Source organism: Anopheles cruzii, chromosome 3 (genome assembly GCF_943734635.1).
Source record: "Anopheles cruzii chromosome 3, idAnoCruzAS_RS32_06, whole genome shotgun sequence".
In the NCBI taxonomy this organism is placed as follows: domain Eukaryota; kingdom Metazoa; phylum Arthropoda; class Insecta; order Diptera; family Culicidae; genus Anopheles; species Anopheles cruzii.
The window spans coordinates 75,923,806-76,046,188 of record NC_069145.1 but is presented as its reverse complement, the minus strand read 5'-3'; the positions used below and the strand labels follow the sequence as shown (position 1 = coordinate 76,046,188).

The following is a 122,383-nucleotide window of genomic DNA, read 5'->3' as shown; positions in this document are numbered from 1 at the left end:
GCCTAGTGCGGGGAAAGCAAAACGATAAGTTTTTAACACACACGGGAGGGCAAGCAAAACTGCGCATATATAAACAGAAGAAAAAACGGCGGTACACATATATGCAATTAGTAGTTTTTAAAAGCTCTCCACTGCACCCGGGTGTGTGGAGCAAAAAGGAGGATGATACAACTAAACTAAGCTAAAAGAGTAAAATCTTAGGGTACGTGACAGTGACAGCAAACGCATTACGCAGCACCTTCCGGGAGGGGGAAGCCAAGTGTTTGCTGAATAAAACACTAAACCAGTAAAGTGTGCGATACAGTAACTCAGTAACAGTTTAATACGGAATGCCGTCATAGATAAGTAAGCAAATCGTGTGAGTCACAGGAGCAAAAACAAAATCATGTAAACAGAACAACACGTGTAGTTTTACGGCAAACAACGGTATCCGTAGGAAAATTACCGCCCCTGGACACACAGTGTAGATGAGAGCATATGAGGTGTGCAATATAGGTGCAGGCAAATGACACACATGGCAAACATCGTGGTTGCAGAGAGACAGGAACAGAGTGCAAGAGAGTGTTGAACAACTTGTGCACATTTAGTGGACGAATGTACACGAAGTACTAAAGTATATATACATAAATATATACATATATAATTCTATATACATACCTATATCTTTATATATACACAGAAATTCACAGACAGAAAGGCGAAAGAGAGAAAGAGTGAGGCGCAGTGAAGAGCGATAATAATCATCGGTAACAAAAGGAAATAAATACAAACACAAATCGATATCAAATATCGAACAATCGTGTGTGCGATACAGAGAGCATGTGGAGAACACAGAGACGACAAGTTTACTGAGGGATCCGACAACCCCGGGGCTAGAGCACACCGAAGGAACACAGTATCCGTGGCCACGGTAGCGGAAACGTTTACAAAGGGCATATCCGGAAGACTGCAACACGCGACAGAAAGGAGAAGTATATGTGACGCTGGAGACATATTTATGCGCATTGCAACCGCGTTCTGCACCTCCGTGGTGGACACTTTCAAAAAGGTACACAGCACCTTCAGCGCATCACACCAAACCCAGCCACCCGGTGATGCCACGATGATGAAGAGCTCTGGTTCGAAAAGAATATATCCCCCGCACAACAACGGTGGCCGTCACCCTCCGTCCGAGGGGAGCGATTTTAAAACTCAGCAATGCAACCAACGGGGAACGGCTAAGTGTCGGCGTCCGATACAATCAAACACAGAGATCGCGCACCAACCAGTTATCCGATTGCAGGTAGAACGCAGTGAGTGAACCGCAGGAATCAACACTTAATCTTAACACAGTTGTTAAAGTAGCTAAAATAGGGCGACAAATAAACAAAACAAAAACCCGGTAATAGTACGGCACCACCAACTCGTCGACGGTACCGTTGCAGGTCGGTGGGTCCAGTCCACAGACAGGCGGAGCGCAAATCTTCATTTTCTTTGAATACCTGCGCCACACACCACACTGTAGGGGTTTTAAATGAAGCAAAAAGTAGCTAAAGTATACTTCGATGTGTAGGGCAACAGTTGACAGATCTTTCAAACCACGTTGTTAGAGTTAGAGTCTCTCGCAGTGACAGCGAGAAGGCGCTAGGGAATATTTGCGGAGGCGCGATTTGAGCGGACAACTAGAGAGACAAATCAAACAGAAGTTGCGTTGCAGTGATCGACGACAACGCGAGGGGATTCAAATGTAATACCTATCGAACCATCATCATCATCAACAACTCAGCTTCATGCTACCCAATCATGCATCGCCATCGAAACGTACTGAGCCAAATCGAAAAGAGAGAGAGAAATCCCGCGAGAAATTGTCATGTGATAGGAAGTTGCGCATCCCGCCGGTTTGTGTTTGAAACGGGCGCGTCGGTGGTGGTACGCCTTTGTGCGCTAGCTTTCCGGGGCAGCAAGCAAACAATAGAGTTACAGAAACCTAGAGAGAGAGAGAGACAAAAATACCCAAAATATACGACTATTTGGCTCGCTCCCTGTGGCCATGCGGATCGCGGGATTTGGTGTGTTCTTCCTTGCTCGTGGACAAGGCCAGCAAGAAAGGAGAGCGTGTGTCGGAGGAGGTGTTTGATTGATTAGCTTATACTATACCGTTGCGCAGTGAAGCGGTTAAACAACACGAGACTAGAGGTAACTCAAATCTCCCAATGACAAATAGTACAACTTTATTTAAAGCGTATAAGATTAATACAAGTAAAACTTAGAAAATGATACAAAAGGAGCAAAGAAAACACACACACAAAACGGGGGACGCGTCATACAACAAATTCTGTAAGAACGAGACCCCAGACCAGGCAGGAAGGGGAGGGTCATATACCGTTTTGGGGCTAGTGCGAAGAATTGGCACGAAAACTTTGCACACAGACAACACAATACACACACCACCCAACACGAATCTCTACTTCTGGCGTCTGTTGTTTTATGCTAGCTACGCGCATGCTTCCCGATGTTATGTTTCATACATGCCGCGTTCCGATTCTCGATCATGCTACTGTGCATCACGGTGCCATGGTCTGGGGGTGGCATGTAGGGTTAACGCTTGCGTGTGAAAATGATCGAATTCTGTTCGAATAAGCCACTGAGTCGTTGCGCACATTACTAACCGACACAACCAACTGCTTTTATGATGAGCGCCGTATAAACACTCACCACTATGGAGGAGCCTGCCCTGGTGCAAGCATTTCTATCTAATCACGCTACTGTCACGTCAACACAAGTAAATCACAGTACTACACAGCTGACACAGTAGAGCGCAAAGCCCTGCAATTCAATGCGCATCGCAATGTGTGTGTTTATCCTTTTGGTTTTGCCCATGGCGTGTTGAGTGTGCGATTTATGAACTTCGTTCCCGTTTTCTCAATCATCACAATGCAACACCACAGATTGCGGCGCCTTGCGTCCGGCGAAGGGATCGTATGGGTGAGGACAAGCGATATACCGCGATTGATGAAAGTGCATCTATCCTTTCTTCTGTAAAACATGCAGTGTAATCCTCACACCTCCACTGTCCAGCAGAAGTAATCACTGTCAGTACAGCAAAACCCACTATCTTACATATATAGGCACACATACATCGTAATAATAGTACATCTAAGAGAGAACAACAAGCAGAACAAAACAATAGCTACGCATACGGGTCGATCGCGATCGCCTAGGTTTTTGTTTTTCCATAGTGACACTCACGACTCCAATTTGGCCTGGACTAAGTTGTCTTTTCCGCTTTAAACAGATACGATTCACATTGTTCCATAGCATCGTGGCGCACACAAGCCACGGTACCAGGTTACTAGGTGCCAGGTGTTTGCTTGTGAGTGATCATGGTGGCCCCTTTAAACAATAAGAACTACCTGCACTACAATAGCCAACACAACAGAGCCCATTCGTCTCATCATTTGTGTGTGTGTTTGTATAAACTCGCAGAAGAGAGCCCATAATCCCGTTCTAATAAACAATTAATATCAAACTGAGGATGAATACCTTCATAACCTTCTACAACTACACTCTAGCTACACACATAGATACGTCCATCCGGTACAAACAATAGTACACACACGATCCCACACGACAGAGGAAACGGAAGAATCGCCAAGGACGCGATAAACGCACAAGAAAAGGGGATGCATTTGATTTCGTTGCATTAGTTCCTGCATTCGTATCTTTTTGTTGATTTCGGGACATTTGCTGCAAGCGTTGGCTTTGCTGTGTTCAACGCAGACCATTTTGGAAAATATGTTTGGAACCACAAACAACAGTCACAACGAACAGATGATGATTCGCTCCGGATATTTGACGCATGCGATTACCGAACAGACCGAAGAAAGCTCTGACCTAGCTCTGCTCTAAGCCATGCTTGTTCCTTCCGCCTGTGATTTGTCGATGGTGGTTAATGGCAGCAGATAAAGAAACTAATCAAAGGACGAGAATGGAACACACCCTGCGCGTGTGTCTATGTCCATGAAACGTTGCGTGGCGTATCGGTGAACGGTTTGTTCGATTTTGTTTTGTTTTTGTTTATTTTCTAAGATTCCTTTTTATGAGAGTAATTTTATTGCTATTTTCTGCAAGAGATGAGATGCTCCCATAGGCTCTAGTTTTATTTGTGACCGCGTGCATAGTATGGATAGTGTTAGGCACAGGTTTATTTTTTAGGTTACAACACAGTGTTTTCTTTTAACTTTGTCTCTAATTATGCTATATATCTATATATAAATATATAAATATCTTCCTGTATGAAAAGATATAACAAGATCGAGAGGTACATAGAGCGAGAGAGAGAGTAAACTAGGAGAGTTCTATGAACACAATCATTCACGGATTCATTCAACAAGGCGCGTCAAACTCTGTTGCAACACGGTCGAGAGCAACATTGCGGCCAGCACTATCGATTAAACAACACTAAACCCAAGTTTGGCTCATCTTAGATGATTTGAACCGCTCGATGTACAACGTTAGTCAAGATATCTTTCAATCGTACAATAATTTGATTTGTCGTTATAACAGTGGAACATTGTTGACTAAAACCGGAAACAACTAGGCAGCGTCGGCATCGACAATACACGTTACACTGCAGTAATGATATAGGCATCAGGCAAGATAAAGTGCTGGTTGTTTTCATTTCACACACAGTCACCCAGCTGAGAAGGGGAAACGTACATAAGGCATAGTTAAAATTAAGAACAAGCAAAAAAATATTGTCAAAGAAGATGCAAAGAGGAGCAGTTTAGGACAAAGTCTGCGAACGGAGGCGGGCATATGAGCCTGACCTGTTCCGTTGTAATAGGGTCTCTCCCTAGTACGATGAGCCTAGGGCGGGTGTGTAGCCTTAGCGGACTGAGCTGTGTTTCGGAACAATGTCGATCTTTCTGTTTGTAAACGCCATAAAGCAGCATTAGTAGCAACAGTCAAAAGGAACAAGAAAGAAAGAAAGAAACGCAAGTATGAAGAAACTAACAATAGAGATGGATTGAATACAAATTTTAAGTTGTTCACTTTATTTTTGTTTGGTTTTCCTTGTTCGTGTGATGGGTTTGTTATTTTTCCATTTGTTTTTCAGTATGTCAGCTTCTCTCAGTGCAACGAGTCCGGAATGGTCCCGGTTTTGCTACCATTTTGTTATGCATTGTTTGACGCCTCGAATGTTTCAGCCGCCCTCGACCGGTATCCGAAGTATTAGTTTCTTTATCTGCCTGCCTGCCTTGAACGACAATATTTGAAGCATTGGACAACACGTGCAGAATTTCACAAAACCAACAGCACCGATAGCATGTATCGATCAGCGGCCGATTTTTTTTAAACATGAAGATTCATAACTTCCTCAAGTTTTTATTGGCAATGTTTTCCTTTCACTGGTTGTAAATAGTTCTGGTGTTAGTAAGATGGAAAAGAATGGAATGGAAGCTAGGCAACAAACAAATTGTGTAATACAGTGGTTCTGCAACGGTCGTCAGACATTGTAAAGCAACAGTAACATCGATTCGGTAGAAAGGCACTCATCTTCACATACGGAAAACAGTTACATGCAAACATGAAACACAAAAAATACGCGTAGTAAACCCCATACCGCACGTAGCGACTAGCAACAGATGTAGGCATGGAACTTTTTGTCTATTTTATGGGTTACGGATGTACACCGATAGTCACCGACGATTGTAGGCATCTTTGGCACAAAAGTAAAACCCCTGCGGTCAACGTAGCCGCCCTGGCGCAAAACGATACGTGTTTAATTTTCAAACGCCAGTCAAATGGGTGTGTTTTCGTTTTATTAACCTTTTCTTACCCATCGTGAAGCATACAGTTTTGGAACAAACGCGAAAAAGGCAGATGAAACAATCCAAACAAGTGATATGTGAAAGCAGGAGTGGCACCCGATCGGGTGGCGAATAAACGAAACATCCGGAGCATGAGTTGGAAAGTAATAATAAACACGTGCGTGATGTCGTTTTAGTGATTGTAAATGCATTCAACTAAAGCAACACAACTAGTGATCGGGAAAAGGATAGCTGTAAACTTTTTTAGGAACTATAATGCTGGCCACGAGTGACAGAACGAAGAAGCAGCCTGTGGTCGGGTTTGTCGGCGTGTATCGGGATACCATTGGCGATCAGTGGCTCTGTACATAGGGAAATCCGATTTCTTATATTATGACTGAGATCGCTGTGGTAGGTGCGCACAATATACGCTGGAGAAGGTCGTCGCGTGGCTTGGTACTGAAAGTGCGATTGTGCAAGGATTATGCAAGGAGTCATTATGTGTTCAAGCAAAACGGCAAGCGCCAGGAGGGCGAGCACAGAGCTAGGAGAACGAAATATACAAGACGCAAGCAAATACGAAATGTCAGCCAGGGTACGGGGGAGGTTTGTAAAGTTTGTACATACAAACGCCGGTAAAAGGGGAATGCTTTTGTTTACAGTTTCTGTTGTTTAAACGTGGATACTAAAACAGTCGAAAAAGAAGTGCTGCGAATGGACGTTCATGAAAAGGGATGCAATCGTAACGTTTTGTTCACTACACCGAATTCTCAAAAATCCACGTCTATATGGTAACAATGATCATAGCACTCGGGATAAGGTAGTTGCGCGGGAACACGATGTAGTAGGTGAGCAAGGAAAAACTACAGATTCCGGATACAGAGAGAGAGAGAGAAAGAGAGAGATTAAAGAGACAGTGCGGCTGGAAGCTGGAACCAGGAAGTAAAGTCTTGCAAAAAAAACTTAATACAAATCATGTGCAGCTTAGCTGCATTTTATACGAATTTTCTATTTAGACCGCAAGAATGAACGGAAGAAAAGTGATTTTTTTTCATCATTCGCAACAGTCAAACATAGCAGCGCGAGACATTTGCTTGCAAAAGGACCTTTAACGCCGTCGGTACGGGAGGAAAAATAATAAGAAGTGGACAGCGTATGTGTGTGTGTGTGTGTATTGTACAGTAGAAGATACGGTAAACCAATTGAAAAAACATTGGCAATGGTGACGATGGTGCATTTTAGTTGTTACATTTTTATGCTTTACAGTTTCTTTTGTTTGATTTCTTTGTCGTAACTTATGTGATGTATAGGGTTATGCAGTGTGGGCGAATGATTCGTGGGCTATTTGCCAACAATATTAGCAAGAGAGGTAAAACAATGATAAGACTCGAAATTAGAAGGTGGCAGAGATGCGTGGAGTATACTGTACATTAAAACGGTTCATTACTTTATGTTGATCGCGGGAATAAAAAGTCACACACCGTTTGGCAATAGTGAGTAATCGAAACCAAGCAAAATTATTTAACTCAGCGAACTCAGTTGGGAACGAAGTAAATCATAACTTATGGTAGGCTGAGAACCAGTAAAGATAGAAAATTGCAGATCAGACATTAGAAAGCGCATGATGACAGTAAGGTACTTGGAAGCAAGTTTCTTCGGGAGGTTAAAGCTTTGAGTTTTTCTTACATGGTGTACAATTCATCGTTCATGCTCGTTATGCCTTGCTGTTTTGTTTAGTTTGTCTTCTCTGCTCGCCGATAAACGTTGCTGAAATCTTTTCACAGACGCTTTTCCGCGCTCATGTTGCTTGTACGCGTAAGGGTAGCTCCGGATACCGATCTCAGACATAGGAAACTTAATGGCGAACAAAGCTGGTAACAAAACTAATCCAACACAAACACAATAAACAAATGAACACATTTGATTCACAACACCAAACCATAGATACCAAATGAGGAGAAAAACAAGCGACATAATACCTGGAAAATGAGTTGAGAAATCAATGAAATAGACATACGAGTAAATAACCAAACTAAAGAAAAACAATAATACTAGTTGTAATGAACATTTGTCAAACATCAAGAAGTGATTGCTTTCAACTGGTACTGGATCCTCACTGGAATCGCTTAACGCATGTAGGTGGCCAACTTCAACAAGGATTACGAAAGAGTTAATCATGTGGAAATGGTTATCTCTTTTTCCATACTTCAACATAAAAAAGTAACAATAGAATAATGGCGAACATCAAACACATTTTAGTGCCAGTAACGCATACGTCATATGGCAGTAACAGAGAAGCGTTACTAAGAGAAACTTACAACCCACATCGATAGTTAAGAAGGAGTGTTCTTCTTGCGCGTATAATTTACACAACAAAAGCATCCACAGATAAACATAAAGAAGCACTTACAGATGTAGAACTGGGTGAAAAACAGCATACAAAACACAATAAAAATGTATAGAGTGTAATCGTCGGTAAGCATTGTGTAACTCTGATGCAGCAGAACATAACTGGTGAACATAAAACGATTTCCATACACCTAAATTTAAGAGAAAATGAAGAAAAATATATATTTTTATTTCGTTTTTATACGAGTAAACGACGCACGCGAGCAGAAAGACGGCTGCTAACGAAAGAATAACAATAATGGAGCCACAGAGAGAAATCGCAATAACCACAGACGAAAAAACAAAAGGAAAACAATTGCAGCATCTTAAGTAAGAAATATCAACAATGATCATACACTTATGTTACCTAGCTGAGCACTCTATTGATCATAACGATAATATATCGTGCAGAAGCGGGTAGCAAGCGAAAGCGTAGTCGAACACAAATAAAACACAGACCCTAACTCGAATGAACCGATTTTGTTTCTTATATTTCGTCGAACAATACAAATAGTAAAAATGAGGTACAAAACTATCCCATAGATGATAAACTGCTGACCAGTATGGGTCCAGCACAAGAAGTACAGCCATGACGATTTAGTCAGCTAATAATTTACTTTTGTATATGTTAATTTTATTATTTGTTTTTTTTTAGTTTCAAATCGAAACTAGAATTCGTGAAACCATTCAAAATGTACCCACGCACATGTATGAACCACTAAGGCGCCAAAACGGCCACAAACATACGCTGATAAGTCAAAGTAGAATAGAAAAAAAGAAAACACAGGTACAAATATTACTGTACACAAGTCTAATAGTAGTGAAAAACGTAAAAAAGGAATAATTCAACAAGAAGCGTAACATTATGCGAATGTTATAAACTCGTGGTGCACCACAGACAATGTCGCAGTAGAAACTATGGAGACGATACAAGCAAATCGAGCAGGATAACAATTAAACAATTTCGTTCAATTAAGTTGGACTCAACAGTTCGTCCTTCTTCCTTTTTTATACCACCTGCTTTTGTGTTTATACACCCAGAAGTTTTTTTAATGTAAAGCAAACAAGTACAGCCCGTATAGTGTACCCTTAATGTTCCCAAACTATGAATTATATGATCAACATTAATAAATGTTTTGAATATAAAGTAGCTGGTCAATGGCAGGCCCGGCAGCATATGCCGGTTGTAGGCTTCATTTTCGTTAGTGGCGATTGAATTAGGCAAACGTCCTGATTGTTTCCATTTTTTTAATTTTAAACGAAAGAAACGAAGAAGTACACATTTTTGGCGGAATTTGTTTCAAAAGGATTCGATGTTCCGCATTCACCAAAGTAGTGGTGAGTTTTGGACTGTGCAGTCAAAGGTTTTCACCACACTGACAGCAAACCGACAGCATCTGGAACTGTCAACGATGTAAACATTGCAATCGGTGCCGGTATTTTTCCTGTGATTGATTACATCAGCTCCATGTTCTGGTTTTCTATATCTTGCGACGAATTTTCCGAATTTACTTTCAATGTACTCTGCAACAACTGATACCACTAACGGTAGGCCTTCGACGCAACGGTCCCCACCGATACCAAATGCCGTCATCGATCGTAGGGAAGGCGATGAGAAGCAGTGGGGCTACGATTTGTATCCAGAACGACGAGGGGAAAAGTTTAAACCGAGCTGGGGCCGTGTCCTACTCGGTATGGAGGGAACGGAAAATTTGGATAAAATCAAGTGCGAACGGAATGTGTATGCTTGTGTGAAGAAAAGCCCGATGGTCAAGCTGATGATGGGGGCACTCAAGAGTTCCGGATGGTAATTTGTGTGGAAAACTGGTAAGACAGCAAAACTAAATCTTGCTCTATTTCGGACCTCTTGTTTTAGCGAAATCGACATTCGACGGCACATAGCGTGTGAGGTGTGCGACACATCGGTTAGCGGGGGATACGATCCGGTGCTAAATCAGGTTGTTGTTTGCCAGAACATTGCACGTAACGAAGGCATCGTGCAGGGTGTGCTGACGCACGAAATGATTCATATGTTCGACTACTGCAACAATAAGCTAGATTTTAAAAACATTGACCACTTGGCGTGCACGGAAATCCGGGCCGCCAATCTGACGCACTGTTCATTCTTGAGCGCCTGCACACAGGGTGACGCATCACCATTCAAAATCAGACAAGCCCACGCGGTAAGTGTGAATATGCCCACGCCATGCCCACACCACTGTTAAAGCGTGCTTTCTAACATGAATTGTTGATTGTTTTTTACAGGACTGTGTTAAAACCAAAGCTCTGAACTCGGTACTGGCGGTGCGCAAGGTAACGTCGGAAGAGGCTATTGCGGCGGTAGAGCGAGTCTTTCCTAAATGCTACAACGACCTGGAGCCAGTCGGTCGGCGGATACGGCGCAACTCGAAGGACATGTACAAAGCATATATGGAAGGCCCAATGTATGGGTACGACGTTGATTAGCGAAAAGCAAACAATGGCGAATACTAATGCTTGTTGGTGTCGGGATTTGTGGACGCAATAAAAACTCCAGTAATAAGTGTGTACAGTAGAAAATTTTGCCATTGCAGTGGTTATTTATTTGTCGTCTTCAATTGCGCGTCCGTAAGATACAGTCTCTTAAATTAATTTTGCTTTAGTTTTAGATTATTACGAAATACTAAGTGTTTATCATACACTGTTCGGCGATATAACGGTAGTGGAAGTGGTAGCGTCATCATAACTGTAGTCATCATCCGGCGAATTGAAGTCTGAAAGAGAGCAAAGGTATGTATCATTTGAGCTTTTCCTCAAATCATTTAGGTCTAAAATTAACAAGGGACAACACGACTTACTGCCAAATATCATCCCTGCAATCATTTCACAAATCGCTGGCAAATATTCGCACATGTTCTAGAAACGGTTCTATCCGGTAAGGTATTATAAGACTAAGAAAATGTAAAATTTTAAACTCACTGCTCACGTCGCGGCGAATGAAAAACGAATATTCACACAACGACGGCGTCCCAATCGGTTTTAACCATTTCCATGCATCCGAAAAGTGTTGGACATCATCCGGAACTAATGACTTAAATTGGCATTAATAATTGCTCCGATCATTAAACAAGAATATCCGGCCAACAAATGTAGATCATTTAGCGATCACGTTTATGCGTCCACACACAGCTTTGAGGTCCCAATAGCGTGCGTACGATGTCATGGACTGTACTGGTGTTGCGTCATTACTGGCCGTTAATGCTCATATTCGCACGTTTCATAGTTGCCATAGCAAATGCTTTTCCATTCCGGCAAAGTTCAAGGTTAAAAGGTTTCCGCTGTCTGAGTATTCGTGATAAAAACCACGCCACACCTGTGGATATTTATTCCCTCAAACTGTAGGTAGTGATTAACCGTACTACCTGTGGCTATTTGAGGCAGCTGTAGCGGAATTTCATTCTCGAATTGTGCAGCAACATGTTGTCGAGCACGTGTCGGTCACCTGTTTACGATCAACAAGTGCATGGAAAATGGCTTCCTTCAAAGTTGATTTTTGATCCTAGCAACTAGAACTGTACTACGGTATCGGTGGTAACCAAATATTAAGAGACACATGATCGATTAGCGTAGAGCTTCCGTCTAGTAGTCATTCGTGTTCGAGCTTCCGCGACGTTCAGTGGCAAAGTCTGATGTCGTAGAGGCGACATTTTTGTAGTGTAGTTTTCTTTCTAGACGGGTTATAGGAATTCTTTAGACCATTCGCATAAGAGAACTGGGCTTGGTCAGGAAAGGCTGTTAGCGTAAGTAAATTCTTCTGGTACCATTAAATCTCTTCTGTTCATTAGCTCCGGTTCATTAACCCTCTACTGGTACCGGGGATTTGTTTCGCTACATTAATTTGTTGGAAGTTTTTCCAGTTCGTTGGTTTTATTCGTTTGAAGAATTTAGATTCAACCGTTTTACAAAGTCCTATTCCAATTGAAATTTGTTTCAAGTTGGTTGAAAATTTTTCTCCAGTACCTAAAACTGTTTTATCCAGTGTCATAGAAACCTGTTTATGACACTCGATTATCCGTTGCCAACGTTGCATTCCTGTACTCAAAATCGTCAGCTGGTTCTCGACGTGCGCAGTTTGCAACCTGTTGCTGTTGGCCACATGTTGGTGCCAGACTTTGGACTGATTACTTATCGATAATGCATAGGTGATAGGTGCGCACGCCCCAAATTCGATCCCAATGAAGCGCGCAATGGACCGCAATGGGCCGTCGGCTACGATACGCGGAAAACCCATCGATGGCAACCACTCGGGAACTAAGGTCCCGTCGGCCGGCCCGTCGGGACTTCTGTCCAAAATCAGCCGAAAGGCACATCCGGAGCACAATTCGAAGCAGATTTGGCGCGAACTGAACATGCCCACCGATTGTGACTTCCTGGGACCGAGCGTCTTCAGTTTGCCCGAGAAGCTGCTGAGACACAGCACAAAGATGCGACCGTCTCCACTGGCGCGCCCGAGACCGGACCGGAATGCGGACAAAAAGAGTAAGCCAAGTGAAATCTCGCAACTCGTGGCGAAGATCACTGTTTCGTTGCTTCCAGAAATTCGTTCCTACACGGCACTGCGTAAGGATCGCGAAGACTTTCGGCGTCGCCTGGTGAGGCTGATCGTGCGCAAGGAGCATGAAAAGGATGACCCCGAAAACACCTTCCCGAACGTGGAGGAGCGTGAGCTGCTCCGCTACTATCACTACATACGGCACGGAATCGATACGGTGCACGTGTCGCCGGTGGATAAGCGGGTCCTGCTTCGCATCCTGCGGCTGATTCCGAAAAACCTGAGCCGCTGGAAGCAAGCGTTGCGGGACATAATTGGCGAAATCAAGGAGGACTACTCGTTTGCGGTACGCAAAGCGGTCGTGGACTTTGTGCTGGGCGACGCGATGACAAAGTACGCCCGGAAGGAGGAAATTACACCGGGGCGGGCGGAGATAAAGGAGATGCGCCTCAAGTGGAAGCACCGGTACGATGAGAATCGGGCAAAGATCCGTCGCAATCTGTTCTCCATCAATGCGTGCTCCGAGCAGATCCTGGAGCTTTGGGATACAACATTCAAACAGCTGCTGCTTGTCGACGTCAAAGAGCTGGAAGCGAAGGGTGAAGCGTACGATTTAACGGAGTTTACGGTTTGTATGCGGAATGGGTTGCTGGTCAGCTTATTACGTTATCGATTTTTTGAATTCCTAGTCCACAGTCAACCAGCAGATAGAAGAAGCACGGCTGACACTGTCTGATAAATGGTACGGAGCGATCAAGACCATTTTCCACAAGGGCACCAAGAAGAAGCTGATCCCGGATGAGTCGAAACCGAAGATGCTGAAAAAGTTTTTCAACTCACTCGCGACGCTCATGACACGGCAGCTGCAAAACTTGTGCATCAGCAGCATCGAGGCCTACACGCACTACATCTGTGACGTTGGGGTAGGTGTCGACGTCAGCTTCTAGCTACCGCCAGATGCACGATCTTATCTTCGTTACGTGTTTGCAGCGCTCGAATCAAGGCTTTCGGTTGACGATTCTATTGGAAAACCAGGACTCGCTGTCGTTCATTCCGAGTTTCCCGCGGTTCCAGATCGAGATACTGAAGATCATCGACAATGTGGCGAAATCGGTCAAAAGCTTTCCGCGAATCGAACGCCAGATCTATCCCGACTTTCCCTGTCCACACGATTTTTTGCGGGTGGGTGAATGATCCCTTTGAACTGACGTATGTTAACGCGTGTCTTAACCTTCCCCGGAATTGCAGCCCGAAATCCCGCCCGAGGTGATCAACGTGTGTAAGCAAAGGATTCACGAGGTACTGGAGGAGCAACGTATTGGGCCCGAGCTGCGGATGCAGGATTTCGACAACTACATGACCCTGATGAACGGTTCGGACATCGACGAGATCGAGCGGTTCATGGAGAAGCGGCCAAGCTTCGAGGAGTATTGCACCTACATTCAGCGGTACAAAAAGATGGAGAACGATGTGGCACGCGAAATCTACGGTGTGTTGTCGATGGGTTTTTACGAGTTTCATCGCGAAGGTCTGATCGACACGCTGGAAGGGTTGGCCAAGTTCATGCAGCAGGAGTTGATCGCGAAGATGACGGCCGACCAGCAGAGCGGCGCCCATCAGCTGGCAATCGAGTACGAGGCCATATCGATGAAAATCACCACCATACCGAAGGACACGGTCGAGCTGATGTCCCTGAAGGCGTACGCCATTCAGATGGAAGAGACGACCATACCCGAGATGGAGGACCGGTTGAAGAAGAACTTGCACCACCTGCTCTACCTGACGGACTACACGATCTACACGCCGTTGGAAATCAAGCAGAACAACAACACGTTCCAGTGGTACATGAAAATGGCGACGATCTTTCAGGACCACAAGAACATCGTCGCGGAGAAGGTGATCGAGTATCAGGACGCGCTGAAGCGGCGCATCGAAAGTTTCCGGCGCGACCTGGAGCTCTTCTGGCAGCAGGTCAAGGAGTACGACTCGTGGGGTGACATTAAGAATCTGCAAAAGTACAAAAAGAAAGCCACCGCGCTCGACAACAAGCTTGTGGCGGCAATGGAAAAGATTGACCACATCAACGAGGAGGAGACGGCGTACGGCTGGGACCTGTCGCAGTACCCCATTCGGAAGCAGTGCCACGATAAGCTGGCACCGTACAAGCAGCTGTACGACGCCGGGCAGGAGTTTATGGACAAACATGACCTGTGGATGCACTCGCAGGTTGGTTCGCACGATCCGGAGCAGGTCGACGACACGGTGGGAACGCTGTACCGCAGCGTGTTCAAGCTGGAGAAGCATTTTTCCGACTCGTACCAAACGCAACGCTTGGCGCACGATGTGAGCAGGAACGGAACGGATGCGTCAAAGCGAGGCTAAAATGTGTTCGCATGTTTTTCAGATTAAGAACCGAATCGATCAGTTCAAGACGCACATGCCGATCGTGCAAACGTTGGGCAACCCCGGCATGAAGGAGCGCCACTGGGAGCAGGTGTCGGAAATCATCGGGTTCCCGATACGCATCTCGGCCGAGCTGACGCTAGAACGGGTGATCGATTACGGGTTGGACGATTACATACAGCGCTTCGAGACGATCTCGGAGAGTGCGACGAAGGAGAACAACCTCGAGAAGGCGATGATCAAGATGGTGAACGAGTGGAGCGATATGGCGTTCGTGGTGTTACCGTACCGGGACACCGGCACCTACATCCTGTCGGCGATCGACGACATTCAGGTGCTGCTGGACGATCACATCATTAAGACGCAAACGATGAAGAGCTCGCTGTACATCAAACCGTTCGAAAAGGATATCATGTAAGTTAGGCTGCCCGAGTAGTGTGTCCCCCATAATCATTAATTCTCTGCGCGTGCCACAGTGCCTGGGAGAGGAAGCTGATGCTTCTGCAGGACATCCTCGATGATTGGCTGAAGGTGCAAACGACCTGGATGTATTTGGAGCCGATCTTTTCGAGCCCGGACATTCAATCGCAGATGCCGGAAGAGGGTCGCCGATTCAGTGCGGTCGACAAGATCTGGAAGGATCTGATGAAGTCGGTGCACGCCGACACGAAGGTTCTGGTTGTGCTGGAAATAGACAAAATGTCGGAGAAACTGAAGAAATCCTACGGCCTGCTGGAGGTTATCCAGAAGGGGCTGAACGAATACCTGGAAAAGAAACGGCTTTACTTCCCGAGGTTCTTCTTCCTCTCGAACGACGAGCTGCTGGAGATCCTGTCCGAAACGAAGGATCCCACGCGCGTCCAGCCGCACTTGAAGAAGTGCTTCGAGGGTATTGCCTCGCTGCACTTCACCGAAGCCCTCGACATCACGATGATGCGCTCGAGCGAGGGCGAGGAGGTCGAGCTGGTGGAGGAGGTGTCCACGGGCAAGGCGAAGGGCCAGGTGGAAAAGTGGCTGCTCGATCTGGAGCGCTCGATGAAGAAGAGCATCCACCTGAAGGTGACCAACTCGTACGAGGCGTACACGGAAACCGAGCGCCACCGGTGGGTGCTGATGTGGCCGGGCCAGTGCATCCAGTGCATTTCCTGTGCCTTTTGGACGCTGGAGACTACGCTGTGTTTCGACAGCGAAAACCCGCTCGCGGCCCTGGAAGAGTACCTGGAGACGTGCAAGGTTCAGATATCGTTTATCGTGGACCTGGTCCGCGGGAAGCTGGCCATGCAGAATCGCCTCACGCTCGGTGCACTGGTCGTGCTGGATGTTCATGCGCGCGACGTGCTGCTGGAGCTGATCGAGAAGCGAACGGGGCAGGTGGACGACTTCAACTGGTTGGCCCAGCTGCGCTACTATTACGAGGAACAGAACCTGGCCACGCGTATGATAAACTCGACGCTCCGGTACGGCTACGAGTACTTGGGCAACACGTCCCGGCTGGTGATCACTCCGCTCACGGACCGCTGTTTTCGGACGCTGTTCGGGGCACTCCACCTGCATCTCGGTGGAGCACCGGAGGGACCGGCCGGGACGGGCAAAACGGAGACCACCAAAGACCTGGCGAAAGCCGTCGCCAAGCAGTGTGTCGTGTTCAACTGCTCCGACGGGCTGGACTACATAGCGTTGGGCAAGTTTTTCAAAGGGCTCGCCTCGTGCGGTGCCTGGTCGTGCTTCGATGAGTTCAATCGCATCGACCTGGAGGTGCTATCGGTGGTGGCACAGCAAATTCTGACCATCCAGCGGGGCATTAATGCCGGGACGCCCACGATGGTGTTCGAGGGCACTACGCTGACGCTCGATCCGACCTGCGCCGTGTTCATCACGATGAACCCGGGCTACGCCGGCCGGTCGGAGCTGCCGGACAACTTGAAGGCCCTGTTCCGGTCCGTCGCCATGATGGTGCCGGACTACGTGCTGATCTCGGAGATCGAGCTGTACGCGTACGGCTTTCTGAACGCCAAACCGCTGGCGGTGAAGATCGTGGCCACGTATCGCCTATGCTCGGAGCAGCTGAGCTCGCAGCCTCACTACGACTACGGGATGCGCGCGGTCAAGTCGGTACTGAAGGCGGCCGGTGCACTGAAGCTACGCTACCCGGACGAATCGGAAGACATATTGGTGCTGCGGTCGATCAAGGACGTAAATTTAGCGAAATTCCTCACCCAAGATGTGGCCCTATTCCAGGGCATCATCTCGGACTTGTTCCCGGGCGTGGCGCTCCCGGCACCGGACTACGCAGTGTTCGACGCGGCCGTGCAGGGGGCCTGCACGAAGCACAACAAGCAGTGCACCCCGTTCTTCCTCGAGAAGGTGCAGCAGCTGTACGAGATGATCGTAGTGCGACACGGGCTGATGCTCGTGGGTCCACCACTGGGGGGCAAAACGACCGCCTACCGCATGCTGGCCGAAGCGCTGGCCAGCATCGAGGAGTCGGCGGGCGGCGAGCTGGAGGAGCACCGGGTCCAGTACACCGTGATCAACCCGAAGGCTATCACGATCGGGCAGCTGTACGGGCAGTCGGACCCGGTGTCGCAGGAGTGGAGCGACGGGATCCTGGCGGTCAGCTACCGCCAGTACGCCCAAAGTACGAGCCCCGACCGGAAGTGGCTGATTTTCGATGGTCCGGTCGATGCGATCTGGATCGAGAACATGAACACGGTGCTGGACGATAACAAGAAGCTGTGCCTGATGTCGGGCGAGATCATACAACTCGCCCCGACCACGAACCTCATCTTCGAGGTGATGGACCTGGACGCGGCCTCGCCGGCCACCGTGTCCCGGTGCGGTATGATCTTCATGGAACCGCTGTCGCTGGGCTGGGAGCCGCTGCTGGAGTCGTGGAAGACCACGCTGCCACCGGCCCTGCACTCGATGAACAAGCAGGTGATCACGCAGATGTTTCACCGCTTCTGTCCGCTGCTGCTGTGGTTTGTGCGCAGGGGCGGCGGGCTGCGCGAGATGCTGCCGACGAGCGACTCGAACCTCGTCCTGTCGGTAATGCACTTGTTCGACTGCTTCATGGACGACTACCGGAACGAGGCGTACATGAAGGCGGTCTCGGAGGTGGACGTGCGGGCCCAGCTCGAGGGGGTGTTCTTCTTTTCCTGCATTTGGGCTATTGGCGGCCCGCTCGAGACCGACAGTCGGAGCCGCTTCAGCGAACTCTTCCGCGCACTGACCGAGAAAGTGTTTCCGCCCGAGCTGAACGAGAAGTTCCGCATACCGGAGCATCTGCAGGTGCAGCCCCTGCCGAAGCCATTCATCTTCCAGATCCCGAAGGGTGGCACCGTCTTCGACTACCGCTTCACGAAGGAGGGCAAGGGCAAGTGGCGCCCGTGGGCCGAGGAGATCGGCCAGAGCACCAGCATCCAGCGGGACGTGCCGGTGAATCAGGTGATCGTGCCGACGGTCGAAACGATACGCATCGGTGCGCTCCTGGAGCTGCTGGTGCAGCACGGCAAGTGCCTGCTGCTCGTCGGGCCCACGGGCACCGGCAAGAGCGTCTACACGATCGACTTCCTGCTCAAGCGCAACGACACCAACGTCTTCAAGCCGCTGCTGATCGCGTTCTCGGCGCAAACGACCGCCAACCAGGTGCAGGACATCATCATGTCGAAGCTGGACAAGCGGCGCAAGGGTGTGTTCGGGCCGCCGCTTGGTAAGAAGTGTGTCGTGTTCATCGACGACGTGTCGATGCCACTGCGCGAAACGTACGGCGCCCAGCCACCGATCGAGATCGTGCGCATGTGGCTCGACCACAGCCTCTGGTACGACCGCAAGGACGTGACGGCGATGAAGCTGGTCGACCTGCAGCTGATGTGCGCGATGGGACCGCCCAGTACGGGCAACACAGTGTCTGCCCGCTTCTCCCAGCACTTTAACGCCGTCGCGATGGACGAGTTCGACGACCAGACGCTGACGGGCATCTTCAGCAAGATCGTGCTGTGGCACCTGGATACGCGCGGCTTCTCCAAGGAGTTCGATCCGTGTATCGACGAGATCGTGCTGTCGACGCTCCAGATCTACCGGCAGGCGCGGGCCATCCTCCTGCCGACGCCGGCCAAGTGTCACTATCTGTTCAACTTGCGCGACTTCTCGCGCGTCATCCAGGGTGTGCTGCTGTCCGTGCCGGAGGGCACGGAAACGCTCAACTCCATGCGGCGCCTCTGGGGTCACGAGATTTTGCGCGTCTACGGTGATCGGCTGGTGGACGACGCCGATCGGGAGTGGCTGTTCCAGGAGTTGTGCACCGTGATCCGCGAGTACATGAAGGAGGATCCGAAGGATCTGTTCGATCGGTTCGTCGAAGGCAGCGAGCTGACCGAGACGTCCCTCCGAGCGCTAATGTTCTGCGACTTCACGAACCCGAAGGCGGACACGAAGCTGTACCTCGAGGTGATGGACATCGAGGAGCTCAGCTTTGTCGTCGAGTCGTATCTGGTGGAGTTTAACAACATGTCCAAGAAGCCGATGTCGCTGGTGCTGTTCCGGTTCGCGATCGAACACCTGTCGCGCATCTGCCGCATCATCAAGCAACCACGCAGTCACGCCCTGCTGGTGGGAGTTGGTGGTTCCGGCCGGCAGTCACTCGCCCGTATCGCTTCGCACATCTGCTCGTACGAACTATACCAGGTCGGTGCCGGGGGGCGGCTGGTGGACTTGTGGGGTATTTAATACAGCTGGGTGCTCTTCCGCAGGTGGAAATCTCCCGTCAGTACGGCATGACGGAGTGGCGCGATGATATGAAGAATCTGCTGAAAAAAGTTTGCGGCGCCGATCAGCACATTTGCTTCCTGTTCACCGACACGCAGGTCAAGGAGGAGGGGTTCCTGGAGGACATAAACAATTTGCTCAACTCGGGCGAAATTCCCAACTTGTTCACCAACGAGGAGAAGAGTGAGATCATCGAAAGGATGCGCCAGATGGACCGGCAAAAGGAGAAAAGTCAGCAAACCGACGGCAGCATCGTGGCGCTGTTCAATCTGTTCGTCACGGTAAGGTGTTGCCTCGGGCGGGCTTGAGTGGCAGGTGGGTAAACTATCTCCTACTGCTTATTGCTTGCAGATCATCCGCGATCAACTCCACATCGTGCTGTCGATGTCGCCGATCGGAAGCGCTTTTCGTAACCGCGTCCGTAAGTTCCCCTCGATCGTGAACTGCTGCACGATCGATTGGTTCCAGCCGTGGCCCAAGGATGCGCTGACGGCGGTGGCCACCAAGTTTTTGTCGACGGTCGAAATGGTCGACATGGAGCGGCAGTGTTGCATCGACATGTGCATGGAGTTCCACACCACCACCCAGCAGCTGTCGGACGAGTTTCTGATTCGACTCAACCGGTACAACTACGTCACGCCGACGTCGTACCTCGAGATGATCCACACCTTCAAGACGCTGCTCGACCGCAAACGGACGTACGCAGGGCAATCCGATGGGCTATTCCCCCCGGGTCGATGACTGTTTAACCGACTTTCCTTTCTCACTTGCAGTGAGGTGCTCACGGGGAAGAACCGCTACCTGACCGGGTTGAAGCAGCTCGAAATTGCGGCCCAGCAGATCGGCGTGATGCAGGAGCAGCTGGAAGCGGTGCAGCCGCAGATGAAGATTGCCGCCGAAACGGTGGCCCAGCAGATGGCCAAGGTGCAGGCGGACAGTGAGGTGGCCGCCGAACAGAAGCAGCTGGTGGAGAAGGACGAAGCGGCCGCCCAGGAACAGGCGGCCGCCGCGAACGCCATCAAGGAGGTGTGCGACGCGAAGCTCGCCGACGCGATGCCCATTCTGGAGGCGGCCATGGAAGCGCTCAACACGCTGACGCCGGCCGATATCACGATCGTGAAAACGATGAAAAGCCCCCCGATCGGGGTGAAGGTGGTGATGGAGGCCGTCTGCATCCTGAAGGACTTGAAACCGGACCGGGTTCAGAACCCGTCTGGCATGGGCATGATCGAGGAGTACTGGGGGCCATCGAAACGGTTGCTGGGCGACATGAAGTTCATGGAAGGGCTGCTGAACTTTGAGAAGGACGATATCCAACCGAAGGTCATCCAGAAGCTGGAGGAGCGCGTGCTGACGAACGAGAACTTTGACCCGGAAAAGGTAAAGGCGGCCTCGACGGCCGCCGAAGGGCTGTGCAAATGGGTCATAGCGATCGTGAAGTACGACAAGGTGGCGAAAGAGATTGCCCCGAAAAAGGCGGCCCTGGCGGAGGCTCAGGAGAGCTACAATGTAGGTTAAGCGAAGCTTGCCAAGCTGACGGCGCTGTTCATACGTATCTAACCTTCCGTCTTTTTGGCAGTCCGCAATGACGGTGCTGAACGCCAAGTTGGAGCAGCTGCGCATAGTAGAGGAGAACTTGGCCGATCTGCAGCGCAAGCTTGACGAGCAGATAGCGCAACACGCCAAACTGCAGGCCAACGTCGAGCTGTGCATGAAAAAGCTGGAACGTGCCACAGAAATCATCACGGGGCTGGGCGGTGAGAAGGACCGCTGGCAGACGGCGGCCGACACGCTGGCCCAGGTCTACGACACGCTCACCGGGGACGTGCTGATCGCTTCCGGGATCGTAGCGTATCTCGGCCCATTCACGATGCAGTTCCGGGCGCAGCAGATCAGCCAGTGGAAGGAGCGTTGCGCCGATCGGGGTATCATCTGCTCGCGCGACTTCCAGCTGGTCAACGTGCTGGGCAACCCGGTCGACATACGGGCGTGGAACATCTTCGGCTTGCCCAGCGATGCCTTTTCGATCGAGAGTGCAATCATCATCCAGTAAGGGAGGGCGAGAGAGTGAGGGTGGTGGATGGGACTCTCGTTTGGTTTTGCTTTTTGTGTACTCGGGAATGAGTATCCCGGCGGACACGCGATCTTTCGAGAGAAAATAAGAACCATTTGTTTCGTTGCAGCAACGCCCGACGCTGGCCACTGATGATTGACCCGCAGGGGCAGGCGAACAAGTGGGTTCGCAATATGGAGAGGGCGAACCGGATCTGCATCATCCGACTGACCCAGCCGGACTACACGCGTGTCCTGGAGAACGCCATCCAGTTCGGGTTGCCGGTGCTGCTGGAGAATGTGGGCGAAGAGATCGAACCCATGCTGGAACCGATCCTGTTGAAGCAAATCTTTCGCCAGGGCGGAACGATGTGCATCAAGCTCGGTGACTCGGTGATCGAGTACAATGATTCGTTCAAGTAAGGACCCCGCTAACTTGCCGCTATTCGTCTTCCATTTATTCGCCGGTGATTTTCACTTCACGACCGCCCCCGAAGGTTCTACATTACGACGAAACTGCGCAGCCCGCACTATTTGCCCGAGATCGCCGTCAAGGTGACGCTGCTCAACTTTATGATCACGCAGACGGGGCTCCAGGATCAGCTGCTGTCGATAACGGTAGCGCGCGAGCGTCCCGATCTGGAGACGGAGAAGAACTCGCTGATCGTGCAGGGGGCCGAGAACAAGCGGCAGCTGCAGGAGATCGAGGACAAGATCCTGCAGGTGCTGTCGTCCGAGGGTAACATCCTCGAGGACGAGACGGCCGTGTCGGTCCTAAGCTCGTCGAAAACGCTGGCCAACGAAATCAACGAAAAGCAAATCATTGCCGAGGTAACTGAGCGTCAGATCGATGCCGCCCGTTTGCAGTACACGCCGATCGCGGCCCATTCGACGGTGCTGTTCTTTACGATTGCCGACCTGGCGAGCATCGATCCGATGTATCAGTACAGCCTGAGTTGGTTCGTCAATCTCTTTACCGCGGCTATCGACAATACCGAGAAGGTGGACGAGGTGCCGGCCCGCTTGGAGGACCTTAGGACCTACTTCACGTACAGCCTGTACGAGAACATCTGCCGCAGTCTGTTCGAGAAGGACAAGATACTGTTCTCGCTGCTGTTGGCCACCAACCTGCAGCTCGACGCCGCCCAGCTGGAAACGGCCGAGCTGATGTTTCTGCTGACCGGTGGCGTTGGGTTGGATAACCCGGATCCGAATCCCGCCAGCGATTGGCTACCGGCGAAGAACTGGGATGAAATCTGCCGGCTGACGGGTGCGTTCGGAGACGTGTTCGAGGGGCTGCAGCAGCACGTCACCGGCCAGTTGGCTACATGGAAGCAGTTCTTCGACGATGAAACACCACACGCAGCGACGGTGCCCGATCCGTGGAGTGGCCGCTTGACGGCATTCCAGAAGCTGCTGCTACTGCGCTGTTTCCGCCCGGATAAACTGGTCCCGGCGATCGAGCTATACGTCGCACGTAAGTCAAACTGGTCAACTGGTGGTAAAGAGGGGCATTTCGGGGTGGGATGGGTTGGGTTAAAGGTCACTAATATCTGAGTGTGCGCCTTGTTTATCGTAGAAACGATGGAACCAAAGTACGTCGAACCTCCTCCGTTCAATCTGAACGCGTCGTACGACGAGTCCAACTGCTGCGTACCGCTGATCTTCGTCCTAACACCCGGTACCGATCCGACGGCCACATTGCTAAAGTTCGCCGACACCCAAGGGCTCGGTGCTAGTCGGCTGTTCTCGTTGTCGCTGGGCCAGGGTCAGGGTCCGATCGCAGCGAAAATGATCGACGAGGGCACCAAGTTCGGTAACTGGGTTCTGCTGCAAAACTGTCACCTTGCCCAGAGCTGGATGCCGACGTTGGAGAAAATCTGCGAAAGCTTCCAGCCCGACACGACCCATCCGGACTTCCGGCTGTGGTTAACCTCCTACCCGACGGAGCACTTCCCGGTGGTGGTGCTGCAGAACGGCATCAAGATCACCAACGAGCCGCCGAAAGGTTTGCGCATGAACGTGACCCGCTCCTTCACGAGCGATCCGATCTCGAACGTTGAATGGTTCGAAGCCTGTAAGCAACCGGCCAGCTTCAAGAAGCTGCTGTACAGTTTGTGCTTCTTCCACGGCATCGTTCAGGAGCGGCGTCAGTTCGGCCCGATCGGCTGGAACATCCCGTACGAGTTTAACGAAACCGACCTGAGCATCAGCATGACACAGTTGCGCATATTTATGGACGAGTACGAAGAGGTCCAGTACGTGGCGCTACGCTATCTGACGGGCGAGTGTAACTACGGTGGGCGTGTAACCGATGACTGGGATCGTCGCTGCCTGAACACGATCCTGGCAAAGTTTTACCAACCGGCCGTGCTGGACAGCGCGGGACACTACTTCGACGATGCCGCTCAATACCCGGTGCCGGAGCTGAAAGAACACGAAGAGTTTGTGGCATTCCTTAAGGATCTACCGGCGATCGCGCGGCCAGGAGTGTTTGGTTTACACGAGAATGCCGATATCACGAAGGACCAGAAGGAGACGGACTCGTTGTTGGCCAGCACGCTAAAGACGAAGGTATGTAAATGGGTTCCAATGTCACGGTGAGTGTGTAACTGACCCGTTCGTTGGTTTTATGCGATACCCAGGATCGTACGGTAAGTAGCGGAGGGGCAATTGACTTTGTTCATGATTATTTCGGTATCTTTTTAACCAAGCTCATGATGATGGCATTGTTCAGCTAAGTATTTGAATGAAACAAACTTAACTTTTGGGAGTATGATGAGATATAATTTGCCACCGAAAACTAATATAAAAAAATTACATTTTTTCACACATGCACGTCGCAGGATTTGCTCTACATGAAGGTAAAGTATTTAATCGGAAGGGCAAGATTTAAGGGCTTCGTAGTAAACTATTTATTAGAATACTGATATAAAACACTATTTCCTATTGGCAAACGATCTCAAATTGGCATTGGCAGATTCTAGAGGATCAAAAGGTTTGTACAAAATTCAAAATTGCACTTCGTCAAATGATTGTAGCAGTCAAATTGCTCTTTTTCGTGATAATATAGCAAGCACGCTGGCTAGAGGTATAAATCAATATTGTAAGGGTTTTCAAGATCTGTTTGTCGTAAAGGACAAATTTTAAAATGTCCACTTGATATCCATTAAATTGACTAAATTAACTATTTTCGAAATTTAACATCATCTCGAAACGATCATTGCGATTATCTTATGTTCGTATGCATGCTTCCGCTCCGTTGTAGAACACTTCGACCGGTGTGTTTAAGGAATCTCCAGCAGAGTTGGTCATTCGTGTATCGAGCGATATTTTGAAGCGTTTGCCACCGGAATTCGATCGTGATGCGGCCTTGGAAAAGTATCCTACCGATTATCATCAGGTAACGCATTGACTGGTCGCGAAATGGTCTCTGGGTAAAGCAGTACGTATCGTTTACATCCTATCAGAGCATGAACACGGTGCTGGTCCAGGAAATGGTACGGTTCAACGCCCTCCTAAACTGCATACGGAGCAGCCTTGAAACGGCTCGAAAAGCAATGCAAGGATTGGTGGCCATGTCACCGACGGTGGAGGAAGTGGTCGGGGCCATTTTGATCGGAAAAATACCTTCAGTTTGGGCAAAACGATCCTATCCGAGCTTGAAGCCGCTCGGATCGTACATCACGGATTTTATTGCGCGCCTAGAGTTCCTTCAGAAATGGTACGACGAAGGACCGCCGGCCACGTTCTGGGTTTCCGGGTTCTTCTTCACCCAAGCCTTTCTGACCGGAGCCCAGCAGAACTACGCCCGCAAGTACGTGATCCCGATCGATCTGCTGGTGTTCGACAACGAAGTACAGCGAGCGACGGAATTTAACGATCCACCGGAGGATGGCGTGTACGTGTACGGGCTGTTTTTGGAAGGCACTCGGTGGGACACTGAAAACGGTTATCTGTCGGAATCGATACCTCGGGTCCTGTTCGATACCATGCCTCATGTAAGTTGCTTCAGATCGAACGGGAAGATGATCATGATCCAGCAAGGCGTCACGTTGCACTTCTAGATTCTACTGAAACCGATAAAGAAGGAAGATTTCGTACCGAGACATACGTATACCTGCCCCGTGTACAAAACGGCCGAACGCCGCGGAACGCTCTCGACGACGGGACACAGCACTAACTTCGTGATTGCCCTGCTGCTGGACTGTGCCCCCAACGCTAGGCCGGAGCACTGGGTTATGCGCGGAGCTGCCATGCTGTGTCAACTGAGTCACTAACCTTTTTGGAAATTCATATGAAACATTTTATAAAATTAAATATTCAGTGCTATATAATTGCCGCATAAATTTTTGAGTACTTTACACAAACGTGTCAGCAGCTTAGGATAGGACATTTTCTAACAAATATCAACTCATTAGATAATGAACATTTTTGGAGTAAACTTTGGGTCGCGATCACCAGTAAGACTAACTCCCTTAATCCCATAATCTATCTATATCTTCTTCTTCTATCTATCTATCTTCTTCTATATATATATATATAAATGGATGTTTGTCTACAAACGTAACACAAAATTCAGCATGGTGGAAGTTTTGGGGAAGCGGAAATGTTCTGATGAATGTTTGAAACTACTCCCGTCTTTACAAAGGGGGGCTCTCATACAAAATCTGGCTAAATTTAAGCAAAACTCGGAGAGTTTTCAAGCAATTTGAACCAACCGGGAACGCGCACCGGGAACAGCTAGTTGTACATATTTATATCGATTTCAAGTTTTTATTATTATCTAAAAAGCAACGGAGAAATCAAGGGGATAAATAAAAACCATCAAACGTGCGACTTCGATCTAAGACAAAAGAGTAAATATGAATTAATGTCTGTACATAAGCTTAAACTTGCACAGTTAATGGAACAGTTAAATTTAACGTTATAATTACTTTTTCTCTTGTCGCAACGTTTTCTTCGTTGTATCCCGTTTTCTATGTTCCATCAAAGACAATGTTTCGTGAGCAATCACTTTGATTGTACTGATTAAAACAAATGCTATTGATTCTTTTTATGAATCTTCGAATGTCGTGATAGTGCAGCTGATGAATGGAACGCCCTCTTACAGATTTTACACACATAAGGCTTTTCACCGGTATGAATGTGAATGTGATCTGTTACTGCACGAGCAGTATCGGCGCGAGCGAGCGCGCGTAGCAGCGCGCGAAACAGGAAGCCAGCGCGAGCGTGCAAGGGAGACGGCAAGTACAAGTACAGATACAGGGCAAGTACAGATGCACCGGCAAAATAAAGGTTAGACGGATCATCGCGCCGGTACCGGTTCGATCCGGTTTCATCGGCTGCTGCTCCAGCAAGGAAGGATAGAAAGGCAAAAAGGAACAGAAATTACCGCGTGCCGATCGAGCACGGCACCGGAGAAAGGTTAGATAGCTCATCGCACCGACGCGCCGGTGCCAGGAAAGGATAGAAATATAGAAGGACGAAAATAATTTGAACTAGGTCAACGGACCACCGCACTCATTGTTCTAAGTACTATATAAGCCGACCAAAACGGGCAATAAAATTAGAATCTTTTTGGAACTCGAACGGAGAAGTTTATTGCCAATCCTAGTACAGACTAAATCGATCCTCAACCCGGGACAATCTGCCCCATCCGAAAGGTCGAAAGCACCTCTCTCCCCTCTTCAGAATAGGCCCCCACTAGTGAGGGGCAAACTAACTGGAGGGGTATCAGAGAGTAGGGGCTCGAGGCCACTTTCGGGCAGACTCCCAATTTTTGTTGTTAGCGGCCAGGCGAGCGATAAGGTCCCTCCTTCGCGGGACCTGCTCGAAGGGGCGCGAAACAACATGATCGTTTAAGTGGGATAACCGTGGAAACTTGGACGGACAATGCGGACACTGGTGATATTTGTCCTTGTTGTGAATTTTCTTATGTTGTGCCAGATTGCGTAAAGACCTGAATGCTTGGTCACATACTTCACACACAAACGGCTTTTCACCGGTATGAATTCGAACGTGATTTTTAAAATTGGATAACCGTGCAAACTTGGACGAGCAATGCGGACACTGATGATGTTGGTCCTTGTTGTGGATTTTCTTATGTTGTGCCAGATTGCTTAAAGACCTGAATACTTGATCACATACTTCACACACAAACGGCTTTTCACCGGTATGAATTCGAATGTGATCGTTTAAGTTGGGTAACTGTGCAAACTTGGACGGACAATGCGGACACTTATGATGTTGGTCCTTGTTGTGAATTTTCTTATGTCGTCCCAGGTTGCTTGAAGACCTGAATGCTTGGTCACATATTTTACACACATAAGGTTTTTCAAGAGTATGAGTGCGGATGTGATTGTTTAAGTGGGATAACCGTGTAAACTTGGACGGACAATGCGGACACTGATGATGTTGGTCCTTGTTGTGGATTTTCTTATGTTGTGCCAGATTGCTTGAAGAACTGAATATTTGATCACATATTTTACACACATAAGGCATTTCAAGAGTGTGAGCGCGGATGTGAAGCTTTAACTCTGAAGGAAGAGCAAATTTGGAGGGGCAATGCGGGCACTTATGATCCTTGTTGTGACGCACAGAATGCTTCCGAAGATGTTTGGATGATCTGAAGGATCTGTCACAGGTTTTACACGCATAAGGCGTTTCGTCGGTGTGTGTCCGGATGTGAATCTTCAGCTTGCTTGAATGAATATAAGTTGTTGAACAATGAGAGCAATGGTGCTTTTGCTTATTGCGAGGACTTTTTCTGTGATCTCGTTGATCACTCCGACGTTTATACGAGCGCAACCGCTGTAGCGTTTTGTTTTGATCGTTTTTACGTTTCCGGCCAACTTTGAGGTGTTTTCCGGCATCGACGGCAGCGATTTCGTTTCGAATTGTTTCTAATGCTGAATCATTAACACACGTATTAGTTGTCACAGGGCGATCTTCTCGATCCTGGCAGATCAATTTTGTAGGATTAACTCCTTGATCACTCCGACGTTTATACGAGCGCAACCGCTCTAGCGTTTTGTTTTGATCGTTTTTACGTTTCCGGCCAACTTTGAGGTGTTTTCCGGCATCGACGGCAGCTATTTCGTTTCGAATCGTTTCTGATGCTGAATCATTAACACACGTATTGGTTGTCACAATAGCATCTTCTCGATCCTGGCAGATCAGTTCTGAAGGATTTGTTTGGAGGGTCTCCTGTTCTTCGACATCGTCATTCTCGACTTTGATCGCAATTGGATTCTCCTCTGATTCGAATAAATCATCATGTTGGTTGCAACAACATTCATGTGTCCCATTTATTTGATGAGCTCTACAATTGCTCTGATTCAAGAGCAAATCGTGCGCTGCATCCGGTGTGGTGACTTCAGTTTTGATTAACAATTCTGTGTCAACCGTTTGTGCAGCAGAGTGGCCAAGATGGTCTTCACTGATGTCTGCCTCGTTCTTCACTGTGGTTTGCTTTTTGGTAAATCCATTGACCAATGCAATGTTTTCGTTGCATCGCCAGCGAAACGTATACATCTTATCCAAGCGCGATTCGCACTTCGTGCACAAAAACGATGGAACTCCAGGTAATATATCGGCCTGTAAAAATATGAGTCTCATAGTCTTTCTTGTGGAAAAGGCTGAGATGTCTGTGTTAACAATCGTTCTACCTGAAAACCGGTGCAATCGAAGAGTTTTTGAAGCTTATATTGTCCGGTTTCGTCGTTCGGTAGGGGCTCTAAATCGTCACACGCCGCCAAGCACCATCGGCATGTTTTGGGGGTTCTGGAAAATAATGTGCCGTTATACCTTTTAATATGCATCAAACACCAACTTACTCAACACCATTCTTCTTCTTGATAAATGCCGAAGCTTTCATTTTCACTGCAATCGTCTATTTCTGTGCAAAGATTTTCTAAATTCGTCCGCGTGTAGTTTGTTTACTGTTCTGCGGTGCGTTTTGACAGTTTCTTCTTTTGACAGCTCGGTAAAATTTCGTTAACACAGGACTCACGAGCAGTTTATACACTGTAATTGACGGGTAGCTAAACTCGATGAAATGGTTGGTTTTTTCCCATGCCCTCTTACTTACCCACTTGCCCCATACAAAATCTGGGTAAATTGCAGCAAAATTCGAATAGTGTTCAAACAATTTGAGTCAAATTTAGCTGGTGCGAGTTTTGCCATGTATCGGTACGGGAAGCGGGAAGAAAAGCCGATCGGATACCACACCGGGAAGCTCGATCATTTGGAATAGAGGAGTAATGGGTGGCGGGAAGGGAAACTGAACAAATACGTCAACGGGAAGCCCGATCGTCTGAAAAGTAGGAGTAACGGGAAATGAGAAGGGAAGCTGATCGGATACGTCACCAGGAAGTCCTTTGAAACGCCGGATAATCAAGAAATGAGGATGAAATGAGGCGTGGCAACGCGCACCGGGAACAACTAGTGTTGCATAAAAACAAAACGGACGCGAATTAAGAGAGGAGAAAACCACAACAGCAATATACGATATTGAGCCATTCATAAAATTGGGCTTTATTAATAGTGTGTTCTTACAAACATAATATTTTACGTGCTGACAAGTGGAAGAATGTCGTAAGGTATACTGTAGAATATAAGGTGCTTCGATAATGCATCAGTGAAACACAAATTTCTTACGAATACAGCACTACGGTGCAGGGCCTTTCCAAGGCGCTAGTGAATTCTTCATTCTTCATTTTCGTTCAGATTCTTGGACACATACATGAGCAATCGTTACAAAAGGTAGTCTTCTTTCGGTACCGGCTGAGGTTTCTTACAGAGTTTCGTTTGGCGTCGAACGGTGCGTATGGCAGACTGTTTTACTTGGTAATCCCTATTTCTTGTGTAATTCCATCACTCTCGCTCTTTCTCGAAGGCAGATCTGAAACTTAAAAGTCCGGAATGGAGTGATCCATCTTTCCGCGAACCCAAGACGTGGACAGCTTTTTCATCATAACGTCGTAGATGACGCTCGGTACGATTGTCAGAGTGATCGTGCGTTCGGAAGCACTGATAAGTTTTGTTATTTCCTTATCTTTCATACCGATCACGTTTTGACCGTTCACTTCCAGCAGTTGCTGGTCGATCAGTAGGCCGTTACGAGCCGCCGACGAGTCCTTCACGATGGCGGTGATCTTCCCGTTGTTAAACTGGAACCCAAACGTTCCTGACGAGTCCTTGTGCATCGTGATGGCACGCTCAAGTGGTCTGGGAGGAAAAAGTGGCGTTCAAAAATTTGCTACCAGTAACCGAGATTCGCCAACCGATTCTTACCGATCGCGCACCACAATCGAAATGTTGTTATTGTCACTCTTCTTCAGCAGCTTGTGAACATCGTCCACCGAAAATCCGGCCACGAGCTTTCCGTTGATTTGCAAAATTTGATCCCCGAACCTCAAACCGCCCATTGCCGCAGGGCTGTCCTTCACGACGAGGCAAACGAACACACCCTTGTTGATGGCCTGTACTCGGAGGCCAACTTTCTTGTCGCCACCCTTGCAGAGTATGAGCTGTAATGAGAGGTGAGAAAAGTGAAATTTGTTTACAATACAGATGAAAGAGAAAAGAAGAAGAAGAAAGAAAGAGAGAAAGAGAGAATAGAAAGAAGAAGGAGAAAAGAAAGAAAGAAAAGAAAAGAAAAGAAAGAAGAAAGGAAAGAAGAAGAAGAGAAAAGAAGAAAGAGAAGAGAAAACAGAAGAAAAGAGAAAGAAGAAAGAATTAGAAAGAGAAAGAAGAAGAAGAAGAAAAGAGAAGAGAGAGAAAAGAAAGAAAGAAGAAAGAGAAAGAAGAAGAGAAAGAGAAGAAGAAAGAAGAAGAAGAATAACACCAACTTACTCAACACCATTCTTCTTCTTGATAAATGCCGAAGCTTTCATTTTCACTGCAATCGTCTATTTCTGTGCAAAGATTTTCTAAATTCGTCCGCGTGTAGTTTGTTTACTGTTCTGCGGTGCGTTTTGACAGTTTCTTCTTTTGACAGCTCGGTAAAATTTCGTTAACACAGGACTCACGAGCAGTTTATACACTGTAATTGACGGGTAGCTAAACTCGATGAAATGGTTGGTTTTTTCCCATGCCCTCTTACTTACCCACTTGCCCCATACAAAATCTGGGTAAATTGCAGCAAAATTCGAATAGTGTTCAAACAATTTGAGTCAAATTTAGCTGGTGCGAGTTTTGCCATGTATCGGTACGGGAAGCGGGAAGAAAAGCCGATCGGATACCACACCGGGAAGCTCGATCATTTGGAATAGAGGAGTAATGGGTGGCGGGAAGGGAAACTGAACAAATACGTCAACGGGAAGCCCGATCGTCTGAAAAGTAGGAGTAACGGGAAATGAGAAGGGAAGCTGATCGGATACGTCACCAGGAAGTCCTTTGAAACGCCGGATAATCAAGAAATGAGGATGAAATGAGGCGTGGCAACGCGCACCGGGAACAACTAGTGTTGCATAAAAACAAAACGGACGCGAATTAAGAGAGGAGAAAACCACAACAGCAATATACGATATTGAGCCATTCATAAAATTGGGCTTTATTAATAGTGTGTTCTTACAAACATAATATTTTACGTGCTGACAAGTGGAAGAATGTCGTAAGGTATACTGTAGAATATAAGGTGCTTCGATAATGCATCAGTGAAACACAAATTTCTTACGAATACAGCACTACGGTGCAGGGCCTTTCCAAGGCGCTAGTGAATTCTTCATTCTTCATTTTCGTTCAGATTCTTGGACACATACATGAGCAATCGTTACAAAAGGTAGTCTTCTTTCGGTACCGGCTGAGGTTTCTTACAGAGTTTCGTTTGGCGTCGAACGGTGCGTATGGCAGACTGTTTTACTTGGTAATCCCTATTTCTTGTGTAATTCCATCACTCTCGCTCTTTCTCGAAGGCAGATCTGAAACTTAAAAGTCCGGAATGGAGTGATCCATCTTTCCGCGAACCCAAGACGTGGACAGCTTTTTCATCATAACGTCGTAGATGACGCTCGGTACGATTGTCAGAGTGATCGTGCGTTCGGAAGCACTGATAAGTTTTGTTATTTCCTTATCTTTCATACCGATCACGTTTTGACCGTTCACTTCCAGCAGTTGCTGGTCGATCAGTAGGCCGTTACGAGCCGCCGACGAGTCCTTCACGATGGCGGTGATCTTCCCGTTGTTAAACTGGAACCCAAACGTTCCTGACGAGTCCTTGTGCATCGTGATGGCACGCTCAAGTGGTCTGGGAGGAAAAAGTGGCGTTCAAAAATTTGCTACCAGTAACCGAGATTCGCCAACCGATTCTTACCGATCGCGCACCACAATCGAAATGTTGTTATTGTCACTCTTCTTCAGCAGCTTGTGAACATCGTCCACCGAAAATCCGGCCACGAGCTTTCCGTTGATTTGCAAAATTTGATCCCCGAACCTCAAACCGCCCATTGCCGCAGGGCTGTCCTTCACGACGAGGCAAACGAACACACCCTTGTTGATGGCCTGTACTCGGAGGCCAACTTTCTTGTCGCCACCCTTGCAGAGTATGAGCTGTAATGAGAGGTGAGAAAAGTGAAATTTTGTTTACACTCGCAATTTTACCACACGAAAAACAGAAACCGAAACTGCTGCTCCTCTCTAGTGCTTACCTCCCGAATGCCATTCGTCACCTGACCACGCTGAAGCCCCACGAAGCCACCGGTAATGGGTGCGACCATGTTTGCATTGTTCACAACCGCAACCATCGACTGTTGGGGAGCGATGGCGTTGGAAGCGGCCTGCGTTTGCGCTGGTAGATACTGCGAGAGATTTGCCTCGATCATTTCCTTCGAAAGTTCCAACCCCATGTACTCGTGCAGATCGGGATACATGAGGCCGCCATCATTGACCATGACACCATCGTGTTTTTCTGGCACATCCGTTTCATTGAAACTCGGATACAAACTGTAAGCCGGAGGGACTTTAACACCTGGGGCCGATGGTTGGTTATGCTGCTGTTGCTGTTGGGCGGCCGCTGCAGCTACGACCCTGTTCTGCAGCTGCATCATCTGGTCCACCTTCATATCCTCCAGCGACGGGTATAGCGACATCGTAGATCTGCAATTCAAAAACGAACAAAAAAACACGAAAGTAGTAGGAGATACATTTAACGACCGTGCCGCTGATAAACTTCCGCTCGGTAGCAACGCGTTTGATAAGCAGCTACTCAGGTTTCACTCGTGGGTTTCAAACACGTGAATAAGCGAAACGCAATGACTCATCGGACCCGTAGTTGGTCAGTGGAGAAAATAGCCAAGTCCGCAGTGATTTTGAATCTTGGTTGGTCATCAATTAAATATTTACCCCTACGACGCTAAGCAAAGGCGGTGGCTGAATCACGGCCCAGAATTGCATCAGACTACAAAGCACGCCGAACCATCGCAGAGCATAAAAAATGCTGACAATGCTTTGTTCTCATTCTTTACAGCGCATCTTAGCAGAAAAGGCAGAGAATGCATAAAAATAAGAAGAACACCATATTGCCATCTTTGCACATTGCACAGCATACTACGACGCATTTAGATGAAATTCTTAGCACCCGATACCCGATGAATACTTACGATGTTTTCTGCTGCGCTATCAGATCGGATAAAACCAAACCACTTCTCTTCACCTCTAACAACTGAAATGCAACGCGGGTGGTCAAGCGAACTGGGGACCTATTCTTTTAGAACTGGATCATGAATCATCGGACCTAGGATCATGAATCATCTGCAGAGATTCTAACTGTTTTACGTCCGTTTGATTTTTTTTCTTCTTATGATGATAGAGACTTTGCGCTGTAATAGCCTAACATTCGTCTCTTTTTAATACCAAACCAACTACTATTATCTCAAACAAAAGTATTCTATCTTAACTTTTGTTAATTTGTCAAACGTCAAAACATAAACACGAAACGTCAAAATGTGAATATTGTTTTTATGAATCTGACCGATTTTTGAGCCTAACTATGACACTGCGAACCTAACTTTAACGCGAACCTGACATCCGAGTCAACCTACGAAAATCCCGAAAAAATCCGAGTCAACCTACGAAAATCCCGAAGCCATATTCACCACGAAACGATTCTCACCACGGTCACACACACTGTGACATTCGAAATGTCAAACTTTGCTGCTAGCTGTCAAAACCTGAAAAAAGTGAAGCGTCTGCCATTTGTTTCTGCTATCGATTTTACAGAAACTTAAACACTCGACTATTCTGTGTGCCCTTCGCAGTTTAAATGTAAGTTAAGGACGATTTAGTGGCCTTTTTTCTAGGCCACTGCTGATTGATTGGTTTTAATCGAACTGTTTACCCCTAGGGCTCGCTCAAAAAATCGCTCCGAATCGGAGGAATCCGAAAAGGCCGAAAAGAAGCCGCGCGGTCGTGACAAGGAACGCAAAAAGCGCAGCTCCAGCAGCAGCGAAAGCAGTGGAAGGTACGTTTTGGAAGTGGCATTTTGGTCAGATCCCTGGGTCCCCCCGGCTTGTACGACAAATTGGATGGGGGTTTTTAATTTTGTGAAGGATGCTACGATCAATACCGGTCGTAGCACACTGTTGTGTGTGTGTGAAATCGGCAGCCATTGTGTGCGTTGCTATTGGTGATACAGAAGAAGACTGGTTTTGTTGACAATCCTCTTGCCGGCGGGCCTTCGGGATCACTGTGAACATTTCGACTTTCGATTTGACTTTAACCTAACTTTCAGCTCGTCCGATAGTAGCTCGTCGCGCAGCAGTTCCGGATCACGATCGAGTTCAAGTAGCAGCAGTAGTTCGTCCTCGAGCTCGTCTTCTTCGTCCAGCAGTGAGGCCGATCGTTCACGCACAAAACGCAAAACTAATACCAAGTCGCGTTCGCGTAGCAAGAGTCCGGCTCCGGCTCAATGGGATAAGGAATCGTCCGTCAATAAGGACACGGTCGGCAAACCGGTGCGTGCCAAATCGAAGGAAAAAGACCGACGCAGCTCGGAACCGCGAGACAATGATAAGGAAAACAACAAACAGCCGGCTCGCGGGCCGTCGGTCGAGAAGTCGGTGAAAGATTCTCGCAGCCGCCGTTCGCGGTCGGATTCGTCAAAGCGCAGGCGTAAGGAGCGCTCCGTCACACCGCGCCCTGTTCGGATTCACATTGGGCGCCTGACGCGTAACGTTTCACGGGACCACGTGATGGAGATTTTCAGCACTTACGGTGAGGTGCGCAATGTGGAGTTCCCTATGGATCGCTTTCAACCGTTCGGCAGGGGCTTCTGCTACGTTGAGTACATGGACGCGGACGGCGCAGAGAATGCCATGAAGCACATGGACGGTGGGCAGGTCGATGGGCAGGAGATAACGGCTTCGCCGGTGTTGGTTCCGAAGGCCCGGCCACCACCACGGCGTCCCTCACCGATCATGCGCAATAATCGGCCGATGCAACGTTGGCGTTCGCCGATGCGCTATCGGCAGCGCCCGTCGATGCGTCGTAGTCCGCGGCGCAGACGTTCCCGCAGCCCCGTCCGGCGACGCCGCCAGAGCAACAGTTCCGATAGTTCACGCTAGGGTGGCAAGGACCAGCTTCCAGGATTATTCACACGATCGACCGTAAAAGGTGTTTTTATTTCGTGGCTCACACTATACTGCATTAGCTTTAGGTGCTGTCTCGCTGACTCCCCTTGCCGGGTTCGACGGGACAGATTCAATTTTGCGGAAAGAACTATAGATCTCCGAACAGGATCGTCAACAAAATGACACACGATACACATTGGGATAAATAAAATCAATTTCTTTTCCTTTATTCACAAAATTAGAGAAACAGGATGTGTCACTCTGGCGAGTCCCGGAGTTGTTACCGGAGAACCCTTCGGTTGCGGGGTTTAAAGATGACTTTTTACAGCGTGTAAGTTGCTCGGGCTTACTTTCGGTTTTTTGTTTCTATTAAAAGCTAAAAAATCACATTTGTGTCCGTGCGACGCTGTTACCGCTTTGTTGCCAAGTATCTGCGGTTCACCGGTGTGCCCTATTTGCCTTCGTAGTCAATAATGTTCCGACAGACGGCAGCAAATTTTCGCACATGATCCTGCACCAACCGTTTATTGACCCGTTCCCTGCAGAAGGTGAGAAGGGATCGTAAGTTGCGCTGCTTTCACTCAATCTTGTCACACTCCAGATGCATTCGAATGGCGTACAACTCACTTGATAACCTTCCTCATAAACTGTTCCTTTTCGTTTGCACTCACGAACGCGGTCGGGAAGTTGGGGATTTCCAGCAGCTTCATCCACTGCACAAACTCGGCCGGGTAGCGAATGTTGAGTGCTAGAAAAATGTCCGCAAATACCTCCACTTGTGTACGGAGTGCCGTACCACCTGAAAAGAGTAAGGGCCGTTCGTATGAGGATTAGGGGCACGCTTGGATCCGTGCTGCGGCGATCGTTACCAATGCAAAGGAAGGTTGATCGCAGAATATTTTCACCCTGCGCCAACACCACGTTCATCATGACGGTATGTTTCGGAGATTCCTTCACGAACATCGTAATGAACGCGACGCTCTTCTTCATCGGTGCCGTTTCGGGAAGCATCATGCACTTAGTGGCTATCGAGAGATAAGAGGTAAAAGATGAATGTGGCCATTTTCGGTCTTCGATTAGCGCGCAACGCCTTACCGTAGCCCATCAGCTTCATGCAATCGACCTGTACCTCGCTGTAGCAGATCGGTATCTTTTTTGATATTCTCGTGTTGAACGCGTAGAACGTTTCGATCAGATCGGCTATTCGCGACAGTTTGTCGGAGTTCAGCTTGAATTTTGGAGGAAAAACATTACAATTATATTAGTAGTCTCCACTTTAGTAGCGGAACCAAGGACACTACCTGCATCTGGGCAAAGTTATACTCCATTATTGCCGTGAACAACTGCACCATCAACTGTCGACAGTCTTGGTCTTTGTAGAACATTAGAATAAACTACGAGAAGGAAAAAAAGGACGATAAACTAGCGGGTCCACAGAGACGGAGTAGGGTAAATTCTTACATTGCCCGCAATGTCCGCCGCTGATACAACACAGTTGGTGTTGAGTATCGACTGCACCAGACAACACATTTCATTCAGTAGCGGCTTAATGTCGTCCATCAGGGTGGTCAGTGCTTGCTGTAGGGCTTTGCACAGTGTGTCGATGACCGTCTCGTCGTGGATCCAGAGCGTGCACAAGCCCTTCAACAAGTCCATCGTCTTCTGCAGGATCAGCAGTATCGGTTGCACGGGCCCGGGCACTGTGACAGCCGACGGCGGAGGACAAAGCTTCTGGCCGGCAACTTTATCGCCCGTGTCTCCACTAGCGTTTGCCGTTTTGTTGATGTTGAGTGACGAGAACAGCTTCGAAATCATCTCGAGCCGCAGCAGGACGCGTGCCTTGGTCGGCTCGCTGGTGTCATTGTTTTGCACGTGAACCTGGAGCTCGGCGAAACACGGCGATACCATGGCGTCGAGGTAGACGATAATGTTTTCGTACGGTATCACGCTCAGTATGTTGCCAACGGTGTACATGAGGCGAATCATTTCGGAGCTCTTGAGGCGCCCTTCCTGGAGCGTCGATCTGCAGGCATCGAGCAGGGGGACAGCGTAAGGAACGACTTCCTTTTGGCACTCGGAGGTGAGATCCTTCAATCCTAGTGTGGCCTGCGATGCTCTGGTCGAGTTTAGACCCTTCACCAGCAGCGCGATAGCCGACGGCAGATACTTCGGATTGTCGCCGAACCACTCACTGTACGCACCGACCGTTTCCAGTGCCATGCCGAAGAGCTTGTCGTGGTACTTTTCGTACGGGATCTCGTTTAAAACCTTCAGCAGCTTCACGATCTGCGGGTGCTCGGCGTACTCGATCTTCTGGGCGATCGAGCAGAACGCATGGATGGTCGCCTCCAGCAGTGTCCAGCTGTCGGTCGACGACGGTAGCTGCTGCTCGTAGCTCAGATACATGATCGACTCGTCGAGTGCTTCCGACAGCACGTCCAGCATCATATCGTTCAGAACGTCGTGGCAGGACAGCAACGTATCACCGATGTCCTGACGGTAGCATCGGAAGGCCTCGAGATCGTCGTCGTTCCACTTGTGCATCGACGAGTCGGTGGGAAGCTGTGATTTGCGTACCAACACCTTCACCACGTGCGCGTACACGGGCTTGATGGCTTCGTGGCAGCGCTTCCGGTGTTCGCTCGTGTCCATCGATAGGACGTCCTCCTGGAGCAGGTACCAAAATTCCATCGCATACGTGCTGCACATCTCGTCCACCGGGTACGTACCGGGCTTGTCGGTACACTTGATCAGCATGTCCACCGTGCGTGTGTAGACTTCGTGCGCGTCCGATTCGGCCACAATACCGTCGAAGATGGCCGACGAAAAGCCCTCCAGCGTTGAGATGAACAAAGCGTACATCATGAGGGCCAGATTTTCATTATCGTTGCACTCCTTGTACTCGGCATCGAGAATCGGCACCAATACGTCGAGGAACATCTTCATGAAGCGAATGATCGTGACGGAGTATTTCGAGTTTTGCGTGGAGTACGACGAGATAATGCTCTAGGGTAGGATGAAAAAAACAAGTTTAGATGCCGTTGATCGCGTTAATGGAGGCTAAATTTCCTTACAGCAAGTGATTTGAGGGCCATTTCGGCGAGCTCGTTGTCGTCGGGCAGCAGGCAACCGTCATCCTTTGGTTCCTTCCAGTAGCAGTAATGGATCGCTTTCAGTAGCGTCTGCATCAAGTTGTCGCGCTCATCGAGCCCGACGTTCCCGTGCAGAACCCAGCTTCCGGTACACTTGGCCGCATTGATCATGCCGTTCATGTCTTGCGGTTCCACCGTGTGGTTCAGCTTCTCGTTCAGGTACGTGACAACTGTTTGCATCACGAACTCGGCGTTGCGATTCAGCTCCTCGCACACCAGGGCCCGGGGGATCTGCGTCCGAACGTTCTTCACTTCCTCCGGAATGCCCTCCAGTACGCACATCAAAATTTCGATCTGAGTCACCTTGGACAGGGTGCCGAGCTGTTGGTTCAGAAACATGCTGGTCACTTCCTCGATTACGGTCGGGTGTCGCAGCATGTGCACGATGAAAAGGCCCAGCTGAAAAAGCGGTAGTGGGGGGTTACTAATGGCAACAGGCATGAAAAGGGGCAGCAAACTAACCGAAATGCACAGCCTATTCAGCACTATTTTGGGGCCATTGCCAAACACGACGATCGTTTCGAGTAGCTTCTGTTTCAACTCATGGTGCGCTTCCTTCGGCACTTCGGCCCAATCGTTCCGCAGCTTCGAGTTGAGCGTGATGGAGCCGAAAAACTGTACCTCGGACGATTTGTTCAGCTGCATCAGCTCCCAGCAAAAGGACCACGCGTGGGGGCTGTTCTGCACTTGCTGGAGCCATTTGTGCGTTTCTTTCTGCTGCTCGGAACCGCCGCGGTAGAACGACAGCACGGCCGCCTCTATTGTTTGCACCTCGTCCATTGTGATGGATTGTTTACTTTGTGCGTTTGTGCTATTCCCCTCAGTTACACTCTCTTTCGCTATGCGCCAATCCTGGGCAGTGAGTACGAAGTATTCTTGGTTGACCCTGCTCCTGCGAAGGAAAACTAATACACTACCGCGGGCAGATATTCGCTACCCATAGTTCAATGCCTAACACGATAATATAACGAAGGATGGATGGATTAGATTAAAAATTATACTGAAAACCGACTATTGAAGCGTCCAAACTGTGAGGAGTGGAGCTTTCGCAAGGAGCAGTGTTGTTTCGGTTTCCTAGCTATTTTGACAGTTGGTGGGTGGGTGCTGTCAAAAAACGGTCAAATCCGTACACCGTAAAATAAAATACATGAGCTAGAATTGGCCATCTTTTACATGAGTTAGAATTAGCCATCTTTTACATGAGCTAGAATTACCAATATTTTACATGAGCTAGAATTAGTCATATTTTACATGAGCTTGAATTGGCCATATTTTGCATGAACAGGGTTCAAACAGTTCACTGTTTGACAGCGGTTGTCTATTCAACCTTGGTGTTAGATGAGCAGAAAAAGACTATGGCCAGATGATGAGGTAAACAAAACAATGTGTTGGTTGAACAGTTTTGTTATGTGAATGTGTGATTGGTCCTTAACTGAATGGCTCACATTTTAATTCTTGAAGCATTCTATGGTGGCTCCCATAAGCAGCTGCTTGACGTGATACTAAAAGGTGAAAGGGGGCCAATTAGTTGCAGTTCTTCGTTACTTTTACTGTGGTGTCGTTTTAGATCTCCACCCGGACGAGTACGATTTGTACACTCTGCCGGCAAAGAAATGGCACTGGTGTGCCCGAATGAGTGCACTGCATTTTGCATCCCAAATTCCTTCCAGCCACCAGTTTCGGACCCTTTTTACAAGTTCCGTACTGAACCTAGCGGAACTGATCGGACTGCGTCCGGATTTGGCCGGTTGCCATAGAATAGTTTACTTCCACGAAAACCAACTCTGCTACCCCGTCCGGCACACTAAGGCACGAGATGTCCAATACGGGTTGAACCAGATTACGACGACTGTTTGCGCGGACAAGGTGCTGTTTAATTCCCGTTTCAACATGTACTCCTTTCTGGACAGTATTCAATCGTTCCTAAACATCGTCCCGAATATGAAGTTCGCAGGACAGCGTGAAAAGATTGCCCCCAAATGTGAGGTGCTACATTTTCCGATCGCTTTACGTCAAATACCTCGACGAGTGTTGGCCGCACTAGAGTTTGTAGTCAACCAATTGCTCTTTGGGTCATCCGTTGCGATAAATGTTTCTTTTATTCAGGAAACCGCTTCATTTAATTTGGCCCCACCGTTGGGAGCATGACAAGAATCCGGAACAATTGGTCGAAGCTTTGCTGGCGCTTCAGGCCAAGGGCGTCGACTTTCGGGTCTCTATTCTAGGTGAGCGGTTCAAAACGGTTCCGGAGTGCTTCGATAAACTGACGGACCGCTTGCCAGGGAAGTTGGTTAATTTTGGGCCCCTTCCGAGGGATGAGTACTATCAAACACTACTCGATGGTGATGTCGTCCTATCGACGGCCCTACACGAGTTCTATGGGGTGGCAATGTGAGCAACTGAAGCTACGGTTGTAAGAAAATAAAATAAAAAAACTCTCCATCGTTGTTAGGCTGGAAGCGGTTCACTGCGGCTGTGTCCCGATGGCACCGAATCGCCTCGTGTATCAGGAGCTCTATCCAAAGGATAAACTGTTCAACACAACGGCTCAGCTCGTGAAGCAGCTATACAATTGGTGCCGCAATCGGGCGTTGTTTGAAAAGCATCGTGAAGCGTTTTTCAATGGCTTTACACTGGACCACTACTCGGCGGACTTGTTGGTTCCGAAATTTGTGGGGCACCTTAGACGAATTGATTCAATAGAGCACAATAGAAGTTTGTAAATAAATTTCCCAATTGCAAATAAGGTTTTTATATCGCACATGGAAAAGTGGAAAGAATTTCGTAGACGAAAATAAGCTTTTTTCGTGATTTTTAATATGTTTGAGCAGATGCAAATACTTTAAATTATAATATCAGGTGTACAAATAGAAAACCGCCGTTTTTTCTCATGATTTGAGGCTTTATTGTAAAAAACTCCTTACAAACTCATTCTTCAAAGTAATTGCCATTGTTAGCCACAACTTTTTCCCACATTTTGGGCAGCTTTTTAATTCCTCGTCGGAAAAATTTTTCATCTTTCGACGTGATCCATTCATCGATCCGATTTTTGATGTCCTTGAAAGAACGGAAGCGCTGCTCGGCCAGGTCATGCGTGATCAATCGGAATAAATAGTAGTCTGACGGGGCGATGTCTGGAGAGTAGGGCGGGGGGGTAGTATGTGCCATTATAATGTTTCCAGGTATGTTTTCACGACTTTGGAAACATGTGGTCGAGCGTTGTCGTGAAGAAGAATAACTTTGTCGTGTCTTTCTCAATATTGACGCCGTTTTTCCTTCAACGCTCGACTCAGCCGCATTAGTTGTGTGCGATACAGGGCTCCTGTAATGGTTTCGCCTGGTTGCAATAGACAACGCCGAGCTGGTCCCACCAAATACAGAGCATCAGCTTCGAGCCATGAATGTTCAGTTTAGCTGTAGATGTTGATGCATGGCCGGGAAGTCCCCACGATTTTTTATGCTTTGGGTTATCATAGTGTATCCACTTTTCATCCCCGGTCACGATGCGATGTAGAAAACCTTTTTTTTTTGCCGTTCAAGGAGTTGCTCGCAAATGCAAAGGCGCCGTTCGATGTCCCTCAGCTTCAACTCGTGCGGCACCCAGTATCCTAGTTTCTGGATCATTCCTAGGGCTTTTAGCCGATGAGATATTGCTTGTTGCGTCACCCCCAATAAGTATGCAAGTTCCTGTTGCGTTCGACAAGCATCTTCTTCCAGCAAAGTTTTCAATTCGGCGTGTTCGAACTTTTTCACCGGTCCGGGACGCTCCTTGTCTTGCACGTCATAATCGCCGTTTTTGAATTTGCAAAACCACTCCCGACACGTTCTTTCACTAATGCAGGCTTCACCATAAACTTCTACTATCATTCGATGCGCTTCAGCTGCATGTTTTTTAGTATGAAACGCAAAAAGCAACACTTCCCGCAAATGGCTCTTTTTCGGCTCAAATTGCGCCATGTGCGAACATGAATAACACAAAGAAGAGTGAACATAAACAATCGAGATTTTGTGGAGTTGTTGACAGATGCCTCAACTGTCATTGCCAGGGTTTTGCATATTTTTATCGTTTAATTTGCAGCTGCTAGCGCCCCCCATGGGAAAACGGAGGTTTTCTATTTGTACACCTGATATTATCGCTTGGATGAAATTTTGAATGAGATTTTTTCTCGGTCACGAATTTGATTATTTAAACTAACGACGGTACCGTGTGTTAAACCCGAGTGTGGAAAACACATTCAAATCCCAAAATTGATTGGGGCTGTGTGGTTTGTTTCGGTACAAGCGGTAAGCTTCTTTCGTTTAATCTAAATGGGGACATTGACCGACACAAAAGTCTCCCATTCGCTGCTACGGAAAGACCCAGGGCCAGACATGCCGGGACCAGCATGGCAAGTCTGGAGGAAAAGAGCACCGTCACCCGGCAAACGACCGCTCGGAAGAAGTTTAAAAGCCTTAAGAAACAAACAGTGCAATGCTTAAGAAAATATTCGTTCCTTTCCCCATTTAGGTGTCCGGCAGTGTCCCTATTTGGCATTTGCTGTGTGTGCCTTCCGAAGCCGAACCGGGAGACCGGATCCGTCCACTCGGAAAGCCTTCTACTGTTTCGAAAGATGGTGCCAAAAGGGTGACTCTGTATAAATAAACACAAGAAAACGACACCGCACCGAAAGATAAAACGGAGAGTGTGGGTGTGTCCTCTGTCTGTGAGTCGCCAGATTTGTCGGTCACAAAAGTGAAGAAAATGTGGCCTCCCGTTGCACAGCCCTCGCCCGGTCCTGTCCGGTAGTGGTCGTTTCAAATTGGCGTACGGTTGGATTGTTGGACGTGCTTTTACGCTTCAGTGGTTCACAGTTCCAGTTTTGGTCCCCTTTCGCCAGCATTGGTGGCCGCCGGTGCAGAAGACGCCCTAGAGATTAGGTTTGTAGACGGCAGCATAAAGTTATCACTGAAGTTAGCCGTTACCGAAAAACCTTTCATTAACATTCATCGTTTTACTGATACGGTTTTGCAACGTTTTTTGTTGGAACTGAAAATCACAACCTCCCAGTACCGTTGTCATCCGAAAATTAGACACAAAAATATTCAGCTGCTGGCTGGCGTTAAGAGGAATAAATACGGACACGGTGTCCGTTGTTTGCTTCTTTTGAACCATTCATTTTCTTTGTCCATTCAAGGATTTCTTACGGCTGTCCGGCGATCGGTCAGTTAAGCTGCGACATCTCGAATGAGTAGCTTCGAATCGGATTCATTCGCTCGGTTTGGTCCCCTGCCGTTTGGGTCTTGCCGTGTTGACGCTTGCCGGAGTCACCGGAAGTGCAGTGTGCTGTCTGCAGTCCGCTGGTTTCTTCGCACATTGTGTACCAGCATTGGTGGTCTCATTACGGTTGGCTAGTCAAATGTGTTAGAATCCGTCATAAAAGCTACGTTAGGGCGAACGAAATGGCCACTCTACGAAACGTGCATTCCACCGCTTGATATCTGTGGGATTGATATCGTTAAATTCATAAGAAACTGTAACGATATCGAAATAAATAGCCGAAAAAACATACTTCCGATAGTCAACATCTTTCTCGACACGGCTCGACACGGCTAGAGGTTGCGCATTTTTGGCCACCGGGAAACGGGCAGCATACTCAATGTCTTAGTTCCGGTAGCGCCCACCGTCGTCCTCACCATCGTCCTTGTGAGCAAGTGTACCGGCCCGTGAGCTCCTAACAGATGTTTCGTTAACACTTGAGCAAACGCCACACGGATCGAAAGATCCTTTCCGTTCCGTGACGAGCGGAAGTCTTCGCCCACCGCCGTTTGCGCGCTCCGACCTGGAAAAGAAGCGAACGCCGCCGTAAGGAACGAAATCAAACATGGATTGTTTATTTGCTTTCCAATGGCACCTGGGTAGCCGGCTGGGTTGAGCTGCAAAACTCGTCGGCGTAAGGATGCCAAGGTAATGGTTTGGTTTCGTTTGGTTGGGGCGGGGCGGGGAGGGTTAAGAAATTGTTGAACCGATCCGATGTGTGTGAGGTGATCGGATGAGTGCGGATCTGGGTGGGTTTGGGGGGCGGTGCGGGGAAGCTGATGAGGCATGAGCCGCTTGTCATCAAAGAAGGAATCAATTTTAAGAACATTCAGCAAACAAACCTTCGGCTCTAACGTGACATAAGCAGATCAAAAGGTTACGGATGGGTTGCAGTTTGGCACGCACGGCCATCCGTGAGTAAGCTGCATTGATGTTGCTCGATGCGAGACAACGGGCTCAATGGTGGCCGATGTTTGGGATAATTTGAGTCAACCGAGGACAGTACCGTCGGAGGTATCATCTTGAAGTGAGTAGACAAGTGTAAACTTTAAGTATATTTATTATCACTTAGCTAATTGAACACTTTCGATAGACTATTGGCTAGTTAGTAGATGGCACTAAATTGGTTGTTCAACAACATTTATCTCCTATCTGCGGAAGTAATCGCCAACATAATTGAAGAACCATTTCTAACATTCTAACTGAAAAATATTTTCTACAACTCGTTGCACTAAACTAGTTTTGCATTCGCTGCACACGTAGAGAGCGATACACTTTAAGTAACAGTAACAGTGAAAATTGAATATGAAATTTTCGAAGAACATTTGATTCTGTATCGTACACGCCCAAGAGTTACTCGCTAGATTGTAACAATCACACTTCACAAACGTAAAGTAAAACAATGTTAAACGTAAACATAACAATTACAAAATCTTCTTGTCAGGATCCAGTTTGAATGGTTCACACCAGCCTCCTGACCAATCCGAAGGTTTTTCCAATATCTTGATGCATTTCTGTCGTAGTAGAATCTGAAACGACGATACCACCGAAAAATCAGTTTTTAGTTGGCAACGCAGCAACCATTTGAATGTTTGGTGGCGGTGGCAATGGAAGTGAAATCAACTGACCGGCTAACCGTAGATTTTTCGATGCAGTGACGTTACGGATGAGGTGATGCAAACTATACGAGGTTACTGCCAACAGGAGATGGCTTCTCTAGGATGATTGTTTCAAATATCTACTTAAAGGAAAAACGAGGTGCCATTGACCTTAACACACTATCAACAACACAAGAAAAACGTTGTTATGGGCATTATGGCCACGAAGGGCGCCAAGTTTTAGTTTTTCAAACCCGCACTAGATTTACATGAATTCGACATCGTTTTGGCAAATTTCAGTACAAGGCTTTCGCTTTTTTATGTTGCGGTGTGTTATAAAACCTGGGTCTGGGGAAGCTTTGAATGCGTTGAAACTAAGCACAAAATTGATGACGGACGGTCTGGGGTCGGATTACTTGAAGGGGTTGTTGTTACTATTGTGTCCATACTCACATTCGGGATGGGTCGGAAAATGTCTTTCGATTCAAAGAGATGAGTCAATTTCGCGTGGCTATGGGAGTGGTTTTTGGGAACAACAGAGGTTTGTGGCTAGTTTCCGCTTGTTCCGGCGTGAGTCGACTTTGCGAAAATTGGCTGAATGAATTGAACCACGTCGACCTGAGCGTAGGGATGGAGATGGAACAGTTCGAGGCATGTTTTAAACATCTTGCACTTTTTACGAAACACAAGCTGACTCAACGCAAATGGATTATACGGCATCGACTCAGCAAATGAAGCATGAAAAGTGTGACATTGAATGTGGGGTACTGATGTAATCATAACTTTGGCAGTGTGACACATGCAATCATTTTCTGCTAGTCCAATCTATTAGTTAGTTAGTTATCAATTTTTTCGAATGCGATTTGTAAGAGAAAAACAACGTCCCGGTTTCGCTTGTGCAACTTCAATTACCATTTTATTCGAAACACGCTCTACAAATTTTGCTCTGTGCTCGGCCAACATCTGGTGGCCGAAGTTTAAAAGTGGCATCTAACAAACACGTCTATGGTTAGTTCAGTTAACATTATTCAAACACTAGCTTCAAACAGCAATCTCCAATGGTCGATACATGTAATAGGCGTACCTTTTTTCATCTAAATGTTTAAATATAGATCCTCAACTGGATAAGATGCAATGATTCAATTGCCAATCAATTATAAAGAAAATCGTTACTGCAGATAGGCTCTTTCCGATAGGTAAAAAATGCTCATCATCCTCCGTGGGGAAACTCAGCATCGAAGTAAAAATTTGGTCCAGTGTTCTGCCTCCCTGCTTGCATATGCCACACTGTGTCTCTGTTTGTGCCGTTTGGGTGGACCCTGCGGTAGACCCAGCGTACCCAAAATCAGGACGCGATACGGATGGTTGACCAATGGAAGAAGAGCAATGGAAGATATACAATTATAGCAACAGTTAGCGAAACAAGCATGCGGCAAACGTTAATGTGCTCTTGTTTTCGAAAGTTAAGCTGACCAATGAAACAGGCTGCAAATGGATGCTATGGAGCTGCTATGAAGTGAATGAAAAGTCTACCGCCAAAATGATAACAAATCACAACTTAACGGCTGATTGCTACTGTAACATCAAAGCAAACATGTGGATGAGTATTTATTAGCATTAACAACACACATTATCATCAATTTGGGCACTACTGTCTACAGGCACTTGGTTTTGCACTACTTGACACTTAGGGATGGCCGTCGTGTTTTACTCTCTAGAATGGCAGTGGCAGTTTCTGGGTTCCAAAATACACTATTAACGTCCTATGGCAATTACTACACCTATCGGCAGCTGCTTTGGTGGGATTCATTCGGGATGCACCGATAGGAGATATGGTTACGAGTACGTTACTACGCTAATGATCGCCTACTTCGATATGCACCAACTCTCGACGGCACTCGTCGACTCTACGTTTAGCGTTCCAGATGAGCGGGTTTATGGAAATTGGCAAAGATCATTCAACTGAATTTAGCAACGAGCGATCGTTAAGCATCCGGATAGTCCGCACATGCTGCTATTTTTTCGGAAGTCTCATCGGGAGTAATTAAGGTACTGGTATGAGGCAATGGATGAAAGCACGCAACTCGCGCGATAATCTTCTACACTAAACCGTTCATCCACAGCGAATGGTACGGAATGGGCAACACGGCGAGGCTAGAGTTTGAGATGCTTGAAATTGGAAATAACGTTCATACAGTTACATACTTTAAAGGCCTGCCCGGAAAACCAGTCGTATCATCTCCATATCTTACACGTGTTGTCCTTCGACGCGGTAATGATGGCATCGCCGGAGTAGTTGAAGGAACACGAAAACACCTCACCATCGTGGCCGGCCAGCGTTTGGGTGCAGATGCCGGTGGCCGAGTTCCAGATGCGTGCTGTCTTGTCGGCCGATGCCGTCAGCAGTAGGCCACCGGGCGGGCTGAACGTAACCTTGGACACCTCGTCTGAGTGTCCCGCCATGATGGTGACCAGCTCGAAGTTACCGGTAACGTCCCACACCTTAGCGGTACAATCGGCACTTCCGGTAGCCAGGCGATTTCCGGTGCAGTTAAATGCAACATCCAGCACCTCGTCCTTGTGTGTGGCGGTCGCCTGTGGTTCATCGAGCTTTCGGAGGTCCCATATTTTCGCCGTCCGATCTAGCGAACTGGTGGCGATCAGGTTACACTGGAAGTTCCACACGGCGTTGCTCAGTTCCGCTTCGTGGCCTCGGATCACGACTGCGTGTCTGAAATGGAACCGTACGATCCGGAGTGAATATTCGTCCAGACCCGGTCCTGTTGGTCCGGTTTCCATACGTACTCCTTGGAGCGCAAATCCCACACCGTGGCGGTTTCATCGAAAGAAGCCGTCAGCAGCAGGTTGCCGTCCTTGTTGAAGCGCGCCGAAATCACCTCGGCCGTGTGGTCCGCGAACACGCTGATCTCCTGGCTCGTTTCCGAGTGGAACACACGCGCCGTGCTGTCCATGCTGGATGTCGCAAGCAGCTCGCACTGGCTCGGATTAAACTCGGCCCCCACGATCTCGGCCGTGTGGCCCCAGAGCGTGTTCAGGCAGTTCCCCGAAACGGTGTTCCAGATTTTGGCAGTTTTATCGAACGATCCAGTCAGGATGCGATCACTGCAGAAAGGGGTTTTTAAGGAGTGCCGAAGAGATTAATAAGGCGTCACTAGCGGGCTCGACTTACCATCTTGGGTAGTTGTAGGCTACCGAAAAGACCACGTTTTCGTGGCCCTTGAGAACTTTCTCTTCGTCGCCACTTTCTACGTTCCAGACGCGGCACGTCCGATCGTACGATCCCGTGATGCATCTGTAGGTTATAATGAAACCGAACCGGTAGTGGACCTCGATTGCTCCACCAAGGGTGCCCAGACTTACTTTTTGCCCGACTTGTCGAAGCTCACATTCGTCAGCGGCAGGATGTGTGTTTGGAGCGTTTTGAACAGATAAAACTTAGTTTTGACCGGTTCCTTTAGTTTCTTCTGCAACTTTTCCAATATTTCCGTCACTTGCGGGAACACTTCCTGCGTGATCAGCGGTTCGCTGGAGGCGATTTGCTTCGTTACCGCTTGAAGATCACAGCTGTGAAATCCCAAATAGCGTTCATTACGTCACACAGTTGGCTCGGATGGATTTGCTTACCTTGGGGTGAGATCGAACAGGTCTATCATTTTCGTGCCCTCGACACCTTTCTTCTGGTAGTTGAGGGCGATGCCTTTGGAGAAACAATCGAGGAATTAGTAACAGGGTTCACTTTGATTATCACATGTTGACTCCTTACCTGGCGGATAGTAACGGAGGTATATTTTAATCAATCTCATCTGGACAGTGAACCCTTAGCTTGGCGCGGTTAGTGAAATGAAGTTTCAAGCAATAATTGGAGCGGGTTTGTGGCACCGGAACTGAAAAGTGGACATCCAAACCGAACGCAAATGGTAACTGAACTGAAAAATTTGCACCTACCGTTGGATCAATACGCCATTGGGCAATTACCATGGCAACCAACGGCCACCGTTTATGGGCTTTTGGGAAACACGTGCTGTCACCTGGTTGCCATGGTTGCTCCTTCGTTTCACGTGTTCTGGGCACACTTGTTGCCGTTTGCGTAGTACTGAAGCATGGCTTTATTCGAATTCCTCCAAACAAGGTACTATAAACGGTTACCGTCACGGTAGACCCGAAATTGATTCCCCAGAAGAATATCGAACTGCTATTGTTCGGCGTAGAATCGAGTTTGGACGTTGTTTCTGAAAATTGCGTGAACAGCGGGACTACCAGCGATAGGAGATGCGAAACCCTCGAGATGGGCAGAATAATGAAGGTGAAGTTGGCCCAGCATTGGCGGCCTGGTTCGCCACCAGACACCAGACCGGCTGCCCTGAAGTGTCCGTAGTGCCGCAAAAAGGGGAAGAAAATAAACATCCCGAGCAACACCGAAGGTGTTAGGGCAAGAAAAAAAACGAAACGAAACTACACCCCGTTCCGATATAAATTCCACAGATCCACCTTTCATCGTACGTTAGGGCTGTGTCGTGCTGCGCAAACTGTGTGATTTTAACCACGTGTTGTGTGTTTTGTTTAGCGCCCAGCATTCCGGGCGCGGATGAGTTCCGGATGAGTTGGGATTACTCGGCCCTCGGCTGTCGGAGGGCGTTCGCCGGGAGTTGGGTTGAAAAGTTACTCCCCGGCCGCGGTAGTGGCCACCCCACGGCAGTTATGCCCGGTCATGGAACCCGCCAAGGGCTCCAAGCTCCACGCGCCCCACCACCCTGATCTGACCGACACTTGTAATCGCTGACCCTCGCTGAGGCCGACCCGGTCTCTGGCCCAGTCTCGCAACGCAGCGATACGGGGCGATTTCCGACAGAAAGCTATTTGTAAGAGGGTTTATCCGTCGAAAGCCAATTTTATTTATTTTGCCATCACGCCATCACGGCGCGTAGATTTATTGCTTGCGCGCCCGCGAGCACGCCCGGCGTAAATGGCGCGCCCTGGGGCACCGGGACACTGGGCTTTGCTGCCCTCGCTTTGATCGCTGGCGCAGGCTTATGACATCATTTCATTGTACGATGCGCTCGAATTGTTTCGCACAGCGTGAGCACACACACTTACATCCGTTTTCCGGGTGGACCTCGTTCCCTCGGCCGTGGGATCCACACCAAATGCTGGGAGGACCCGGTCCGCCCGGTGGGGGGTCCCGGAATGGGGGCTGGAATATTTTTACGGACGGTGCCACAAATGGGCACCAGGATGCTGCTGGTACACGGCACCCGACGATCTCACCGTCCTGCCGAGCGGAATTGGAATAATTATTCACCTTCCGTCGTATAATGCTGTGTGTGTATGTATTTCGTTGTATTTTTTTTGCTCTCTCACATGTACTCAGCTTGGGACGTCAGCCTTTAGGCCACAGGACATACGGGAGAAAATAAAAGGGAAACATTTCATTTCGATCCACTTTTTTGTTGATTCGAATGTGAACTGGGGAATCGCCAGCGGTGGTCACCGTGATGCACATTGGGACACCGGACCATTCGAGTCGACTCAAATGAAACATGCATTTTCTGTTTAGTTGCAGTTTGCGTTGGTGCGTGACGTTGCATCCTGCTTTTCTTCTATTTATTATCTATTGTTTGGGTCCGTGGCAACAAAATTGCCCTCTCGGTTGAGCCAGGAGTTAGATTTATTTGAATTGCATCGGCTGGAGAAAGTTGTAAAAGAAGATTGCAAACGTATTTTTTTACATAATCCTTCCTTTATCATTGGCAGTGCAAGCTGGCCCTCGAGCTGTGTAGTTGATAAACGACAAGGGAAACAAGAATTGGCCCATAATTTCTTTATAGTTGTTGCCAACTTTTCGCACCGCCGAACGAAGACACGCTTGCTTGCTAATTTGCCCCGGGGCATCCCGGATTGTCCCTCAGCCAACAACACGGCTCTCCGGTTGCCAGCAGCTTTTCGCCCGTGCCGTGCCGCCAGATAAAATGCTGTCCACCGCACCGCACCGGGAGTGTCCTTCCGGCGGAACCGCGCGGGGATCGCCACGGACGACACTCATTAGTGAGCAAATCAAAACTTGTTTTTGTCCCATCGCGTTCCGGAGTTTTGGGTCGTGGCAGCAAACTCTCTCTCTGTCGTGCCCGGGGCCGCAGATGTCGCGCGAACACATAAAAATGCACCGCCCGCGTGCATTTTTGTGCGCCAAAGAAACGCGCCCGGCAAAATAATAATAAAATCTCCACCTCGCAACCGAAAACTCGAGAAACGCCGATTTGAATAAGTAAGCAATTCCGGTGGAGGATGTGGAAAAAAGGGCCATGGGACGCCAACATATATGCGGATGCGGATGCCGATGGGAAAATGTGCACTTATGTCCGTAGAGTTTTGTGTGCCCCCATTGCCGGCGGATTGCCGGCGCTCCTGTTGTGGATCGGAGTGTTTGAGAAAAGTCTCGGGAATGGTCCGAAATGCTGAAATGCATCCGGGGCGTAACCATTATGCTGGTATTGACTCGTTTTTTGTCACCACCACCAGCATCTCTTCGCTTAATATGTTGCAAATTTCCATTCTGGATTAAGAGGACACTGCCGTACGGTAGCTGCTTTTACTAATATTTGGCAGTCTCATTTTTAATGTAGCCTAAAATTAGAAGCAAAAACGGAGTTGGAAGTGCGAAAAAAATGGTCTTGAAAGGAGCATTTGCAAGTTAAGCTGTTGAGCAGCCTTTAGTTTTATTCAATTTCCATAATTCTTTCCCAAACTTTCGAGGGAATGCCACCAAAATGGAAGCTCGTAACGGCCACTGGCTCGCAGCTCGGAACCACTCCGGCAAGATTGGCTTTATTTGCGCCCGGCTCAGGCAATCAGAACAGCAGAGCCGTTTGTGTGTCTAACTTAATTGTCAACCTCGCCCGTCATCTGCGAGATGTGGCCCTGGCCACGGCCGCGCGATGTTGGCGTGTTTCTTTCTAATGAACCACCACACGAATCATGTTTGTGTTGCTGCGTGCAAAAGGCTGCGGGTCTCCGTCTCTTGCTCGGATCAATCACGGACACCACGGGTTCCCGGTTGGGTCGTGTGATCCTGTCAGCACCAAGGACCAAGGACCTCCTAGTGGCGGCCAGCGACCGACGCGAGATTTCGATTGGAATCGTCACCGCCGCCGCCCCGGGCAAAATGCGTTTTAATCCGTAGCCAGTGTTGTCCTCATTTGTTTCTCTGCCATTTCGGTGTTTGCCAAGCTCGCGCGCTTGGTCACGGCCCGGCCCGGCCCGAACCGGCCCGGGCCAGGATAATGGCGGAAGTCAATTAATGAAACCACCGAACCATGGCCACCATCGGCGCGCCATAATAATAAACATTTTCGCCATTTTTTTCGATCCCGCCGGCCCTGACCTGGGCGTCGGCGACCAAGACACGGGACCGCGTGGCAGCCAGCCGCGCAGCCACATTGGGCCTTTCGGGTGGATTCAGGATCAAAAGCCGAGAAAACCGAGCCGGCACCGGTGTGCGATTATCCGTAATTGGTTTTGCGATTTCGGTCTTTTCGCCGGTGCGGTGCGCCGAGCGGCTCGAGCGCTTCCGTTTGATTTGTGGTCAGCCAGACGATGGCTTCCGAATGTGCTAGCTTCGCGATCAAATGACAAACCGGACGGGGGGAGGTTGTGCAATAAATCAACATTGACACCGGATGACGAGAGGACACGCGTGATGGCTGCTGATGCCGATGCCGCTACTGCTGCTGCTGATGATGAGAAAATGGTGGCCGCGTAGCCGCCGTGTCCTGGCCGTCGTGCGTCCAGAATGCTGCGATTCACAGTGACCATCGAATGCACGTGGACGAGACGTTCTGGGGCCAAACCGCAGGAGGTGCCTTTCGCAACTGTCTGCCGACAGGACCTGGGGATTTATTGCACTTCGAGTCTGTTGAAGAACTCAGAATGTTATGAAGTCATTATGTTTGGCTTATTCCACATCAAACTTTGGTTTAGTAGTAGTTTAATGAAAATTAAAATTTTAAACCATTGAATGAATCAAACCAATGAATGCTTTAATTGCAAATTACCATGAAAGTCTGATTTATTTTCAAACAAACGCAACTCTTGTCACGGATTAATTTACACCTCGCGCCAGTTCCACCCGACCAGCTCGGACCGAGGTGGCACCAAATTTTCCTGTTCGCTTGGCACATCGATCGATTCGGCTCAGTCGGGTGGCGAATTAGTTTCGGAATGTTAGAGCACGCAAAAACTGTTTACCAACGGACCGCCGGGTGCGACACCGGGCCACAAAGATTTACCAACCGTGGCTGTGGCCACCGGCCAGGGGATGGGAGCTTGCGTCATAATTTACACAATTAATAAAAACAATCAATAGGACCGAGCAGGGTGGGTCCGTGGGCCGCGCACCATCGCGGATTTAGGTTGGACCGGATTGTGTTGCAGTCCCGGTTGGGTCCCGGTGGGGTGTCGCATGCGGGCACCCGCTCTAAACCAGTCGCCCAAATGCATCGGTTGAGCGAAACAATATTTACACCGACAATAATAGTTGTGAAATATTATTTGCGGTATTTGCGCTCGCAACGCAACTCGGCGAGCGATTAGATTTATCGGGCAATCGGACTAACCGGGGTCTGGGACGGGGAAACAACACATAACAATTTGAATGTTTTCCGGGTTCCGGGTTCCGGGTTCCGGGTTCCGGGTTCCGGGTTCCGGGTTCCGGGCGGCCGGCTCTCTTCACAATGCCGACCGCGAGTTTATGCTGCTTGGTCGATCGCACATAGAACCCGGGCATATGTTTGTTCCCGATGTGTTTTCGCCTAACAGCGGAACGATGAAGACTTAGTGTTCTGATTTTTTATGGAAAATTAAGTTTGCTTGTTTCATGATTTTATTCATACAGTTATGCAATGTAATTTTGATTCACGGGAAATGATTGGCGAACACTTCGATTAGCAATTCGCACAAATTAATTTTATGTTTAGCCTTGATGATAGTGATCAAACTGTGCAAAATAAATCATTTTCTTACGCCATTACACATTCTGAGTTTTTGAGACCCTTCGCGCAATATCGAGAGCTTTCATAACTTATTATTCGAACCAGAGGCTTTTTCGAAATTCAAAAAGGTTCGAGGGAAGCTTTTTCGAAATCAAAAATGCTTTCTTGTGATGCCGGAAAGAATTTTGCATTTCTAGCAAGCGGTTCCGACCTCTGTGAAGATATGTCGAATTTTCTTACAATTTCTGGATATTTCCTTCTCGGTATGTATCGAGAAACGAATTTAATTTTGATCTTATTTCGTGGGTTTCAGAAACAAATCATGGCAGGGATCATGTGGGAAGAGTTTTGCCAGCGTCCAGTGTTCCTCCGTTGAATACAATTCGATTCATTCGAAGATCGGTAACATCCGACGGTATTTGGCATCCGACTGCACAGCGAAGCTGGTTTCGATTGGGACAGCATCTGGCGCCTCTCTGGGGTTTGCGTACGATTAACACCCATTGAAGCGCCTGAGTTTCTGCCGAAGAAGCTCCTCCGATGATGTGCACCGTCCTTCAGCCCAAAGCCACGTTCCGGCGTTGAAACCATGGCTTCAGTGAAACACAAAAAATGGCTATCAAAAAGCCGACGAAGACTCATTATTCCGGCGCCATGTGATACGCTGGTCGACGTCGGTCAACGTCGGTTGGTCCGGCCCGCTACCGTTTTGGTCCGTTTTGGACCATCATCATCATCGCCGTCGTCGATCCCCGCTTGTGGAGCCTTCCATCGCCGTACCACTCTCGGTTGCCCAAAGTTACAGCATGTGGCCGTTTAACCTGCATCCTTCCCTGCCGATGCCGCAGCGTGCCCGTGGGACCGTGTGGCCAGTATGTAATGTGTACATAGAATGTACACGGTTAGTTTGCCAAAAAATCAAGCCCAAAAGTTCATTCGTCCCAGACCACCCCGAACGGGAGCCCCATCTGCACGCCAGCGAAAGCCAGCCCGGCCAGCCGCCGAGGCTCTGGTCCGTCCAGGAAGAGTCAGACCATTACGCCAGCCAGTCCATCAGTGGGCGGAGCCTAACTTTGGGCACCATTATTGTCCTGGCGGGGGCGCTGTTACAATCTGCCACCCGCTGGCTGGCGGGTAACATTGTACATAAGCTCGGTGTCTGGCGCACTGGTCGGCTGCCGTTGGCGAGAGTGGCCACATTGACATTCCGACCGTTTGGGACGGCGGTGGGTGGAGGCGAGCGCGCGCTTGTGTGTGTGTGTTCGTTCCCGGCTGTTCCGAGCGAACACTTATTGCGCAGGGACGGTTCTCGCAGCAGCGAGCATGTGCAGAGGACACCCGTGGAAGCCGTGGAGAAGCGAAGTCCAGGGTTGTAAAAATAGGGCCGTGGCTCGCCTTCGAGGCGCGGTTGTAATCGCCTCGCAAGGACGAAACAATTGAGGCACACACACGCACGCACGCAGGATGGTGCTCGGCTTACGAATTTAGGGATCATGCCTCCCATCCATCAAGAAGCTGGAACGGCATTGCTCAAGTCGCACAGCAAGCCATGCCAGGTTGCTCGGCTCGCAAAATGAGTAGTGGCTAGCAACGGGAAAAGCCTGCCCCGTTAGGGATTCTTTTCCAGGACCGTAAATCAAACAGTGCTGCTCCAGTGGAGCGGAAGACAAGTTAGCTGGCAACAGGGTCCCTTTCTTTTCCTGACCTCTATTTGTCTACAGAAAATACATTTTAAGTGTTGTTTCGGGACCCATAGCCGACGGAAAATGAATTGACACCAGCAGAGTAACTGTGTTATTAATGTAATTTATTACTTCAAACTTCAAAATTTGCCTCTTTTAATTTGAATGGTGGAAAACTGGCAATAAGATAGAAATTAAGTAGACTTAAGATAGTTAAACTTTGGCATATTTTGAAACATAAAATACGGCCAAATGGCTGGCTCGGTTAAATGGGTCAAATCAAGTTCCGTTTTCTAATTCATACCGGAACGTATCGCTTTCCACAGCATTTTCCTTCGTTCATTTTCTGTTTCCTTGCTGGCCAAGGGAAAAACTATCCCACTCACACACACGGATAATCGTCACGTGCCGGGTGATGTTGGTTCACGGTTTTTGGGCCAGATTTGGGCCCCACCCGGGTTTTTCACCAGAGATCCGAATGCGATGCCGATGCGTGCGTCCTGGCCCGGCGCTTGTGTACGTATATCCTTCTCTAGGTCGACCGCAAACAGAAATAATATTTATAGTGTTCCGGGCCATCACCAGCTGCCGCCCTGCCACGTCGCCCTGGAACGTGCCGAGGAGAAAAACGGGAAAAAGTAAAGAAAGTTTCCACCCAGCAAAGTTCATAAAAAGTTCACCACACACGCAGTGTCGGCATTTTGTTTACCGTTTGGTTTGGAAGTCGCCGGCCATGGGAAATAAAAATGGCCGCATTGTTGTGGGGCTGGGAAAGCCAAAGATCTAGTAGCAACAAGCATAAGCCGGCGGCCGGCGGCACCCCCCGATAAGCCGATTGTAACAAAATAGCGACACGGCGGACCTTAACCTGCCGAACACGACGCATCGCTCAAAATGATGGGGACGAATGATGTTTTCACAGAAACGGACATACACAGAAAAGACACCAGGAGTTTGAGGATTCACCAGGATGGTTGGCTAGTTTATATTTTACAACATTTTACAAAACAAAGTCGGCAATGAGTGGTAATTTCGGTGTGACACACTTCACTTCTCTAGAGTGCTATTTTGGCGAACCGTAAGGGAGTTCTCTATCTTTTCTCGGCCTTCGGACTTCTTTTCGGGCGATTTCTCCTAATGATGCATCCCGCGCTGGAATGCGTTTCTCCGCTTTATTTTGATTCGGTTTCATTCGGCTCTCAGTTTTGGTTCATCACCCTGTAACAACAGATTGATAAATATTTGGCTACCGCTTTATCATGTTTTTTTGGCATCGATCTCCTACATCTCCTGCAACGCAGCACGGGGCCTGGCATCTTGCTTCTTGTTTTCTCTTAATTACGGCCTGACTTTTCCCCGCTCGTAAAGAGAGGCTCGTCTCGGCCGCTGGGAAGCAAAACGGAAAATTTGTGTTGCAAATTGTAAAATAACATACTTTTTTTTCATGCCGCGCCCCCGATAAGCGGCGCAGCTTCAGGACAGTGCGGTTGCGGTTTGCGGTGATTTTGGGGACAGTGGTCTACGGTGGTGTTCTTGGTGCCCACAGACACCCGACATACGCTCGGCTTCTTTCCGACCCAGGCCAACAGTGGCCCGAACAGTATCAAATCAACAGATATCAAACCGCCAGCGACGGCGGCGGTGGTTTCCGATTCTTTTTCGCTCCGCCGAACGCCGAGCACTTCTACGAACTTCCCCGGACCCGGATGTTCTGGGAACGGCCCGGAGGCGTTGGAAAAATACTTTTACCCGAAAACATGCACCGTTACAAAGTTTCCGCCGCCCGTTCCCTAGCCCTTGCCGGGGGTGACCGTGGTGCCACCCTCGAGGTCGGTGTACTTTTCCATCTGGTACATGTCGATCAGGAGCCGCGAGATGGGCACGCTGCCGATGGTCTCCTTGAAGAACAGCGTCTCGATGGTGGTCGAGCGGATGGTGCGCAGCAGGGGCAGCAGCAGAAGGAGGCGCCCGAAGCGCGTTGGCTGCCGTGGGTACCGGACCCGGACGTGCTCCGACAGCACGCACTGCGCCTGGTCCTGCAGCATCTCCACCGGTTGGACATCGCACAACTCGGACGTTTCTGCTCGGACGTAGAGGGGTAAAGTGGTCACGGAAAGGATCAAGTCAAACCCCTACCGATCCCTACTAACCTGGCGAGAACAGGATCACCGCCTTCATGCAGCCCAGCTCGCTGAGGTCGGGCGAAATCTGGCGGAAGCGGCACAGGATCTCCTGCATCGTTTTCATCTCCAGCTGCGTGGCCGCGTCCTGCGGCAGCCGGTCGCGCACCGGCGGCGAGTCGAGCAGTGCGCTCAGGTCCCACGGCACGCTCCACTGGGCGAAGTTGAGCAGAAACAGCTCCTTCCACGATTCCTGTGCGGGGTGGTGGTGGACGATACCGTGAACTGCTCGAAAAAAACGGCTCGAACTGACCGGAGGCTTACCTGCAGGAGCAGATGTTGGTCGCTCTTCGAGAGCGTCTGGAACGGAATCAGGCAGCGCACCCAGCGGACAGACATGAACAGCAACCGGGCCGTCGTTTCCTGTCGATAGAAGGAGCGGCTTTAACAGCGCACTTCCTATAGGGGCGCCCGCGTGTTACCTGAAGGATCTCCCACGTGGGTAGCCGCACGATGGTGGAACCGTCCGGGGGCAGCGTCGCCGTCAGTGCGATCGGATGTGGTACGAGCGGCGGTGGTGGTGGCGGTGGGTGTGCCGGGTGTCCCGGTGTTCCCGAGGAGACCGTACTGATCGTGGCCGTGCTACTGCTGCTGGTGGCGCTGGTGGTGGCTCCGTTGCCGGACCCGGACGTGAAGCTAGCCCCGAACCCGAAGGCCCCGCTCTGTAGCTGATGGTACTGGATGAACTCTTGGCACTTGTCCGACGCCATCAGAATGTCGAGGACACCGTTTTGCGAGAGAGGCGACGGTAGGCTCAGGTTGGTAGCGTTGATCGGTGTCGGACTGAGTACGCTGGAACTTCCGTCGACCGTGGACTGCGGACTGGTAAGGCTCTCGGACGACGGTGAGTCCACGCTGATCGAGCTCTTCGAGTCGGTCGGAGACGGTGGCAGGGGTTCGAGCGATTTGTAGAAGTGATGATGGCTGTGGTGCTGGTGGTTTCCCGAGGGCCCAAATTCGAACGCCGGCCCGGTCAGTTTCGTGTGCTCGATTTTGATCGGCGACAGGACGGAACCGCCACCAGCATTCGGAGCACCAGCGTTCCCACCGAGGGGCGGGAACTCGAACTTGCTCTGCTCCAGCTTGACCGGCGGCAACAGCGAAGGGCCCATATGGTGGCCAAGCGGGGCGAACGAGAGGGGCTGCGGATGGTGCAGCAGCGAGTTTGGTCCGGCGAGGGCCGAGTGGTGCAGGCCGGCCGGGAAATGGGACATGCCATGGCCGTACGACGAGCCGTTCACGAACGGCCCCGAGAGATGGTGTCCCGGATGGACACCGCCGTTCGGTTGTAGATGCTGCAGCTTTGGCTTCCGGGGCCCTCGCTCGTGTTGTACCGCTGAAGGGGCGAGAGACAAGCGGACAGGACGCAAAACGACAAGGAGAGAACAGAAAATTGAAGAATTAATCGTCCCTCGCGGGGATGTTTAATGTAAATGCGAACGAATGCGATGAATTGCATTACGTGGCGCGGGCGCTGATAAAAAAATTAGAACTAATGCCCCACTAATGGCATCGGGCCCTGGATTGTCCTCCACAGTTCCGGAGGACTCTCTCTCTCTGAAGGAAGTCTGCCGGAAGAACTGGATTGGATCCACGTTCCGCGATTATCTCGCGACCAATTTTTGATTCCCACGGTACCACGACACGAAGGTGGTGCCTGTGGCGATTTCTGATCAGGATCAGGGTTCGTCCCGGGGAAGACATCGCGATTCGCAGTTCTTGAGCTACAGCAACTCGAAAACGCGGATTGTGGAAAGTTTATTTACACGAGAATTCAATCTATATTGCCGCTTCTTTTTTCTGGAACGGAAGGAATCGATCGGACTTGTCCTGGTTTGTAGTTGGTTACCACATTCCATAACCTCACTTTGGCGAGAGTTCCTGGTTCCTGGGAAGAAGAACTAGCACTGCGGGTTGCGGGCTTCAACCCTCCGCCGGGAACTGTTCAGTGACCTCGGGAGGGTGCAATTCAATTCGATTCCAGCAAATTAGTTCTGTGGAACACCCCAGAACTCTCGAGCGCATCACACACTTCATTAGAGCCCCGCCGGAACGAAGGTGAAACGGATGAGCTTCGGATGGTGAGGTTAATTGGTCAGATGGAATCGCATCCGGTTCGGATCGGATCACCCTGCCAGCCAGCCAGCCAAAAGGGGGTTCCCGAAGAGTTCCTCCTTTAGTGTTTTGTTCGATTTGTGTAACATTTTGACACATGACTTAACACATGGCCGCCGGTAAAGCCGCCGCTGGGAACTCCGTCAGCTGATCCGGTCCGCTGCTCCTTGCTCCGGTGAGCCCCCTCCGGTTACATCGATCACACGGAAAGGACACGGACGGGGATGGCGCGCGCCTACACCGACCCTGAGAAGGGAACCCTCGGTCGGGACCGTTGCCTAATCCCTTCTATCGGGCTCTGATCGAATTTTAATGTTTGCGACCGATTTACTTCTGGACTTGAGGATGTCAAGTGCCGGCGAATGGCGTATCGCTGTCGTCGGCGGCGGCTCTCCCGGACACCCTTAAGCCTGCCAGCAGAGGCCTGACGCATCTTATCACGGACGCACTGGGAGAAAAGAAACCCCGGGAAAGGATGCGGCACATAATCGCCTATTACGCTCCCGGCGGCGGCGGTGGCGGTGGCGGGGCGTAGGCCGTCTTAAAATATTCTTTGTTTGCCATCGCCACCGATTAGACGCCACCGGGCCCGTTCCGGGGTAGAAGCGGGAATTGCTTCTTTGATTTTCTTTCGCGTAACTTTTGCCACCAAGCGGAGCAACCCCGTAATCCTTTCGCCACCGGTGGAGTCGGAGTGTAACCGAAACCACCCGGGCCGTAAACCCTTTCCGGAGTTTGGGTGTGCGAAAATTGAAAAGTTCAAAGAAGCAAAAGAAGTTCGAGCACTCCGGCTCCGCTTGGTTTCTTGATGTCGTTAAAGACTTTGCATGCATAAAAGTTTCGCCCCAAGTGGGGTCGCCCTCGACCTCGCCCGGTTTCTTGATCCTTTCCATGACGGAGGAAGTTTTTCGTGGACCAACTCTCGAGGCACTCACGGTTCCTCTCTCAGACCGCGCCGGACAAGCGCCGCCGTGTGGCTGGGCCAAACTCAAATATTGACGTCCGCAAAATTCCGGATTCCGGTTTTGTTGTGGTGGCCAATTTAAGGGGCTCAATGTCGCCCAGCCCCCTCCAGGCTAACGGCGGAGCCATTATGGCCGGGAATCTTGCGCCGCCCGCCAAGATGCGGGATTTCGTTAGCGAGCTGGCCAATTCTGCTTTCGGCAGCGTTTTGCATTAGCCGATTTGCTTTCCGCACCGAATGCTGGCAGGCGATCGGAGCTGGCTGTGCACCGTTTAGGATAATCCGTTTACCGGTTCAGGGAAGAGTTTTGCCTCCGAACCTTTACTTCAATGACTGCAGTTTCAGTGTTGCTCATTACTCATCTTTTTTGGCTATTTTATGGACCACAGAAACCTCTCGTGAAAAAGCGTAACGAGGCGTATTGGGGTGAACACTCTGACTAAAAGGGCTCTCCATGCCTTGTTCCCTGCCAAAAATGTTGCACAAAATTGAATTAGCATCGAAAGAGCTTTTGCTACAAACCGTATTGCCTATCTCCAGGCGCATTGAAGCATTGCGCCAAAAGGTAGGCAATTGACACAACTCACAGCTTTCTACTCAGCCACGTCGAATCACACATAGTTGCCTCTAGCCTGCTATGTTCTCTTGGTTTAATGGGCAAATCAGTCCCGTGACTAACATATAAGACACTGTGGTCAACAACAAACGGGAAAAACAGAATTATCAAATGGCTTATTTTGTGCGCCAAAAAAGACCGGATTTACGGGGAAACAATTCCTGGTTTTTGCATCCCAATAATGCACCATCTCACTCTGCACTCGTACACAAATTGTCCCCACGATCGTGGGCATCTTTTACAGTCAATAGTTGAGATAGGTACGGAAACGAAGAATTGTGTTGAAGGATATTCCTTAAAAGAACTTTTCTAACCGTTTCGACCGTATACACGGATCTATTGTATAGATTAGGGAATAAGGAAAGGTTATAATAATAAATCATAAAGAAAGGTTCGATTTATAAGCGAATTTCCGATAATTGTTGGCCACAGCAGTATGGCTCTGATTTAATGCTCTTTTGTTTCTGTTTTGAAAGCAACTGATTTGAGCAAAACTAAACCAAAGACGGAACCCCAATGATGCCGAAGATCACTTCTTCAAAGGCAGCGAAAGGCGGTCAACGCTGGTGGAGTATATTTTAAGGATCGGCATCTCTTTCGCACAAAACTGGTCTCCAGTTACTATCATGTATTGCCAAATGAGGCAAAATGCTGGCTCCGATGAAAAGGTGACAATTTACAGGAGCACCAAGAAAACGGTTCTTTGCCAACCAAATTAACTATTAAACAGTCTGCCCGGATAAAATGTTAACGAATAATGAATGTTGTAGCGAAAAATAGGCTCCAAATCGAATGCAAATCCTTTTCCAGTTCGCTTTAGTTCTTCCAAACTAACACATCCAGCCTACCTCAAAGGTCGGCACCAGAGGCTTACTTCGCACGCAGCGCCGGGCCGGTTTTGCACACTAAACACCGTATTATCCCTTTCCGTCCCGCGTAAGCCAGTGCCGCAAACTATTGCGCACCGCCGTGACCCGGCCACAGATCGCGCCCCGCTCGGCTGTGATGCAGGTGATTCACGGCGTTGCCACCGCCGCCGCATTATGTCGGGCCCTCTAATCTCATCCTAAACACACACACACGGACGCACACAGGCCGAAACCCCGCTCGAGAGTCCGGGTCCCGGGGTAACCCGTAAGTGTGACAAATTCAGCATCATCAACATCATCAACACCCCCCGTCGGGTCGGGTGGAACGGGCGGCCGCGGTAAGCGCGGCTTTCAAGTGTCAAAGAGCGACCCAAAAAGGCCACGCAAACCGCGCCGGGGTAGGGCGAGGGACGCGGGGTTTCGTTGTTTTCCGGATGAGCACATCCAGCGGCAGCAGCAGCCACAGCAGCAGCAGCGCGGCTCGGGTGCAGTGGCCTGGAAAAGCCGACCACGGACTTGGCAGCTTGCTGAAAATTGCCATCGTAACGTGCGCCTGTCTGTGTGCGTTGCGTGCGTGCGTGCGTGAATTAAGATGAAAAACAACCCCAAGAGAGGTATCATCAAAAAGATTCATGACGGCCGCCGGGGACGGCGCGCGAATCCACTACTCGATGCTGAATGGTTGATGGGCTCGGGCAAAGCATCCCCTGGGAACGGCGACACTTGCGCGCGTGATGCGACGCGACGCTGTTGTGGGTGCACCCACGAGGCGCTGGTCCGTTTTGAAGGATCGCCCGGTCGGCCGTGTCGCCCTCGCCCCCGCCGGGGGATGATATAAATATTTACTTATACATGTGTGTGCTCGCTATCCTTCCGCGCAACATATGCGCCTTCGCACACACACGCGCTTCGGCGGCGGCCCTCACGTGACGATGCGGAAACCAACCCGGTCGGCTTAAAACACGAAATTAGCTAATTTATAATTAATTTGCCGTACACGGGGTTCGCGTCGAAACAAAAACCAAATTTTAGATCGGTTTCGGGTGCTTGGATGGGGAGAATTCTCCCCGTCACACACACACGCAGGCAGCCAGGCAGACAGTGCACATTTGTCATGTCACATGTCCTGCCTATGGGGGGGGGCTGCGTGAGGTGCGCGAGTGTCACGGCGGGCGAAAGGTTATTTTTCCGCAAAAGGCATTAAAACTTCACAAACACCCAGCCCGGTTCTCACACACCTACGCGCGCCCCCGGCCACTGTTGATTACCCTGTTGGGAGCGGCGGGAAAATCCCCGTCGAAAAACCACAAACAGCATCCGGCGGATAGTTTTCCGATCCCGGCGACGGGAGATAGCGGGATCAATCCGGCGCCGGCGACATTGTAGGTGCGTGATTGGTGAGGTGATGGTTTTGGGTCAGCTCGGTCACCGGTGATGGGATTCGTTCCGCTTGACCATTCCGGAAGAGGGTGCCATTCTTTCGGGCCCTGAAAACTGACCAAAGATGGGCTGGTCGGCGTGGAAAAATCGGGAAAGCGCTTCCAGCTGTGCTGTCCGATGGGGTGTGATGGTCGTAGTGGTCATCAACAAGTTGAGCGGGCACCGAGCTGAAGTGCACCGTAATGGCGGTGCGGGGTGGAAGCCATACGGACCACAAAAGCCGCCCAGAAAAGGCGTGACGAACTCCGTTGTTCCATTGTGCGCATTAATCTGAGCCAGTCCCTTCCCTTTGATTGATCGGTTTGATCGATCTATTGGATTGTGTTCAACTAATCACTTGAAAATAGTTGATGATTGTTAACATTATTTGAGACGACTTTTCACCACCATCGGGAAAACAATCGGTCAGTTGGTAAGGTCCGGGCGAGATTCCGAGGACAAAACGGATAAATAAATAAATTAAACGAATAAAAAGACGTACATAAAAATGCTTTCTTTTACTTGTAAACTAAACGAACTGATTTACTCATCGTGCTCACCGGGTACCATTTCGTGAGCCAACAATGTGACAAATGTTTCACCCTCAAGTGTTCCGGTTTCAACCGTCAGCCTTTTGATCTTCCGCTCACAATTCGACACGCTCAATCAACAACTAAGCTGTCCCCCACAAAAAGGAAAGATGGCCCCCATCGGTTCCAACCACTAAGATGCGACATTACCTCAAAATATCGCTCTCGGGAGGATTACCGGGATTCCCGCGATTCGGGTGCCATCTCCGGATGGAGCGATGCTGGAGACACGCCTCGCCCGGAAGCAGACTCGGGAAACGTCCCGTAAGCTCACGCTTTTTGAGCGGCCATTTACTGGGGCCCACCCAAAGCCCTGTCCCCCCCCAGAAGGAGGTCGCGCGTGTGGTAACGGTTAACGTTTATCGACGAGCGTTGGCCCGCAAACCACGGCCCACGGAACTGGCTGGCAGCTGTGTTTGTTCTCGCCACCGGCGGCGGCAGCAACCGCAACGTTTCCGCGATCGATTAGCATGCCACACGGAGGCGCGCGCGATCCGTAATCACGGTAGCTAAATGGCGCGGCGCGGCTTTTGGCGTGATAAAATGCAAACGATTGGCAAACAGCCCCCCGTCCCAGCGTCAACTACGTACCGTCTTTGTTCATGGCCGATTGGAAGCACTTCGAGAGTCGGCAGGCGCGGCACTGGTTGCGGTGCGTCTTGTCGACCGGGCAGCGGCCCTTCAGCTCGCCGGCCGCCTTGCACGTGTAGACCCGGTTCCGGTGGATGCTGCGCTTGAAGAACCCGGAACATCCTGTGAGAGGCGCGAGAGCGGGGTAGAGAGAGAGAGGGTGGACCGGGGCCAGAGTAGCTGCTGGCACTTACCGTCACAGCTGTAGATGCCGTAGTGCTTCCCCGAGCTGCGGTCTCCGCACACCTTGCACGGGATGTCTAGCAATCTGTCACCTCAATAGTAGAGAAGGGCGAAAGAGAACCGGGGCCACTGATTAGGTATGTACTGTAATGTGCCAGGTGATGTGCGGCTATGCGAAGCAATACTCTTCAACTTGCCGTTTTCGCATAGATTGCATAGATTTTGGCGCACTTGAAACGCGCCTGAATGTAGGCAATTTGCCGCTTTTCCTCCTTTTCCTTAATAATTAAATTAATTAATAATTTTAAGAAATAATTTCCTTTTCCATTTGTAGTACGAATTTTCTACGATAAAAAGTTACATAGCCGAGCATTAAAAACCACTCCGCACAATTACTGGAACGAAACACTTCAGCCCCCGACACCCAAAAGGCACATAATCTGTGGAAAAATCTCTCCTAATTCCATTTTAATTCGCTTCACTAATAAGCTCTCTTTCGGCCCCGTTTTTACACAGGGCACGCGAAAAAAGAAAACCCAAAACCGGAAATGAGCAGCTACAGCAGTAGGACTGAACTGGTTGGACAAGGAAAAAAATAAAGGACCAAAAGGGAACCGGAGACCGAAAAGATCCGTGCCGAAGGCCGAAAACACACATAAAACAATTATTTAGTCAGGGAACCCCTTTTTTTGGGTCGCTTAAGAGGATCAGCAACAGTCAGCGGCGGCGGCAAGAAGCGTCGAGCAGCGCAATGGGCGCAAAACAAAACCTTCTCCCTCTGGCGGCACCGGAACCGGCTTGGGAACCGGAAACACTCATTTAATGGTGTCAATCGCGCACGACCCAGTGTTTTCTCGGCACCGCACGCTCACGCTTGTTTGTGTTTCTATTACGCACACGACACCTCTCGAGGCGCGAAGGACGTGAAGGACTGCTGAAGTGTTCCCAGATTCCCCGGTGTAAATCTCGAAAAGGGAGAATGGAATGTTTTTCTTACCAAATTTGCCAGTTTTTCCTAGGGAAGTGATTAACTGTAGCACCTTTTAGCGGGGTGCGTGTTTGGGTGGAAAACTGAGTGCTTTATGCTGATGTCCAAATCATCATCGTTAATATATCCCTTTTGCTTTGGCGATGGACAACTTATTTATAAACCAATTGAAATTAAATTAAATATGAACATAATTAATCAATAGGTATAATAATGTATCGAAATCTGTGAAATGTAGCTGAAAAGTGTTTTAAAATCACAAGAAAAGATTTTGATTACTTATAAAGTATGAGGCTACGATAAAGTACCGATGGCTAAATGCACAACGATAACCTTCGTACACCGACAGGCCATACTGGCAAGAGGAACTATTGCCCTACCCGAAATCATGGCCACACGAACCGAGATTTACAATCGACAACTCGGAGCGCACCGGAATGCCCGAAGGACCGCTGCAGCTTTTCGGCTCAGGCCAATAGGAAAATGTTTGCACATCCTTCTCCGCACACCGAAAGTCGACGTGTCCGGCGGCCACGTTGAAGCCGTTATTGATTTCCGGTCCGGGGAAATCACCATCATCACCAATAAATCAATCGTTCCCGGTGCCCGGTTGTGTCTTTCGCCAGGCCCGTGCCCGAGTAATCGTACGTGGCTTGCGTAGCTTTCTGCCTCTGGCCAGCAGAGGCAGAGACAGGACGAGAGAGGCCAGAGTTTGATTGGATCACGGTGCGAACAAGTTGCGTACCTTGACAAAATGGCGTCCGACCTCCGCATCGGATCGGCCGGTCCCAGACTACGGCCTGGGGAAGCGGTGCGAAAATAAACGCTAAATAAACAAACGGCCACCCGAGCGTGACCGACGAGTTCCTGCTTTCGATTTGAGGTTATGAACCCTTTTCCCCCTTCAAACGGCAGAACCACGGAGCCAATGGTGGTGGTGCTGGTCGGTCGGTGTGTCAAAAATCAACATTGAAAAATTAATCAAAATTTTAATTCATGTTTTTCTAACGCCTTCCGCGGTGGGCTCCGGCTCCGGCGCTACGCCCGACGTGAATCGATTATCGGGATGGCTTTCGGCCACTTCGGTCTGTCGGCGGCCACCACACCCCTTTTCCAGACTTCCCCTGCCACGACAGGCTATTTGCGTTTCTAATCCCCACTCGACAAACGGAGCGTGCTTCGTACCGGGACCGGCGGGCTTCCGGTTCGCCGATGGAGCGAGCGGACCTGGAACCGTGTTAGCCTAGGTGAGCCTAAGACCAAAAAGCTGACCCAGGCGCAACTCTTTCTTCGTCGGGATTCTTTTTTTCAGGCTCTCCCTGAACTGGGACCACCTCGAAGGACCCCTTTTTTGCAACTCGCCCTCAGAAAGGGCGCTCGCAACTACCCACTGGTCGTCCCTCCCAGCGGCGATCTCCGGTGGGTGCCGAGCACCACCGACGGCACCTTGTTTTGCTTTAATTTTAAATATTTGAGAAAGGAAAACACTCGTTACGCTGGGATTTGGTGCTGCACTCGGGGAGCACTCGACACACGCCGACGCCCGTTGGAAAAACAATCACCGGGAAACAAAGAAAACTCCTGTTCCCGGTTGTTGTTTAAAAAAAAATGGAACTACCGCCACGCAGCATGTGTTGCATGTCCTTTGAAGCATTGTAAGCATATTGTGCGTGAGATTTTCTCGGGTTCCCGTGAGTGGCCGGAATCGGGGAAGCCGGATGTCGGTCAGAACTTACTTTGATATTTGCTGATCATGTTAGTTTGGCCACGTTTTACGAGGGTTTATTTGGTGTTCACTTTGTTGGTAAAAAGCCGACTAACTAAAAGCCAAGAGCGGGATCGCGACTGTCAGAACTCTCGCTCTTCGGTGGAACCGAGTCTGTTTACACGCGCGGCTTGTGGGGGCCGCTACATTAGTATGGTTCGGCGTGGCTCGTTTTTCGCTTACCTTCTAATATTCTTTTGACCATCGATGGTTGGTCGGTGATCGAAATAGAATCGAAACTTATTGATCACTTAAGCCGTCGTGTGAAATGATTCATATTTCATATTCAAGGCATATTCAAAATAACGGCCGTTTCTGAGGTTCAAATTTTCCTGAAGGACTCTTTGATTTCAATTTCGAACTCAACCGTTTTCTGCAACCATGATTATTAGTAACGATGATGATTAGTAGTTGTTTTGAAAATAATTTAACGGATAAATTTTCATACCAGTATTTTTGTTTATCATCTCAGCGCCTATCAATTGGCTTGACTGTTTATTTAAAGTTCCCCACTCATTCCTACCTGTTCCCATTCTGCGTGGTTGCCAAACCAGTTTGAAATCCACCGTGCCAACCAATAGCCGAGGTGGCTTCAGCAGTTCAATAAATTCCAACACACGTTCGGTTTGGGGGTCGTTTTCTAGTAAAAACCACTCCGGAAACGCTCATACATCGCTGTGACTTTTCGTGGACACCGGAAGCACTTTCTTGGGGGCACGAAACTTGTGACTTTGCGGCGTTCTGATTCGGCCCACGTCGATGTCAAACTTTCGGCAAATACGGTTCGAACCGTTCAACACATTCTGGTGGACATAACGGATCACTCAATCATCATCACCGGCACTCTGCCATCGGCATCGTGGTCGAGGGAACGTTTTCTTCGACTTCACACGCACGGTCACTATCACATCCTGACGTCCGTGACACGTTAATTATTCCTGCGTTCCTGTTGTGCGGTAGCGTGTCCGTCTGGTAGCGACCAGCGACTGACCCCTTTGCCACTTGGTCAACTGACACACTCGCGCTCAGCCAAACTCTGCGTCCGGACTGGAGTACTGGAGCCGTCGCAGATGCTGCTGCTGCTGCTGTGATGGAAGCTGCTTATCGACTGATGTCAAATTTGACTTCACATCGTAGTTCACATTGGCTCGTTGGCTGGGTGTTGGCCTTCCGAGCACCCTCCGCGCCGCCCGCCGCACCGCCCACCGCACCGATCAGAAGTTCAAACCACGGAAATGTTGCCTTCCCCGTTTGGCTTCATGTCCTTCCGGGAGCCGCACACACGACGACGGACGAACATCCGGTCCCGAGGGCGCGCGCGCCCCCATAAGTCGACGGCCGTGCGACTGAAACGGATACAGGCCAATCGAGGGTGGCGGCGGCCGTCGCCGTATGTTCGGGTTCCCATCCTCCCAGTGCGAAATGAACACACCGGAGCCACCAACCGGAGTCATCCCGGTGCCACATCCGAAGACCTCCGCTCCGCTCCGCACCGCACCAGTCGCGGATCACCCGGCAGACCACGGGCGTCACTGGCTTCGACTTTTGGCTGTGCCCGTGCGGTGTAGTACGGTAAGGGCTCAGTTACAATCTCTTCAAGCTCGTCGCGCCTCCCGCGTCAGTCACCTCCGGTGCAACTTTGCAATGTAGGACATAAAATATGTGTTTTGTCAGCATCCGAGCGGTGGCGGTGGCGGAGGACGAAAGCTATTTACCCCGGCGTGGCCGCCATTTGTGAGAGGCGTGGCCAACTCTCCCCGGGTGCGCGCGTGTGTGCGTGGTTCATGAAACATTCATCCTTGGCGCATATCCTGCTGAGGGGCGTGGAATCGAGTATCCTTTTTAGGCTCTACGTACAGCACATCACGCACACCACGCCGCACGGGCTCATTCATGCATTCATTCCCACTTCCGCCGCCGGCGTTCATTCATTTTCGCGTTCCACCCCAGGAAAAAGGACTCCGAGTACGATAGTGCCAATCCCGCGGACACACACACAGACAGTCAGTGCAGGACATGTGGAAGGATGTACGACCGAGGCGTTCGCTCGGAAAGTCAGCAGCCGTTCGGAGTGTGAGTCGGCCGTTGGTGTTGATGGAATTGTTTGAATTTTGACCTTCGACTAATGCGGTTCGGGAAAGGTTGACCGACCCCACGGCGACTACTATGTTACTCGTTCAATCTTCATTTTCGTCACAATGCGTCTGCAGAGTGTTGCGGTGCAGTGTGCTGAGGAATGAAATGCTTTTGTTTAACTCTTTTCATTTTGGGGTTTCATTTTATTTATGTTCTGTTGTATTAACTTTATTAACACATTACCATCAACTTGGTAATTGTCTATAATCTGATTTTTAATTGATTTAAAAACTATGCACCAGGCGAAGCCTTTAAGCCAGCTTAGACCATTGTTGGGTGTTGTCGGTCCGTCTGGTTATTGGTGGATTGATTGCGTTAATGCTCCTTACAAATAAGATTCTATCGTTAGCAATGAGGATAATTTAAGCAGTATCCATTTAAAATAACTGTAAAGCACTTCAATATTGGTAAAAATGAATTCTTGAGACCATTCTTCAAGAACTGCATACCAGTTTCGAGGCTCTCAGTTAAATAATTATATAAATACGTCACCAGAGCCAATGCCAATGGTCAAACCAATGCAAAAAACAAGATGAGAAAAGATTTAACAACAAGAGAAAGTCCAGAAGACATATAATTATTGATTTCCCATATAACATGGCTTACAGAATAATTTAACAATTAATTTTTAATGGTTATAGGTACGCTTCTGTGCAATGCAAACATACTTTTGGTGAAGTGTAGGTTGTGCAACTTTCTACTTATTTCGTGTACTGGCCAGGATAATCAGCTTAAGACAGATTTTATGAACTGTTCCGAATAATCTGAAGTTTTGTTCTATGAGATACGACATATTTTTGCCAAACTGATGATACGTATGTTATTAAAAGCTTTACAGCTGTCTATGTTGAATGTTGAAGCTGTGAATGTTAAATTTCACTGTACTTCATAAAATGGATGTAGGTTAAGGATCGTTTATTTTAACATCTGCTTTGAATGCGTTGTTTATCTTCGTTGTTTAATTCTTCATTTCATTACAGAATGTCTGTTATTGCAACAAGAAAATCATATCCTTTCCAGTTACTAAAATAAGCATTAGTTAAAACTTTTATAAGGATTATAGTCGCAACAAATCTCTTTACACAAGTGTAGATTTTAAATGCGTATCCTGCAACAGGCGCTCAGTACGAAAGCTCACGTTCGCGGTGTACGTCATCAAAACTTATATTTATTCCATCCCCACCCAAATTCCATTATTCCAAACGACGACGGTGAGCTTCCATTTTCTCACCACATTCCGGGCAGCAGCAAACGCAAACGCAAAAAACAAGGAATGTTAAAAAATCCGTTAGCCTTTCAACAATTTCACACGCCTCCATTAGTGGAACCTATTTAGAAAGGAAGGAAATCACCACAAGAGCTACGATGTTCACGGGTGACAAACGGGAGCGAATCAAAAAAAGGACACGACACGCTGTCCTCTGATTCCCGATCCGTGACGATGCACTAATTGAGTCGATGCGCGCCCGAGTGCAGCGAGTGAGGGTGTTTTTTTATCTTTCCTTTGCTCGGGAAAAGTATTTTACATTTTATTTTCCGCGCCGCGCCGTGACTGAGTGGGCCGGGTCGGAAAGCGCTTCCGCTTTTCCGACCCAGACCTAGTTTCCCGTCAGGGGCCAGTGCGCCAAGGCAAAAAAGCACGTTTGTTATTTACCGAGCACTTTCTAATGACTGTCACCGGCACCGCGCTTAAGTGGCAATGGGATTGTGCGGCCACCGGGAATTTTCTTTTTCTGTCCCGATTGCGCGACACGATGATGGATAGCTCTATTACTGCGTCAGCTATGATGATACAAGAATCAATATTTATTCGACGATCATTTGCATGACGCTAGTAACTTTCGTGTGGCAAGCGATGTACTACCAAGTGATGCTGTAAATTATGAGGAATCAACGGGATTAGACATTAAACATCTATTTTAATTAAATAATGGTTGCAGCATTTGGTAATAAGGTCAAAAATAATGCAGAAAATCATTACGGTTTCCCCAAATCACACCCAAAAAAAGAAAGAATAATTCCGAAATATCCGAAGGCCAGGCTCACCGGGCCATTTCGGTGTCGGTACCAGGATTTGCTTAATTGAGTTTGATTTGATTTGTTTATGCTAATTATGATCTCCAAGGATCTCCAACGCTGTGGGTCGGGAAAACCTTTTTTCTCTGCTCCCGGGTCGGGTGGCCCCCATTGGGTTTGGGTTACACAAGCCGCTCCTACACGTTCCGTTGCTGGTGGTTCTGTTATTCATTCTTTGCGGGGTCACGGGTTTTTCTCCGACAACAACCGGCAGCCGAGACCGGCGCCAATCGACACCTTCGTGATGTCCCCGCACGCGTCAGCCCTCCCCAACCGGGGGCGGTGGCAGGGCGCGGTAATGAGATTCTAATCGCACCGGGAAAACATCAATTTTCGCCTAATTGAATTTCAGTCCGGCATGAAATGGAAAACAAAACCAGAAAGCGGGCCACTTCATGGCCGTGGCGCTGTTGTTTTGGGGCTTGGAGTCTGGTCGCACAAAAAACCGACACCGACACCGGCACTAATTAATTCGTACGAATCCCGCCCGGTGGTTCCGGCGGCGGTGGTGGTCGTCTCGCCGTCCCACCGGGCGGGAGCGCGTTTAACAATTCATAAGTCCTGCTTGCTCCGTGTGTCCATTTGAGGGGCCACTTTTTGCGGTCCCGGTGGCCGGGGCCAAAAACTTTGCTCATTAGACACCCCGACACACCGACCGTTCCGCTCCTCCGAAAGTCGTAAGCTAAGGTAAGTCCCGGATAAGAACTGTGGGCCGCGAACCGGTGCCAGCCGTGTGCCATTAATCATTTTCACCTTTTTGTCGTGGCGCAAACAAACAAACATTATAACTTTCGGAAATTTTCTAATCTGCGGCCAAGGAGCTAGGCGTTGGAGCAAATCCGGGAACACTCCGGAACTGTGAAGCTGTGAACAATTCGTGCCCATTCCTGTCCGGGTCCCGGGAAGGACTCGGGATGTTTTGGAGGAAACCAGAATTATGTTACGGGCGTGGACAAAAAGTGCGTTACACTAAACTATATTTTAGATTAAATAAAATATTTACTAGTAAATTATTGTTAGGCACGGAAATAGCAAGCGATCGAAAGGACGTGAAAATTATTAATAAGTCTGAAAGGAAAGCAAATTTGCATAAATTTTTAAGTGACCAAGTCTGCCACAAAATCAACCACGAAAACTTGCCAAACATTTTAACCTCATTTCACCTCGCCGTGAAAATCCGATAATCTCTGTACAGCAGAAGTATGGCCGGCGTTGGCCTCGCGGAGCGTGAGAAGTCGTCCACTGTGCGCCATGGAACGCGCCACGCGGTAGTCATTATAGGCCGGCCATCGAAAGGTGCCAGAAGATGAGCTCGTTTCTTGTTTCCACCGCTCATCCGCCGCGTTGCGTGACCATTGCGTGAAGGTGTGCGCGGGCGGTGACCGGGCACCGGATCCCGCCGGCGTGAGGGTGGGCAACACAACATTTCCACTTTATGACGTTCGCCGTTCCCCGGGTCCAGGATACCGGGGCGCGAAGGGAAAGCAATTTGCGCCGGGGGCGCGCTCGCTTTTGCCATCCCGATGGCCCCCGGCAGGCAGCAGTCGCTTTTCGACACCCGGCACAGGGCGTCCTACGGCAGCCGAGAGCGAGTTTTGTGGTGATGATCCTAAGGCAACAAGGACCATCGCACGGCACGGCAAGGCACGGCAGGGCGGGCGATGATGATGGTGATGCTGCCTGATACTTGTAAAACATTATTATTATTGTGAGAACGTCAACAACTGGCAGCAATGGCCGGGCGGCCACACTCACCACCGCACCGGTGCTGGTCGGCTTTGGGATGTTTCTTGCTCTCCCCCATCTCGGGTCCGCATTCCTCCGGACGGTGGCTTTCGTGCCAGGCAACCGTATTCCGATGGCCGGGGGGCGGCCGAAGGCGAACTACTGGCAAGAGTGGGCGCTTTTGTTCCCCAGTTTGGTCTAAACGCTCGGCTAACGACTATCCCGCTCCTTAATCTCGGCCCATCCCCCCACCAGGGAAAGGGCGCCAGAGGTCGGAGGTCGAACAGGAACAAAAACTCAGCCCAACACCGGGAACACGGCGTTCCGTGAGTGGCCGTGGAAAGGAATTAAATTATCCTAAGCTGCATCGTTACAACTGTGCGGTGGGGAGCGGTATTAAATCTTGACTTGCCGCTCCCCGGTTGAGCGGGTGAGCGGATTAGACTAGAACCACACGACGGGACAGGTTGGATTCGCACGCAGAACTGGAGCCGCGACGCGCTTCCTGTTTGGCCGTTTTGCGGGCGCCAACAGTATTTCTTTTACTCGGTCAATTTATGTCAACAACCCTGGATCCAGGACAGCAAGGTCCGCATTTCCAATCGAGAGGGTTTCGCCAAATCTCCACTAATTACCCACGTCGAAGGGATAATTATCGGGCCTCGAAATGGGTTTCGGAACCGCCCACTCGCAACGGATTGCGATGATTCAGCGCAAACGGGGCGCAACCGTAATCAATCCCGAGCGCCACGGCCCGGCCCCGGGAGCCTTGCTCGTTTTGTCCCGACCCGTCCGGAAGAACCACTTCTATTACATATCGATTATTTATTTTACATCAATATTTCAATTGGAAAACGGCGCCCGGAGTGGGGTTCGCGTCCTTCGCGTATCTTCGCCCAAAAAAGAACCACCCCCCCGGGCGGGTGCCGGCCGGAACACTCCGGTGGCACAATCAATCTCGGACGGTGCGCCACTCCGAACGATTGAATTTTCTGCCAATGTCATTACGACGGCAGGTTTTTGTGGAGGCTGCTGGGTGCTGGGGACGGGAGGTTTTCGGGAAAAATGGCGCGCTCACGATGTTCTCGTTCCGTTCGGACGGCAAACGCCTGGTTCCATTGAAAGTGTTGCGCGCCTGTGGAAAAGTGTCATTCGATTCCCGGTTTCGGAGCGCTCGGTCCGCGAGAGAGAGCAAGAGCACAATCCCCCTAGAGAATCTCCCTAGACAATTATAGTACACGTGAGTTTGACAGTTTGACACTACTTACGATGACACTTGGTTTTGGAGCACTTCCACAGAGGAATGGCGAATAGGTGTCAAGCGAACATACTAGCCGATCTTGGGCTTTATATAAAAGAAATTAATTTTGGGTGCAACAAAATGCGCCTTGTAAAGGCGATGCAATATGCATATGAATATGCAAAATGAATTCCTTCAGTCGAATTAAGTGTCAGAAATGTAGTCCACGAGCTAATCCAGATTATGTTCCGGCGACCGGCGAGCGATAGCACCACGTTTCCTGCCGCCACACAAGAACCGTACCGTTGGTGGAGCGATTTGTGGAACAAAAAAATAAAGCATAACACACATCCTTACCGGTCCGGGGCCATCGTTTCTATGCCACAACTAATGATGAAGGGCTCAGCAACATCAAAGGTAAACAATTTGTCACGTTTGCGGCTCGGCCCTGAGCACTGCACTCTGGGTGAAGATATTGATGATGCCAGGCCCGATGTACCTGGCGCTGAACGAAAAGGCCGTGGAAAGGATTGCCTATCTGTGACCGGACGGGCTTATCCTTCGTAAATGGTTAAAATGCCGACAGAGTGGGGCCCGGGGGGAGGGAAAATTGCTGCGACAGCAGCCCATAGGAAAGGACCACGCCGGAGCAGCATTACAAAAAAGGCTCCCTCACGACGACACCGTGAAATCACACTCGATGAATATTCAAAATGGATGAATAGCGAGTCGCCATTTGAATCGGGGGCTGTGGGGCACTCGGGCGGACGGTTGGGGCCACACGGGTGTCGCGCTAATGGAATTGTCATCTGCCATTTCTCGCGCAATCGGTCGTCGTCATCGTTGTCACACTCCACGTCTTGGCAGCTTGCCGCAAAACCCACGCCCGCCGAGTGGCGTTCGGTCACTTTCGGTCCTCCAGCACACACACACACGCGATGTCCTTCCCCGGGGAGGCCCCCTTCTGGCAGGGCTCCCGGCGCTATCATGCCGCGCTACGCCAAAGTGTCAGAATGTTGGCGCTGGGATTGGGTTGCCAAAAGCACAGTCGTTCCGCATTTTTTCGTCCTCTTTTTTCCGACCCCTGGCGTTGTGACCGTTGGCGTAGAAAATGACAAATGGCGGCCGCCTGGAACATGGCATAGTGGGCCGGCCTGGCGGCTCCCAAAACGGAGTTATGACATCGGCTACCGGGGTCCCTTAAATCGTGTCGATTAGGTGGTGGCGATCAAGTGGCGGCTTTCGAAGCGCGCGGGCCCTAAAGTCGTGCCGTGCATCGTGCGTGATGTTTCGGTTAAACAAATACCCGGTTCCCGCTGGCCGGATTAGGCTGGGGTTCGGCACTCGAGTGGACGGTAAATATTGGCCGTGTGAAAAATCATCGCGCCCATCTCGTGCCAAACCGAGGGGAGTGTTGTTTCGGTCGAAAGTAGCGCCAAAGATTCGCCAACCAGCGCGGAGTTCTGGTAAACCCATTAAAAGCCATCAGTCAAATTACTTTGCCCCACTCTGAACGGAGGGAAAAAAGTTTCTGACCCAATCGTACCGCAATGGGACGCAAATTTTAATAGATTTCCCAACGCGCACGCTCGCGTCGGCCCCGTCGGCTTGCGTCTTGGTCTGCGGTGTCCATTGCATTCTAGATTAATTAGCGTTCATGTGGCCGCGTTCGCCTTCGGCTGAAGTATCTGACCTAGCGCAGTCGACATCCGTTCACAACTCTGATTAGTTTTTTGGGCTGCTTTAGTATTAATATTTCAAGTATTATTCTCTCAATAATTAATTTGTAGGTTATTTGCTGTAAGGAATCTTCTCGAATGCTCGAATTGCATGGACACATTTCACTAAGGTCTTCCACATAGTTTGCCTTCTCTCTCGCTTCTTAGCCGCCAAGGGTCTCGACGATCGTCGACAGCTATCATTTGACACTCGCACCAAGTGAGGGTCCGGCCCCGGGTGGCCAGTAATCACTTCCACAGCCACGCCGAACGAGCACGCTGTGGCCGCTAGTCGGTTGGACTAGAAAAAAGCCACGACACAGCGCGGCCACCGATCAGTCGGTGATCGTAGCCCGTCGCGCTTAGATCGTGCAACCGGAAGTGCCTTCAGTGACCAGTGAGCAGTAAAAAGTGAGCAAATTTGGAGCGTGATGCGCCAGCAGGCGCCAGACTCCGTGAGGATTGAAACGGATCGGATGGCGATCGCGATTTCATAAATGATTCCAAAACCATCAAAGAAATCGAAAAGAGAACCATGTGATCTTCGGACCCCATCCTCTCTTGCTATGGTCCGTGCCAGTTATTAGTGTTCTCATTATCAGGGTTGCGCGCCCTCCCGAGGATGTCGGTGTCTTGGACTCGGATTTTTGGATGCAGACCGGAGCGCGGCCCAAAGTGGCCCCAAATTAGTAACGGAGTTGTGTGCTATTTATGCTCGCCGCCGGCGACTGGCTGATAACACACTTTGCCAGCGGTCGCAGTTTGGTACAGATTCTCTAATGTGACTTTGTAGCCGGGTCAGATAAAAACGAGCGGACCGAGGACTAATTTGGGCTAAAACTGAACCGAATTAGACGCAGCAGTGAAACAGTGTTCAGTGACCAAAGAACTAGTTCAACCAGCGTGGTCCCTGGTAGTGGCACAGTTAAGCGATGGTGGCTCTCGACGTGCCACCAACTGCGGATGATCGATTCAACTGATCTTTAATTTTCTCAACTGCGGACGGCCAACGTGTCCTCGTGCAGCGCGAGTCCACGCATTAATTTTTCGGGAGCTTTTTTCTTCATTTTTGCTTAATTTTTGCTTCCCCCCCACACAGTGACATCATCCGAAACCGGAAGTGAACAGGAGTTGAAGTGACTGCGCGTTCGTTCCACTGCTGGTGCTGCGTGGTGACAGCGGTGGACAGGCGTGTCAAATGTGTGTGCGCGGCTTGTGACCGACAAATGTGCCACGGAGAAGAATTAATTCAACCTAACCTCAAAGAAAACACCGCGAGGACCGCCCGAGAGAGCCCGCGTGGGGCTAGAAGCTCGCGGCGATGCCAAGCCAGCCAGCAAGACGTTTGCCTCATCGGCGGGGCAAGCGCGTCAGGAAGCGCCATCCGGGGAGCATGGGGCCACCGGGGTGGACACCCGGCGGGCGGTGGTTTAGTGTGTTAAGTGAAGCAACGACGATTGTGCTGCTGGCCGCCGTCAGCGCCGTTTGCGGCTTGATGGCGAACGCAGCTGCCGATCCCGGCGTTGGCCGAATGGGTAAGTGGTGCTCCGACATCATCGCCAGCATCTTCACCCGCGATGATCCGCGACATCATCAGCGGTCAGCGGAGTGACGTAATCGCGACACGCAATGCGAGTGGTAATCGCGTCGCGATTACAAACGGATTTTGACGCCAAAAGCGCCGGGGGCATTGTAATCGTTCTGATAATAATGATAATTATGCTGAAGTACGGAGGTGCCCCCTCGCCCTTTTGGATGGGTGTTTAATGTTCGCTGCAAGTGCGATGCATCTGCTGTTAATCTTCCCGCCTGCATCAGAAGTTGCACGCCAGGCGGGCGGGTGCAACGCAGAGGCTTATGGAAATTTATGGGTTTTAAATCATTGACACTCGGCTCAACGCATGTCGCTGGTCGGTGGCCATGGTGCAACAATCGGGTTACATTGTTTCACACTTTAATCGAACTCGTAAATTGACCGACTGCAACATGCAATGGCCGACGCAACACCCCGGGTTCGCTAATTTCTGCTGACAGAACAGATGTTTTTCTGCCTTGATTTCACTTTAACAGGAGTGCGAACAGTTCCCTTATTAGAAAGATTCACAGAGCCGCAAAGTGCTGGCAGATTATTTTCCAAGTCTAAAAGTCTAAAATCGGGTTTTTTAAAATCACATTTTTATTGCATTGAAATGAAAAACTTTTTTATTCAAAGTATGTGCCATCGCTAGCTATGTATTTATCCCATCTCTCTGCTAAATCACGGATGCTAAGCCTAAAGAATTCATCGTATTTTGAAGCAAACCAATCAGTCATCCAATTTCGACTTCCTCGAACCGAAATGGAATCAGCGTATCCTATCGATGAAAATAAAAGATCTGGCGCCAAGGCGGCAAGTCTGGCGAATCATTTGCTGTCAGTAGCGATCTGTATTAACGGTTTCATCTGGTTTTAGGAGCTTGTGGTACACCACACCTTTCTGGTCCCACAGCATTGTTTTTTTGCCGAACCGATCTGCTTTTGCAGTCGAAGTTGATGGTTTTGCAGCACTGACCCATGATTTGTTTCATTTTAGGATTCTCAAAATTAATCCACTTTCCATTCCTAATCACAATGTAGTGGAGAAATGACTCGTACTCAAACTTTTTTGAAGTCCTCCGACGCTCTCTTTGCTTGTCAAGTCAAAACCGTCATTTTTAGTATTTTTAAACCGCTTAAAGCTCTGCGCTCTACCAAAAGCAAAATCACCGTAGGCTTCGACAAGCATTTCATGCGATTCTGCAGGTTTCAACAGATAACATTTCGATTCTTCAGCAGGTAGCAGAAAAGCGGTTCTTGCGTTTTCGTTCAGTCGTACATGCGTTTTACTTTCGTTCAGTTCTGGTGCGTTTTACTTAACGTGCGGTCGTTCTTAATACCTGCTGTCAAACCCGTGTTCACGTACTCTAAGATCGAGCCCTGCTGTCAAATATGACATCGGAAGTTGATCGAGCCAGATGTCTTACGTTTTCTGTCGTTCTGTTCTCTTATGTCCACGTGGTTAAGTGTTACGTATTCCGTCCCGCTGTCCTCTTTGTCCAAGTGTGCAAATAACATAAAATCAACGGATTTTCCCGTGTTTTACATACTAATTACTGTTTATTAATCACATTTTCGGTTCACCAGATGGGCTAGTGGACATGATCGAACAGTTCGGCATGCCGGCCCTTCCGTCCGGCATCTCGCCGGCACCGGGAATGTGCAACGGGAGCCGCACCGCGTACCAACCGCACCCGGAACCGGCGTACAACCTCAACCAGGACACGGTGCTGAGCGTCCCGACGGCCACCAGCTTCCCGGGCGGGTTTCCGGGGGACTTTTCGCTGCTCGTGGCACTGCGCACCAGCGGCGCCCTGGAGAGGGCGCCACTGTTCGTGATGTACTCGTCCGACTCGGAGGAAACGCTCATGCTGATGGTAGGGCGCGATGTGGCCCTTTACTACTACGACGGTAACCCGGAGGACGACGAGCAGGACCAATATCAGAACATGGTCAGCTTCGGGGTGAGCGTGGCCGATGAGCGGTGGCATCGACTCGGTGTCAGTGTCAAGGGCAATTCGGTCACGCTGATCGTCGACTGCGAGACGCAGATCACGCGCCCACTGAACCGACGGCCAGGCGTCCAGCTGGCGACCGACGGCCTGATCCTTACCGGACTGCAGCTGAACGAGGAGAACGGGTTCTTTACGGTAGGTTTTTGGGATCGGGAACCTTCAGGCGGACCCGCTAACGGCTATTGACCATCGCGGCACAGGGTGACCTCCAAATGCTGCTGATCGCCAACACTCCAGACGAAGCGTACCACGTCTGCACGAAGTACGCTCCCGACTGCGCGGGCGGAGGAGAATCCGCCGGATCCGCGGTCAGCGTCGTGCGCTCGCAGAACACGTCATCATCGTCACAGACGGGTTCACGGGTTGTCTCTACCAGTATCCGCGATCAGGTGTCCCGCGAGGCGATCTCCGTCGGTGGATCCCTTGGGAAGCAGGTACCCTCGACTACGGCAACGCCTGTTGGGGCCGGCAGTGGCCGTGACTTCGTCGACCTGGACGGTGATGTGGAAGGTTTGGGGCCGATCGGCGAGGACGATGACTACTACACCAACCTGGAGTTTGGGGGCGAGATCAATCGGGCCGGAGTTGTGGTGCCTCCGGCGGCAGGCACCACAGAGCGGGGTGTGAATCGCTCGACCGGAGGGGTCCTACCCGGCGCTTCCTACGATCAGCGACACCCCATTTTGCCACTTCCCGATCCAGAGTACGATGCTGCCGCTGGTGCGAGGAATGTCCCGCGAGCTCCTCCTTCGAACGGAACCCAAGCCGGACACGGACCAGAGCAGGAAGAGAATGAGGTGCGTGATGGACAAGCTTCAGACTTTATACAGAGTCCGGAGTAACCGAAAAACACCTTTCTTTTGCCAGGATCGTTCCGTGAGCTTTCCGACGCAGTCGAGGGTGACCATCGTCGGGGGCATAAAGACGGTCCGCGGACCAAGAGGACCCCCCGGAGAGCCCGGTCCGAAGGGTGACCCGGGACGCGATGGCCTATCGGGGCAGTCGGGACCATCTGGACCGCCGGGGCACGTCTTCATGATGCCCCTCGTTTCAGCCGGCAACGAGAAGGGTCCGGACTCGCAGGCGGAAGCTCTACGGCAGATGCTGTCCCAACATATGACGGCGATGCGCGGTGCCGACGGGCCGCAAGGACTGACCGGAGTGCCCGGAGCCGTGGGACCGCCTGGACCGGAGGGCATGAAAGGGGAACCGGGCGACGTTGGGGAACATGTGAGTCACGCGGCGGAGGCGAACCTTGGTCCGTAAAGTGACCCATTCCGTGCTTTTAGGGACCGATCGGGCCGCGTGGTGTGGTTGGTGCCAAGGGCCGTGAAGGACGCCGAGGACGCTCGGGACGGGACGGTGAGCGAGGGGCAACCGGGCTGCAGGGTGCCAAAGGAGAGCAGGGCCCCATCGGATTGCCCGGTTTCCTCGGCGAAAAGGGAGAACGAGGCCGACAGGGACAGGCCGGTGAGAAGGGCAGCCAGGGTCACGATGGGGCACAGGGAGAAGACGGACCGCCCGGCCTGCCTGGAGTAACGGGGGAGCTGGGTCCACGTGGATTTTCCGGACCGCGAGGATTCCCAGGACCGTCCGGTAACCCAGGACTCCCCGGCACGGAAGGGGTATCGGGCTCGAAGGGAAATCCAGGACCCCAAGGCCAACCAGGAGCGCCGGGACAAACGGGATCCACGGGACCGGTAGGACCGCCTGGTCCGCAAGGCAATCTGGGCCCCCCCGGCATTCCGGGCCCCCACGGTAAACCGGGCCTTCCGGGGCTCCCAGGGGCAGATGGGCCCCCGGGGCGGGACGGTAACCCGGGAACGGGTGGCCCGAAAGGCGACGTCGGACCGCAGGGAGTGCAGGGCCCAATCGGATTTCCCGGTACCCGTGGGCCCAAGGGTGACGACGGGGAGCGTGGAACTGCGGGCGACAAGGGCGAGAAGGGCGAACAAGGACACGACGGGGACAAGGGCGATATGGGGCAGGTGGGTGAACGGGGACTGACCGGACCGCACGGCGTATCGGGATCGGAGGGTCCCGAGGGCCCGAAAGGCTTCGAGGGACCACGCGGCGAGACGGGCATGATGGGGCTGACTGGCGACAAGGGCAAACAGGGTGTGCAGGGTTTCCCCGGATACCCAGGACCACCGGGCGACAAGGGCGATAAAGGATCCTTCGGAATGGCCGGGCTGCAGGGAGAAAAAGGCGAACGGGTAAGACGACAGCTGCTTGGCAGTTTCGATGGGGATTTCGGTCAGTAAAATACTTTTTTGGTCTACTCCCTACAGGGCAACACCGGACTCCAGGGAGAACGTGGAGAAGTCGGTCCGAGAGTGAGTGAAGCAGGCGGCGAAGTGGTGACTTCGAGAGCATGATGACGTTCGTCCTTTTGCAGGGCTTCAGGGGACCACGCGGCAGACGCGGAGCGGATGGTTCCACGGGTCCGAAGGGAGACACCGGTCAGCCAGGATCGCCCGGTGCGCAGGGAGAGATCGGTATGCAGGGTCCGGAGGGGCCACGCGGTTTCATCGGACTGCCCGGGCCGACGGGCAACAACGGCAAGGATGGGCCACCGGGAACTTCGGGCGAACGAGGACCACCGGTAGGTGACCGTTTACAGTTCATCTGTTCTTTCTTTCTTTTCGTTTCTTTTCGGGCAAGGAACAGCTGGAACAGGGTTCACAGAGGCCACTGTATGTAAGAACCAGAAACGATGCGGTAAATGAAAGGATAAAGGATCGACATAAAACTGTCACTGTTTGAATACTAGATCCCCATTTTGGGCTGTCTAATTTCAGTCAGTCCCACTATTTGTCAGTTTGGCATGCTGTGACAGCAAAGCGTGAAAGTTACATTTTGACATGCTGTAACCTAAACTGACAGCATCGACGCTTAAACTGACAGCATACAGCATTTTTGGTGCTGCTTCGATGGAAAACTTTCACAACATACAAGATCCTGCGATTATTATCGTTCTCCTTACAGGGTGACAATGGAAATCCGGGACCAATCGGGGCCCCCGGTGTCGTTGGACCGCAGGGGCCAACGGGAGAACCGGGCCCCGTCGGTGAACCGGGCATACCAGGCCTGCCAGGACTCCCAGGGGAGCCGGGCGTTGCGGGAGACACGGGCAAAGAAGGACAGTCCGGTCCACCGGGACCCCCGGGGAAGAATGGCCCACAGGGTGGCCAAGGATTGCCCGGATTCCCCGGTGAACGAGGTATGCTGGGGATGCCAGGACTGCCGGGGCTGAAGGGCGAGCTTGGGCTGCCCGGAATGGTTGGTCCGATTGGTGACAAAGGGCAACCGGGTGGCCCGGGTAAGGAAGGACCACCGGGGCCGGAAGGACGTCCAGGACCGCCGGGACCACCCGGCCCGTCAGGTGGCAAAGGAGAGCGCGGAGAGCAGGGTTTGGTAGGGCCGGTCGGACGCGATGGATTGCCCGGCCAGCGAGGCCTAGCCGGTGTCCCAGGACCAGTTGGACCACCGGGGGAGGACGGCGACAAGGGTGACATGGGTCCACCAGGAGAGAAGGGCTTCAAGGGAGCCCAAGGAGAAGCGGTAAGTGTTCGAATCGATCGAAACCCAGTGTTGCTAACAGCAACAGATAATTAAAAATGCAGACGGTTCTTCAAACCTTAAACTTTATTTTTGCGGGGGTTCATCCTCATCTGGAAAAACATTTCGCGGATGTCTCCGGTTACGGCGATTTTGTTTTCCTGGAACTTGTAAAGCACGGACAGTAGGTCCACTAGCTGGTCAGGGCCGGTGAGCAGATGTGAGTTGAGACTGACGCCATTAACTTCGCAGCTGCGTCGAAGACTAAACGTACCTTCGCCGGCTTGTTTGGGTTCACCACGGGGAAGATGGGCAGGTACCAATCGTTTGGGAGGTTCTTCGCTTGTTCCGCCGCGGTGATCCTTCTCGTGTACCCCTTTCTTTCGTACTCTTCCATCTTTTCTCGCATTTGGGATCTTCGTCGCTAGTTTGGGATCTCGCTGTAGCTTCTTCTCGAGGCAGGGGTGCCGTTTCAGAGCCATAGCCCGGCTATTCGGTAGTGTGATGCTGTCGGCTTTCCACAATAGCCCTGCCTCATAGTGGCCCGCCCTTTGGTGCACTACAGCCTCCAGGATATTAAACGCCCTTTCCTCCTCGGCTGACTTCAGCGTGGGAGTCGTACCGGAGTTAACAGCTACCATCGCAGATATCGTCACGAGAATCATCAGACAGTGTTGAACGAGATCCGGCTAAAATACCACGTCCCGCAGCTACGAGCCACGTACAACATCCTGAGACGCCGCTGCCAGCACTTCAAGGTCCGTAGTGCTAAATCTGCCACTCCAGCCATGGGAAACTTACCTGTCCAGCGACTCGCGGCATTTCAACGTCCGTTCTCCTACACGGAGATCGACTACTTTGGGCCAATGTGTGTTATGGTGGGAAGACGCGTCGAAAAACGGTGGGGAGTAATCTTCACTTGCCTGACGACGCGCGGCATCCACATCCTGTTAGTTCACAGTCTAAACACCAATTCATGCATTCTGGCGATACGGAACTTTGCAGCCCGAAAGGGGATGCCACTTGAGTTCATAAGTGACCGCGGCACCAATTTCGTCGTTGATACGGCGAGCAATCCGGCGGCCGGCGGACCCGAGAGCAGTGTGTGTGACGGTTCGCTCGGTCAGCGGGATCGACTGGACGATCAGCTGACGACCCCGACGACCGGGTCATGACCGCCGACGACGCCGTTGCTGGCAGTTCGAGTTTTAAAGTGAGGGAAGCAAGACGGGTTTTATTAAACCACGCAAAATAAAGTTTAAGGTTTGAAGAACCGTCTGCATCTTTAATTCTCTGTTGCTATTCGCAACACCCAGTCTCATGTGGAAGGTTTTTAAAGGTCAAGGATGTCACGTCTTCCGCAGGGCCCCGTTGGATCACCCGGAACACAAGGCAGCCGTGGGGAGCCGGGAGCGTTGGGACCGCAGGGTGAAAAAGGACCCCCGGGCGAGATGGGCCGCAGTGGACCGAAGGGAGAGGACGGTCCGACGGGACTGCCAGGATCGCCGGGTCCAGCCGGACCGCAAGGAATGCCGGGTCCTTCGGGAATGAAGGGTGGCCGCGGAGATGATGGGCCGCTGGGCGCAGTTGGGCCGGCCGGACCACCCGGAGAAGCGGGTCGACGAGGACCGCGTGGTGCCGAAGGGGGCCCAGGAGCACCAGGATCACCGGGACCGCAAGGAATCGCCGGTGAATCGGGACCACAGGGACCGCCTGGTCCGCTCGGACCCGAAGGTAAGGAAGGCGAAAAGGGTGCGATGGGCCCGAAGGGCGAGGAAGGCAAATCGGGGCCGCCGGGGCCACCAGGAAAGCGAGGCCAACCGGGACCGGAAGGATCGAAGGGTGTCGCTGGACCGGCCGGGTTCCCCGGAAGCCCTGGCGAGCCCGGCCTCATCGGAGCGAAAGGTGAGCTGGGCAAGGACGGTGAGGATGGGAAGCAGGGAGAACCGGGGATGGCCGGTGAAGCTGGACCACCAGGACCTCCGGGCGAAATCGGTCCCCCCGGGAAGGTAGGTCCGGAAGGACCGGCCGGCCTGCAGGGCACCACCGGGGTGTCCGGTGAGAAGGGCGACCGTGGATTGCCAGGACCGCAGGGAAACCAAGGACTCACCGGACCCCAGGGAATGCCAGGATCGCAAGGAGCTTCAGGCTTGCGAGGATCGCCGGGTCCGTCGGTAAGGAAGTCACGACATCGATGAGTATCTCTTGGGGTCAAGAGTCCTAACCACTGTTCTTTCGTTACAGGGTGAAATCGGCCCAGTGGGCAAACCGGGAGAATCCGGCGCTCCGGGTAAAACTGGCGACGTGGGAGAGAAAGGTCCGAAAGGGGACCGCGGACGTCGTGGTCTGAAGGGACACCGCGGTGAACTGGGTCTCGTCGGTCTGAAGGGCGATGCCGGTGAGAAGGGTGACAAGGGCATACGTGGTACGGTGGGGCCGGAGGGGCCGAAAGGTGACCACGGACCGCTGGGCTTGCTCGGTCCGAAAGGAAACGACGGTCCACAAGGGCCGCCGGGTCATGATGGGCCAACCGGACCGAAAGGAACCGAAGGAATGGCTGGTTTGCGAGGAGAACCGGGCCCACCAGGAGCGCCAGGACCGCCGGGACCTCCGGCCGACGCACCACTCATTCCGCCCGAGCTGCTGTTCCGGATGAACGAGTTTACGCTCACGAAGGGAGAGGACCGCAGCAAACGTGACGTCGCCGATGAGGCGGCCGGCCCCGAGCCGGAGGACGACCTCGACGACTTCGACGAAGAAGTCTTGAAGGTTGAACCGCGCAAGAAGAAGAAGAAGAAATCGAAGGCGAAACCGGCCGACCTGGGACCAAAGTTCCTCGACATGTACAGCTCGATCTACTCGATGCGCCAGGAGCTGGACCGTATTCGGAAGCCGGTCGGAACGCGCGAGAACCCGGCACGCACGTGTCGCGATCTGCACCACGGACATCCGCAGTTTCAGGACGGTAAGTTGGGGATCACTGGGAAGCGAGTGCTTCGATCTAGCGATTCGGTTCCGTTCCCCAGGTTGGTACTGGATTGACCCGAATCTGGGTATGGGCGACGATGCGGTGTACGTGTTCTGCAACATGACGTCCGCCGGTGAAACGTGCGTCTTCCCGGACATTCACAGCTCGCAGATGCCGACGATACCGTGGCGCAAGGAGAACGACAAAACGGACTGGTACTCCAACTTGCGCGGCGGATTTCGGGTAAGTACACTGATCGCTGAAAAGCAGACAGAAGAACGGAGGGGATAATGTGATGTCGTCGTCATCGTATAGATTTCTTACGAAACCATCGGCACAGTACAGATGACGTTCCTGCGGCTACTGTCGCAGGAAGCGTACCAGAACTTTACGTACGCCTGCATGAACAGCGTCGCGTGGTACAGCACGAAGGACGAAAGCTACGACAGTGCGCTCCGCTTTTTGGGCGACAACGAGATCGACATCGGGTACGAGCAGGCGAAGATCAAGCCAACGGTCCTGGTGGATGGCTGCAAAACCGGGCGCAGCAAGAGCGAAACCGTGTTCGAGGTGCGAACGGCTAAGCTGCAGTATCTGCCGATCATCGATTTCTATCCGATCGACTACGGATTGCCGCAGCAAGCGTTCGGCTTCCAGGTCGGTCCGGTCTGTTTTAAGTAGGAAGGCCATCGGCTACAAGTTAACGAAGTATATGCGTACGAAGCTAGAAACATTGTAACTTAATTAGCGATATTAGTTTACTAAGAAACACACACACACACGTACGGACGCGGAAGTAACGAGAGGAACTAGGGTTAGATAGTGTCTAAAGAGGAAGCTACACTTTAGACTTAGTTTAGCTGCAGAGAATACTCGCACCTATTGGACTGAGCACATTCGTTAGTCAGAAGAGGAATCGAACGATAAGCAGAACGAACATCGTTTTGTTGTTGTTATCGCTTTTCTTAGTTTTGTAAATAGCGCCGGAGAGGAAAGGATCATTCGTTAGGTCTAACACACATACATGTACACACACACACATGCATATACCATCATGAATGCTTGCGCGCGCTTGCAACACACACTTGCTCACCATTCGAAACGTGTTCAAAGTAAAGATGTGACCAGAAGGAAGTGACCTGTACATTGTCAAAGATCGTTTGTTGTTGAGAATATAATTGAAATCAAACTGAACTGCTCATTACTCATTTGTCGATGATCCGGCTCGATTCAGACGAACGGACTTCCTGGTGACGTATCCGATTGGCTTCCCTTCTCACTTCCAGTTGGATGCTCAAATTTGCTTGAAAACTATTCGAGCTTTGCTGAAATTAACCTAAATTTTGTATGGGAGACCACCTTTGTAATGTGGGAAGGGTTTTCAAACATTCACCAGAAGATTTCACCTTCAAAAAAAAACTCCCACCTTCCGAATTTGGTTCTAGCGGAATTCTAACAAGGGTTTTGTGGTTTTAAAAGATAATGTTTAGAAATAAATACAGGCCGAGGGTCTTAAGCACAGCTGGCCCCCACCAGACATTGGCTCGTAAAGGTGATCTGCTCGCCCGGGAATCGTTCGCCGACTCTTTCGTACCCTTACCCAGCCGTCGCTTTCGGAGATCCACACGACGATCTCGTCCTCGATCACGTCCACTCCCTCCATCAGAATTGGCAGATAGTCCGGGTGGCCCTGGAGGACGCACTCAGCCGCGAGGCAAACCGGCCGATGGCAAACAGGGTTTCTGGAGTTTTCAGCTCGCCGCGCCCGAAGCGGTAGGAAGTTAGGAAGGACGGTGAGTAACAATCATTTTTATATATATAGATAAATCACATTGTTCTTTTTTAACGCAACTCACTGTATTTTGTCCGACGAGAATGATCGAAATGTTTCACAGCAAAGGGAGTGAAATATTTCACCACATTGCGAGTAGTTAGTTCCTGTCCACACTAACACTATTATTGTTTGGTGAAGGCGAAAAACACGAATAGAAATGAATAGAAAGGTAGAAATAAACGAGATTAGGTATTTAGAATTAACCATTAGAAAGTTTTACTTTTTATCCTATCGCACGTGTTTTAGAATTGTCTTTCATTTTCGTAGTATCGGAGCCACTGCACTCTGGTCGGTTTCGGATCTTTGGTGGGCCACACTTCAGCCTGCAAATAAGACACATTACTACCGTGCGATTGTTGTTTGAATATTGTTATGGTTTGATTTCTATCATTGAGCCTCAGAGTTCATGTTTTGTTGTTTGTTGTATATTTTGTTTCACCTCACGCAGATCGACCACACGATGGATGTCAAGCCGAATCCAGCGGGCACCCTTTCGTTCTTTTGTGTGTTTTGATTTATCATACTTTACGCATCCTGTTCAACGAGCCGAACAGAGCCACCGCATACGGTTGTTGTTCGTAAAAACATACAAATACTTGCGCGGATGTTTGTGATGGTTTTCTATTCCTTTGCCTCGGTCACGATCGATTCGCGAACCAGAAAACCGCGCACCCTTTTGCTGTAGAATGATAAGAACGGCGATGAGAATGGTTTTGCGCTTTTAGTTTTGGTATCTATCGAAACTTCGTACGAAAACGAGTGGTACGTCCTTTATGGACAACGAGACAAAAAACCCTACAATGCTTTCCTTCACTAGTGACACTGCTACGCTGAATTATTATAACTTTTTCCGCGACCTTCACAAAGCTAGCTAGAGCTCCACAAGTCTCTCGAATCGAATATCATTCTAAAAAACGCTAAAAAATATGATATTTCCTTTGTTTAGAGAACGGTTGTGATTGGTTGCTATTGAAAACGGTTACTTGAACTGCGCTCTACTGGTCGCTGTCGGTTCTAGTAAGAATGTTTGCTTCATGCTTTTAGTTCGGCAGCCCTCATCACTCTAAATCACAAACAAATTAGTTATTGGCTAGCCGGGACACCGGACCACAATCATTCAACCCACACGGCCTAGCGCGCGGAGTTCCGTGTGTGCCTGCGTTTTTAATAAATCGTAATTCTCTTATCGCTCAGTAGGTTTACCATCTTGTTACCATTCATTAACATTAACTTCCCATTGGTGGTGCGACTTTACAATTTTACATTGCTCCGTGATTTTTTCTTCCACCTCCTGTGCTGCAGCAGTTTGTGTTGCATCCTGTATCCTTATACGGTTACCTCACGTAATAGATTTTAAACCTGCCAATACGTATATACACAAAAAATTGCTAAACAATACTTCAATCACTTTTGGACATAGAGCACAATCTAGGAAAACGGTATAGAGGAAGAAACTATGTTAATCGTTCCACCAATTCGCACCAATGCACGCTTCGCTGCAATTACAAATGGCAGTTTACACGCCTTTGTTGTGAACAAATGCGATGTTTGTTGTTGACCGCTTTAGGTTGCATCAACACATTAACGAAACAATCGTGTACCAGCAGAAAGAGACTCATTAATCATTCCGTTTTGGGGCAACAAATCTCGCTCGACTGCAGAACGGAAATCGATACTATCATCGGTTGGTTTGGGGATGTAGAATAGGTAATAATATAGCATGAACGGACACAGAGAACAGTACCAAAAATAAACAAATTTCATTTGCTTTCTCTCTAACTTTTACGTTAACTGGAACGAAATAAAACAGAATGGTGCTCGTAATATTAATAAGCATAATCATAATAATACCTCAACTACTAACGCACACACACGCACACACACATGTACAATTTAATTTCTGTCGAAGCTGTACACAAACCACGTTCTACGCGTGCCCGATCGTGACGTGCTGCTATCACTTTCGCTGGAGAATGCGCGACCTCGACCACCCTTTTGTGTCTCATTCACAATCCTGCGCCACATGTTGCTCTTGCACTTGGGCACTGTTCTTGTTCTACTGTTCTATTGGTTTGGTCTGTAACGTTGCACGGTCAGTCCGGATAGTCAGTTGTGCAGGAGTAGTCTATCGAAGGCTTTTCTTAGCCTTGGCCTCAAACGATTGATCGCCATCGCCATTGATTGGCACCATGCGGTTGCTTTCAAAATCGAGGCTACTACTACCACAGCCTTCTCTGATCGGCCACGGCACCAGAAGTGATGTCTACCAAAAACCCTAACTATAAATCCGTAAAAATACCACCATCTAGTCAGCTCTGCCAGGGTGCGATGCAAATGGGAGAGAAGAAATAAAACACTGTAACCCGTTAAAGTTTATCACAACATAATGGCGTATGGTACGTTCTCTATCTTGCTGGTGCCTCTATCCCCTGTCCTGCTGCAAAGATTTGATCTTTCAGAACTTTCGCAGTTGCGCTTGGTGGTTTTTTGTGGCCTGCCCATACAATGGATGTCTTTCACACTCCCATAACCGCACACGCACACCGGTACAGACCAATCATAATACGAAGAAAGGAAGCCTTGCATCGCCGCACTACCCGATACACGACGAACGCGAATAGGAAAGTGATTTCTTAACGAATAAAAATAAAGAACAGATAATCACACATTACGTCGGTGCTGCACCGACAGCCCTATCGAACGCGGTATGGCCAAATTGGATGACAATAATGACGATGATGACGTTGACGGCAGGAGAGGCTCCACCGCACCGCCCCGCCAACTCGACGGTGGCTAACGAGCGATGCCGGACCGACGGCGACGTTACCGGGTGCGGTCAGATGGATGGATCGAGCGATTGGAACTGCCGCTAGTTGCTACTGTTGCTACTATCTCGGGTTTTCCATGACCACCTGCTTGAACGCTCCGGCCGGCATTCGCGAGCGCACCTCGTGGCTGCCAACCATCGTCGTACCGTCGCTACTGATGTACAGCGCCAGTCCGGTGGGATCTAAAAAAAAACGGGGAGCGAACATGTTGACGATATTAGTGCTCCGAAGACGAAGGCTCGCCGCGTCATTTGCCACACACAAACACACTTACTTTCGGCATCTTCTAGATGGTCTAGTTTGGTGTTTTTCAGCAGCTCGTCGATGATCAACCCGGTGTTGACGCGGGTACCCTCCACCCGGCCCGAAAGCGTCGGTGCCCCGGCACCGGCGTCCCCGTCCAGCCCGGGGCCCTTTTTCCTTCGTTCGGCCGCCGACTTCATGCGGTCCAGCGAACCGGTTTCACTCATGGGGATTGAACTAGAACTGGGATTTCTTAACATGTGGCGCCCCAGGGATGGTCGTGGAACGCGGAGGCGCGTTTCGGAATGAAGGGTAGTGACAGAAGAAAAAGAAACATCGTAACATAAAACAGGAAACAGAGAAAGGAAAGAAAAAAAACAGAAGCGAAACGTTCTTATTAGTGTGTGACGGGGAATCGTAAGGAGCGGCGAGTCATTTGTTTAGAGAGAGAGGATAAAAACAAACATCAACTGAGTACTGAAAGGCAAGCCAAAACGATCCTGGCAAGGATCCTGCGGATGCAACCGCGAGCCATTTACGCGTTTCTGTCCGGGAAACTCCTAGCGGGAGCGGCGCCGTTCCTTTTCCGGGCGCACTCGTTCTTTTGTACAGTAAACACGCTTCGAAACTAACACACACACATACTCCATTGTGGAACGTAACACCAAATACAGAAGAAGGTAAACTAAATGCAACCGCGCACCAATCAGAGTGTAACAAGTAGAACTCGAACTAAAGAGCACAATAAATGCAAGCAACAAACATTCAGGCAACCAAAAATATATACAAAATTACAAGATTATTCTATAGAAATTGGTAAATTGAACAGTGCAAACGATGTGAGAATGCATGCAAGAATAGCGGTCCAATTAGCGGTCCAATATTTTGGTCAACAGCAGCAATGGGCACCGATTGAACACAGGATCAACCAACAAGCATGCTGCACACGGCCACAACAAACGTAAACAAGGCAAACAAACAAGTTGGCAAGAGATGGTTGGCACAAGCAGAGCGATGGAAAGAAAAGGAAGTAGAGTAAAACACAAACATGTTAGCACTGGGACGTCGGAGCGCAAGCGAAGATGGTAGATTGAGAGATGATGAGGCGTTAGTGACGGCGGTGACCGCGGTGGTGATGATGGTGGTGTTGGTGGTGGTGCCGTTGTTGAGCATCGACTCGCTGCAGCCGGACGACGATGGCGAAGGGACGGACGATGCCACCAACGACGATGGGGTAGCACCGATGGTGCTCCCGATAGCACCCGGACCACCGCCAGGAAGACCGCCGATCCCTGGCCCTTGGCAGACGGTGACGGCGGTCGCTGTTCCGGCTACCGCCGCCGCCGCCCCATCGTCCGTGTAGTCAGCACCACTTAGCAGCGGGCCGGGACCGATCGTTGTTCCTCCTCCTGGCGGAAGGCCGCCGGTGCAGGTGCTACCGGCGAGGGTGCCACCGGCCACCGACGTACCCGTCGACGATGGACTGATCGCACTCGAGCCGGACGACGACGTCGTGCCGCCGCCGCCGGATGTAGGTGGTGGTGTAGCTAGCGTTAGTGAGGTTAGTTGGCGGGTGCTACCGTCCAGCAAGCGCCGGTGGAGGCCGCAAATGTTCCTGTATTTGGGGGAGCGGGCGGAAGAGTTAGTTGATAGACACACTTGGTGGTAATTAGAGAGTACCGCGGATTGGTGAACAAAAAGAAGGTAATTGGTGTCTGGATCGAAGGGCAACGGATCGAATCGAGAGCTGTGTGGTGGGTCTGTGTGAAAAATCGAATACTTCATCGAATGTGTAGAAAAAAGGATCGGAAGGGAACGTAAAAAAAACCAATCAAAACCAAATATTGTGATTGTAAAAAAGAGAGTGTAAAGACACGAAAGATGAATCGGAAATACTAAAACTCACTAGCCCATACTAGTGCGAACTGCGAATTACATTGTGTCCACTACATCTAGTGTGTGTTTGTGCGAAAATTTACAATTTTTGGTGCCAAATTTTTCCAAATACAAAGCCGACCACAACACGACCCCCTCAAACACACGCCGTTCATCGGTAATGTACAATCAGGTGGCTCCGTGGTGTGTGATCACAGTTATTCTACTGGACAGGGTATACACAGAACTGTACAGAGAGCGCGAGCGCGTGAGAATGTTGAAAACGAATGGAAAGGGCTTGGGAACAATCGGGGGACTTCTTCTTGACTCTTGGTGCAACACAACGGCTTACGACAACACAAGCGAACGGGGTTCAAACGGGTGATGGTGGTGGTGGTGTTAAAACGGTTCCACTTTTTCGGCGCAACTTTCAAACGAACAACGCAGACGACGCAAGTAACGCAAACCGCAAACAACAGAAACCTAACTCGTGTCCAAAACGGAGCTTTGCAGTGTTCAGTGTCTGTGAGTGCTAGCCGATTACTGATCCTTACTTTAGCACCGCCGCACTGGTAGTAGTAGTAGTAGTAGTGGTAGTAGTGGTAGTGGTATTGGTAGAAGAATTGGAAGATTTGGAGATAGAATGGCAGGCAGTGCCGGTGGCGGTCGACACGGACTTCGGACAATCGTTTGCCGATTGGGTGTGGTTCGATTGCCGTTTAATGATCAACTTAAGCACCACCCGCACTACCGAGCGGAATCTAGACGACGAATCGAGAGGAAGAAGAAAGAGAAAGAGAGAAAAAAAGAACGAAAAACAATAGAGAGCAAATGATGGAAATTAGAAGATGAAGACGAAACCAAAACACACAGTCGGGCTCGCTGGCTGGTTGGCTGCTGCTTCCGATACCGGCTCCGATCACCGATCGTTCGTACGTGAGCCGATCGAACGCTATAAGAGGCCATTTTACTTCCCTGGCACACAGCGCAAACAGCAACACAGAGCGCGCCGTCGACCAAAACCTTCACACGTTAAACACAACAATTAAAGTAATGTAACAAAAAAACATGAGACAAACACCGTTAAAGGGACACACAAGCACAAGGTTAATATAAAACAAAGAGTTTTTTTTTCAAAACCATTAGAAAGTGTTTAAAAGTAAATGTTATGGAATGCGATGAACGGGAAGGTTATGCAAGTTATAGACATCAATGCAAACACACACAGTTTGTTATGCTTTGTGGCCATCCAACGGCAGGATTGGTGTGGCTTTCTGTACAACGCTTTTCACAAGTTGGTCCGGTGTTCCGCGTGTTCCTGAGTGATCTTTAGAGACATGTTACATGAAAAGAAAACTCCACAAACCCCCGGACTGGGGCCAGACAAGTGTCTCGGTCAGGATGATGTATGTGTAGAACTATCTATCACTACACACAGCTACACCGCTTGCCGGCCGATGGAGACGCATGGTGACCCACACGGTACTGGGCGTCTCCATTGCGCCCATTTCGATGGCTTACGGACAAATGAAGATGCTATTCTCGTCTACTATATGCAAGTAGTATTTTACAAACCACACAAAACGGAGCCTGTGTGTTACGTTACACCGTTGAGGCTATTGACTTGTCCTGTTCATGTTTAGGCTGTCCCCTTCTTTATAGACCGTTTTTTTCTGTACAACGATTACTTCGAACGCCACAACACAAACAGACGCACGCCACAATGCCGCTTCCGGGCGGACGGACGGACACGGTTACCAACCGGCCGGATCGGGCGGGTAGAAATTCGTCATTACCTATGATAGACACGGTTTCCCGGAACACCGGCCGCAACCGCCGCCGGGCTCACAGCAACCACCGACGACGCGCCGGAAACGACCGTTCCCTTCGGGGAGGGCTTCTTGGTGCCCCCGCTGGACACGTTCTTTGCTTCGGCGCAGCCGGCACCGGCCGAACCATTGGCGGCCTGTTTCATCAGGCTCAGCGGAAAACTGTTGTACGACGAGCGGTGTTTGAGCGATTCCAGGTTGGCGGAAGACGACTTTCCGATCGGGTAGTTGCGGGTGATGTTGTAGAAGTTGCTGTCCGACTGCCGGAAGTAGCTACCGATCGGGAGCTGCTGGACCGAGGCCGACGAGCAGCTGGCGTTGGCCAACGAGAGACTCACACCGATGGCGGCCCCGCCAACGTCGCCAATCGGGGCACTCTTCCGGAAGTTACGCTCGAACGGGGTGCCGCGACCCGAGCCACGCACCACCACTTTGCTGGCTGCCCTGGCTGTCACCAGCGGTTGCTCGTTCTCATCCGGACTGCTGGTGACGCTCGTGGTGGTCGAGTTGGAAGCGAACCGTTTCCGGCCAATGTTTGGCGTCAGGAATGGCACGTGATCGACCGGTTCCAGCCCCACCGTCGGGATGGTGCCGAGCGAGTTTATCTTCGTCAGATTGCTGCCCTGCAGGGGCCCGGCCGTTACCGCCGAGCTGGACGAATCGTCATCGATACCGATGTAGCGCGTGTAGCCAATTCCGGACCGCTTCCGGTAGACGCCGCTGTGGAACGAGTTGCGCATCTGGAACGGCAGGAAGCGACAGGAGAGTTCGGTCGCCGGGCCCACGGTCGATCCACCGCCGAGCGACGTCGTCGGGGACCGGGGCACTTTGGAGGCGGCGTTCCGTTCGTCTTCCACCTCGACCTGACGCCGCCGGCGCACCAGCACGTCGTCCGATTCGTCGTCGACCGTCAGGTCGGTCAGCGATTTCATCTTCGCGAAGCTGAACCGTCGCGTCTCGAAGTCCTTCTTCAGCTTCAGCAGGTCGACCGGCGTGTCGCCGAAGTCGCGCTCGTACGCCGACAGATTGCCGAGCGATTTCATGCGGCTCAGGTTCAGCGCGCACGCCGGAGTGCCACCGGACAGCACGCTCGGGTCGTCGTTGGCCGACGGTGGACCATCCCGTCGTTGGGAGTCGTCGGAGTCGTCGTCGTCCGGATACATTCTACCCTTCGGAATGGCCAGATTGTTCATGCTCTTGATTTTGATCAGCTTCGCGAGCGGTATCTCCGCCGTCGGGGTGCCAAACTCCTCGAGGCCGGACTCGGTCCGATCCTCGCTGCCCCCGTCCGACAGCACCGTCATGTCCGGCGTCGAGTACAGCTCGCCGTCCGAGTCCGAGGTGGGCGTTTGCGGGAGGCGCAGCTTCATCAGCAGCTTGTTGGCGGTCACCGTCCGCGTGGGGGTCATCCGCGGAGCGCCCACGCCACCGCTGCTGCCGCCACTGGCAAAAAGTTTCTTATTAGCATTCACGTAGCCACGACCGACGCTACCGTTTACGAGGGACTGCGACACCGTGCCCGAAGGTGACGGTGACGACGACGACGACGAGGACACTGTAATGAGCGGTTTGCTCTTCACCGTGGACGCGGACCCCTGGCGGAACCTTTTATATCCGCGGTGGGGTGTCGCACATTTTTGTGTCACGATCCACGATCGAATCGGATCAAAAGGGAAGCGGGGCAGCGCACACACACACGACAAAAGGGGTTTTGGGGCGCAACACACATTGTTGGTGTGTGTGTGTGTGTGGTGTTGGATACCGTATCATCGCAATGATGGGTCAGAATGAGTACCAAACCAAAAACAAAAAAAAAAAAAACAGGGAAACCAACAAAACAATGCGTTAAGGAATTAATGGGAAAAGGAAGAAAAAAGAAAAAAAGAAGAGAGAAAAAACGAAAAAGGCGAAATCAAAAAACATATTTCTCACAACCGGAACGGTTCTACGGCGATAGTTTTGGTTTGGTTTGTGGCAAAAAATGCTGGTCGGTCGGAAAAGCGGCGATCACGCGGTGAAAGGTGACACGACCACGACGACATGGGGGCTCTTCCGGAGGGGAACTAAAACGGGCACTAATGACAGTGTAACTACTCTAGAGATGGACCAAGACCGGTCGGCAGCCGGTGCCGGGGTCGTAATCTGTTACTACGGTGGGCGACGAAAGCGATCGTACGGGCGGTTTAGTAAGCGAGAGCGAGAGAGAGAGAGGGAGAGCGAGATGGACCAGCATTTGAGTTGATCAGGACGTTGGTGGCTGCGCCAAGAATTGCGCCGATTTCAGCTACTCGTGGCTCATGAAATTACCAACTCAAAGTAGTGTTTTGTGGTTGTAAACCATCAGCAGTCGGTTCAATTTAAATCAGTTCATTGTGTCCTTTTAATATTTATGGCCAATAGGCGAAATATTTCGGCGCAAATCGATTTACACGAATTGATCGACCAATAAAATAGGGACCAAACACCTTCGTGATGAAGTTGCATCCTGCACAAAAAGTTCCCGCAATGACCGCCGTGTGGCGCTCCTAGCTCTCGGCTGTCAACTGTCAAAAGTCTTTTACTTGAACGTCACTCTCATTTCCAAGGAGTTTGAGACGTTGGCGTGAATTAATCCGTCGAAAACCCAAGGATTTGTGGGCGAACAACTCGCACCACGATAACGAACCGTCGCACAATGTCATCGTTAGCCGCGAGTTTTTGGCTAAAAACAACACGAATACTATCCAACAACCACCGAATTCAGCTGATCTGGTCCCCTGTGGCTTGTGCTGAGAGGAACGCGTTTCAGCAACCGAGAGAAGATAATGGAAAAATCGAAGATTGCCGATGGACAATGGAGATACCAAAAGGGAGGTCGCGAGATTGAAAAATGTTTTGAGGATTGGATCAACCGTTGGCATAAATGCGTTGCAGTCCATTTGGGGATTACTTTGATCTATAAACAGATATCGTACATTTTATAAGTGAATTCAGGGAACTTTTTGTACAAGGTCAGACAACACCATCGAACCGCGAATTTGAGTTCAATAATGTATTGCTTATATTTGCATGCCTGAACAGATGAACTCAGACGCCATATTATTAGAGCAGAAAGTGTTGCGAAAAGTGAAGAAGTTAGTTACATAGAAAACACGCCCCAGAAACCTGTACCAGCGCGTGCGGTTAGATAGATTATTGGTTAGCTGAATCTACATTGATGATGTTAATAAATGCACCCAGATGTTAGAACACTTTTAAGAGGCCGATTAACCATTAGTAGTGCATTTTGCTAGCGGCTCTGCTTTGGAACGTAGCACAAGTTAGAGTATGTCATCGGAGAAATTCAATCGACGGATGTTCTCCGTTCTACGGAACTGCCCTCTGATGGACTCTAAGGCAAGTAAGTACAGCTAACAGTTAAACTGGGTAGGAACACATCGAAAGTTCAAATAGAAAACACACAATATCCACATTCTGATAAGTTCAACTTAAAGTACAACTAGTAGATGTGACACGGAATGAAACTGACTGAGCTTTTGCTAGCTTGTCACAAAAAACGATGTTGAAAGTGAATAAAAAGAAAGGATAAACTAATAAACTGATCTATAAATTGTCTTGCTTCTTCATATAAGTTAAAGTATACTTCATATACTTAAAGTATACTATACTATAAGTACTAAGTAGTAAGTTAAAGTATAAGTACAATGTGGGTACAAAGAGAAAATCATAAGTCATACGGCCCGCTAGCAAACCTCACTGATAGTAACAGTAACAAGGGAGGGTCACAGAAACGGGAATCGTTCAATCTTGCAGCAGAAACGAATTTTGAACACACACATATAGAAAGAGGAGGGAAAATCGGATGTACAGAAACTAAAGATGCAGAAGAGAACCAGACTGGTTGAGAGAGAAGAAGTTCGCCTATGGAAACAGTGAACGAAGTGCTACCGAGAGAACGAATCTAACGATGGTTTGTCATACGCCGAGCAACGAAAACCCGACTACTACACACGGTGGGGGGGTTTGAGAAGGCCACAAACAAAACGGGGCGGGACAGTTCTGAACTGTGCACTACTTACCTCTGATGGCCCGAGTCTCCCTCGGAGCTTTGCCGCGAGTGCTGACTGTGGGAGAAACTGCTGTAACCGGAACCTTTGGACATCTGTTTGTTGGTGGGTGAGAAAAGGGGGGTGAAAAGCGTCGGATGAAAAGCGCACCTACGGCATCATAGGGTGGACCCACTTACTTGACTAGTATTGCTCGAGTTACGGGAATGACCCAGTTCGATTGCTCCACCGCTACTGGCGACCGTCGCCGTTCCGGACGCAACCACCACCTGCTGCCCCGGATTGCCCGCTTGCGGCGGTACACTGGACGCCGCGGGAAGCGTGGCCACGGTGGGCAGGTTCGACTGGTAGTCCAGCAGCGACGATGGCGGTTCGGAAGATTCAGAGATACCGGAATCGGTAATAATGAACGACAGTGGGTCCATCTCCGTCGATATTTGGTGTTCTGGAACGACAGAAGCCGGGTTATTAACATCGGTTCGCTCTTCCTGCCAGAAGAAGCTGCCCTCTGCTGGGCAGTGCGCGCGCACCTATCGTCGTCGGTAGAATCTGCGCAGGTTTTTTCTTCGGCAACGAGTCGAACGTGGACACCGCGGACACCACCACGGTTGCCTCATCTTTGGTGGAAACGCGCGTTACGACGGGCGTAACGACGGGGCCAGCGCCAGCCGGGCCGCCGGCCATCGTCGGGTCGGCCGGTTGCAGCCCTAGCGTTAGATTGTCCTGTGGAAGGGCCGTCTTCGACTTTGGACTTGGAGAAGGACTGCAATGGTAAAAGGCATGATTAGCTTTTCGATTCGCCCCGAACGACGGCGGCCGCGGCCAGTTACTTACACTTTAAACAAAATATCACCCTGGATCATGTGCATACGCAGCGACACGTTCAGCATCGAGTTGTCCTGCCGGTGCCGGGTATCGTAGCCCTCGAGCAAGCACTTCCTAGACGTCAGACCCGAACCGGCAAACTCGGCCAGGTTAAGATCTGTGAATCCTAGTTTCTACTCAGTCCGAGTCCGTGAAAGTTACCAAGAAGAAAAAATAAGAGAAGAAACATTGCCGTTAACATTCGTGACACACCACACACGCACGCACTACTCACCTGGTAACTCCTGCCACCCTTGATCTCCTTGCGCACCGATATCCGCACGGTGCACGGGTCCAGCACGCCGGTCGACGCGTTCGAGGTCATCTTGCAGGGAAACTCGAACTTCTGGCCCCACTTGACGGTATGGTTTTTTACTTCCTCCCTGTAACGGAAGCGCAACAAGAACGTTAAAAAGTCATTAAAACAATTGCAGAAGCGGAAAAAACGGACCAAGCACCGATCGATTGGACACTTTGTTCTGCCTTCGGCCACCCGATGGAATGTGTGTGACCGTAAAAAAGTAACATTGTATGTTGTTTTGCATGCACCCGGGTAGGGCGTAGTAAAATGTCCTTCGTGCACGTTTCGCCGTGATAAAGAGGCGGCTTTCGTGCAGCGTAACTCGCACAGCACCCGCCCCGGAAAAAGTGTGACCTTTCGTGACTTCCCCGAGACCCGCCGTCCGCGATGACAAAGAAACAACGGTGACGGCTGACAAAATTGACTGATAACCCAGACCCGACCCATTGCAGGCAGCAGTGTTTCTAGTTCATGGTCAGCGAATGCCATTTTCTTATTGCCCGTCGCCCCGCCATCCCGGACACCGGGTGGACCGCGGGCGAAGGTCAAAGCAGATGGGATCTGCATTTCCCTATAGCCCCGTGATTTACAACCCAACAAAGGGGGGCCTCTATGCAATGTGCATTAAGGAATTACTGAAAGCAACAGTAAAAGCAAAACATGCACATGCACGATTCCGGGCACTGATAGGCCACCGGCGGTCAATCGCGGAGCCCCCCCACCCCCGGTAGTCTGAATTCAATTTCCATCCAATGGACAATAATACTCTGCTCTGCTGCCTCCGACTGTCGAATGTCGCCGACGGAAATGGATTAAACTTGACCCAACCCAAACCGGGCGTCGGGTGGCGACTCATGCCGTCCTCGGCTCGGCGGGAGTCGACAAAATGCAATTAGTTTGCATCGCTCAACATCACGTTGCGGGACACAAGCCACCGGCATCGAGGGGGGCGGGCATCCATAGAAGTGTGTCTGATTGTTGAGAATCATTCGATCCGGCCGGTTCCGATTGTTCCCGGGACTCGGGATCATGATTTGAGTCGGTCGTTTAGTGCAACGTTGTAGCCTGCACATTACTGCTTCGCCTGGTGGCCAAGGAAATGAGATTAATTTTTCGATTCCGTTTTTTTCTGTCTCTCTCTCTTGCCCAACGCCAATCCGGCGCCTGACAGACCGAACCGAAAAGCATTCCGGAACGTCGAAAGCCGGAAATAAACAATTTCCTCTACGGGCGTGGCGTTTGTATGAAAGTAAAATTTGCACGCCGACTCGCCCTCTAGGAGCTCGAATGGTGTCCGGTGGATGGTCAGTCCATCGAATTTGTTGTACCGGAAAAACTGTACTCATAACGGGAAGCGAGCGAAACATCGGCATGCGCGTCATGCGGTGGGGAGCTCGAATTACACGCATCGCCTCGCACGTGACCGCTTGGGGGCGTTGTTTGGGGCCCAGCATAGCGACTCATTAATGCGCCGCGATCTGCGCGCCCTTTTCATTCCGGCGAACATTAGAGCTTTAAGCGCCTTATCATAATACGATTTCAAGGTGGCATTCATTAATATAAACCGTCGAAAGGGTACACTTCCAATGCAATGAAAATGAGGCCACCATCTCTGACCTTCGCGCGAAGTAGAACAGAACACTTTAACATCCAATTTGTTTTACGCCACCGATTTGTGAAAGAGACTCTATTTGATTTGTTTTTTCCGTCGCGCCAGCACCGGCGGCACCAGATATGATTTGTTTTCCACACACACACAGTCCTCACAGGCGGCCGTCAGGAGCAAATCTAATATTCTTTCCTCCGGCTGCATGCGTAAACAGTCTCTGGACGACGCGGAACGGGAGCCGCGGACGGGAAAACATATAAATCACCGCGACACCGACCGATCGACCATCAGAGCGCACGAGGAGTGGTGGTGTACGAAGAAAATGCCAGCCAAACAACATAATTGGCCGCAAGAAGTGATATGAAAATCGAATAAATTACAGTCACCGAAGCGCACCGCGGCAAGAGAGCAGTAACGGCGACGACGACAGTGGCCACCAACGGCCCCCTGAACAGCGTTTACATCGTCGACCCGCGGTCATCGACTTTCCCGCACCATGGCATAATTCGTAAAAAAAAATGCCAGCTATGCGGGCCCACGGTAGGACTCGCTGAATCATTTCGGATTGACATTTCCCGGAGAGGTGTTTGACATTCGTTCGACACCAAATCGGTTTCCGATGGTGGCGCGGGCACAACCTAATTCGATCAAACCGAAGAGTCGGCCAACCGCCCAAATCGGTCATCAATCATGCTGCGGTGTGGAAGGACCAGGGCAGGGGGGACACAGGCACACAGTTGATAGAGAACACGCAACGTTTTACGGAAAGGACGTTCAAACAGTGAATGCGTGCGTGACGTAGCGACAGACATAAAGATGGTGGAAAGCGTGTTTTAAATTATTTATCAATGGTAAAGCAGTGATCAATAAACATCGGCACCTTTTACTGGTGAATGATGAATCAAAATAACAGCGATAAAAGCAGGGCAACATAGAAAGTGTTTTGCTTAAAGTGTCATAAAATTGTTTATTCACATAAGAATGTGAGAAAACGAGACAAGAAATTTAATTGCGATTCTAAAGTAAAAAGCGCAAACAGGATAGAACTTGCTTTAATTAATTGCTAAAGAATGTCAACAAGAAAGAGGTCTTGATCGAGAAACTTCTACCAACTTCTACGATGTACCACTCCTGTGCCATCCACGAACCGAGGAACCTTATCAGTGCAGAAGCATGACTCAATTTGAGTACGCCCAGTGTAGGAAGCTCCGTTCTAAGCCTATCGTTTGTCGTTATTTATTGAAGGTTTTCTACTGCTGCTGGGCGGCCCTAATTAATGGGCAAAGTTGGGAGCCACCGCCATTACCCGCGCAGTTCACACGTCGAGCGTCGCGGAGTTTTCCGGGATCATTCATCATCCCAAAAGGGGGGGCCGCACCACACTAATGAGCTCAGCATAAAAATTGAAGTTCGGCTTCCCCGATCAATTGCCGTTAATATTGAATGGCAAAAAACAACACTCCATCATCGCCCAAAGCAAGTTTTGGGTGGTAAAAATGGTGACAAACTATTCCTCAAAAGCGGGAAGAATTTTAGCACGAAACAAAATAAACAAACAGTTCGGTGACAGCTCCGAACGGTTCAGCTGTCAACCGTTAACAGCATCGATCAAGTATTCTTTGGTTGGAGTTTGCCAAACAAGTGATGTGCAGCGAAGCAATCTTAGCGATTTCGAAATCCCTAAAACTTTGTACAAACAAAAAATGGTGACGACAGTCTGCATCGAAGCAATCGGGGCGAGAGCACTGATCATCTCGTGTGTGCATAAAAGTTGTCTCATCGAGTTAAGAAAAGAGTCTTACGCCACCGCCACCAAACGAGTTCCGATCGAAGAATGCAATACAAACCCGCCCGTCACATGACTCATCGTGGCACCGATGCTGGGTCATGTCATCGGTGTGGTGCTGCTGCTGCAACAACAGCCAGATTCGATTACATCCTACACTCTGCCACTGCTACGATCGCGCGAGACACGGGTTTCCTACAAATTCCTCCCCGGCCGCGAAATGATATAAAAATAGTGAACAATGAATAATGGCCGTGGCCACGAGAACCTACGCAACGGTTACACCGGGAGCCCCCGTCTTGGTCCCCGTCTAAGTCAATCGTGAGACGCCGACTAATCAGCACACAACGTGACTTCCTCGTCGACGACCGCGATAGGGGCAATGTACGGGGCAACCCCAGCTACAACCCATCACTGCCGGGGCCCGGTGGTTGGAATCAGCTGTTGCGGGTGAAGGACACCACACCAACCTCCATCGGCCAAGTCCAACTTCTTCGCAATCGCACAGTTTGACCTCTAAATTTACAAGTCGAATCCGGGGGGCCATCACCAACGGACCCATCAATCCTGCCAGTGATACCATCATCATCATCATCCGGAACGTCACCCGGAGTTGGTCTCCCGCGATTGCATATTTGCATATTTGTTTAACGCTTTTCGAGAGACCCACACCAACAGTAGACACAGCGGTCGGCGCGTTCTTGGCCGTACAACATTGAACTTGGCGTGGGTTGGTGCGCCATGTTTTTACTGGACACCGGCAATCTGCATGCACCATGCACACACGAGAGGAGGACCCAGTGGCGTAGAGGCCATAGGTGCATTTACGGTATCCGAAGCACTGGGTGAGTGGAAAGGTCCCCCCGATCCGACCCGATCACATGACCAAGACCATCGCCATGTTGCCTACAGCCCAACGGCAACGGCTCGTTAATGATGCAAAACGGTGAAGGTTGTCCGCGGTCGCACTGGCACACACACAGCAGCTGGGCCGGAACTGGCGGCCTTGGTGAAGCGGATTTGGGAAGCAGCGAACTGCGAGAGCTTCGGTCGCGCTACAAGCCGTTATGCTTCGCTTTGGAGCATAATGTGCGTGACCGACGAATTCGACTCCAAGAGGAATTTGTTTGTAAAAAAACCGAGTAAATATGGCGAAACGGCAGAAACGTTTAATTGAATCGTCCCCCAAAGATGCAAATCGCCAAATACGCCTCGATTTAGAGCGTTTATTCCGCACGGTCTTGAGATCCGTGTCACGGTTCCAATACCCCCGGGGGGATATTTCAATTAGCGATCGCCACCGAAGGTTAGAGAAGTCAAGACGTTCAAGGGTCCGGGGCCCGGCGTCGTGTATCACGGTCAGCTCCTTGACACCTGCACAATGCAGTTTTCGACACTACGATTGCCGATTTATCACGGGGCCCGGTTCGCCTTGCCTTTTTATGGGGGGCGCGGGCACGCGCGTGCAAATGGTGATGAAATTGATTCTCCGGAAGAAGCGAATTGCTGCCGATGGCCCAATCGGGTCGGGTTTTACTACCGTCGGACAGCGCGCCGTCGATAGCTTTCGTTTTATCACGACGACGATCACGTCGCCTCGAAAGCTGCTGCTGTCAATGATGATGACGATGATGATGGTACGACGGGCATTTCGAGTGCCACACACACACACATACGGCCGACCGGCCGGCCAGCCGTGTGTGTGCAGAAAGCGTTTCGTGAGTGAGGGAAGTGAAAAAATCGGAATATTATCGGTGGTAAATGGTTTTTGGCAGCCCCCAAAGGGTGGTGGCCACCAAAGAGGGGTTGTTGGGTGCCGGTGCGCGGCAAAGTTTATGTGTGACAGTTAAAACGCGAAACTCACGAAAATGGTAATCATTTTCATAACCCATAACCCGACCCGATCTGGGGCGTGTTTCAAAATGATGGCGTCACTTTTACTGGAGTTGGAACGGGGCAGCGAGCGGCCGCAGCGAGAACGATCGGTCCGGTTCCGGTTTGAAGCGAGTCACCGAGCGATACTATCTTCTGCCCATTGATTCGTGACTGCTTTACGGCTTCGCTTTCACAGATTTTGGGCAACCATTTGAGTGAAAAGAAATCCATTTAGAGCGATGAAAGTAATAACTCCTTCTTTGCAATTTTGCAATATTTAAAAACAGTAAAAATAAGGATAAAATGCGATGCTCAATATTCTGTGCCAGCTACCTAGCCCAGTTGAGCCCAACTGAACTAACAATATGTCAGTAAGATTGGCGACACATCCTGGTCGAATTCTAAAAAATGTGTTTTTTTAACTCGTTCAAAGGTTTGATGGTACAAATTCATCGTTAATGGACAGCGGGTGATTATATTCGTATTTTCATAAGGCATTGGGCATCGAATTCTGGCAAATTTTCGCTAGCGTTCGCCATGACAGATCGTGAAAGCGTGAAGTGATCGTGAGTGACCAACAACTTCACCCAAAAAAATATGTTACGAAACGCCCATCAGTCTTAAAAGTTTATAACCATCAAATTTTAAAAACATTCAGAAGAAATTGAAATTCGAGTCTAATAACGGCCGGTGAGGGAGCATTCTGGTGCCCGGCCACGGCGCAATAACATGCGGATGATTTATGGTAACGGGCACCATTCTTCGTTCCGCGTTTCTTTCCGCGATTCGACACCCGCCCGAGCGGAGCATGAAACGTTATACGAAAAAGGCAAAAATACGAACGAAGATCCGCAACGCAGCCCATAAAGTGGCCCTCCTGCGCTGCGCTGCGCGTGTGAACACGACGCACCGTTCGGCCACCGTCATCAGCATCTGGCTGCTGTGTGGTGTTGCTCCATCATCGCGCCCATCCTCGGTTCCGTCGGCGGCACACATTTGTTCTGGTGGCTTTAGTTGGTCTTCTTCAAATTAGTTCAAATCTTCACTCTATCTCTCATTATGTCACTCTTTCCTGCTCGCTCTTTCTAGTGTGATGCAACAGTCGCGGCGGTACGCTTTTTCCTTCCTTCAACTCGCAACACATCCAGGAAGATATTTCAATCCGCCATCCGATTGATGCGAAGGAACCGCACCTCATTCTCGCACCGCAACAATCGACCGGCATTGATTTAGTAGATCGCGCAGGAGGCGGACTCGACGATGCGGAAAAACGTCTTACACGGAGCCGGTGGACGGTGGTGACGTTAAATCACACTTAGCAAGCGCCCGGTGATGTAACTTCATTACGGAGAACGTAACCTAGCAACGCGCACAGACTGCTCTATGAAAGGCGCGTAATTGACGTGATCTTGCGCGGCACTCGGGTCCGAAGATGGTGTGCGCCCAGGTCAGTCGCGCCCCAGGTCATCATCGTTGGCGATGGTCAATAATACATTAGACGTCATAATGTTGTACCGCGCTGATGCTGTGCTGTCCCGTTCACCGGTCGTAGGGAATTGTGTCTACGACGCGCCCGCTCCATTGTTTTCTTCATCGACATGTTCCCTGCTCGCGGCCGCCGCCAGGTCGCTTCTTCCCAGCCAGCTCTTACGGGATGGTTACGGGATGCCTGTTCCAAGAAAACCACTCTTCTTTCTCTGACCATTCTTCAAACATCCATTACGGCGCTTTGTTTAGCACATCGTGCGCGGCGAGGCGTGGTTCCCGAGGCGGCCCCAACAACACGTGGTTTCACTTTCGACGAAGGAATGCCGGAGTGCTCATATTGTGGTGCCCCTCTCGGCGACTCTCGGGCGCTCCGAAACGTGAAGGATAAATATTTAAATAACCCATTTCGGTGTGGACGTCATAAAACATCGACGGGTGCGCACCACTTCGGAAGACATTCCCGGCGCCGGACCAGGCTGCCGGATTGTATCGGCACGGCCCTATGAAAACCCTTCCCCGACTTTAAAGCCGGAAAATAGGTTTTACTGTTGACCCATATTCGTCCGGTGGGGAAGAACAACAACGCACTGACCGGAGCCGAGTGGCAGACGAGGGCTAGGCAACTTGGTATCTTCTTGGAGAAGTGCCGTACGAGCTAAAAAGATGCTGCTCTAGAAGTCGGTAATGGTGGGGTTTATACCCAAATAAACCGTCATCATTTTGTGGCACAAAATTTACATAATTGCGAAAATTGAAAACCGAAAAAGAGTGGCAATACTGGATGCCGTATACCCGTTCCATTCTTAATTGGAAATGCGCATACTTGGCCCGAATCGATGAGCGGCTCATTAAAAAAGGGACCACCGGTAGGAAACACGATCTCATCTTTATTTTGTAACCACTTTTATCCACTCCCCGCCTTGCTGACTTTCTCGGTTCCTTCGTAGGAAAGTAATGAGAACCCCGGCAGGCAGCCAGCCAAACCCTTTCAGAAGGCAAGCTCATCCTAACGACTTTCACTGCTGAAGTGTGGGTTCTCCCCGGGTTTGATCCACTTTTGAGCCACTCGGCAGAGTTTTCCTTTTCAACCCGCCAGCAGCAGCGATATCATAGTGCCATCAAACATTTTTCCACTTTAATAGACACCACGTACCATCATCATCAGCGTAATAGGGGCCCCACCGACGTCTCCACCACGTGCTCCATAAAAGTGCATCGTTGCACCGCCCCCCCCCGGCCGGAGATCGATGCAACTCTTGATTTCTCCCGCGTCTCGCGGTGCGTCTAAAGCCCGGGGCGCACGCAACGGCACGCTACAATTAGCAATCCGTGTAGCAGCGACGGGGCGGAGTGCCGAGCGAAACGTGCTCGCAATTCTAGTTATCAGCTCACATGCAGCGGCGTATTTATCAAGCCCTGAACCCGCGGGTTGCACCACGGAAACCACCACGTCATCCGCTGGCGTTTTTGTTGTTTGATCAGTTGTCTTGGCCGCGCCGCGCACTTGTATGGGGCGCGATAGCACACACGCACCGGGGAAAATGTCCTCAAACGGGAATCCCCGAGAAACCCGGTTCCATTAAAGGTTTCCCGTGCCCCGGACCTTAGTGGAAGTGGACCAACACTTTCGCTCGATGACGCCGCTGATAGTTCCCATTCGGCTGGGGTACGACGACTTACTGTTTTAGAGCTACAAATCATCCCCACGGATGGGACGCTGTGCTGTCAACAGGGCAGGTACTGGTTCCAACCCCCGTGAGAAAGCAGCAGCACGGGCCCATCTAATCCGCCACATCCGGGACCGCGGACCGTGGAGATCCGGGTGAAACGCTCCGTATCGAATCTATATTCTGAATTCTCCGAGCTCGCCACACTCCGAACACACGAACGAGTGCGGTGTGTTTGTTCGCCCAGGCACGTGGCACGGGGGGTGCAGCGTGCTCATCTCGGTAATTGCGTCATCATCACTCCGGAGCCACTCCTGGTGACCCAAGCAGCAAACTTGAGGGGTAGATTGATTAGTTTACATGATGGATACTAGTTAAGGCTTCTTTTCCTTCTATCAATACTAGAATTAAAGTCTTGTTCACATAATAAAATAGGATTGGCCCAAGTATACTCAAATAAAGGTAACAACATAGTCCAGTCTGGTCGGGAAAAACGTGCATGATTTTCAGCCGTGTTCCGAAACCCAGAGCTCGCACCGGACATGGTTCGATTTGAGTGCAAAAACAAGTGTGGAGCGTCAATGTGGTTGGGGTTTCTGGAAATGGAAGTACTGAGACGGTGCGGTTCACACATTAATTAGCTTTCTTGCGATTGCACGCGCGCACGCAACCGGGCGCCGTCGATCGATAGCTCTGGAGATGCGTGAGTAAAACTGGAAAGCAAGGCGCATTGATTCTTCTGACTGGCTGGCATGGATTGTTCCGAGTACCGTTAGTAGACAACCGAGACGAGTTGTTGAGTGGGTTGTTTAATGGAATGAACGTGGCTAAGGCACTAGGGCTGCTGTCTGTAAGAGTGTACTGCCAACACTTTTGCACTATCCCTTTTAGCTGGATTTATTTAGGAAAGTTTGTTTTCTAATTGGTTTGAGTTAATTGTTTAAAAATAAATTTTTCAATTGAATTTTAAGCACTTTATAATGTTCCTGTTATTAAATGGCATTAAGATTTGATAATCCTAAAAACATCTGCAACGAGAAAGGACAACCAAGAACAGTCGATTAAATTCAGTGTTACATAACGTGCCTTCTGTTACGCCATCGGGACGTCGCATAAACGAAATTGAAAAAGCGCTTTTCGTTTAAACTCTTTTTTTCTCAACGGCCCCCCCAGCAACGGGGTCTGGTGTCAACTACGTGTGCTCGCAGCAACGCCACCAAGGTTCGCCTGGAGTGCGGCCCGTTGCAAAGTTACGTCAGCAAACGCAAAACAATGACGTATTTTGGGGACCACCACCAGCAGCAGCGGTTCACGTTCGTCCTTCGACCCCGTTCCGTCCGCTATGCGCGCCCGTTGTAAATGGGATGCCCAAAACGACACACAAACATTTGCTCTGCTGCACCATTTTAAGCGATTTCGAAGCGATGGAGCGTCCTTCTTAATGGGTTGCCGCCGATGTTCCGAGAAACGGCCAAAATCCAACCCAAACGGGAGGGCGGCAACCATCAGAGGCTCTCGGCAGACAGCGGCTTATGTTGGCCAATACAAAGAAGAAACTAGATCACCGTTTTAAAAAGACTCCGCCGAGCGCCGTGAGCCAAAAATATCCAAAAATCGAACGCGCAAACAAAATTGACAAACGGATGGTTTTCGAGTGACATTTGCGTTTCGCGCTTCCAAATATGTCCCTGCTGCATGCTAGTGGGCTGCAGTTGGCCTTTTCTGGGTCCGGGCCTGTTTCGGGGTTTTGCAACAACTACAATCTACTAGAGCCGCGATTCACCTTGAATCGGATTTTCGTTTGCTGTCTACGAAAAAAGCACGGGGCCTCCTAGCGCGCTTCCGGGAATCACCGGCGAACCCCCCCCGATATTGCTTGTCGAATCGATCCGGCAAAAAGAAAAATGGGCCCCAACGGTCTCAAACGGTGAAGCAAGGCCGACAACAAATGGAAAACATGGGCAAACACGAGAACACGAGGGTAAGCGCATCGGGCGACATCGCGGGCTGTAAAATGTCACGTGTCGCCATCTTCATTATTTCGCCATTTCGTTCGCAGCGGAGGAGTTGCCGGAGCGGAGGAGGGTATTCTAGGCCCCCACATGCCGCGGCTTCGTTGGGAGTAAAAAATGTGTCGGAACGGATAGCAAAAGCCCGCTCAGGTGTCGCACACCAGCCATTTTAATAAGAAGCCGTAAGGCTAGATAGGGACCCACCTCCTAATGGCACACAAATGCACATTTATCGTCGCGTAATTGTTTCGTCAGTGAACCGAATGGGGTTTTTATCTTGTTGTGGCGTCCAAGGTGTTTGCCGATTGCCAGGACCCAGAGGGCGCGCGCACAAGCGGTAGGGCTGTTGTTAACGAACGTGAGCGAAAACAAACAAAACGTCATCTTTTTCAGCGACAACACGCGACATGTTCGCGAGCGCTGGTGAAACGTTCTTGTTGTGAGTCGCTTCTTGGCGAGTTCTAAATTAACTGTAAAATGTACCTTTTCACGTTCGCTACGCGGCCACGGTTCTGGACATGTTATGGCTGCTTTCCAGAATGGCACGAAACGGGTATTTATTGCGTAAAAAGTCGAAGGATTCTCGCCCCACCTTTTTTAAACACCACTATTACGATTTAAATAATCACACATTTTCGTCGATTATTTCAATATGTTACTGTTTGCTTGATTATTTCGAACATTGTTAATGCCGTCCGATTGGTTTCATTTACAACTCTGAACACCGTTTACTTGGATTGTTTATTTTATTGTCGAACCAGAGCACAAGGTTTTCCTATCTGGCAGTATAAACGAAGAAGGCGTTGAGGAAGCTTCTATTTCAATCGAACATCTAACTTTAACTAGAAGTACAAAATAATTATTCATTCAAGATATAAAAAGGACGATTATCTTTCATCTTTTCCCAGTAATTCTATTCGTTCGTAAGTACAATTAAAATGTAAAATTTTACGCAACACATTTTAGGACATTAAGGAGACTTTTTAGGCAATTTTGCTACAACAAACTGTTTTTTCAGTCCATAAACCAGCCTTTAAAATTTGAAACTCAGCAAATATCTTATACAATAAACTGCACCCCCTTGGGCACCAGTCAGCAATGAATTTGAGCAACACTTTAAAGCGGCTGATGGCCAAAAACAAACATAAAATGAAGCCGATCAGCACCTTAAACCGCAACATCTGGTGCAAAGTTAAATCACGTTCAAGGGAGAGCGAGAGAGACAGTGAGTGAACATCCGCAGTAAGAAATTCGCAAAACCTTTATGTTGCAAAGGCAGCATACTACACATCCTGCGCCCCGGTGGCCCACGGTGGCAGTATCGGATTACCCTTTCACGGCTGCCAACCTGTCGAATGTGTGGAACCGATCGACAACGTCGCAGTTGAAGGCCACAACCAGGCATCAAGGCGCGGAGCGGAGCCTGGTATCTTGTGTTGAGAGCCAACCACAGCCGCAGACCGCCATTAGTGAGAAATCCGCCTAATTAAGATTCGTCCCGGCACCGACGGGTGGATGGTGAATGACCGATCGTGAATGTGATGACTCGGTCCTGTCACCTCTTTCGCGGCCGTGTTTCGGAGTCGGAACTATCAGAACCAACAATTTGAAGCGACGTTTGCGAAGCGCGCCCAACTATTCAACCATCACACACAGCCCTGTCAACGGTTATGTTTTGTCCGCTCGAGGAGCAATTTGATTTTCCAAAGAGTAGAAGACCAACTTTCCGAAGAACTCCTAGAACTTGCGCACGCACGCACGCACGACGGAGTGACCAGGAATAGTCTGGCACTTGTCGGCATCCAGGTCGCTGCTCGGCCACCGTACCGTGGTCGGGCGCGGCAAAAAGAAGAACGCATAGGAATGTCATTAAAAATAGACCCCGGCGACGACGGGTGGGCGCTGGCGTCGCGGTGGTGCTTGCTGCTTTTCCTCCGGCGGGAGTTCCGGTGGGTCCCGAAAATAACGTGTGTTCCACGCCGCTACCGCCATCGTTGTTGTTGTTGTTTTAGGCCACAGAATTTTCAGTGTCAAATTAGTGGCGTGCCGCGGAAATCAAGCGGATTGATTTCGGGTGCGAAGCATGTGTGGTTTCGAAGTCGGTGCCCTCAAACTTTTCAAACTAACCCGGGCCCGTGGGGTGCAGCACCGGAAGGTTTCCACGGAACTGTCAAACACGCCGCCATCATTCCCCGACCGATCAGCACAGAAGTCGAATATGGACGCGAAGGCCCCGCGCACTCTACGCTCGAATTCTCGAATCCAACTTTATGAGCTCACCCATTAGACGCGCGGACCGCAATTTGGGATAAAAGGCGTCATAGCTTGACGAACAGGACAGACACACACACACACACGGGCGCGCGTCAGTTTGGAATGTCGACCGCGTAGTGAATGGCGGAAGCAGAGCACAGAGACAGAGAGAGAGCAGCATGTCGCAAATGTTGTAATCCGTTTTGTTGGTCACCATCGTCGCCCCGGCCCACAACAGCGGGCCATGTTGTTGCTGTGGGGGCCGCCGCCAGTTGAACTCGTATGTCGGTGGTGTAAAAATAGTTCAAGGACTGCGCGATCGAAGGTATGAAATATTCAACGAGCATTAAATTAATAATCGATCACATTTGTCGACTTTAAATAACGAGCGCATTAGTCGAGGCCGAACCGACCACAACAAACAAATGGCTATTTGATCCGTCCGTAATCCGCGTTTCAACGCGCTGACGGTTCGTAGCTCTGCGGTTGCCAAGTTACGAACAGTGTATCGATGTAGTGCTCTTGGATGTACAAAATACTCAAGGACGACAAGCACCAAGATCCAAATCTGTAGCAATCCAAAAACGCAAAAGATTCCAAAATTAGCCCGAAAATCAAAAAGAAACCTTCAACTATTGAGTGCTTTGTATAAATAGAAGTAAAACATGTTTACAGTTATTTGTTTTATTATCTTTTAGAACGGAACACAACAACGCACACGGATGACGTACGGACAGACTACCATTTTTGAAAGTTCTGTCAAAGTATTTAATGAAGAACTGTCTTCCAATGGGTTAGAGTAACTTTGGCCAAATTGCAACTTGCAATTGCACATCAGCATCCGACGCTCACAGAGAGAAATGAATTCATTCAATCCCGCCGTCTTGGTCACGGCCGTCCACACGAACTCGCCGCCTCGCACACCAAAGTAGGTCATTTGGTCAATTCATGGGGCGGCGGCACCGTCCGGTCCCAAATGCAACCCACGTCGGAGTGGAGGGGAGGCAGTAAAACAGCCGCCTAGAATGTGATATGTTCTTCCCTTTTTCGTCCGTTGACACAATTCCTGAATTCTTCGCCACGTATCACCACCATTCTACTGCCCCTCCGCCACCAGAGAAGGGTTCGTCTTCCACCCCGTGGCGGCCGAATTTGAAGGTTTGTCGGCACGCGGGAGGAGCGCGGCGGCAAACGATGTCTGATGATAGAACTTCCGGTGGGGCTTAATTCAGCCGGCCGCCGTGCCGTCGGCCGCGGTATGTCGGGGGTAATCCACTGAAAAGCAATAAAAATAAAGGAACGCATCGTGCCATTCACAACGCCACGGCCAGTGGTCGGAAATGCATTTATGCAAATAAGGGTCGGTCGGCCTCCACGGCCGTCGGGAGGACGACGACGGAGCACGTCACGGTTCATTGACACGTGCGTTCGCTCCACCCCTTCGCTCGATCCACGCGGGACACACGCGGTAATTATAAGGATACCCGGCGCGAAGGCGAACGCAACGCTAACGATCGCTCGGAACGGATCGCAATGCCTTAATCACGCACCAGAGTGGCCGCCACGCCGGGTTGCCCCTGTTCCGAGCACCCTGAGAGCGCAGGGCTTGAATATTTCATTCAGCTGCAATCATCATAGAGTAGGCCAGTCGCGCGCGTTGGCGATTACTGTCATAACATGTTCCGTGTTGGCCGCAACATTGGGGGCGTGTAATGATTTCTCGCCCAAAGGGCGAAACCGGACATAGACCACCATCCATAGACTCTTTCTGGTCACTCTAAGGGGGCGGTTTGGATCCATTCGGCAGTCTTTCCATCCCTTTATGGGCTTTTCCACGAAAACTGAGTAATGGCCCCCATTTTGACCACCCGAACAAAGAAAAGTGCCCCGCGAGGTGACCCCCAACACCCGCCGTGTCAGTGCCAGTCAAGGAACGTCGTTTCCACGCTGCCAACCACTCGCTTCCGATGTGACGTGACCCAAATTGCTAGTTCTCGTGCCGACCACCATAAGGTCGCCTTCTTGGCCGCTGTCATTCCAGAGTGCGCGACCCGCACACACTCTCCAACCAGTGCACGCTCTGATTACACACACACACAGATTGTTGCTGCTCTGCAGTGTCCGGACCAACCGATCATAGCTCTAATCACCGGCAATCCGCTTGAGCGTTCAACACGCCGCCGCCCAGTGGTCGGTCTTGCTGGGTCCTATAATTACGCGCGACAGCACCTTTGGGTGAGGTTGATGTCAATGAATGTACCACCCAGCACATAACGAGGGTCGCCGACAACGTGTCGATGACCGCCATTATGCTGTGTAGTATTAGGTGTATTCCTAGTAGTCCATCGTTTACATATAGGTGGCGCTACTGTTGGATAGAAGGCACAAATATCATCAAATAACTGTCAAATGTCAAGCTTAGGCATCTGTCAACAAATCTGCATCATCACATTTGTCAATTTTGCCATTGTGAGATTGTTATTAACACGAAACCATGTGCGAATTTGAGCCAAAAAAGCGTCATTTGCGGGAAGTGTCGTTGTATCACTTCCATCTGAAGAAAACTGCAGCCGAAACATGCCGGTTGCTTAGGGAGGCTTATGGCGATGCTGTTATAGGCGAAATCGGTTGGTTTGATCGGTTTCGGCGCTTCAAAAATGGTGATTTTTGCACTGAGGACAAGGAGCACCCGGGACCAGTGAAGACGTTCGCAGATGAAGATTTGGAAGCATTGCTGGAAGATGACCCGTGCCAAACACAACAACAGCTTGCAGATGCATGTGGAGTGGACCAAGGAACAATTTCCAGACGTTTGAAAGCGTTGGGAATGGTCCAAAAGCTGGGAAACTGGCTACCTTACGAGTTGAAGCCAAGGGATGTGGAACGCCGTTATGCATGAGTGAACAACTGCTCCAACGACACATCCGCAAAGGTTTTTTGGATTGAATAGTTACAGGCGATGAAAAGTGGATCCATTATGATAATCCCAAGCGCAAAAAATCGTATGGATACCCGGGTCATGCGACAACATCGACGACCAAGCAAAATTTCCATGGAGCCAAGCTTCTGCTCTGCATTTGGTGGGATCAGCGTGGCGGAATTTATTATGAGCTGCTGCAGCCAAATGAAACAACTACCGGAGACCGCTACCGACTCCAACTAATGCATTTGAGCCGAGCATTGAAGGAGAAACGGCCAGAATATGGCCAAAGGCATGATAAGATCATTCTGCAGCACGACAATGCTCGGCCGCATGTCGCGCAACGGGTGAAAACATATCTTCAAATGCTAAAATGGGAGGTCCTAACCCCCCCGCTGTATTCCCCAGATCTGGGTCCTTCGGATTACCATCACTTTAGATCAATGGCACATGGATTGGCTGAGGAGCGATTCACTTCGCATGAAGAATGTATAAAATGGGTTGATCGGTGGATTGCCTTGAAAGATAAAACATTCTTTTACGATGGAATCCGAAAATTGCCAGAGAGATGGCAAAAAGTAGTGGCTAGCGACGGACAATACTTTGAGTGACCAGTTTGTAAAGAGTTTTGAACAATAAACGATTCAATTTGGTAAAAAAACGATGGATTTCCAGGAATACACCTAATAGTAAGTAGCCCGGTGTCGCGTGACTTCTAGGAGGTCACACTTTCCGGACCAAGAGTTTGGCGGTTTCTAACGACTTGCTGAGGATCACTTCGCTGAGGATTCTGGCACTACAACAACTCCTTCATCGATCGGACATCTCTGGTGCACTCTGGTGATCGATCGTCTGGTGAACTCCTACAACTGACCGCTAGAGGAGGCCCACCAGAATGGGCACAATAATGCACGATCGGTAAAGCGTAGCAACAGCGAGTGAGAAAGAGAGAGAGAGAGAGAGAGAGAGTACCCCACAACAACGACGTAAGCCCCACGTGATGATGCGCGGCCCGCAAATGATGCTTCCAACAGTGTCCAAAAAACAGATATTGGCAAATGGTACCGCAACCAATACTGAAACACACGCGTCAGACTCTGGTGGTGGTCACGCTCGCGTGTGTGTGTGCGTTGGAAAGCAGTAGTACAGCCTCACCAGCCACCTGGGGCACTGTCCACAAACGGGTTTAAGTTTTTACATGACGCAAGGTTGACCGTTTCAAGGTTGGCCCGACCAAGTTGCAGCAGGCAGTCCGTAGTAGTAATGGGCGGTTGGCGCTTTGAACGCCACCGTGGTTTTTATGGAGTCCATTTTTCGGTGTCTGCGGTTTGTGACGTGTGACGTGCAGCACGGAACGTGTGCTGTTTCGCCGTGATTTCTTCGACCCACCGGGACCCAGCCGTCCAAGTCGAAGCTTTCTTGCGGAGCTGCCGAAGTGGCATGTCCGGACCCAAGGGATGACCTTTCTGGGCGGCGCCATGGACAGAAGGTGAAAGAGAGAGAAGGTCGTCGGTCGAAGGACCACCGTTCGGTGGTCGCTTTTGAAGTGTTGTAGAGCATCGAATATTCCACGTCCACGTGGAACGTGCTGCGCGCGGCTTTCGGTGGTTTGTTTAGGGAATTTTCCTGGCACAGATTCGGTCTCGGAAATGGGTCCCAAATATCGGCATTGTAACTGTCTCTCGGTGTGCGCTCCCTTACGTTATGTAGGCTAAGCCCAAACTTTCGGGGGATTGCGGGTCCCAATGTTGTTTTGAATGACCATAAACATTGATGCCACACTTTTGGCACGTAAAGCACAATGTGTGCTACATTTTGGTGCAGTCAGCGATCGGCACAGCACAAGGAGTTCTCTCGTCCCCGGTGTGGTGGAAAGATTTATGAAATGGATTGTGGCGTGGTTGGCAAAAGTGCAACAAACTGTGCACAAAACTGTCCTGTTTGTTAATCCGCACCTTGCGTGCCCTTGCTCTGAGTGAACCGCAAAATATCAAACAAAAAAGGGTGAAAATTAATCGTTTGCATTCGACATGCGACGGTTCACGACTCGTAGGGGGAGCCAGAAATGCGAAACCTTGGAAGCCCCTGGACAACATTCTTTTTTGTGGCAAATTTTTGAATACATTTACATAACGACCATCACACAGTGGCACGCGAATTCGGGTAGCTCGTATTGACCTTTTCTGTCGTGATTCCGTGTCGTGTTGCTTCCCCCTGAAGGTTCGCAGAACCGCGGGCGACCTACATTTTTGCGGAAGTTTCAACTTGTTGATTGCGACACAAAGGCAAAGGCCGGAAACACATTAAATATGTTGAGAAACATAAAATTCTCCAACAGAAACCATAGAGTTTGGCGTTCGTTGTGAATCGGGAAAGGCTACCCCTCTGGAAGAGGTGAGATGTCTCGAGAACTTACCTACTGCTGTGCTCCTGAAAGGAACCACCGTCCAGCAGGCGAATCTTTGCAAACAGCACCGCATTCAGGAACGGAACCTCGACCAACTCCTCCAGGTGGAGCTCCACCGAGAACTTGTACTTTTTCTTCTTCATCATAAATGCCATTCCTGGGGCGCCGGGCCCGATCAGTGTCATTCACCGGGGGGAGCGCGCGGTCAACAGACTGCCGCACAGCCGTCACCACGATTCCGCTATATAACACACCAGAACGCCGATCACTTCACGCCGACGATTTCGCGGAACCTCACCCGCGGTTTGGGGCACTTTTTTATTCCCAAGGACTCACTACGGTACTTCACTCACTTGCGCAGACTGAAACTTATCATATCCGCCACAGAACACACTCCGATACCACTCGATGATGCTGGTAAACCTTGCTGTTGCTTTGCTTTGTCGTGTTCGGAAGGCCGTCTACGGTCGGCGTGTGTTAGGCACAGGGTCTATCTCAGCTCACAGCACCCGGCTCATCGGATTAAGCTTAAACCTGGAATGATAAAACAACACAAAGCAGAGAGCCATTAGAATTGCGTGGTCAATGTGGATTTTGTCAAAGTCAAAGTACGCCTAGCCTAGCCTATGTCGGCTCATTCCGTTCGATAAACTGGACCCACACCCGGTTAAGCAACAGAGCGAACCCGGAAGAAGAACCGAGCAGATGCACTCCACACCAAACCGGAGCTGCAATCTTATCGTGCAAAGTGACGAAAACGTTACCAAACCCGTTACGTTCGCAAAGCTTTCTCCTCGATCGAGCCGGAATCCCTCGCTGTCTGACGGACGGCACCAAACTGAACCCTGAACCGAGAGGATAAACTTCCCAGCTGAGCCCCTAAAAATTCTTGCGAAAAAAGGAAAAAAATATAATCAAAAAGCGGTGTTTCCGCTTCCGATAAGACCGACCTTTTTTGCGGTCGCTCGGCCGGCCACGGACAGGGCCCAATTCCACCTGAACCTGGAAATCTATTCCAACTGATTAGGGGCCCGCGATAAGAATCCAGCGAGCTCATCCTTCATTTTCGGTTCATGCTTCTTTTTTTTCTCGGAATCCGCAAAACCCCACCACCGAAAGGTTACCAATACACGCCCCGGCCGGTGGAAATGATAAGAAAGATTAATTGGTCGCACTAATACCCGCCCTTGCTGCAATGTTTGTTTAGGGATGTTGCCATACGGTTTTCCGCAACCCATCAACCCGTATGGATTGCACCGACCCCACGATCGTGTTGTTGTTGTGCATTTGACATTTGTGTTTTTCAAACATTTCCCGACCAGCAAGCCAGCTACCGTGTATGTCTATCAACATGCAGCAATTGATTGCATCGGCAATAATCGCAACAAACGAAAAGCAAACAAACACCGGTGCCGGCAGGCGGTCACATGGGAGCCGTCGTCGGCCGTCGACCAGAATGTTGTTGATGGGTGTATGGAAAGTGTCGCGAAACAATATAAATATTTAGCGCAACATGGCATACACGACCGGGGATGATTATAGGCAAACATTGCACACAGAAAGTGCCGGAGTGCTTCTGATTCATCGGAGGCCATCGTTAACAGCAGCGGCAGCCGTTCAACAATTGGCGCGTCTAGCATCGTGTTTATCAACGTTGTTATCGGCTCGTCGTAAATTACCCACACCATTCCGATGCCTCCTGCTGGGAGCACAAAATGTGCGCCGTACGTACCTGAAACGTACGCCACCGATACGATAAAATCTTCGCCAGTTTTGGTCCGACTGTTTGACGGAAAACGTCGCGGCTTTGTCGTGGGGCGAACATATCACGAGGTGACTCACGCGAGGGATTTGGCAATGCTTGCTTTGCCTTCAAATTAGATTTTGCAGACGCTGCGATTAGATAAAATATTAAGCAGGGAACGGTCGGCTCGTGCCCGAACATATTTTTACCGAAAGGAATCCTCTTGGTTTCGC

At 50.1% G+C, this 122,383-nt stretch overlaps 12 protein-coding genes across 12 annotated transcripts; 5 read left to right on the top strand and 7 right to left on the bottom strand.

Moving 5' to 3' along the window:
* The first annotated feature begins 9,669 nt into the window (after positions 1 to 9,669).
* Positions 9,670 to 10,717, top strand: LOC128273324 (mitochondrial inner membrane protease ATP23 homolog). The gene is made up of 3 exons (XM_053011264.1): positions 9,670 to 9,987; positions 10,057 to 10,363; positions 10,446 to 10,717. Exons 1-3 carry the CDS (start codon positions 9,698 to 9,700, stop codon positions 10,644 to 10,646), a joined length of 798 nt encoding a protein of 265 aa, XP_052867224.1. The 5' UTR covers positions 9,670 to 9,697; the 3' UTR covers positions 10,647 to 10,717.
* A 1,689-nt stretch (positions 10,718 to 12,406) lies between these two features.
* Positions 12,407 to 26,213, top strand: LOC128271012 (dynein axonemal heavy chain 7). The gene is made up of 17 exons (XM_053008441.1): positions 12,407 to 12,698; positions 12,756 to 13,339; positions 13,401 to 13,634; positions 13,702 to 13,893; positions 13,960 to 15,054; positions 15,116 to 15,528; positions 15,591 to 19,800; positions 19,866 to 20,162; positions 20,233 to 20,579; positions 20,655 to 21,390; positions 21,461 to 21,930; positions 22,065 to 22,352; positions 22,431 to 23,410; positions 23,513 to 24,507; positions 25,202 to 25,336; positions 25,404 to 25,934; positions 26,001 to 26,213. Exons 1-17 carry the CDS (start codon positions 12,407 to 12,409, stop codon positions 26,211 to 26,213), a joined length of 12,012 nt encoding a protein of 4,003 aa, XP_052864401.1.
* A 502-nt stretch (positions 26,214 to 26,715) lies between these two features.
* Positions 26,716 to 29,812, bottom strand: LOC128271011 (protein krueppel-like). Its single transcript, XM_053008440.1, has 4 exons — positions 29,772 to 29,812; positions 28,486 to 28,636; positions 28,064 to 28,143; positions 26,716 to 26,719 (listed from the first exon to the last, which is right to left on the bottom strand). The coding sequence occupies exons 1-4, from the start codon at positions 29,810 to 29,812 to the stop codon at positions 26,716 to 26,718; spliced, it is 276 nt and encodes a 91-aa protein (XP_052864400.1).
* Positions 29,813 to 30,809: 997 nt separating this feature from the next.
* Positions 30,810 to 32,201, bottom strand: LOC128271010 (syntenin-1-like). Its single transcript, XM_053008439.1, has 3 exons — positions 32,181 to 32,201; positions 31,231 to 31,466; positions 30,810 to 31,164 (listed from the first exon to the last, which is right to left on the bottom strand). Exons 1-3 carry the CDS (start codon positions 32,199 to 32,201, stop codon positions 30,846 to 30,848), a joined length of 576 nt encoding a protein of 191 aa, XP_052864399.1. The 3' UTR covers positions 30,810 to 30,845.
* A 628-nt stretch (positions 32,202 to 32,829) lies between these two features.
* LOC128275772 (syntenin-1-like) lies at positions 32,830 to 34,839 on the bottom strand. Its single transcript, XM_053014388.1, has 4 exons — positions 34,536 to 34,839; positions 33,585 to 34,032; positions 33,251 to 33,486; positions 32,830 to 33,184 (listed from the first exon to the last, which is right to left on the bottom strand). Exons 2-4 carry the CDS (start codon positions 34,023 to 34,025, stop codon positions 32,866 to 32,868), a joined length of 996 nt encoding a protein of 331 aa, XP_052870348.1. The 5' UTR covers positions 34,026 to 34,032; positions 34,536 to 34,839; the 3' UTR covers positions 32,830 to 32,865.
* Positions 34,188 to 36,698, top strand: LOC128271009 (RNA-binding protein with serine-rich domain 1-A). Its single transcript, XM_053008438.1, has 3 exons — positions 34,188 to 34,210; positions 35,279 to 35,395; positions 35,666 to 36,698. The coding sequence occupies exons 1-3, from the start codon at positions 34,188 to 34,190 to the stop codon at positions 36,495 to 36,497; spliced, it is 972 nt and encodes a 323-aa protein (XP_052864398.1). The 3' UTR covers positions 36,498 to 36,698.
* A 70-nt stretch (positions 36,699 to 36,768) lies between these two features.
* Positions 36,769 to 40,435, bottom strand: LOC128272355 (importin-13). The gene is made up of 8 exons (XM_053010147.1): positions 40,118 to 40,435; positions 39,578 to 40,054; positions 37,965 to 39,509; positions 37,805 to 37,897; positions 37,599 to 37,731; positions 37,373 to 37,528; positions 37,131 to 37,302; positions 36,769 to 37,042 (listed from the first exon to the last, which is right to left on the bottom strand). Exons 1-8 carry the CDS (start codon positions 40,433 to 40,435, stop codon positions 36,955 to 36,957), a joined length of 2,982 nt encoding a protein of 993 aa, XP_052866107.1. The 3' UTR covers positions 36,769 to 36,954.
* Positions 40,436 to 41,054: 619 nt separating this feature from the next.
* LOC128271008 (glycosyltransferase-like domain-containing protein 1-like) lies at positions 41,055 to 42,378 on the top strand. Its single transcript, XM_053008437.1, has 4 exons — positions 41,055 to 41,164; positions 41,223 to 41,700; positions 41,762 to 42,046; positions 42,108 to 42,378. Exons 1-4 carry the CDS (start codon positions 41,092 to 41,094, stop codon positions 42,376 to 42,378), a joined length of 1,107 nt encoding a protein of 368 aa, XP_052864397.1. The 5' UTR covers positions 41,055 to 41,091.
* Positions 42,379 to 48,784: 6,406 nt separating this feature from the next.
* LOC128273994 (dynein assembly factor with WDR repeat domains 1) lies at positions 48,785 to 50,373 on the bottom strand. The gene is made up of 6 exons (XM_053012078.1): positions 50,334 to 50,373; positions 50,195 to 50,267; positions 49,931 to 50,134; positions 49,740 to 49,862; positions 49,355 to 49,672; positions 48,785 to 49,280 (listed from the first exon to the last, which is right to left on the bottom strand). Exons 1-6 carry the CDS (start codon positions 50,371 to 50,373, stop codon positions 48,785 to 48,787), a joined length of 1,254 nt encoding a protein of 417 aa, XP_052868038.1.
* Positions 50,374 to 59,026: 8,653 nt separating this feature from the next.
* On the bottom strand, positions 59,027 to 70,088 carry LOC128271006 (protein dissatisfaction). The gene is made up of 8 exons (XM_053008435.1): positions 70,079 to 70,088; positions 66,814 to 66,894; positions 66,581 to 66,742; positions 60,068 to 60,752; positions 59,839 to 59,893; positions 59,681 to 59,779; positions 59,387 to 59,609; positions 59,027 to 59,316 (listed from the first exon to the last, which is right to left on the bottom strand). Exons 1-8 carry the CDS (start codon positions 70,086 to 70,088, stop codon positions 59,027 to 59,029), a joined length of 1,605 nt encoding a protein of 534 aa, XP_052864395.1.
* A 9,857-nt stretch (positions 70,089 to 79,945) lies between these two features.
* Positions 79,946 to 89,250, top strand: LOC128271005 (collagen alpha-1(V) chain-like). The gene is made up of 12 exons (XM_053008434.1): positions 79,946 to 79,985; positions 81,613 to 82,175; positions 82,241 to 82,837; positions 82,908 to 83,270; positions 83,330 to 84,256; positions 84,332 to 84,376; positions 84,439 to 84,645; positions 85,029 to 85,604; positions 86,966 to 87,775; positions 87,846 to 88,566; positions 88,628 to 88,812; positions 88,885 to 89,250. The coding sequence occupies exons 1-12, from the start codon at positions 79,946 to 79,948 to the stop codon at positions 89,248 to 89,250; spliced, it is 5,400 nt and encodes a 1,799-aa protein (XP_052864394.1).
* A 1,551-nt stretch (positions 89,251 to 90,801) lies between these two features.
* On the bottom strand, positions 90,802 to 120,709 carry LOC128270890 (serine-rich adhesin for platelets). The gene is made up of 11 exons (XM_053008316.1): positions 120,416 to 120,709; positions 102,324 to 102,471; positions 102,059 to 102,222; positions 101,780 to 101,987; positions 101,404 to 101,712; positions 101,237 to 101,319; positions 97,146 to 98,783; positions 95,904 to 96,110; positions 94,571 to 94,654; positions 93,506 to 93,735; positions 90,802 to 93,413 (listed from the first exon to the last, which is right to left on the bottom strand). The coding sequence occupies exons 1-11, from the start codon at positions 120,589 to 120,591 to the stop codon at positions 93,292 to 93,294; spliced, it is 3,369 nt and encodes a 1,122-aa protein (XP_052864276.1). The 5' UTR covers positions 120,592 to 120,709; the 3' UTR covers positions 90,802 to 93,291.
* Positions 120,710 to 122,383: the final 1,674 nt, after the last annotated feature.

What these genes read in the sequence shown, in the direction of transcription:
- LOC128271012 (XM_053008441.1), top strand. Translation starts at nt 12,407, where the DNA reads ATGGACCGCAATGGGCCGTCGGCTACGATACGCGGAAAACCCATCGAT. An exon ending in CCGGAATGCGGACAAAAAGA is followed by an intron (nt 12,699 to 12,755) that starts GTAAGCCAAGTG and finishes CGTTGCTTCCAG; the next exon opens with AAATTCGTTCCTACACGGCA. An exon ending in ACTACATCTGTGACGTTGGG is followed by an intron (nt 13,635 to 13,701) that starts GTAGGTGTCGAC and finishes ACGTGTTTGCAG; the next exon opens with CGCTCGAATCAAGGCTTTCG.
- LOC128271009 (XM_053008438.1), top strand. Translation starts at nt 34,188, where the DNA reads ATGACTCATCGGACCCGTAGTTG. An exon ending in ACTCATCGGACCCGTAGTTG is followed by an intron (nt 34,211 to 35,278) that starts GTCAGTGGAGAA and finishes GTTTACCCCTAG; the next exon opens with GGCTCGCTCAAAAAATCGCT. An exon ending in AGCAGCGAAAGCAGTGGAAG is followed by an intron (nt 35,396 to 35,665) that starts GTACGTTTTGGA and finishes CCTAACTTTCAG; the next exon opens with CTCGTCCGATAGTAGCTCGT.
- LOC128273324 (XM_053011264.1), top strand. Translation starts at nt 9,698, where the DNA reads ATGTACTCTGCAACAACTGATACCACTAACGGTAGGCCTTCGACGCAA. An exon ending in GCACTCAAGAGTTCCGGATG is followed by an intron (nt 9,988 to 10,056) that starts GTAATTTGTGTG and finishes CTCTTGTTTTAG; the next exon opens with CGAAATCGACATTCGACGGC. An exon ending in AAATCAGACAAGCCCACGCG is followed by an intron (nt 10,364 to 10,445) that starts GTAAGTGTGAAT and finishes TGTTTTTTACAG; the next exon opens with GACTGTGTTAAAACCAAAGC.
- LOC128275772 (XM_053014388.1), bottom strand. Translation starts at nt 34,025, where the DNA reads ATGTCGCTATACCCGTCGCTGGAGGATATGAAGGTGGACCAGATGATG. An exon ending in TGACGAATGGCATTCGGGAG is followed by an intron (nt 33,487 to 33,584) that starts GTAAGCACTAGA and finishes CTCTCATTACAG; the next exon opens with CTCATACTCTGCAAGGGTGG. An exon ending in TCGATTGTGGTGCGCGATCG is followed by an intron (nt 33,185 to 33,250) that starts GTAAGAATCGGT and finishes TTTTCCTCCCAG; the next exon opens with ACCACTTGAGCGTGCCATCA.
- LOC128273994 (XM_053012078.1), bottom strand. Translation starts at nt 50,373, where the DNA reads ATGAGATTGATTAAAATATACCTCCGTTACTATCCGCCAG. An exon ending in GCCTACAACTACCCAAGATG is followed by an intron (nt 49,673 to 49,739) that starts GTAAGTCGAGCC and finishes CCCTTTCTGCAG; the next exon opens with TGATCGCATCCTGACTGGAT. An exon ending in TGGGATTTGCGCTCCAAGGA is followed by an intron (nt 49,281 to 49,354) that starts GTACGTATGGAA and finishes GTTCCATTTCAG; the next exon opens with ACACGCAGTCGTGATCCGAG.
- LOC128270890 (XM_053008316.1), bottom strand. Translation starts at nt 120,591, where the DNA reads ATGACACTGATCGGGCCCGGCGCCCCAGGAATGGCATTTATGATGAAG. An exon ending in TTTCAGGAGCACAGCAGTAG is followed by an intron (nt 102,472 to 120,415) that starts GTAAGTTCTCGA and finishes CTTCCGTTACAG; the next exon opens with GGAGGAAGTAAAAAACCATA. An exon ending in ACTCGAGCAATACTAGTCAA is followed by an intron (nt 101,320 to 101,403) that starts GTAAGTGGGTCC and finishes ACCAACAAACAG; the next exon opens with ATGTCCAAAGGTTCCGGTTA.
- LOC128271011 (XM_053008440.1), bottom strand. Translation starts at nt 29,812, where the DNA reads ATGAAAGCTTCGGCATTTATCAAGAAGAAGAATGGTGTTGA. An exon ending in AAGAAGAAGAATGGTGTTGA is followed by an intron (nt 28,637 to 29,771) that starts GTAAGTTGGTGT and finishes TATTCATTCAAG; the next exon opens with CAAGCTGAAGATTCACATCC. An exon ending in CGCATTGCCCCTCCAAATTT is followed by an intron (nt 28,144 to 28,485) that starts GCTCTTCCTTCA and finishes AAGTTTGCACAG; the next exon opens with TTACCCAACTTAAACGATCA.
- LOC128272355 (XM_053010147.1), bottom strand. Translation starts at nt 40,435, where the DNA reads ATGGACGAGGTGCAAACAATAGAGGCGGCCGTGCTGTCGTTCTACCGC. An exon ending in CATGAAGCTGATGGGCTACG is followed by an intron (nt 37,529 to 37,598) that starts GTAAGGCGTTGC and finishes ATCTCTCGATAG; the next exon opens with CCACTAAGTGCATGATGCTT. An exon ending in TTTATGAGGAAGGTTATCAA is followed by an intron (nt 37,043 to 37,130) that starts GTGAGTTGTACG and finishes CACCTTCTGCAG; the next exon opens with GGAACGGGTCAATAAACGGT.
- LOC128271008 (XM_053008437.1), top strand. Translation starts at nt 41,092, where the DNA reads ATGGCTCACATTTTAATTCTTGAAGCATTCTATGGTGGCTCCCATAAG. An exon ending in GCTTGACGTGATACTAAAAG is followed by an intron (nt 41,165 to 41,222) that starts GTGAAAGGGGGC and finishes GTGTCGTTTTAG; the next exon opens with ATCTCCACCCGGACGAGTAC. An exon ending in GAGTTCTATGGGGTGGCAAT is followed by an intron (nt 42,047 to 42,107) that starts GTGAGCAACTGA and finishes CATCGTTGTTAG; the next exon opens with GCTGGAAGCGGTTCACTGCG.
- LOC128271006 (XM_053008435.1), bottom strand. An exon ending in ATCGGCCATGAACAAAGACG is followed by an intron (nt 60,753 to 66,580) that starts GTACGTAGTTGA and finishes TCGCCCCTTCAG; the next exon opens with CGGTACAACACGAGCGAGGG. An exon ending in CCACGTGGGAGATCCTTCAG is followed by an intron (nt 59,780 to 59,838) that starts GTAACACGCGGG and finishes TTCTATCGACAG; the next exon opens with GAAACGACGGCCCGGTTGCT.
- LOC128271010 (XM_053008439.1), bottom strand. Translation starts at nt 32,201, where the DNA reads ATGATCGAGCTTCCCGGTGTG. An exon ending in TGATCGAGCTTCCCGGTGTG is followed by an intron (nt 31,467 to 32,180) that starts GTATCCGATCGG and finishes CTCTCATTACAG; the next exon opens with CTCATACTCTGCAAGGGTGG. An exon ending in TCGATTGTGGTGCGCGATCG is followed by an intron (nt 31,165 to 31,230) that starts GTAAGAATCGGT and finishes TTTTCCTCCCAG; the next exon opens with ACCACTTGAGCGTGCCATCA.
- LOC128271005 (XM_053008434.1), top strand. Translation starts at nt 79,946, where the DNA reads ATGGCGAACGCAGCTGCCGATCCCGGCGTTGGCCGAATGG. An exon ending in AGGAGAACGGGTTCTTTACG is followed by an intron (nt 82,176 to 82,240) that starts GTAGGTTTTTGG and finishes ATCGCGGCACAG; the next exon opens with GGTGACCTCCAAATGCTGCT. An exon ending in GTGGAGAAGTCGGTCCGAGA is followed by an intron (nt 84,377 to 84,438) that starts GTGAGTGAAGCA and finishes GTCCTTTTGCAG; the next exon opens with GGCTTCAGGGGACCACGCGG.